Source organism: Apus apus, chromosome Z (genome assembly GCF_020740795.1).
Source record: "Apus apus isolate bApuApu2 chromosome Z, bApuApu2.pri.cur, whole genome shotgun sequence".
Classification (NCBI taxonomy): domain Eukaryota; kingdom Metazoa; phylum Chordata; class Aves; order Apodiformes; family Apodidae; genus Apus; species Apus apus.
In genome coordinates this window covers 27,958,199-28,078,047 of record NC_067312.1, presented here as the reverse complement: position 1 = coordinate 28,078,047, position 119,849 = coordinate 27,958,199, and the positions used below count along the sequence as shown (strand labels likewise).

General features: G+C 42.1%; 2 protein-coding genes across 2 annotated transcripts; one reads left to right on the top strand and one right to left on the bottom strand.

Moving 5' to 3' along the window:
* The first annotated feature begins 7,762 nt into the window (after positions 1-7,762).
* On the top strand, positions 7,763-94,466 carry PGM5 (phosphoglucomutase 5). The gene is made up of 11 exons (XM_051642086.1): positions 7,763-8,272; positions 15,983-16,145; positions 18,784-18,930; positions 21,640-21,765; positions 25,411-25,601; positions 26,476-26,630; positions 57,088-57,203; positions 69,306-69,441; positions 70,420-70,603; positions 76,430-76,564; positions 88,750-94,466. Exons 1-11 carry the CDS (start codon positions 8,012-8,014, stop codon positions 88,837-88,839), a joined length of 1,704 nt encoding a protein of 567 aa, XP_051498046.1. The 5' UTR covers positions 7,763-8,011; the 3' UTR covers positions 88,840-94,466.
* A 1,223-nt stretch (positions 94,467-95,689) lies between these two features.
* On the bottom strand, positions 95,690-97,394 carry TMEM252 (transmembrane protein 252). Its single transcript, XM_051642104.1, has 2 exons — positions 97,117-97,394; positions 95,690-96,047 (listed from the first exon to the last, which is right to left on the bottom strand). Exons 1-2 carry the CDS (start codon positions 97,392-97,394, stop codon positions 95,690-95,692), a joined length of 636 nt encoding a protein of 211 aa, XP_051498064.1.
* Positions 97,395-119,849: the final 22,455 nt, after the last annotated feature.

Here is a 119,849-nt window from a genome sequence, read left to right as displayed (position 1 = left end):
CCCCTCTTCCTCAGGGCTCCCTGCAGAAGAGATGGCACCTCCACCCTGCAGGGGCAGGGCTGGGGAGTGGGGAAGAAGCGTCCCCGCGACACCCAGCAGCGAGCAGTTCTGTCATGGAGCACTGGGAGACCTTGCACAGCCCAGCTGGGCCTCCCTACCCTGTCTCAGTGGAGGGATGCCTGGATCCTTTGCCCCCTCTCAGCCACTGTCGAGCCCGGGGGGCTGCGCTGCTTGCCCCAGCAAGGGCACCGGGTCTGTGACGGGAGTCCCTGAGGACTCCCGGTGCTCCTGGAGCGTGGTTGCCAACATCTCATCAAGGAAAGCCCAGACCTGGGATGAGAAGGGGGCTGGAGCCCAGGGCTCATGAGGGGAGGTGGAGGGCAGCCCCTGTGCCCAAGGGGCAGCCTTTCTCTTGGGCAAGCAACACGGCAGGCGGGAGCGAGCCCCAGGAAGGGCCCCTCAGCCCCCACGACCCTGCTGCTCCCACACCTGGGCATCTTCCAGGCCATGGCCCCTAGGCCCAAACCCACCATACTTGGCCACACCCATCGGCCAGAGGCACAGTCGCCATCACAAGGGCCTCCTGACGTCACCAGCCCTATAAAAGCAGGGCCCCTGCAGCTGGCCACAGCTGGCCCTGGAGCTTCAGGCCCTCGCGTGCCAGGCATGGCTGGGAGGAAGAGGAGCCGGAGCAGCGAGGCAGGCGGCTGCACACCTTGGTGTGGGAGGCCACGGAGCTGCTCCCCAGCACCACGGAGGAGGAAGGCATCTCCCAGGAGGAGGAAGCAGAGGCAGCCGAGGAGGAGGAGGAGGCAGTGGAGGCAGAACACCAGCACCCCCCCTTGTGCTGTGAGTGCCTCTGACCTGGCTTCCCTGGCCGAGGCCATGCAGCGCTTGTCTCTGGGCCCCCCAGGGAAGGCTCTGGAGCCCAGGCCTGCCTGCCTGCCCGGGAGCAGCTGCCGCAGCCAGGCGGGGGGCTGCCCGCCGTGCCCTGGGACAGCACAGAGATGGCTCCTGCAGCCGCCGGAGAGGAAGGCACTTCCCGGGAGCCTGAGGAAGGGGAAGCGGTGGAGGAGGAACATTCCCCGTCGCACCATGAGAGCCATTGCCCGTGCTCACGCAGCTGATGCTGCCCAGCACGTGGCTGTGGGCACGCAGGGAAGCTGCCCGGGGCCCTGGCGTGTCTGCCGGCCGAGAAGTGGTGTGAGGCCCCGGCGAGAGAGACAGCGCAGCCGCTGGGCAGAGCCGAGGCGCGTTGACAGGGGGAGAGCTCCGTTCCACTGAACAAAGCTGCTCCGGGCCTCCTACAGGCTCATCTGTAGCACCTTCCACCAGTAAAGGTTCTGTTGTTGATTATCAAGGCTTGTGTGGGCCCTTCTTTGCCAACCCTCACCACTGCCCCTTGCCAAGAGGTGTCACCTCGTCCTCACTGCGCCCTGAAGGGGAGGGGAGGAGAGGGTCCTGCTTCCCCTGAGCTGTGCTGCCTTGCCCAGCTGGGAGGGGCCTCCCACAGCCTTGCAGAAGATGGCCTGCCCCTCTACCACCCAGGCCCTTCCTTTGGATGGTCCCCAGCACCAGCCCCACCACTGACCTCAGGAGCACCCCCACTAGCAGCTGCTCCACGGGTGGGATTCGTCCTGCTGAGCAAAGGCAGTGGTCCTCCCACCCTTCTCCTGTCCCATGCCTCACCCATCTGGATCCTGTGGGATGCTGCGTCACGAGGCTTGCTAAAGACTGCCAGGCTACATGGCAGCCACTGTGCTCTCCCCTTGTCCCTCTTCTGGTTTGATTTGTTGGGTGTTTTGGTAGCACGGGAAGGGCAACAGGAGTGGCTCAGGTAAGAACATTCCCCTGCTCCAAAACCAGTCAAGGAACCACTTGAGGGACAATAGATGCACCTCTGCGATTAACATACCAAAGAACTGAGACAACACCTGAGCAGAGAAGGACTTGAGAGAGAAGAGCTGTGCTGGAGCAGGAGAGCTGGTGCTGATGGTTGGTGAGGAAGAAGGGGAAGAAGGTGCCCAAGCAGAAGTTTCCCTGCAACCCATGTCGAGATGGCAGCTGTCCCCCTGCATTCATGAAGAAAAATGGTGGAACGTTCCCTGAAGTTGCCAGGAGGGATAAACTTGGCCAGTTGACTTGGATTTTGTGGCCAGTGGATTTGCTGCCAGTGGACTCTGATTATGCAGATTTGAAAGACCCTGGTGCCAGGGGAGGTGGGTGTTCCCGAAGCAGCCTGTGACTCTGTGGGAAGCCCAGGCTGGAGCAGCTCTGGACCTTGTGGGAAGGACTCATGAAGCAGAGTTTCGTGGAGGACTCTCTCCCATGGGAGGGAGCCCATGGGGAAGCAGGGCAGGACTGTAAGGAATCCTTCTTCCTGAGGAGGAAGGAGCAGCAGGAACCACCAGCCTGTGAACTGACTCTAAACCCCATCCCCTGTCCCCCTTGGCTGCTGGGGTGAAGGAGAGAGAGAAACCGGGAAGAAAGTGATTTGGGCCTGGGAAGAAGGGAGGGGTGGGGTAACATATGCAAGCCCTCTTCTGTGTGTGTCTGTGTCCTGTGTGTGTTTGGTTAGTGTGAAATTAAATTATTATGTTTTCCCCAAGTTGAGTCTGTTTTGCCTGGGACCATAATCGGTGAAGAACCCTCCTTGTCCTTTGTCTCAACCCATGAGCTTTGTCCTCCTCATCCCAGAGTGTGTGTGTGTGGGGGGAAGTTGAGTGAGCGGCCATGGGGCTGTTCCTTTGTTTTCATGTTGGGCCCAAAATCACTACATGATCTTTGTGGCCCTCCTCTGGACTCAGTCTAAAAGCTCCTTGTGCTGCCAGCTCCAGAACTGGACACAGTACTCCAGGTTGGGTCTCACTACAGCAGAGTGGACAGAGAGAATCACCTCTCTTGACCTGCTGGGGCACGTTTCTTTTAATGCAGCCGAGGACATGGTTGGCTTTCTGGGTTTATCTTTCTATGGCTGGCTTTTTGGCATCTTCTTTCAGATGTATTTATCATCAGAAAGGGTGTCAGGGGCACATTTCCTACTCTGTTTTTTTAAGCTTTGTGTACAGCTTTGACTTACTGTCAAAAAGTCTAGGCTTTTTAAATGGTTAGACAGCAGATCAGTACAATAAATTCAGCTTCTGCTTTCCTATCCACCTCTTAGTACAGCAAGATAAACAGCATTTTCTCTGTTACGTTTCCTACCTGGCATGTCAGGGGCCGGGAGATACATAGCCAAGGTATACTTGAGAATGTATGTTTAGGTTCTGTATGATCACTGCCCAACCACATTTTTATTTTTTATTTTTAAGAGAAAGCTTGCTGTGTTTAAGCTTTTTAAACAGAATCCATCTCCATCACATAGTCTAGCAAGACTGTAGTGCACACTTAATTTTACATGCAGTAAGAATAATTAACTTATTTGGAATTAGAAACAGCATGAATCTCTTGAGAGTGGACAAAACTAAGGGTGTGAAGCATTCTATATTCAGCACTTTAAGACAGAGCTTGTGTTAGACCTGTTATATCCTGAGCAGAAATCTGATTAGTTCATCACAAAATGTTTATATATTTTAGAATGCAAGTATTTCAAATTGCTCACGTGTATTTCCAGATTTTGTGAAGAACTGATATGGGATCCATGTCGGAAATCTTTGTTTTTCGGGGATTACATCTCTGCTACATTCATTCTGGACATTAACTAGATTGAAGCATATTTATGGGATTAGCAGGAGGTAATTGTATTGCAGAGTGTCCTCTCCAGCTGCTTTGTCCTCCAGAGGAGGAGAGGACACCATTAGACTGTGCAGCTCTTTCCTGTCCTGAGCCTTTCCTTTCCCCAACTCCATCAAAGATCTTTCCAGTCTTGAATCATGTTACTTGGCAGTCTGTACTTACTTAAATGACAACAACAAACATTGCATGTGTTGACAGTTGATCATTCTCTCCTGAACTTTCTGGTATTAAACTATTTTCAATTCCCACACAGAAAAAAAACATAATTTGACATCTGTATATATTGGTGAACTCCAAGTGAAAAATAGACTTTCTTCCCCGAAGATGCCCTCTGCAGATGTCCTAACTCCTAAAACTGGTGGCTAGCGTATGCCCAAAGAACTGTACAGATTTTACAGCTTATTTAAATGATTGAATTTAGCAGCTGTTAAACAAGGATTAGTGAATAATACTGGGAAAAACTGGAAGAAATATATTACTTACAGTCTTTTTATCAATGCAGCATTTATTCTGCCCTTGTCTCCCCCAGTGCCAATCCAGACAGGCTGCCTAATTAGAAGCTGTAATTTGTGCAGAAGCATATCCACTATATCCTGGATTTCAGACATTCAGCAAAATCCATTGCACAGCAGTTCCTGTTTTGCTCTACACATTCATTTAGCAAACCCAGCATGCAGACTAAGAATCTAACACATCTGTTTTTATTTCCCTTAAACTGCAAGGACTGGATAACAGGTGACATATCTAAGAAAGCTGTGCAAATAAGTGAAATGGTGCTCCTGCTAGTGAGATGATGTACTCAGAGAAGTATACCCCCTTGTGGGACTGGAGAAAGGGCTTGCTTTGACTCCCAGGAATTACATCTTGTTTCCCCTCCTGTGCTGGCGAGTCACTTTCCAACCTCCTGTTAAGGCGATAGCAGAATTAAAGTGTCACCTGCTTCCCCTGCTTGTTCCAGTCCCCACAGCAGAGGCGAGGCCAGCCACGGAGCTGATGAACTAACTGTGGCAGGACTAGAGAGGGGACAAAGGCAGTTGCATGGGTCCATGCTCCTTCTGCTTCTTCCCCACGTGGCAAGATCCATCACATGGTGGATCAGCTGTTCATACCTTTGAGTAACAACACCTCATGTGCTAGCATTCAATGTCCTTGCCTGAGTATTTCCATGAAATTGTTGAAAAGAAGAATGATGGGACCGATCTGTCAGTAACACTGGAAAATGAAAAATTGCTAGTGATTCTAAGATATCCAAGGTACTAATCTGAGTAGGCATCTTGTTAGAATTTTGAAAAGGATATTTATTTTCTCTGCTATACACAGAACTATTTGAATAAACTGAGCAATTGAGTATTTGGTCATTTTGGGGGATGCTCTTTTACAAAAGTTGCTTTCTCTGTTATGTTAACAATTAGTGATCTTTCTTCCTCAGTCCCTTCCTTCCTTGTTTCTCCTGATTTGATGGATAGTAACAGGCGATTTTTTAAGTCAGACCCGACTTGTACAGCATCATGAGTTGCTGACAGAGCAGATGTCAATAATGAGAATTTTGTTTTCTGGGAATTTTTCCTGTTTGGGCTATGTCAATCAGTTTGCATACAAGTTTTTGTGAAAATGTTTCTCAGAACAATTGCCCTGATTCACAGTAATGAGAAACTTACAGCTGTAGTAAAATGTAGCTTTTTCTGGTGATTAAGTATAATTTCCAGAAAACAGCCTCACTGAGTTGTGGTATCTACCAGATCACAAATACTACTTCTCAATAAAGCTCTACTACAAGAGAACCATTTTTCCTGTAAGAGTATAAAACATACTTTCTCTGCCTTTTCTAAACATCATAGCAAGGCTTACATAGAAAAGCTTTCATTTGTGAATGGAAAGACAAGACTGACGAAGTCAGACAAAACATTTTAAAAAATGCAATTTTATTTTTTCTTTTGATTTTTTAACTCCTAAGTAATTTACATTTTGAAACCAAGTCATTGCAAGTCAAAGAAAAATATTCACAAGTAGGAAATGCCTCATTTGGAAGCACTGGTTAAACCTATTTTTGCTTTTAATAGCAAACTAACATACTAATTTAAATTAGCCATTTTCTTTGAGCAGCATTTTTTTTTTTTTTTTTCCAAAATGCTTTTTTCAATAGCTCAGGTTAGCAATCTTCATCTTATAATAACATTCCTGTAGGCCATTCTTCAAATGATAACTGTACTATATGAGCAACTGAAAAACCCAGTTCTGTGGCAGGATGAAAATTTGAACTGCAAAATATGGCACCATGGGAAATGGCTGAACTAATTTTGAGTATACATATTTCTACCACAAATACATATTGTATGGAAGAATTGTAAAAATATGTTTCCAGCTAAAACTTGGGTATTATACTAGCACTGAATTGTGATCTTAATAGTGCAACTGAGGGAGCAAAACTTGCTTAGTTCATGGTGCTGGTACAGTTCTGCCAAAATATTTGTAAGCTGATATGAAAGATTTTTCCTTAACAGAAAGTAAGCTTCAGGACCACAGCAATTTATTGTATATCAGCATCAAATCAGAGCTGGGCTTGGCTTCCACAATCTGCCTTTAAGAAGATGCATTGGTAGTTTCTGCCGTCTTGCAGACAGTACGCTTCTGGTCACCTGGTCAGTTCAAGTAACTGTGTGGCTTGTGCTGCTGTGGGACGTACTTCTTTCCTTCTAATCAGCATAGGAAACAATCCAATGCCCAGCTCAGTGCATGAAAAAATTGGACCAGAAAAGGACAAAGAAAGGCATCAGTACAATGCTGATAAAGAAAACAAGTGAGGAAACACAAAAAATATGGCTTTTAAAAGTAATTTACATTGACTCAGTCAATTGTAAAGACAAAAGTTATGGTAAACGTCTTAAGGCTTTGCCCCACGTTTACCTGACCACCTTCTGTCACACAGATAGTGTGTTGCACTGTGGAGCCATGACACCGCTGTGTTTCTGAGCAGTCTATGAGCAGATGCCTTGGTACGGACCTGAAAAATGCTCTACAAAATTATTTTTTGTCTGCTCAGGTGCAGCTCTACAGGGATTCCTGAAGCATGAGAATGACATCTAGGTTACATTACTATTTTTTCCAGCTCTCTAGTCAAGAGCTATCCTAGCAAAATATTATTGTGTGGGCCTGGTATGAAACAAGTATCTGGATGGAATATTTTAGCTGATGTTTGACAGTCATAGGCAACTTTAAACAGTCTTTATACTGGGGAACATCTTTGCAATTTCCAGTGCCACCATCTCTGCAGAATGAACTTACGGAATGAACACACATCAATGAATCAGCCTCACCACCTCTGTAGGAAATACCTTACAGTACTTCAAAGGGAAAGACACCTCCAGACGTTTGCTCACCCTCCCAAGGAATAAGCCTGGACAGAATCAAGGAAGGTCAGTTACCCTACAACCAGATCAGACCTTTCTTCTAGTACTCAGCTCCTGCTGTGAAAAAAAAACCAAACCAAAATCCCTATGTAAGCTTGTTGACTACACAAAAAAACGCCCCTTCGAGCAGTATGCTAAAAAAAAAACCACAAAAAACCACCGATTTCCCTTGCATAAGGTTTAGTAGTGAATTAAGTTCTTCACTCCTTGTCTGTCTGTCTTCTGTTCTCTCGCCGTACCTCCTCCAGCCTCACTGCAGCCCGGGCACGGATGCCCCCGCTCCGTGCGGGTGCTGCCCCCGCGCTCCCCGGGCGGTGCCGCCGCCGGGCTGGCAGCGCCGGCTGCTTCCATCCCGCGCGGCGACCGCCTCGATGCCGGCGCGGAGGGAGCAGGCACCGGCGGGGGTCGCTCGGGACGGCCCCGCCGCTGACAGAGCATGATTCCCCCGAGCAAGTGTGTGGTTCTGGCTCGCTCTCTCCCCGCTGCCTCCAGTTACACCCCTGGCAGGAGACCGCGATTCTCAGCTTCGCTTTCCAGGGTTATTTTTGGCCGCGGCCGCCGCATGCTGATGGCAGGGGCCTGCCAAGCCCCGGGCGCCCTTGCGGGCGTCGAGGCGCCGGCGGGGCCCCGCCGGGCGAGGGGCAGGGGCAGCGCCCACCGCGCCGCCCGCTGCCGCTCCCCGCGGCGCCGAGCTGCGCCGCAGAGCGATCCCGCCCCCGGGGGGCCCCGCGGGGGCAGGCCGGCAGGGAGCCCGGCCCCGCCGCCGCCCGCCCGGCCGGGACACGCCTCTGCGCTCCCCGCCGCCCGCCGGGCAGCCTGCGTGCGGGGCTGCTGCGCCCCAGCGGAGCCACAGCCAGCGGGCTGCCGCCATGGAGAGGACCCCCATCCCGGTGCTGACGGTGCAGACGACGCCCTACGAGGACCAGCGGCCGACGGGCGGCGGGGGCCTGCGGCGGCCCACGGCGGCCTTCGAGAGCCAGCGCAACTACCTGCCCAACTTCGTGCAGAGCCTCCTCTCCTCCGTCGACCTCCGCGACCGCCAGGGCTGCACCATGGTGGTGGGCAGCGACGGCAGGTACTTCAGCAAGACGGCCATCGAGATCGTCGTCCAGATGGCCGCGGCCAACGGGGTAAGCGGGCCCCCCTCCCGCCAGCCCCGCGGGCTCCCTTCGCGCTCCGCCGGGCAGCGGCTCCGCGCCCTGCCGGGGGCGCGGGGGGAGCGCGTCTGCATGTCACAGCCCGAGGATGAATTGCAAATAAATACGCAAACAAAAGTAAGACCGAGTGTTGCAGGCGCCTGGGCGGCGGGTGCCCGGCTAACGCTGCAGCGCTGGGCTGTGGCGCGGCTGGGGTTGTCGGGGGGGAGCGGAGGCAGGCGGTCGTGGCCACTTCGGGAGGCTGCTAGCGTGCGGACTGTTTCACACCTAATTTTGGACTGAGGCAGCAACAGGAGCTGAAAAGCAAGGTTGGCTCCGCAGGAGAAAATGTAGCAGAATTAAAAATAAGTATGTGGGAAAGAAGGGCATCAGACATGTATCTGCTGCTCAGGATCTTGAAAAACGTTCAAGGAAAGTTGTATTATTGATGTAAGAGGAGTTCAGCATTTTGGTTGCATCTTAAGAAAAGAATAATTATTTTCTGTTGTTCATTTGCAAGCAAATTATAAATTGTGAGAAATCCGCAAGGGCAAATACCTCCTTGATCAGATGGATGGGCTACAGCTTTCTTGAACGATTTTGAAAATGGGAAGGCACTCGGGAAGGAAACTGGTGACTTCTGATAGATATGCACATGCCAGTGTGTATGTACAGAAAGCTGGAAATACCAGCTAATGTAGGCTTGAAGTTTCTGCTTCCCAATAGTGGAAGCTGCTGTATCGCATTATGGTGGCTAAATTGGTTCTCCAGATCTGGCAAAAGAAGTGATATGATTTTATAATTTTTTTTTAATTTTTCTTTAGTGATTTTACTTTTTCTTGATTTTTTTTCTTCAAAAGCTCCATTCCAGAAGTACATTCCTGTTTTTATAACCAGGAGATCTTCCAACTTTGAAACGAATCTCTCTGTGTTTCTGAATTTCCCCTGCTGATTTATTGTCACATACAAGCTATATGGATTAGCCAGCCTGGTATAAAGAATGAGTATTTTAAATTCATTTCTAAGCATGTTTTCACCCCACTGGTGCCACCAGGCAGATGCTGGGTGATATATGAGATTTCAGAGAAAGTGCCTGTGTCGCCGTTCGCACGGCGGCTTGGTAGAGGCCTGGGCTTACGCGGCCCGGGGTGCAATGAGGGCTGTCAGGGGGGAGGCTGGGGACACCGGTGAGGGCAGTGCAGTGGTGTTCTGTGCACTGTGAGGGGGAAGAAGCATACGGGGAGCAAGCAAAGAGCGGCAGGCTGGTGTGTGGGACATTGTGAGGAAGGCGCACTGGGGCCCTGAGGAGTACCGCTCCCTAGCCTCTTCCCCTGCATAGCTCAGTGGAGAAAGCCTCGCTGCTGGAGTTGTACCTGGTTGACTAGGCAGGATAAAGCACAGCAACAGCTAACAGCAAGAGCCCTGCAATGAAAGCTGCCCTTCCTTTCCTGCCCTTTCGCACTGGTAGGAGTTGCAGAGAGGGTTACAAGCCACAGGGTGACCACAAGGGCTGAAGTGCTGAGGAAGACAAGGAAGTTTAGTGTTTAGGAGCTCAGGTTATGCTGTATTCAAGAGTCCTTCCTCACTAATTTTCCTGTCATCTTGCCACCTTCCTGATGCTGCTGTCACATTCCCCGTTTTGCTCTGTTTTCCCTGAAGATAAGGTCTTTTTCACCTCAGGAGATTTCCAGTTTAACATGTTTCTGCCACCTTGCTGTGGTAGTACTTCCCCTTTCCTAAGTTACTGCAAGTTTTTTGGAAATACAGTTTCCCCCTGGTGTTTTCTGAAGCCCAAACCCAAGTTTCTTGACTCACAGTTTCTACAAATACCTGAATTCAAGCATAATTCTCTTAAGTAATGACACAGTCACAAATTCAGCAGGTCAGCTGTGGGGTGCTAATGATACTGAATAGCTTCATCCTGACCCAAACCAGGTCACTGAAAAGGCTTCCCACTTCCATGTACTAATGCTCCATCCCCTCTCCACCATCCTCACCCTCAGCCTCATCTCTCTCAAGCACACTGAAAATGCCTCACATTTACTTAGTGAGTACTGTTTGTATGTTTTACGCTTTGGCTGTTAAAATACATCTGTTGGAAAAATACCTGAACCTCTTTGAAGGCTTTGTGTGGTGCTGTGCTGTGTTGGTAGCGAGAGAGGAAGAGAATACTTCTGAGGGCAAAGGTCTCTCCCTTTGAATGAGGTTAATGTCATTAGGAGGCAGGTAGCCGATATCACAAGGCAAGAAGTGAGGTTGTGTAGGTAGAATTGGATGAAATGTGTGGAAGCCTTGAAGTTGCATTCAAAACCTAGCCAGCCCGGAGCACCAGGAGAGGGACAGCCATATAGTGCTGATAAACTGAACTTGAATTTCCTTCCTGGAAGGCACATACCAAGTCTTACGGTTAATTGTGCCTGCCGAGTACAAAAATAAAAAGGATTTTCTGTTATCAACTGTAAGTGTATTGCCCTTTAGAATCACTAGGTTCCCTGTGTTCTAATTTGGTGACTCGGCCCGCATTCCCCCTGCGTTAACAGCCTAGCACAGTTGGCACAGGCCCCAGGACAAGGGATGAGATGAGGCCCCCTGCCCGGTCAGCTGCCAGTGCTTCAGTGCTTGCCCTGCCTTCTTGTCTTCAGTCCCTCTGGCTCATGCCCTCCAGCTTGGGGCTGCAGGTACACACTCCACATCTGTAGCCTGTGTAGGCTTCCGCTGGTAGCCACAGCTACAGGCTGGTCCATGCTGTGCTACTGTAATCATCACATGCTCCACTAGATCTTTCTGTTCAGAGCTGAAGGTGCCTAACTAGGGTAACCCATTGATAAGTTACACAGCTGGTGCTGTAGCAAACACATTTGAGTAAGGCACTGCATGTTGTGGGAGGGTCAGGGAGTGTGAGGAAGGCCAGACAAGAGGGACCGTACCGTTCCAGGTTGCAGAATGCAGTGTTGCCACCTTGGGTGGTAGGAGAGTATCTGAAACTCTGTTTTCCTTTTCACTTGTGTGCTGTCAGCAGTAGTGTCCTTATGTCTGGAAGAACCGAGGTAAAAGACTCCATTGTTGCTAATGCAGTTCCACCACAAATTAAATTCAAGTACTCCATTAGACCCATCAGTTGGATGTGGTGTCTTGTTTTTGATGCAGAGTTTAGGGTAGGTTTAAAAACCAGAAGCTGATGATCATACTCTGAATATGGAAAGTCACAGAGATCACTCAGTATTGTTACTAATGCTGTAGAAGTCTGAGGTAGTAAAGAATTTTCCAGTTGTCTTTTTTATAATACCATGTTGTTCTTATTTTCCACAGTCTTCCAAGCAAATTTGACTCGCCCTCCCTGAACCTGTGTGATTGATATTTTTGCTTCTATGTTGAGTGTGGTGCTCAGTTGTCTTTAGGATACTATAATAAAAGACAGGAAGGCACAGCCCCATATTGTCCAGGATAGCATCTGCTTGCTTCCTGTTCTTTCAAACTTAATTGACTAAGGCATGTGAGAGATTACTGGGAAAAATAATTTAAAAAAGCATTAAGTCACTCCATAGTAATCAACTGAATTGTCTGAAAATGCACAGCTGCAAGTGGTAATATTGCATAAAAATGTTGTTTTAAAGGACTTGTTAGGGTGATTATTCTTTCAGCTGTAACAGCAGTTTTCAGGGGAAAATGGTCATTGTTTCTGCTGTTGCTACTGAAAGCAGAGTGACAAAATAGAAGGTGGTGTAGGGGCACAGTATTATAAGAGACATTACATGCCTGTGCTCTTGTTGCCTTGCAAGTTTTTGAATTCCAAAGATAATCTTCCTATGCTATGAACTGTTGAAGATTTTCAAAAGTATATTACTGGAGCTTTAATTGTGAGTTGGTACATGGACATTATTTGGTTACTGTTTTAGCCTATATTTTAAGAAGTCTATACATCTGAAAGTTAATTACTTAAAATTAATTGAATGTCAGTTTAGTATTTTGTTTAGAAACAAAATTAACAGCTTCTGGACCAAAAGAGGATGAGGTTCTGCATTCTTGCCACTGAAATAAAGAGAGCAGAGGAAGATAGATAGCATATTTATAGATCTAAGATCTGTACCGTCCCATGGGGGTTTTATAAAGACACTGAAGACCTTCGCATAAGGTGAAGCTCTTTGTAGTAGTCACTGCAAGAAGCATATCTATGTATCAGTTATGTAATTTCACTTTCAACATCCTTAATTTAGGATACTAAATCTTGCAGTATTTATGTAATATAGAAATTAGTATAATAAACAATGTATCTAAGTAGTGTAGAAATAATAGGCTTGTGACAAATGCTGAAAAAAACCCCAAATTATTCCTGTTCGTGTTCGTAATGGGCATCCAGAAAAATGGGAAAACTGGTTTGTGCAACGTCTATTGAACAGGAGAAAAATGAAGATGTGGTAAAGAGAGAGTGCCAGGTAATTTGTGCATGCTGAATATTTTAAGTATTCTACTTGAAAAAAAACAACATAACAGTTTCAGTATGCATGAAGGCAAAAGCTAAACCTCACTAGTTTAGATTTAGAAGTACAGGGAACATGTACTCATGATAAGCCTGTATACAAGTATCAATGCGTTTTTTATACTTGAGTACCTCAAGATATAGTCAGTGTTGTTGTTTTCAAGCATTTTGCAAAATGTCATTTCTGTTATCTTCCTTTTACTTACTCATACACAATACTGTTGTAAAGCTGCTTCATGGACTAGAAAGAAGCCGTAAAAGGACACACTCAGATTCAGAAAAATTTGAAAAAAGAAATCTCAGTTTTCTCTTTCATATTATTTATGTGGCACTAGTTTAAATAAAATAGTAAATTATGTGGCTAATGGGAAGTTTTCTTGATTGATTCTGAGAGTATGTCAAGGTATGTGGTAGAGCTCCTAGTGATTTCAGTCCTTCTCCTGATGGATAAAATTTTACGCTATACATTTTCTGAGGTGAAAGTGTGCCTGTCAATTGTCAGACCCCAACACTGGAAATGCTTCTGTTTTAAAAAAAACCCCAAACCTGAACCTAAACAGTATTCCTTGTTCCTCATTGTAGGAATTGCTTTTCTGTGGTAACAAGTAGGGTTGTAGAGAAGGTATTTTTGAAATAGTTTAGTATTCAGAACAGCTGAATAAACTAAATGTAAGTGTAGCAACTGGAGATTTGAAAGAGTTTTTAAAGATGAGAAGAACATTATATAAATGTGAATAAGTCTGATCAGTAAGAGACACACCAATTTAATTCTGTCATCAGTGAAATAACATTTAATCAGCTTCTTCGTTTGGCTTGGAGCAAGGAGTGGAGGAAATACACCTTTATTGTTGCTCATAAGATCTGTAAATTATGATTGTATATTGCTGCTTAGTTTTACTTTTAGGGAGAAGCAAGAGTGAGAAGGCAGTGGTAGACAGTCAGGAAGTGATACAGAGTCTCGCAAGTAGATGCTGTCACAGTGCACAAGTATTATGTGTCTGTTCTTCAGGGAAATGTGTATTCACTAGTATGCTTGGTTTCAGAAATAATGAAAGGTATTTATGTTATAATTGTCATCAAGTTCTGTAATAAGGAGGATGGTATTACTTTTAATCTTTCAGTCATAAGTTAATGAAACTGTGTGGTTAGGCTTAAATGGGAAATAAAATAGTTTAATACCAGTCAAATGATCAGAAAGTACGTCCACATGTGTTAACTGAACATATAGAGTTCTTCCTAACCAGCTGACCGTGTCAGTGGAAGCACTGCTTGTTGTTGAAACAGAAAATATTGATTCTGCTGATTTTAATTTTTTTTCCTGGAAAGGATGCTTGTTTTCCCTGGAAAATATTTTCATTACAGTAGAAAAATGGAAAACCAAAATTTGTTGTTTCTTAACTTCCTCCCCCCCCATTTTCTTCAAAACTATTCCAACTTCAGACAAAGGAAAAGACAGTGAAACAAAACATTTTCCAACAGTAGCAAGAGCAAGTCAGATGAAGCTTGAAGATTTTCTGTGAACTGTACTTAAAATTTTCTTAGCTTTCCTGTTTTCTAGCAACAATCCGTAGGCTTCAAATTTATCTGCAAAAACTGTGAAAAGAGAACCAGGTAGACAAACAGCCATCCTGTCATCATATCTTGAGATAGAAAACTCAGTTAATAGAATGCATTGTTCTGCACATTTTTTTTTAGGTTTGAAAGCAGATATTTTCATTGTCAGTGAAAGAGAACTGGATAAACCATAGTTTGTGCTTGTTGAGAGTTAGCAAATGATAACTTGTGCTTACTTTAGAAGTTGGTAATTTCAGTGTAGAAATTTTTTTTTAAATTCAAATAGTTCACAAAAACAGGTTGAAAACCAATCTATTAATCCTTGCTTTTCTGAAATTATTTGGAACCCCATTTCTAAATAACCATCAAGGGCCTTACACAAGTGCTGAACCCAGAAGGTCATCTGTGCATGAAGGAAGACCTCTTTATAGGAAGGAGGCAGATAGTGACCCTTCCTGTGCTGTTGCTTTGCTGCCCAGACTGTCGGGGTATCAAATCTCCCTCAAACTAGAGAAGGAAATCTGAGGTTGAACTCCTGGTCTACTTTTAGGTGGGGAGTGGGAAGGATTCAGTGTTCTGCCTGTCTCCCTCCTTCCTTCTCCTCACCCCCTACCTAAATTAATACTTAGTAGTGGTGGAGTTTTTGGTTGGTTCCTTGCTTGCTTTCTTTTTAAGTGAGGATATTGGAAAAAACCCACAACTTTGGAAATATTCTTTTAAAGTTCATGTGGCGATATTGTTTTAATGTCTGTGTGCAGCTGCCTCACTTCCCATCTGTGGCACTAGGCTCCCCTTCTCCCCTTCATTTTATGTATCTGCCTGTTTCCCAGGAACTGAAACTCATATTTTTTTGTAAATACATTTCTGGTTGGCTCCAACATTATTTATGTTGAGATGAAACTGTAGTATCTACATAGGGAATGAAGGCAAGGTTTTGAAATTGGAACCTTGCATGGGAACTGCACATAATACCAATCATACTTAGTGTTTAATAACACCAACTGAAAGCTTTTTTTAATTTTAAGAATGGTGGGAACTTCCCCTGCTCAGCTGTGCGCTGGGAAACACTCTTCACGTGGAGTGGACAAGGAGTCACTGATGGCTGGAGGAGGAGCAGTATTTTCTATAGTGCAGGACATCCAAGGCTGTCTTGGTGGTAGAGGTCTGACTGATGGAGACTACCGGTCGTCGTACATAGCAATATTTTTTATTGCACTGAAGGACCACCCCATGAAAGGCCACTTACTTTACTTCTCTTGTATGCTACTTAAAGTCCCAACTCTGCAAACTGCATGCACACAGTCAGCCCTAAACTATATTGATATTTGAGGGGATCTACTGGTTTGTGGGAATACCTGGAAAGGTTTTGTAGCAGGATCATAGCCCAGTGCCCTGCTTGGTAGCTTTGCAAATCACCATAGCTATGCTCGCTTGCTTTACTACCAGTGCACACAGGCTATTGGGGTTAAATGTGCCAGTATGTAATATTTTTGTCAGCACTCCAGATTAGCAAGCAACCAGCTCGTGTACCTACATTTATCTTCAAAGGAATAGGTTCCATGCTAGGAGTTTGCAGTTTCTGTCCTATACATGTATACCTATATGTGTGCATGTTTATGAATTTTCAAAAGCTTAGTACCATTCAGAGAACTTTGACTTCTTTTTCCACCTAGATTGGCAGATTGGTTATTGGACAAAATGGTATCTTATCCACACCTGCTGTTTCATGTATCATCCGAAAGATCAAAGCAGCTGGAGGAATTATTCTAACAGCTAGCCACAGTCCTGGGGGACCTGGAGGGGAGTTCGGGGTCAAGTTTGAGGTTGCCAATGGAGGTAGGTGGTTTGTGGTTTTTTTTTACAACATTGTATGTTGGTATCAGAAAAATACACTGACAGGATAACTAGCTGAATTTAACTATTTATTTTGCATTTATTCTGTTAAAATTATGAAGAACATACACTTTTTTTTCCTCAGTAATAGGAGTGTATTTGTTCATATGTGTCTGTACAATAAGCATGAAACGTTCACTGGAGGCCTTGTAGTAGCTGTCAGTTTTCTATAAACAAGAGGTTTACCATCCCATTTTTATAGCATTTTGTATAGTCTGCCAGATCTTTGTAACAGTTCTGATCTTTTATAGAGATGTCTGTGAGGCAGCTCTTTTTTGCTTATATTTCTGTGTTGCTTCTCTTGGCATTTGCTTTAAAGCATGTAATTTCAGAAGTGCTGTAAGCAGTATAATTAATTGTCTTGTATGGAAGAAAGCACTTCTCATGTTTACCCAGAAAATAACTGTTCTTATCCAGGGAGAGGTTTTTACCACTTTAACTATTGCAAGTCCGCTGTTGAATAATGGAATTTGCGTATATAGTTAATGTCTTGTTTTCCAAAATTGGCAAGCTAACACATGTGGGTATGTTATACATGATGTATGTTTTATGATATAGATGTGTGTACACTCATAAAACATCATGGTGACAGTTGCTGAGAGCTTGTATACCTCACACATGTAGAGTGCTTTCCATCTGAAAAAACTGAAAGTGCTTTTAAAATAATGTTACGTCTCCCATTTTGAAGGTGAGACTTGAGAAGTGGATGCTTCTTCCTTGTCCCTTGTTTAATTGAAAAATGTGCATGGTTAAACCAGTCTGATTTTATAAACAGAGTAGGCTTGAATCCCAGAGAGATTAAAGGGACTCTGTAGGGTTAGGCAGTGAGAAAGCCAAGGTCACAGCACAGGCATTCCAGAGCCAAACCATTAGATGCATTAGCACTTTGTAAATTTTAAAACATCACGTATACCTAAAATCTGTTTCATAAAAGGGTAACAGTTGGTGGGGCATTCTCTTTACTGTAATTTGCCTTTTTAAAGAAGGTTCAAAGAGACTGTTAAGCTTTAAATATTAAACACTCCTCAGACATAGGTTCAATTATTTACAATAATCAGCAGAGATGTAATGAAAATTAGTTGGTTTAAGTTACAGTTGGGAAAATGTGGGCAAGGTATTAGGCAAAGCTTTTGACATAAGAGAATGGTTGGGCACCACAGTAAGCTCCTAGGGAAGACTCTTGTTGCTCTGCATTCTCACTCAGTCTCTTTTGCAGATCCAGGTTGGGCAGAAGTGAGGTTTTTCTACGGCTGTAGGAGAGAATGCGGAGTAACACTGTGGGATCTCCTTAGCTCGAAGTATCAGTAAACAATCTATCCATCTATCAAAGATGATTTTGAGCTAATAAAACCTGTTCTCACCCCTTGGATGGGTTTGGGTTAGGTGATTAAGAAGTCATTTTCTAAGCCAAATGAAGTGTTCAGTGACTGTTACTTAATATATTGACTTGGACCATGTGGAGCACTGCATGTGAAATGGAGCACTGATTAATGTGGCAAAGCTGCACTGAATCTGGCAGCATTGGTAGAAGAGTGGAAAGTTAACACTGAAAAGCCAGAGCCTTCACGTCAGGAGACAGAGCGTGTAAAAAAGAATGATGGAAGTAATTTTTCAGAGTGGAAGTGTGGCTTTAGTATTAGCAACAAAGAGTCAGATACGCCAGAAATAAATTCTGTTCTAACTCAGACTCGACTCTTACATTACATGTGACATAGCTCATCTGATCAGTTTTGCATCAAGCCTACAACTTCGATTTGATTGACAAAATTTTTAAATTAACAAATAAATTTTTTAAACATTGAGCCAATCTTCAGGACTTGATAATAGAGGTAATGCACAAGTAAGATGTGATTTCTGTTTCTGAATGACTTAAATGTTTCAGGTCATAGTTGCTTGTTAAGAAATTGAGGTATTTTAAATTCTAACAAGTCACAGAATTGTAGAATGCTTTAGGTTGGAAGGGACCTTAAGGGTCATCTAGTTCCCACCTTCCTGCCATGCAGGCACATGGCCCACAAAGATGCATTTAATTAATTAAGACAAAAACTGCAAGAAAACAACACTGTCTAACTGGTAAGGCTTTTTAAAATTACGATTGTGTCTAATGAAATAATGTGAAGTGTGAACCAATATCAGCTCACAATTCTCCATTTGCAGAAAGCCCAATGAAACACCAGAAACTGCTTCTGAAGGACAGGCTTTCCTTTGATATGTATGTTGAAATTCCATGTAGAGTAAAAAATGGAAATATTTGAGCAATAAACTCAAAGAAAGATGACAGTAATGATGGTGCATTTTTTGCTCCTCTAATCCCCCTGCCCTGGGTAATTATTTAAACACTCTGTGAATCAAAATATTGCAAGTAATGCACTGTATTTCCATGTAATATTTTTTAAAAAAATGTTTTAAATCTGTGTTACACTGAAATAAAAAACCTTATTTACTATAGCTATTTGTTTGGGTTTGTTCCTTAGTAAGTCGAATATATTCAGAAAAATGTTTACAATAGCACTCAATTCTTAAGAAGGGAACCTTTATTAAAAAACCAATAAATTACCCACTGCATTCTTTTTTCTTATAGGACCTGCTCCAGATATAGTTTCAGAAAAAATCTATCAAATCAGCAAAACTTTGGAGGAATATGCCATTTGTCCTGACCTCAGAGTTGATTTATCACGCTTAGGAAGACAAGAATTTGATCTGGAGAACAAGTTCAAACCTTTCCGAGGTATCGATGTGTATTTTTATGTATGTGACATCAATTGATTCTAAATACTAGAATTGTTGCAAAATTATAATAGGTAATTATTTAAACAAAACTTTAATTCTTCAAAATTGGTCTCCAAACTGACAAGGCATGGATTTGACAGATGAACCACTCAGTGGAAAAGAGATTGGATGGATGGCCACACCCAGAGTTGTGGTCAATGGTTTGATGTCCAAATGCAGGCAGGTGACAACTGGGGTTCCTCAGGGGTCAGTACTGGGACCAGTGCTGTTTAACATCTTTGTTGGAGACATGGAGAGTGGGATTGAGTGTATCTTCAGCAAGTTGGCTGATGACACCAAGCTGTGTGGTGTGGCTGACACCCAAGAGGGAAGGGATGCCATCCAGGGGGACCTTGACAGGCTGGAGAGGTGGGCCAGTGCCAACCTCATGAAGTTCAACAAGGCCAAGTGCAAGGTCCTGCACCTGGGTCAGCACAACCCCAGGCACAAATACAGGCTGTGGGGAGAATGGCTGGAGAGCAGCCCTGAGGAAAAGGGCTTGGGGGTGGCAGTAGATAAGAAGCTCGACATGAGCCGCCAGTGTGTGCTGGAGCCCAGAGAGCCAAACACATCCTGGGCTGCATCAAAAGAAGTGTGGCCAGCAGGGCCAGGGAGGGGATTCTGCCCCTCTGCTCTGCTCTGGTGAGACCCCTCCTGGAGCACTGTGTCCAGTTCTGGTGCTCTCAGCACAAGAAAGATACAGACCTGATAGAGAGGGTCCAGAGAAGGGCCACCAAGATGATCAAAGGCCTGGAGCAGCTCTGCTGTGATGACAGGCTAAGGTAATTGGTGCTGCTCAGCCTAGAGAAGAGAAGGCTCCGGGGAGACCTTATAGCAGCCTTCCAGTACTTGAAGGGGCTACAGGAAAGCTGGGGAGGGGCTTTTCATCAGAGGAGATAGTGATAGGGGTGATGGTTTTAAACTGAGAGAGGACGGATTTAGGTTAGATATTAGGAAGAAATTCTTCACTATCTGGATGGTGAGGAACTGGAATGGGTTGCCCAGGGAAGTTGTTGATTCCTCATCCCTGGAGGATTTTAAGGCCAGGTTGGATGAGGTTTTGTTCAACCTGATCTAGTGGTAGGGTTCCCTGCTCATGGCAGGGGGGTTGGAACTTGATGGTCTTTAAGGTCCCTTCCAACCTTAATGATTCTATGATTCTATGATAAATATCTTAACTACAATTTATCAGAATACTAGGCAGTATAGGTAAGTGTACCTTTCGTTTTACATATAAGAAAGCTGAGTTATGGACGAAGCCTCATCATGTAGCCAAATACCTTTGCCAAATATATGTGCTTAGGCTTGCTAGTATTTAAACAGCAAAACCAAACATTTTTGTACTAGGAAAGGTTTGCTCGTGTAAGTCTGATTGATAAAAGAGTTCATGAGACTCTCAGCAATATCAGCCTTTGCTCATATGAAAGATGTTCCAATCCCCCAGTCATCTTTGTTGCCCTCCATTGGATTCTCCTTAGTCTCTCTTTAACTGTGAAGCTCAGAACTGGACACAGTATTCCAGCTGTGGCCTCACCAGGGCAGAGTAGAGGGGGACAATGACCTCTCCTGACCTACTGGTTGCACTCTTCCTTACCAGGGACTGAGGTGAGACTAAATGGCCTATTGTTTCCTTGGTCATACTTCTTGCCCTTTTTGTAGACTGTAATGACACTGGCCTCAGTTTAAAATCATTACCCCTTGTCCTATCACTATCTGCTCTGATGAAAAGCCCCTCCCCAGCTTTCCTGAAGGCCCCTTCAAGTACTGGAAGGTGCTATAAGGTCTCCCTGGAGCCTTCTCTTCTCTAGGCTGAACAGCCCCAATTCTCTCAGCCTGTCTTCACAGCAGAGCTGCTCCAGGCTTGTGATCATCTAGGTGGCCCTTCTCTGGCCTCCAGTCCTCAGGCAAAGTACCTTCCAAGGTAACTGAGAATCACAACTTTTGACAGTTATTTGGTAACTGCTTTCATTATTACAGACTTACTTTCATTAATTCATTTTAGTTTAACATTTTACATGCAAAAGAATTAGAAAAATTGTAGCTCTCTTCTTTTATGAATTTAGAATTCAAATTAACAGAAAAACCCCAGATATTGTATGTGAGACAAGCTTTCCTAAATCAGTGAGATATAAAATGCAAAACTGTAGTGGTAGATTGACAATAAACTGGAGACAGGTACTCCAGGTGCCAAAACTGAGAAGAACAGACTTGCTGTCTCTCTCGATGGAATGATGCAGATAGATACTGGTGTCAGACAGAAAAATAGAACATGTATATTCAACTTGGTGTTGAATATTTTCCATCCTCTGAGAATAAACTTGTTTAGCTTGAAGGATTGTTCAGTGATTTAGCAAATCACAAGGGAAGAGTTTGCTTTGATCGGATGCGATCTCATCAATGTGTTCAGTGAAACAGGAACTGTCAAAGTACATTATCTCTGCACACCTTTAGGAGGCAAAATTGTTGATCTTTGCAAGGCTTAAAGGTTGATGGCAGCCACACTGAAATCAGTGGGAGTCTTTGACTTTGCCTTTATGGGCTTCAGAGCAAATCCATATTATGTAGAGGTTGCACGGTCTGATTTTAGTTGAGGTGCATGTATGGTAGAAGTGTGCTGGAAGAGATATTTTCCTGTGTGTGAACTGTTTTTTCTACCTAATTTTTCTAGTGGAAATTGTGGATTCTGTGGATATCTACCTCAATCTCCTTCGAAGTATCTTTGACTTCAATGCGATCAGAAATTTACTGACCGGACCCAACCAGATTAAAATAAGGATTGATGCCATGAATGGAGGTATGAGCATAAGTTGCTGTCAGGACAAAATTGTAGGTACACTGCAGTAGTTTCCCGATAAAGATGGTACACAACAGTAGCTTTCCAATAAAGGTACAGCATATAAAATATTAAATGTTTTAATAAGGCTAAGGGTAATAAAAAAGGAATAAACATTATACGAGTAACAAAGGCAATCTTAACAATGAGTTAGGTCCCTTATTAAGCAAAGAGGTTTATCCTTCTGGATAAGTACAGGCATACGTGTGCAACAGATGCTGTCTTTCTGCATTTGGAAGCAAGCAGAATGAGGTAATCTTTCCATGAGAGGGTGGTAAAGTATGCTGCACTGTGCAGTAACTAAGGAGGTTAGAAGGCAGTCTTTACTAAGAATAAATTCTAAATGGTATAAATTAGTTAATATTAAATGCATCCAAGAGTCCTTAAAGACTCGGCTGAGACATCTGACTCACTCATGTTAAGTGTTAAAAATTTCAGTGTACTGGGGGCAAAAAAGTGTCACAGAAGACAGCAAGGGGACCAGTTTTTTGACAGTATGAAAAAATTGTAAGTTATGTCATATGGAGAAACATAGATCAGTATGAGACCTATCTTAGGTTACATCTTGAAAAAGTAAATAAAGATTTCTACAGATGATGACTTGAGGGATTGGAATGTAAGTAGTTATGTTCATCATAATCTTATGGAAAACAATTTCAATCAAACAAACTAGGTTTCATTCTTTAATGAGGTTGCGAAAACAGACTGATAAAGGAAGCTGGAGAGACTTACAAAGCTTTTGTACGGTGTTTTATCTAGTACAGTGTGATTGTCACTGTTCAAAAGGTAATAGTGGGCATACAGTCAGCGTGAACACCCAGTTTTGCCAGATTGTGGCAGAAGAGCAAACTATGTTCTGAGGATTGCAGAGGTAGCAGTGGAGAAGGCACTGCCTCCTGTCACATACAGTACTGGAGATAATGTTACTCAAATTGTGTGTAGAGCTCTCATGTCCAGATCTATAACTGAGTTTTGAAAAATTTTACATATGGTCAAAAAAAATCTACAGTCTGGCTCAGGGTTAGAAAAAACTAATACACCACAAACATTTTAAAGGACTGAGGTTGTTTATTAACAAGGTGATAGAGAATTGGCTTTATGACTTTTTGTCTTGGTGAAGAAATAGCCATACATAGCACACATACATAGTACCCATGTAAATAAATGTATACAAGGATATTTGCTTATACAACAGAAAAAGTTTGGAGTTACTTTCCTGCAGAAAAATGGCTTCTTAGTCTTCCCCAGGGCTTAAGTACTGGGGCCAGTTCTTTTTAATATTTTTGTCAATGATCTGGATGAGCATGCTTAGTGCACCCTCAGCAAATTTGCAGGTGACACGATGTTAGGCAGGAGTGTTGATCTCCTAGAGGGTAAGAAGGCTCTGCAGAGGGACCTGGACAGGCTGGATTGATGGACTGGGGCCAGTTGTGTGAGGTTCAACAAGGCCAAGTGCTGAGTCCTGCACTTGGATCACAGCAACTCCATGCAAAGCTACAGGCTTGGGGAAGAGTGACTGGAAAGTTGCCAGATGGAAAGGACCTGGAGGTGCTCATGAACAGCTGGCTGAACATGAGCCAGCAGTGTGCCCAGGTGGCTAAGAACACCAACAGTATCCTGGCTTGTATCAGCAATAGTGTGGCCAGCAGGAGTAGGGAAATCATTGTACCTCTGTACTGCACACTGGTGAGGCTGCACCTCAAGTACTCTGTTCAGTTCTGGGTTCCTCACTAAAAGAAGGACGTTGAGGTGCTGGAGTATGTCCAGAGAAGGGCAGTAAAGCTGGTGAAAGGTCTGGAGCACAAGTCTTGTGAGAAGCAGCTAAGGGAACTAGGTTTGTTTAGCCTGAAGAAAATGAGGTGGAGGGGAGGCTTTATTGCTCTCTACAACTACCTGAGAGGAGGTTGTAGGGACGTGGGTGTTGGCCTCTTCCCCAAGTAAATAACAACAGCACTAGAGGAAATGGCCTAAAGTTGTGGCAGGGGAGGTTTAGATGGGATATTAGGAAGAATTTCTATACTGAAAGAGTGGTTAGACACTGAACAGCCTGCCCAGGGGGATGGTTAAATTACCATCCCTGGAGGTATTTAAAAGGTATTGATGTGGTGCTTAGGGACATGGTTTAGTGTTGGATTTGGCAGTGCTAAGTTAACGGTTGGACTTGATGTTCTTAAGGGTCTTTTCCAACCTAAACTATTCTGTGATTCTAATATAGGTGGAGTTTATCCTTCTCTTGGGGGCATCAGATCAAACAACCAACAGTGACTCACTAGCCACAGTATAGTGGACATTACAGAGGGCCATGAGCTGTCTTCAGAAGTTTGTTTTATCTCTGCAACTCTGGGCTACGCTTTTATGCCTGTAGACACTGACAGTTTCACATTGGTGTAGAAATGAGTAATTTTTCAGGAATCTACTCTTGAGAAGAACCCGAATCCCATCATCATTGTTTATTACTGTATATTTTACAGAATTTGCATCTACATTTTCTTAAACACAAATTTTTCACTTAATTTTACTTTGGATTACAGTTGCTCCAGGTAGCAATATTTGGGAGTAAGGTAGGATAAAGAGAGAGCTTAAGAGATAAAGCAGTCACTCATGGTTTTTTTACCTCTGAGTGACCTGTTCACACCTGCCTCAGGGATGCAGAGAGCTTTGCCAGTTGTTAGTATTTGTTCAGAGGCTGAATGCAGCAGTGTAGATTTCATACGCTACCAACGTTACAGTTTCTTCACAGAAGCAAAAGATTTGATTGTGGGGTTAAATGATTTTTGATAAGGACTGCATTTCAAGGTGCTTATGTATTCAAGATCTTTTATTTCTGGCCTGAAATGATAGAAATTTGCTATTAATACTTAGAAAATATTCAGTATACTTGTTTAAAATGAAAATCGGTTGGTTAAAGTATAGAACCACTTTTGTTCAGTGGTTAAAGTTAGGATGGGAAATTCCCATCAGGACAGAAAGAAAAGGCCCAAGATGTTAATCTGGGATGTAGACGAAATATAATTCTACTGCAAAATGGACCTGGGTGATGTTTTGGGATAACCCCACAGCCTTGCATATAGTAATTATGACCATAGCTTTAAAAAAGTAAAGAAGTTTTTTTGGAGTTATTTTGAGAATTTTTTTATTTACTGTCTATATGTTAGTAATTAAAATGTGGACAAACCTGTTGTAATTTTAATGCAAACTGGATTTATATTCTCCTACTCTGTGCTTTCCTTACTATAATGTGTTAAACTGTTGTTTGCATTCCGGGACACACAGAGTAGCATCCTATTTTTATTCTAGTGAGGAAAACCTCTCTACGTGTATGATGATTTCTTTACTTAATAATGGGTAAATAAAACTTGCAAATTTAACATGATTACTTGTTTGGTTTCAGTAGTGGGGAACTGTGTTTTTAATGCTGAATTTCTGATTGATTATTTATTGGGGGGACATAATCAGCTGTGAAATAATGGTATGGTTTTTTGTTGCTAGGACAGATGTCTAGAATTTATGAAAATATGTTTTGTATCAAGTCTCCACGGTGCTGTAAAAAATCTGAATGTCAAGCATATGCTTTTGTGATTAAATGGCAGATTTTTGCTTTTGCAGTTATGGGACCTTATGTGAGAAGAATCCTGTGTGATGAATTGGGAGCTCCTGCAAATTCTGCCATAAACTGTATTCCTCTGGAGGATTTTGGTGGACATCCCCCTGATCCCAATTTAACATATGCAACTGCCTTGCTGGAGGCTATGAGAGGTGGAGAATATGGGTTTGGAGCTGCTTTTGATGCTGATGGAGTAAGTATTTTTGTCTCTCTGGAGCATCACAGTACTTGCACTTTTGTCTGGGGTCAGATACGGGACATGTAAGTATAGTTTATTTGCTTTTCAGTAGCTGAAAGTGATATAACTTTCAGGTACAGATGATAGCAACTTATAAATGAAACACATATGTTGTAATCTGTCTCTGCAGATGACTGCAAATCGAGCAGGATTTGAAACCAGAATGAGAATTTTTTAAGTATTAGGCTGGTTTTATCTTGTACTGGTATAACACTTTTATTCCCTGATTAGGAAGAGACAGCATATATAAATTAAATGGCCTTGTCACAGTAAGTAGTAACTAGTTTAAGATCTTTTTGGTTAACATTGTAAATGGAGGTATTTTCAGCTCAATAAAGCACTGAATTTTAATCTCTGTTTGTATTTTTTAATATCATACTACCAGCTTAGAAATGTCAAGGTATTAAAGAAACAACTTCCTGGCCTGACAGAGTGGGAGAAAGATGGAAAGGTTCTGAAGAAGAGAACTTGTTTTTTATTGTCAGTAAATACAAAACACCTGCGTAGTCCCTGTATAGTGTGTACTCCTGGCGAAAAGATTTTCCAGCACAAGCATTCTCTGCAAGGAACAGACCTCCTGAAGTGTTGTGTAGGAGGATGAAGCTAGGGACTGGAATTTGGATTTGCCAGGCTGGAGAAGAGTGGTGGTGTGATAGTGAGATGGTAAACCTGCCAGGATGATGCCAATAAATTATTCTGCCCAAAGACAGGTGCAGGTAACCCAAAGCTAGTTGTTTTTTTACCTGCCTACAAAGGATCTAATAGAAGAAATTACCACTCCCCCAAATACACAATTTAAGATGCTTTTTTGCTTAATTTTCTTCTCCAGGACCGCTACATGATTCTTGGCCAAAACGGTTTCTTTGTTAACGCATCAGATTCACTGGCGATAATTGCTGCCAATCTGTCTTGCATTCCTTACTTCTGTCAGATGGGTGTCCGAGGATTTGGCAGGAGCATGCCTACCAGCACAGCCCTGGACAAGTAAGCTGAAACATAAATTTGCATGAGCGTGGTCACTACATCAATTCTCTCTGTTTTGAGCTTCTCATTTTCACCATCTTGATGTGCTTTGTTGCTTTAATTAGTTTCAGTGATGCTTGATCTTACCTAGACTATTTTTATGAATCTTTACTTGAATGAAAATAGTTTAATTCATTCCTGTCTTTGGAAAATAAATAAATACGTTAAGCCTCTTTGAGAGTACAAACACTTGACTTGTAATTCCTTTTCCAAATAACTTTACTCTTTTTTTTAGTAAAACATTGTTTACAGCCTAATCCAGCAACCCTTCTTATTAAAACAGATAAAGTACTAGTTCAGTACTAAACAAGCTTTAAAAAAAAAAAAATTGAAACAACACGCCACTTTTATTTTAAGCCATTGAGATACTTAATCTAGTATGATACAAAATGTCCCAAGAGGGACTAGGGCTACAAGCAGTCATTAAATACATTCCCAGTTTCAAGGCAGGTTAGAAGTATACCTAAAGCTATTTCTGACAAGTTAAATCTGCTTTTAAAAGATTTCCTGGATGTGCATCCTGTATTAGCAGATGAATTTTGAGCAAGTCTCACCTAGGCCTAAATTTTCTGTAAATATTAATAGAAGAGGATTAAACTGAGGGTTGCTGCCTTATATATTCTCTTGTGGAAAGGGCATTCACTGAGGATATTGTGTCTCAGTGCTGATCTGGTTGCATAGGTTTTCTAACATAAGACTGATCTGCTGCCCCCGTTAAACATGTCTGATCAGGAAACAGAAGTTTTAAAAGTGAAATGTAGCTTGTATGAAAAGGTTGATTGCTCTTTGAAAGGCAAGGATACTAGGGTGCTCCCGTATTCAGAAAGTTTCTAGAAGTTACTAAATTCAGAGCTAGCAACTTTGTTTAATGCTTTACATACTTTTCAGGGAAATACTCCTTACTTGTAGGTAGATGATCTAGCTTAAGGAAATATTGTTGCATCAGGGTTTGCTGTATTGTATTTATTTTGTTTAGAGAACCAAAAATCTCATTGTTTAAGTGAAAACCATTATATTGAAATACCATATAAATGAAATAGAGGTTAATTCTGAATAAAAAACCAAATATCTGCATTGCTGTAAGTCTTGAAGAAACAGTGACGTTTAAATATGTTTGGCTGTCTTCTTAAAGTTCACTAAATATGTCAGAATGTACTTAAGTCCCCTTCAGCAACACAGCGACTATTTGAATTATGTTCTTGACAATGTTTACTTGACCTTCTGGAGCACAGATTGTCTCATAGTGATTACTGCCTTATTTAGTTCTGTGGAGCTAAGTCTGATTATTAAATAAAATTGAGCAATTGATAGTGATGGAAAGATATAAATGTTTTTCTAGCCATTCCTAATGATGTTTGCAGTCTGTATCCAGGACACGATTATTTTTTTTTCTTTAATTTTGTGGTTGTCTTTTGTTTTCCTTAAGATTTAAATGTACGTGTTTTCAAAGTTAGTCACTTTTGTTTTGTGACTCATTTACACACACAACAATCCAAAAAACCTGAATTTTAATTTTCTGTCAAAATGATGTCCAGGGATTTCTCATGCTTTGGTGGCCAAAACTGTGTAACCTGCTTAATTTATGACTGTCAATGCTGAACTCATTCGTTGAAGAGCCCAGCTTAGACCTGAAATCAGTCAGTAGTTCATCTTAAGCAAACCACATTTCTCATGTACTGGATTGGAACACAGTAAGGAATAAAACCTTCATAAAAACTTTCCTCAGAGGTTCACTGTTTGAATTACTGAGCCATCGTGCCTTCTGGGATTCCCAGGGAAGCCCACCATAAGAAACTGCTGAACTTCCAGGAAAGATGGTTGTTTACAAGACATATTTTTAAGTAAAATCTTAGAATGTCATTGGCTGAAATAGAGTATATTGCTTGAAGGACTGGCTGACAGAGAGGTTGATTCTTGTTATACGTTTCATGTTGAACTGAATTCCAGCTCCATGTGTCTGTAACCAGAAGGGAAAATTCCACTAGTGTCAGTGAAATCTTACAGTAAAAGGTGTAAAAGAATATGCCCAAAGGCATTAATGATTCTACTCGTATGGACTAATTAGCCAACTTGCAAGGAAAAAAAAAAAAGCCTTTTTTGAAGGACAAAAATATTCACAATAAAATGAGGCAAAAAGAAAAAAGCAAGATTGAGCAATTCTGTGTAGAATTAACACACTGGTATAATATTTAGTATTAAAATTGTAAAACCTCTATCTGTACTTTTGCAATAGGAAGGGAAATAATTTCTCTTAGAGAATGTGATGTCTGATACCAGACAGCATATTGTTTAGTGTGAGGGACAGCATCCCTGTTTTCTGCTCCGTGTCTCACTTCCAGTATAACAAAATCAGTAAGAGAAGTATTTTGTGCTCTGAGTAGAACATTCAGAAGAGAATAGGTAACACTTCCTGCTTAACTCCTGCTAACTAGTAGGGTTACTGCTTACTAGTGTATGATTTATTGCCTTTTTTCTTTATCCCTTTTATTACTTTCTAGTAGACTGGTCTTATGTGCCCCAGGGACAACTGTCACAGAACCGCTTTGTATATCTATCTATAAAAGCTCATGCTTCAGGCTTACACTCTGGAAAGAAAATATTAAAAATTAATTTAAAAACTCTTCTGTGACTGTTAATTCTGGCAAAAAAGGAAATAAATAATCACAGGATAGTGGAGGCTGGAAAGGGTACCTGGGCATCATCTAGTCCAACAGCCTGGTTCAAAGCAGGATCGACTAAAGTGGGTTGCTGAGTATCATGTCCACCTGGGTTTTGAGTATCTCCAAGGATTGAAAACTCCACAGTCTTTCTGGTCAACCTGTGCCAGTATTTTGCCACTCTCAGAGTAAAAGAGTTATTTAATAAGTAGAAACAAAATTCCTTGAATTTAGTTTGTGTCCAATGTGTCTTTTCCTTTTACTGTGCACTAACAGACTCTTCTTATTTTTAAAAGTCTGGCTCTGTCTTCAGTACTCCCCTCATCCCCTTTTGGGTATTTCTCTGTTTCTTCTCTGTTTGAGACTTAGCAATCCCATCTCTCTCAGCCTCTCCTAGTATGATAAATGCTTCAATCTCTTAGTCAGCTTTATGACCTTTTTCCAGGACTACTCCAGTAGGTCCAGAACAGGACTCAGTACTCCAGTTTTATTCTAACCATTACTGAGTAGTGAAAATCGTAGAATCATAGAATTGTTAAGGTTGGAAGCGACCTTAAAGACCATCAAGTTCCAACCCCCCTGCCATGAGCAAGGACCCCTACCATTAGATCAAGTTGCACAAAACCTCATCCAACCTGGCCTTAAAAACCTCCAGGGACGGGGCATCAACAACCTCCCTGGGCAACCCATTCCAGTGTCTCACCACCCTGATAGTGAAGAATTTCTTCCTAATACCTAACCTAAATCCGCCCTCTCTCAGTTTAAAACCATCACCCCTGGTCCTATCACTATCTGCTTTGATGAAAAGCCCCTCCCCAGCTTTCCTGTAGGCCCCTTCAAGTACTGGAAGGTGCTATAAGGTCTCCCCGGAGCCTTCTCTTTTCTAGGCTGAGCAGCCCCAACTCTCTCAGTCTGTCTTCCTAGCAGAGGTGCTCCAGGCCTTTGATCATCTTGGTGGCCCTTCTCTGAACTGTCTCTGTGAACAGGTCTATATCTTTCTTGTGCTGAGAGCACCAGAACTGGACACAGTGCTCCAGGAGGGGTCTCACCAGAGCAGAGTAGAGGGGCAGAATCCCCTCCCTGGCCCTGCTGGCCACACTTCTTTTGATGCAGCCCACAGTGTGTTTGGCTGTCCGGGCTCCAGCACACACTGGCAGCTCATGTCGAGCTTCTCATCTACTACCACCTCCAAGCTCTTTTCCTTAGAACTGGTATCCAGCCGTTCTCCCCCCAGCCTGTATTTGTGCCTGGGGTTGTGCTGACCCAGGTGCAGGACCTTGCACTTGGCCTTGTTGAACTTCAGAGGTTGGCACTGACCCACCTCTCCAGCCTGTCAAAGTCCCCCTGGATGACATCCCTTCCCTCTTGGGTGTCAGCCACACCACACAGCTTTGTGTCATCAGCAAACTTGCTGAGGATACACTCAATCTCACTGTCCGTATCTCCAACAAAGATGTTAAACAACTTGTCCCAATACTGACCCCTGAGAGACACCACTCGTCACCTGCCTCCATTTGGATATTGAGCCATTGAGCACAACTCTCTGGGTGCAGCCATCCACTCAATTTCCTATCTACCGAGTAGTCCATCTGAGGAAGGCTCAGTTCCTTCCACCTGCCAGCAAAGCTCTTCCAATGCTATCCAAGATGTTGTTGGCCTTCTTCATTGTAAGGCCTTACTGCTGACTTATGGTCAAATCATGTTCCACCAGGATCCCATGTTCTTTTCTGAAGAGCTGCTATTTAGCTATTTGTCCAGTATGTACTGGTGCCAGGGATTATTCCTGCCCATGTACAGGGCTTGGTGGGATTGCCCTGTATTGACTTTCATGAGGTTCCTGTTCGACAGTTTCTCCAGTCTGTTGAGGTCTGTCTGAGAATGGCAGCACAGTCTTCTGGTATGGTACTCCTTCCGGTGTTGTATGATCTGTAAACTTGCTAAGGGTGCACTCTTCCCTGTTGCCTGAGTCACTGATGAAGCTGTTAAACGGTATTGGCCCTAGTAGTGATGTGGGGGGGGCATCCCTGGTCACTGAACTCTAGCTGCATTCTGTGCTGCTGATCATTACCATTTGAGCCTTGAAATTCAGCCATGTTTCAATTGACCCCACGGTTGACTTACCTATTCTATCTCTCATAATTTTGTCTGTGAGGATGTAATAGAAGAGAGAGGTGAAAGCCCTGCTAAAGTCAAGGTAGGCAACATCCACTGCTCTGTCCTAATTCTCTGAGTCAGTCACTTCATTGTAGAAGGCTATCAGGTTAGTCAGTCATGATTTCTTCTTCATAAATCTGTGCTGACTGCTCCTGGAACACCTTCTTGTCCTCCATGAGTTTGGAAATTATTTCCAGATTAGTCACTCCATCACCTTCCCAGGGATTAAGGTGTAACTGACTGCTCTGTAGTTCTCTGAATATTCCTTCCTCTACTTGGGGTAGGTTCTCCTTGCTTAAGACTTGCACTCATCTGTCACCCTACTCCTGTCTTTAGAAGAGGGATCTTGTGTTACATAGTGCTAGTTATAATAGAAAGTATGAATTGTTAGGGTGAGTGAAACATCTGACAGTGAAAGCTTGTGGGTATTTGTCCTGGTTTGAGCCAGGATAAAGCCAGTTTTTCTTTTGCTGATTCCTTTTTTTCTTTTCAGTATTGGCCAAAATCAACTTAATGAAATAAATACTAATGAACTTTAAAATAGTGACTTCAATTAAGTGTTGTTAATTGTCGTCTGATGCTAGCTGTTTTCTATCCTGTTTGCGTAACTTTCCAAAACTGCCTAACTTTTGCCTTCTTTGCCACTATTTGGGTTATACCAATGTTAAAGATTTTATTGTAAGCTTCTAAAATGGACATACAAAATAGGTGTCCTGGTATTTATGGTAGGTTGGCCTCTGCTGGCTGGCTGCCAGATGCCTGATCAGTCACTCACCCCGCTTCCTCAACAGGACAGCAGAAGGAAATAGGATGAAAGAGCTCACGGGTGAGGTAAAGACCAGGGACATCACTTGCCAATTAGTATAATGAACAAAAGACTTGACTTTAGAAAAAAATAGTTTAATTTCTTTCCAATTAAAATAGATTTGGAGAGTCAGAAACAAAAAACTCACAAATTAAACCAACAACTTTCCACCAGTCCTTTTTTCCCAAGGCTCTACTTCACTCCTTCATCCTTCTACTTCCTCTACCCTACGTGGTTCAGGGGGATGGGAAATGGGGTTGAGTCTGTCCATAAGGACTCCCTTCTGACACACCTTCTTACTCACACTCTTGCGCTGCTCCAGCATTGTCTCTCCTCATGGCCTGCAGTCCTGCAGCAAGAAAATTTAGTCCAATATGGGCTTTCCACCAGCTGCAGTTGCTGTCAAGAAGCATCCATCTGCTCCACCACCTTCCTCTCCATAGGCTGCAGGGTAATCTGTGCTTGAGCATCTGAAGCAGCTCCCCCTCTCTCCTCTCTGACTTTAGTGTTCACTGTTTCTTCCTTAATCCTTACTGCTGGGCAGCTTTTTGCCCTTTTAAAATCTGTTTTCCTACAGGGGCCACCAGCTTGGCAGCTGGGCTCAGCTGTGCCCTGTGGTGGGTTTGTGGGAACTTACAGGAACCTCCCGTGTCTGGCATGGGGCAGTCCTAGCCCCTCCTCACAAAGACCACAGTGCAGCCCGCTGCTGGCAAACCCTGCCACATACACCCAGTCCAACACCTAGAACAAATCCATTAAGTATTTTTCTCAAATCTAGACTGTCATTCATTCACATTAGCATTTATTCCATTTCAGATAGTAGCTGCAAAGCAGACCATCTTATATGCAATGACTGAGTGGTAAATTTTGTTCTTACTCATACCAGTCTCCATCCATGAGTTTCTTAGACATGTCCCACTTCCTTAACTGGATTTAATATTGAAATATGACAGCTTGAGTTAGTAATAATTTGGCCTTCAGTGCATGTGTAGTTCCCTGGGAATAGTTCTTTAAAAATCCTTTTAAAAGTATTTTTGTTAGTGAATTAGAATAAATAAATAAAGGAAAAGGACTCTCAGACCAACTCTTATCTGCATCATGTAATAGTATGGGCAAGAATAAAAACAACATTTGATTAACAAGGGAGGGAAAGCACACTTAGTGAACATAGTACTTAAAAAAAGATTTATACTGTGTTGCCAAGCTCTGATTTTCCTTATTTACTGTATATTCATTATTCTAACACTAGAAATGGAGAAACTGTGTTAAAATAAAGATGATTGAAAAGGACATGGCGGAGTTTATAATAGTAGGATAGCAGAAGTAGCGCTTTAGGAGAAAAAAAGAAACAAATTCTGCCTGTTAGTTTTCCTTAAGAAGTCAAGAAATGCTAATGTTAAGCACATCTAACTGGCATTTAATGATACAGCCGCTACTCTACAAAAAATTAAAATGCTTGCACATCTTTTCCCACTGGATGTTACCGGAGTAGAAGAACAGAGCTAATGATTGTCAAAAGGGTCTTGTATGTGAACATCTCTTAATTTGTTTTTTATGAGAGGAAGATGGGTCCTGATAGCCATTCTTCGTGGTGCTATCACAATGTCTCTGGGAAAACTCTTCTTTGGTCATGAGAGCCCCACTGTTGTTTGAAAGGTGTAATTTGGTTTGTGTCTACAAAATTAACCTTCATATTGTAGTGTACTCAGTTGTTTCTTTTGGTACACTTCTGGACCTTGGTAATAGTAGTAGCTCTCATGTGAAGGAATTGAATCAATTCCTGTACACTTGGCTGCTGCCCTCTGAGGTGATGGGCCTCTCTCCTGAAGTCTGTGCTGGAGAGCAAATGGAAACCACCTCTTCTTACCATGTGTCCAAATGTTGTGGCCACAGTTTAGCTAAATAATTGTAGTAGAGTTTTTCCTTAGTTATGAAAAAAAAAAATCAAACACAGTAACTGAAAGAAAGAATTTAGAAGATCTGTTGCCTTGTTCACTTGTGTGTGTGATGATGTGTTGTTTAGTAGTTTTTCACAGTGCATTATTAAACAGAAGGAAACACTAATCCAAGGACTCTAAAAGTTGCTTAGGAATACAACATTAACAAATGGAGCAGTGGGTTACGAGAGAATTCACTCAAGATGTTTAACGTTTGCATGTGTTTGCTTGCTTGAAGTGACTGCTGGAATATATTAGTATGTATTGTATGGAGAGCGTAACACTTGTCAGGAAACATCTGCTATAATACTCTCCAACATCAACAGGATTGTGGCAGTACTCTTCAGACTTCCAGTTCTCTGGCAATATGTACCCTTAGGTTGGTGTTCCCTTAGGAAGTGCGAAGCTGTGTACCCTGTTCAACAAACTATTCTTTTTTCATATCCTTGTATTTTTTTCATATCCTTGTATTCTTATTAATCTGATGTCTGCGTAACAAGAAATAAAATGAAAAACTAAAATGTTAGGTAATGGTCTACAAAATGAGAATCACAAGGGTGAGTAAAAATTGTTTCTATAGGAATTATGAAGCTAGATGGGTGTGAAAAATAGTCAAGTTGGTACAGGAAAAAGGGTTTGTTGAGAGAATTCTACTATGGTGGGGATTATCTAATAACTTGTTTCTACAACCAGGTCATTGAAAGAGCAGGTAGGTGCTCTGATTATACTTATCCTGAGCAAAGCTTAGCACCTTGCTATGCAGCACCCTGTCACTTTACATCTGGCAGCCCATCTTTTAAATACAGCTTTGACACGTCAGTGTTCTGTCTGATGATTGTCCATTTACTGTCTGTTCAGCTAGGGGCAGGTTTTATGGGAGCCTGCAGTGGCAGTGACTATTCTGACCTGTTTAAAGAAATGTCTCCATGCAGTGAAGGGCAGAAAAGTGATGAGCTCTATAGAAGCTGTTTTGGGTGCAGCAAGGATGTTGACCCTGTCAGCAAGAAACTCTTAAATTCATTGTGCTGGTTTAGAGGGGCATCCACATTGTCTGATGCACAGCAGGAAGTTTTGCTTAAATGGCTCTACATGCTCATGCTCCTTTCTTTATGACAGGAGCCTCAAACATTTTGAGGAGCAATGAATGACACAAAAACAGGATGAAAAATAATAATTCAACTAACTGTCTTCTTGCAATTGTTTTGTCCAGCTGCCTGGCAGAGTTTGCCCAGTTGCAGCAAAGGCTGGATGTGTGCTTACTCATTATTAACAGGTGAGTTGCTCTCTCTTACTGCTTGGAGAGGACAACACTGCTCTAAATGTTTTTCCTTCATTGTGACAATTAGGAAAAAAAGAAAGAATTAGTTGTTTGGTAGGAATTGCCCAAGAAGAGGTTCTCTCTTCATTCTTAGCTTAGGTCAGTTTGCTTTTGTCCCCCATTCCTTCTTGGAAGCCCTAGAGAATTAAATTATCTCCGCTAACAAATAATGAACATTATTTATCTTTGTCATTTAAAACATGGTTACAAGGGCGTAATGAAGCTTGAATAATGGGCTAGTCCGTGGTGTGTTATGTCAAAGTTAAGCTATGCACAAAAATTGATACAGGTTGATGAGAAGGTGAATAACGAAGGGCTGACTGTTCCTCTGCAAGTGATCCCCAGGGCCTGGTACCAGCAAGTCAGTGCCGTTGAGAGTCAGTGATCGAAATTCAGGTCTCAAACAGGGAATACAAACCCAAGGAGTCCTCCTTTCCTCTTGAAACACTGGACCCCTTCTGTATGTTTTTGTTGAGGTATGTGTTGTCCAATGTGTATGCTTCTGGAAACAGTGAAAAAGCTTTTGGGTGGATTAATGGATGAGGCCTTTTGTTGTTGTTAATCAAGCAGTAGCAATTAAAGAAACATGTACCTTTGGTCATGGAGAGCAGCACACCACATCCTACTTGTGCCTTTGTGACTATTGCTTTGAATTCTTAATTTGTAAAATACTGCATGGATTTTTTTTGTCCGTCTTTTCTTGTAAATTTGTACCTTATTGCTTCTTTGCAATCATCTGCTTTTCTGCTGTATTGTTGATCATCTGTTTTAATGAAGAAGTTTGTTCCAGAAGCCGGATAGGCACTGTGCATTTCTTTCTCTACAGAGATGTCCTTTACTGTTGAATTGTAAGGAGTCCTCCCAGCATAAAGTCTTCTTCAAGTTCTAAATACATCTTTCTACAGGGTTGATACTGGATTCACTCTATCACTGTTATTTGTTTAAGTTATGCCAGCTGTGACCTCACTTTTGTAATCTTCCTTAAGTAGGATAAGGTAGTCTCAGTTTCTCTTATCTGGAATAGGCTTGCTGTGAATTTTTTAAGATACCTCTGTCAAACTGAATCTGTGTCATGTACAAGTTGTTTTTAAATTAGATGGAGCGAAAGGACAAGTACTATTCTGTAATCATGTAGCATGGCAACTGCGTAAAACCTTCATGAATCTATCTTAACATGATTGAAGTGTAATACAAAGTTGTTGAGCATTGTGGTGGGAAATCTGCTCAGGATTTGAAATATCAGTGCAGTATTTAAAAGTAGCCATCTAGTTCCTCTTTATATTTTTATACCTAGTAAGGATTATGCAGCAAAATGTTTTATTTACACAGATAGGACATACTTGAAAAGATTTGTGGAGAAAGAAACAACTGTTGTTAAAAGGCATTTATATTATTTTATTAACTATGCCTCAGGTTTATTTCTGCAATATGCTTGCAATCTAGCTGTTAGTATTTTATTCCTGAATGTTTTTTAAGCAGTGGAAGTGATTTATCATTGCAAATATTTTATCTTTAAGAAGCTGTCTTTGTCTTCTTTGTATTTTATTTAATAATGGATTTGTTATACTTTAGTGTAGTGTGGTATATTTGACTGTTGGCTAGCCCACTGTTTTCTTTCCTCTCTAGCATCTCTTTGTCCTAGACAGCACTGATGAAACTATGCTGCCCACTGTGTTTGTGGCAGGCCGCATTTTGGATGTACATGGTCTAAGTTTTTATAGTTAACACTTTTCAGGACACCAGTAGTCAGACTCTCAGATACTTTCTCAGCCAAAGATGTGAATAAACCTCTCTGAATGTATTGCATACTTTCAAACTTTCTAGGAGAGAATAAGTTAATACTGCATTTTGTGTTCTTCAGTGACTGCATTTCATTGCTTGTGAAGAAAGGGACAGAAAACATGTCAGTCTGCTGTGAAATATCAGTAGAAAACTCGGTTTTACAATTTATGGATGAATGGTGAGAGCGACTAGGCAGTCCCGTGGCTCACCTCCTTTTACTGTGCACACAACTTAGTTTTTAGGTCTGAGAGGGATTCTCTGGCCAGTCCTGAGCCAGAAGGCCATTAAGAATGGCAGCTGCAAAGCAGCCTTACACAACATAAAACTTTTGCTCTAATTTGTAGTTGTGTTGTGACCTGTGCGCGGAGTGGACAGCTATAGCTGCTTAGCCTAAAATAAGCAGGTTAATTGGTTCTACAATGCGTAGTTTTCAGGACTGAGTGCAAAAAGGTGTATTGCAAACTCTCTTCATTTAAAAGGAAAAGATGGGTAGAAAACCATGCAGTGTTCTGTTTCTATCTTGAGTTTTGGCTTTAAGTGAAGTCAGCTTGTCCAGCAGAGTTGCAGAGAGCATGATTTGCTGCTTTTTGGGACATAAAATGTATCCGGTAAACTTGATTGACCTTTGTTAAGAAATATGTTTATTTGCAGTTCTCACAAACAGACTTTTGTCTGGACTTAGTATGTCACATGTTAAAAACTACCTGAAAAAAAACAACTTTCTGCAAAACATTGTGAGCAGGCCTTGCACTGTGCAAAAAAGAAAGATGTCGGGTGGCAGGAAGTCCAGTTTTCTTCTGTCTTATATATAAAAAAGAATACATCTATGAATTAAGATCAGGAATTCCTGCAAATGTCTTGATAAAAAAGTCCAGAAGTGTTTTAATTAAAACAGTCTGAGGAAGTTAGAGCAAATCAGTAACAGAAAACTTAGAAAACTAAGAAAGTTTTAAATAAAGGTCCCTTTTTTGTCATGGGCTTACGCAGTCTTTTTTTATGCTTCAACTTAGAAAGGCTTCCATGTGTATAGGTGGGTCTGAATATGTTTTGCCTGTGCTGGGCAGCACAGCTGGTATCAGCCCAAGGGCAACCTCTCCCATCAAAGGGTTTTTTGTAATGGGTGACCCTCTTGGAGATGACTTCCTGCTGATTTAAAATAAAAGCTTCCTGGCACAGAATTTCAAAACACTGTGTTTAGAACAGTTACTTCTTATGTGTATTAAAGTATAATCTTCTGCTAAGTTACTTAAGATTGTTTACAAATTAAGACAGGAAATTGTTCTTTACACTCACAGTGTTTTGAAGAAAGTCTCTGTAAGATTGTGTCAGACCCATGATACTCAGTATTTATTTGAAGAGCTTTGAGAGTCCTGTTAAAACAGTTTCTCCTTGAAGTTGTTGTCACTTGAATGGTCAGACTAATTTTGGAGAAGAAGCATATTCTTGTTCCCTTTTGTGGGGAAAGGAAAGAGGCCTAACTTCTTGCCAACCTCAACCATTCTGTGATTCTGTAGAAATGGTCTATTTCTATGGAATATTATGGTTTCTTCTTACTTTTTAATTTTCTCTGTTTCTATGAACACTACCATACAGTTGTGAAACTGCTTTCTTCTTGTCCCTTCCCAGACAGTGTCACAACCACAAAGAGCATTTAGTAACTACCACTCTCTAAAATCCTCAGAACAGTTTTCTAGAGAAAGAAAGTGGAACTAGTGTAAGGAAGGAAATCTGAATCTAAATGGCATCATTAGGCAGCTACTGGAATAAGTAATATCTAAAGAGGCTGAGTGTTGAAACAATTGCATCTGTTGTTGAGGTTAGGGCAGCAGGTCTCATTTACTTCCATTTTAGCAAGGCTTTTGTTGCTGTGTCCTACATTATTCTTGTCTCAAACTTAGGATTTTATTATTTGCATGGGTGGACAACTAGATAGGTAAAAATCTGGTTTGGTGGTCAGGCTCAAGGGCCACTGCTTAGTGAGCTGGTAAAAAGTGGATTACTGCAGAGGTCTGTTCTGTGACCATCCTGTTTAACATCTTTATCAGTGATCTGGAGGAGGGGATGGAGGGCACTTTAACCAAGTTTGCATATAACAGCAAATTGGGGGTATACCTCTTGTTATGCTGGAGAGCAGAGCTGCTAGTCAGGGGAACCTGCACAGCTGGTAAGAATAGATGGACAAGGACCTGATGAAATTCAGCAAGGAGAATTCTACCTTGAATTCTACCCCTAAAAAGGCAGACCCCTGCAGTGATGCAGGCTGGGGACCGAAGAGCTGAGGAGCACCTCTGCAGACAGCCTGGTGCCCTGGTGGGCAGTGAGCTGGGCTAGGGCCAGCTTTGTGCCCTGAGATCAGTAAAGACCAGCAGCATCCTGGGATGTGTGAATAGTAAGAGTGTGGCCCAGGGAGTGATGGAAGTGATTATTCTTTGCTCGTCACTTGTGAAACCACTTCCAGGTACCGAGTCTGATTTGGGGATCCTCACTACAGGTAATGGGAATGAGTGCAGCGTAGGATCACCAAGACAGCTGGGGGCTGGAGTGCATGTCATGTGAGGAGAGGCTGGGCAACTGGGTTTGTTCAGCTTGAAGAAGGATGGCTTTGGTGTGACCTAATAGGAGCAATCTGCATGTACACAGAGGCTGTCAGGAAGACGGAACCAGGCATGTCATAGTTATGCATGGTGAGAGGATAAGAGGCAAGAATAGTAATTTGAAAAAAGGAAGTTGTTTACTGTCCAGCTGGGCAAAGCCATGAGCAACCTTGTCTTATCTCATAGCCGACCCTGCTTTGGTCGGGAGGTTGCACTAGAAGCCTCCTGTGGTCACTTCCAGTCTGAATTATTTTGTAATTCTGTGGCCATATGAAGAGACCTTTGCTGCAAAGTCCTCTTGTTTCCAAGACTTTTGAGCCTGTCTGCATGTTTGCAGTCTTATTACCATGGTTAAAAACAGGGTGATGTATAGAAAACCTTGATGTTTTCCTAAATTAGTAACTTTTAATTTTATTTCTAAACCAAGGAATTTTGAGCTGGAGAAACTGCACTGTTTTGTTTTTTTCCCCCTGATAATTTTCTGAGCTCTCCTGCTGACTCTGTTTGAGAGGATGGATGTAGTATTACAGTACATAGGAGGTGAAAAAGAGTCTATCAAGGCAACCAGTAATTTCTGATATATACGTAAAGCTGTTTATTATTCAGATAATTCAGAGTACTGAAACCCCAGTTTGACTTCCAGTCAGTACAGAGTTTTGTACCATGTGTTGTGAATATATCCATATCTGTTTTGCATTTTTGTCAATGAGCATAGGCAGTGTCTTCTGAACCACCTGACCTCATTGTAATAAGCCTAAAAAGGCTAATGATTATGGGCCACCTGTATTCCTGAGCTGATAGAGTCTTTCCCCTGTGCTTAGTTCATAGGATTATTGCATTTCCTGTAAAAGACCACAGGTCCTGCCAGTCATTAGTGATGACATTTTTCAAGCTCGCTGTAGTATGTGCAGAAAGATGTAAGAACACCTCTCCCTTTTATCCATTTAATACATCTCTTCTCTGTTCATGTATAAAAAAACTTCCCTTGTGTAATAAGACAAATTACAAAGCATTTACCCCTTGCCTTCTATAGAACATTTTTATTGCTGGAAAGGTTTTGTGTGCAGCAGCAATGGTGCAGGACTTGAGGCTGGAGCAGAAAATGGCCCCGTTAGAGGGTCGGGAGGTGTGGAAGCTCTGAGTGTTGATTGTTCCAAGTTCAAGCTTTTTTTTTTTTTTTCCCCAGTAGTATGAATGTGTTACAGACCCTTCTGACATTTCATCATTGCACTAAATGTGACATTTTTGCCAAATCCTTAATGAGACAGAGTCCACTACTTAAGGTAATTTGTGTCATTTTGTGCTCAAGGGTGTCTTATATCAGTAGGTGAATTTCCTCTTCCAGAGACAGGCTTGCTTTGAAAAACCTGAGTCTTTTTGCTTGTTTGAGTTCTTTCCATGCATTTAGAAGACTGTCCACCTACCTGCCTTATTCAGGAAGCCAGTAATAGGGAAGGCTCTTAGTACAGCATGGTGCAGCATGGCAGTGGCAGCTGTTCATCTGGATTGATAAACAAAAAACCTACCTTTTGCTTGTGAGGCTTAATGATTCACGAGCCACTAGCTGTTGGCAACTGGACAAGCACAGATTGTAGTCAGCTCCAGCAATAAAAAAAGGTGGACAGCATCTTTCCTAGAACAAGGCATAATCTGAGCCATGGCAGAGTTCAGAGGCTAAAATAAGCTTGCAGTCTTTAAAGGAATTACATTTGTTATGTAAGTCTTCACTGAAAATGCTAGAAGTCATCATACCTGATCATCATCCATTCCCTTCTTTCTTCAGTTTACTGTCAAGGAGGAGTTAATTTAATATATAGGCATATGAATACTGAAAAAGTAATGAAAAGTGGTTCTTATGTCTCAGCCAGGAAGAGCACAAATAACCTTTGGGATTACTGCAGTACATCTGGAGAGCGTGGCCATTTTCCCTTCATTAATAGTATGAACTCTGCAATCAAAGCTCAGATTCTGTGTGGATCTGCAGGACATATGTATGCAATTTGTCATTGGACCAGTCTCCCGAGGGAAGTGGTCATGGCACTAAGCCTGACAGAAGAGTTCAAGGACTCTTAAGTCTTAAGTTTTAGGTGGTTCTGTGAGGAGCAGGGAGTTGGACTCCACAATCCTTCAACTCAATATATTCTATGATTCAGATTTTGCCTCAGGGACTCTGAGCACTGTGCCAGCTAGTTTTGTTGTGTAAAAGAAAAAATTCTAATGAGGTGTGTTGCTGTCAAAGCACATCTCTCCCTCATTGTATACTCACAGAAGTGCTTGTGTTTGCTAGTTGTCTTTAGCAAAGCAGCTTTTGTCTGTCACTTTATCCTTTTAGCACAGCCGTGTCTAGATAGTGTATATGTCAACAGCTGTTCCTAGTCATTCTGTTAGAGCTTGTGTGAAGGGGACAATGAAGTTTTCACAAGGCAGGGAGTCACAAGCACTCTGTCCTGAAGCTTAAGCTTCCTTTGGGAGCTGACTCTTGAAACATTTACAAAAGAGGGTGCGAAGTTATGCATTTTGGATTTGAATCTCGACCTGATGACTACAGCAACATGAGAACAGCATTTGGTGTGTAACATCATGATGAGTACACCTGTTAGCATCCCACACACAGAAGAAAACAAACCCATAATAAGAAAGTTACACAGACTCCATCTTCTCCAAAGCTTTCCAATACATTTGTAACCAAGAGAAACAGCTGAAAACAACATTAGTTAGTGTAGTACTTTCTGTTTGAAGTTTTGATACTCGAGGTTTGGGTTTCTGGAAATGTAAGTTCAAAGGCAGTGATGGCATTTTCATGAACTTGCATATTATACGTGGGGGGCATGTGTTACATTAAAGAGAAGAGTAGTTTCCCATATATGTATCTTGCAAATATAAATGCATAAATAGTTCTTTACTCTATCTGATTTGGCTGGAAGACCAGTGAGAATTGTCATATGTTCATCACTTATATCAGTTATATCACTAATTTTCAGTTTCTGAGAGGAAGTATGGGCTTTGTTTTTGATGAAACTCCTTCAGATTTTGTTGTCCGAGTAGTATTTATTATTGCTAAAACAACATAATGAAGTTGCCAAAATGTTATAGTGTGGACTGTGCCACCACCTGTACATTTCCTGTGGGGTTTGCTCTTTTATGTTTCTTTCATTTGATAGTATGGGTCTCAGGTGTGGAATATGTAGGACTACAACCCCATGGGAACCTGTGTTCCATCTGTATGTGCTCTAAAAGGTATTTATTTCTGTCTCTTAACATCTGAAGTTCAGCAATATGTTCCTGGTACTCCAGTATGTCCTTCTATTGAAATATCATAAACATTACTAATCATTCTAGGTAGCGTAGGTTAAGAGACATACGTCATCACTGTAGTTAATATTGTTTAAGGGGTTTTCAGTGCCCTGACTGGTTTTTCCTCGTTTCCATTTTCTTCAAGATTTTGACGTTTCCGTTTAACTTTTATTGTGTACTTTCCATCAGCCGCATGTGTTGGCTGTTTTTTATCACTGAATACCACAATACTGTGGCAAAATTTGCTGCCCTCCTGCCCAAGACTGAGAGAATGCTATCTATGGATAAGAGTCCCAGGTGGTATGCTGAAGGTCTCACTCCCTATCTCTTTTTCCACAGTAGCTCCTATTGTTCCTCTGAGGTGTAGACTCAAAGCATGCTATGGATCTCCTATGGCACGCTAAAGAGCCTAAGGTGGTTTAACTGGCCTGCAGAATCTTTCTGTGATTCCAGAGGAGAATAATATAGATACAGCAAGTGTCCTTGCACAGTTTCTGTTGGGTTGTGTTAAGAAATTAGCTGAGTCATAGATCTATTCATAAATTGGAGAATTAAGTTCTTTAGCAGCTGCTACTGACTGATTGCTCACTGCTGAGGGAGGCTGGTGGACTGTTGTACATCTGCAATCACTCGGTGTTGTATTTTTCTCAGTGTCTTTCTTCTCATGTGAAGATTAATTTCTTAGGGAAGACTGGGCATGATGTGGTCACAAGGATATCTCCTTTGTGGGCCAGATAGCGTTGGTTATCAGTCCTTGTGCATTGGTCCACACCAGCGTTTGGTTCTTGAGTCTTTCAGAATCAGGAGCTAATCCTACAACCCCCTTAGTTACCTTAATCTTGCTTAGTTACCTCAGTCTTGCTTAGTTGTGGTCTAAAACCATACAAGTCTGTCTGTTCTCAGGAGGCTTACTGTGAGCTGATAGATCTGTAAGGTACCTCCTCTTGTTCAAATTGATCAGTTCCACATCAGGTGTACCTAAAGCTCTCTTAGCTTCTTTTTGTCAAAACTCTGTGCAAACATGATTTGTTTTGCTCTTTCTCCCATCATTTTAGAAATGGAGGATTTATTCTTGCCTTTGCCAGGGATCTTACTGACATTGTTACCAGTCTGTGAGCTGCGTGTTCCTCCTCCAGATTAAACCTGACTTCACTCCGGTGCAAAAATTGTGATGGCAATCACTCAGTCAACTTAATTACAGAACGAATTTAAGTTCTTGTAACTCACTGGAATTAAGTACTGGTAGAATGTCCTGCTGAGTTTACTATAATAATATTTACCTGCAGCTTAAACCAGTCCATCAGACCCTTCCTTTTTTATCCTTACAGCCACCATCAAATGCAGGATGCATCACATCTTATTTTTTCAGAGCACTTCGTTCTTTGTACCAGGTAGGTCAACTCTCATTAGAAGGAGATGTGGAAAGTCTGGCCATATCTTTCTGGAAATTCTTCAAATGGATAATTCAGCACTTTTAAGAGTTTGTTACTAATGAAAGGATGAGAGTTTTGGCAGTGCATTAACACACCTAAGATTATTCCCATATCTGAGATAAAATGGGCAAGGGGTTTACTGAGTTCCTCTTGTGCCTATTGCTCATGCCCCAGTTTAAGGAGAGCTGTTTTAATTGCTCCTTGTTTAACCAGCTATCTTTAGGATCTTTTAAATGTCACCCTGTGACTTGTGAGACTGCTGGAAAGTCACCATAAGTGAGTTGAATCCATATGGGCAGAGACTCAGAGAAGAAAAAAAATTCTTAATATTCAGTGACTTCTGGAAGATTTTCTTTCCCCATGTGAATCTGAAAAACTGACCTTCCTCCTGCAATCTTTGGAGTCCGTCTCCAGCTACAATTAATTTGTTAGTGATGACTGCTGAAGCTGATATGTTTGACGACGTATGAGTACAGGGTTAACTGAAGTCATATAAAGAACATAATTTTCCTATTAGTACTCTTGGTTAAAAACAAAGGAGTGGTCTACAGGGGCTAGGCAGAAGTAACATACGCATTTTATAGTCTCAGCACAAACATCTCAACTAGCTTTCATTGCACTAAAGAATCATTTGGCTTCTTAATGGTGTGTGTCTCCATCCTGTTTTCTCTATATAGATGTACGCAATGAGTAGAAATCACAAGCAAGAGGATGAACATATCCATTTTTGCACAATGGAATTACTTCTTCCCTCCCTTTAAAATAATAAATCTTCCAACTTATCTTTATTTACACAGATCTATCCACCTTGGCATAATTTTTTTTTTCTCTTCACAAGGAGCAGTATTTCTGTTTGCAAGGTACTGGATTTATTAGCAGATTTCTGGAAACAGGTCTTACAGTAGAGATAACTAGTCTTGCTTTATAAGGGGTGCTTAATAATGCAATGAAGCAAAAATAATTAACTTTTGCCTCTTGGCAGTCGATCAGCAAAACACGTAAGCACACTTAACTTTTTGACTCACGATAACCCCAGACAGTTGAATGGAATATGAAAACCTTTTGTAATAGTTTATTTTAAAAAATTAACATAGAAAAAAAGAATTTTTGCACAAAAGTGCCAATTTTTCCACGGTTTAAATGTTTTATCTTCTCACCCATTTTATTATCTACTATCCTTATTACTTTTTGGCATGAGCCTTTGTATAAGTAAAGGAGAAATGGAAGTTATGCCATGACTTGAGTAAGCATCCCCAAGCAGAGACCTCCTAGGTTGCTTCACTCAGTAACTCTCAGTGGCATACTGGGCAGGACTGAAAAGATGTAAGAAGATGTGGAAGAGGAAGGGGTAGGAGGAACACAACTCAGACACTAGGCTGCATGTCACAGAATCATAGAATTATTAAGGTTGGAAGGGACCTTAAAGATCAAGTTCCAACCCCCCGGCTATGAGCAGGGAACCCTACTCCTAGACCAGGCTGCACAAAACTTCATCCAACCTGGCCTTAAAAACCTACAGGGATGGGCCATCAACAACTTCCCTGGGCAACCCATTCCAGTTCCTCACCACCCTGATAGTAAAGGATTTCTTCCTAATATCTAACCTAAATCCGTCCTCTCTCAGTTTAAAACCATCACCCCTATCACTATTTCCTCTGATGAAAAGCCCCTCCCCAGCTTTCCTGTAGGCCCCTTCAAGTACTGGAAGGCTGCTGTAAGGTTTCCCCGAAGCCTTCTCTTCTCTAGGCTGAACAGCCCCAACTCTCTGAGCCTGTCGTCACAGCAGAGCTGCTCCAGGCCTTTGATCTTCTTGGTTGCTCTTCTCTGGACCCTCTCCAACACATCTATATCTTTCTTGTGCTGAGGGCACCAGAACTGGACAGTGCTCCGGCCCAAGTCCTTCTCCTCAAGGCTGCTCTCCAGCCATTCTCCCCACAGCCTGTATTTTTGCCTGGGGTTGTGCTGACCCAGGTGCAGGACTTTGCACTTGGCCCTGTTGAACTTAGTGTGAGGTTGGCACTGGCCCACCTCTCCAGCCTGTCAAGGTCCCCCTGGATGGCATCCCTTCCCTCTTGGGTGTCAGCCACACCACACAGCTTGGTGTCATCAGCAAACTTGCTGAGGATACACTCAATCCCACTGTCCATGTCTCCAACAAAGGCGTTAAACAGCACTGGTCCCAGTACTGACCCATGAGGGACACCACTTGTCACCTGCCTCCATTTGGATACTGAGTCATTGACCACAGCTCTCTGGGTGCAGCCATCCACTCAATCTCTTTTCCACTGAGTGGTCCATTTGTCAAAGCCATGCCTTGCCGATTTGGAGACCACAATGTCAGTTGCTCTGCCACCATCCACCATCTCTGTAGCCTTGTTGTAGAAGGCCACCAGATTGGTCAGACATGACTTGCCCTTGGTGAAGCCATGTTGGCTGTCACCAGTCACCTCTCTATTTTCCTTGTGCCTTTGCAGACTTCCCAGCAGGATCTACTCCATGATCTTGCTGGGCACAGAGGTGAGACTGACTGGCCTGTGTCAACAGACAGTTCTGTAGTTTGAAATAATATAAAGCTTGTGGACATTCTGGACATGGCTCCAGCTGAGGAAAATACAGTATAGTAACTAAGCAAAGCCTGAATCATGCCCGCTTAACACAATGCTGTGTTTTTCATGGAAGCCTGGCTGTATTGTGCAATACAGAGCAGTGCAGAGATTCTATCTAGAGTCCCATGGCCTGTGTTTTGCTAACAAAGAACGAAACCTGCCCTGTGAAGGAGACCAACGAACAGGGGCATAGTGCCACACTGATGGTACCAGACCATGAGGTTACAGATCCATGAACGGTGCTCAGTTGCACAATATGGCTTGTGTTTTACTGACATTTGCACTGTCAGAGCTTGCCAAGGGTTGGTGAGCATCCAACAGGACTTAAATCACTCTACTCCTCTCCTCCCACTAAAATTTAGGGTATGAATTTTGTGGAGCTGCACCTGAGAAGTGCTGCAGACTTGTTCCCGGTCTCCTTTCTTGTTTCTTCTTATCCTGTCATCACAGAATTATCCTATCATGTCTGTGTTTTCCCTCACACACAGCAGAAAAAGGACAGTTCTATAAACACTGTACTTAGAATAAACTCTTGCTCTTAGCAAACTCAGTCCAGATACAGGCGTTTAGGTTGACAGCCTGGGTTAGTTTTAAATGCGGTGGATTCTGACTTCTATCATTCAGTAGGAGAGAAGGAAAAGTCTTGGCCATGTGAGTTCAAATGGGTAAAATTATTAATAGCTTGGAAATAGAATTTATACTCCTAGTAAAAAGTAAGTGAGAATAATTTCTAGCACTTAGAAGTGAATTCACGTAAAACCTGGTTCCACTGCTTCTAGTAAGTGCACAAACACTTCTGAAATTCAAGGTTTCTCATTATGATTGAATAAATTTTTCTTTTAAAAAAGGAATTTTTTTTTTTCTCTTCACCCATTAATGTATTTATTACAGAAGAATTCCAATGCTAAAAGCAGTTTCAAGGAAGTGCTCCTTATTCTTACTACTCCTAATAGCACCAGTATTTATTAAATTATTTTTTTAATTACTGTGCAATAATGTACCGTCTAGCAGTTATGTCAATTCCTGACTCTTTTCTGAACATCTGCTCCATGCTAAAAATCTGTCAAAGTGCTGAGATTTTTTTTTTTAAAAGCTGACAGAGGTTTTGTTTGTTTGTTTGTTTGGGTTGTGGGTTTTTTGTTTGTTTGTTTGTTTGTTTTTCTGGAGACTGCCAAGTATTTTGTGTTTTCTACAGCGTGTTTGTGCTGACAGAACTATCCATACCATGATAGTCTGGCTGAGCACAAACAGATGTGGTAGGCTCTTTGGCCAGCTTCCTGGCTGAAGGAGGGTTCTCTGATAAAGTCCAGTTTTTCGTGCTGTATTTCATTGAAAAGAAGGAAAGTTCTTAGTTTCCATATGCACAAACTTCCATTAAATTGAATTAAGCAGTTAGCTCTTCAGAGAACTTTTTTCTCCCATGGAATCTTATTGTTAGGGCTCAGTGTTACCATCCAGACTTCAGAGGGGAATTTTTAAACCAAAGCTGTACTCAAGGCCTTGAAATCCAAGCCTGTGTTTGAGGTCTCCTCCACAGCAACTTCTTAAGAGTGATTTAACTTCTCAGAAAAAAGATTCTTTAATGCTTCATATTGCCCACAAACTGAGGATGGTAACAGTCTCACTATTTTAGTATATATGTATCTCACATGCTATTGATAGTTTTAACGTTGGCAGTAATTTAATAGCTGATCACTGGGACAGTGGCTTACTTGCAGCACCCATAAATACAGGCTGCAAAAATCCAACTTTATATGCCATCTGCTTTCTTTGTTTGTTAAAGGTGCATTTACTGGCCCCATGCACCAGTGAATTCTACATTAGAGGCAGTTCACTCCACGCCAAATTAGGCAGACTAGGCTGAAGTACACTTGTCCATAAAAAGTATCTTTACACCTCTGTAGTGGACAGGATTATCACATTAGTTTTGAAGGCAAAAGCAGACTCAGCAAGGAGCCATGCTGGCTATTTTTACTTGACCACTTACTCCCTGAAGAGCAGGGAAGAGGCAGAGGCATTCTTCAGCCCTTTCTCTGAGCTCTGAAGCAAAGCTGTGCTGCAGCTGTTGGCCTGCTTACAAGCGCCTTTCAGTTCAATAGTGCTCCCTGGCTCTGTGACTGGCTATGGAGTTAGGCATGTGAACTTAACTTTTTACCCCTGGGATTGAACCAGAAATTCGCCTTTTGGGATTGGGACACAATTTATCATTATTTTTTTAAGTGTCTCAAGTACTTTAAGAAGTGCTGTCTTTTTGGTATGTTGCACAAGGTGCTTGTAACATTTGACTGAGGTTTTACAGAATCTGTGCGGGAAAACTTGATGGTATGAAACACTGAAAGGCATGTTCCTATCATGGCCTTTATGTGGCAACAAGAAGTGTAAATAACTGCGGGGCCCCACTTTGTGTGTTTGGGAAACTGAGTTAGTTCTCTGATGAGTGCTTTAACTTGTCCTTGTGATAGTGCAAGCCTTTGAAGTCTGCTCCAACAGGCAACAGAAAAACTCCAGTGAACTTGAAGGGCCCAAATGGAGGTACTCAGTTCTTAATTTGTTTTAGGAATTTAAAGCCAAGGGGCTGACCTCCCACACAGTAGCTCATGTCCTTGGAATATAGTGGTGACTGTGCCGAACACAGATATGTTCCATGTAGCTAAGTTTCTAGTATGTTGCTGTGTGTTACAGTTTTGTTTATAGAAATTTGCCTTTCTGCTGGGATAACTGTTTTTTGCTACTGAAAGATTTCACACATGGGCAAAGGCTGATGTGAGTCTGAGAGGTAGGAGAGAATATTGAAACAGTTGTCACCGCAAGTTACATTGTGTGAGTGCCAGGAGGCTCCATTGATAGAAAGGGAATTCAGATTGTCCTGAAAATAATTTAACAGGGAGGTGAATTCTGCAGTTATTAGCATGCCAAAACTATTCTCAGAAGTATTGTCAGTCAAAAAAATCCACCGAAAGTTACTGTTTTCAAAACAGAAACTATCCCTGGACACCAGACCTTGATTCAGTGTACCTCTGGTCCACCTGCAAGAAACATTTTAGATTTAAAACTTGGCAGTAGTGGGGAGGAAGCAAACAAAAAAAGCCGAATGTTTTTGTAGCTAAACTGCCTCCAGATGCTTTTTGTTTATGGATTTCTATTACTATGATATTTCTTGGTGAGATGTAGCATACTAGAAAGCAGAAAGAACAGGAAATTTTCTACTAACTTTTTTTTTTTTTTTTTTTAATTGCCATGTGCTCCTGACAGTCTCTCTACCAGCCATGGCAGTTTACATCTTATCTTTGTGAAATGTCCTGGTTATCTGTGTTGTGTGCGAGGACTTAGCATTCCACTGCTTTTTACTTAATAAATTAAAGGCTGGGAAGGATTAACACTGTAATACTTGACCATATTAGGGGGGTGACTGTTGTTTTAGTTCAGCTCCTTGCACAATATGCAGTTGAAGCCTTTTAAGGGAAGGCAGTGAAGACAGTGTGAAAACATCCAGAAGCAGAGCATCCATTTCACATTATAGTTAATGCCAATGCTGGTTCAGTGATTGCTACTGCTGTGAATTTCTCACAGCCTGCTAGAGGTACATAGTGAAAAAGAAGGAGAAACTTACAGATGAGACTGAAGAAAATAGTTAAAACCAATTAGTTCATTGCTCATCTTGAAATGAGCTGATTTAGACTTCCAAAGTTGAGAAACAAAATAACAAAGAGCTCTTTAGCATCAATAAGAAGAGACTACAGTGGCTAAAAAGGCAATTAGTATTGTGTCTACATTTTCAATAAAGTTAAAAAAAATTCTTTGCAAAAGAAATTTGAATGTTGGAGAGGAAAGGAGGTAACTAAAGCATATTATTGGATGGAAAAGAAACCGTGGCAGCATGACAGGCATTCAATCCTGGGTGTCATCTTAGTACTCCAAAAAGAACAAGCCCATGAAAATTTAGGTGTGGTTGCAAGTAGACTTAAGCAAGCCCATCAAGATAAAGGCCATAGTATGTGATTAGAGAACAGCAAACACAGGATCTCTAATGATGGAGTGGAAAAAATTGATGCAGGCAAACATAAGGCAGTTGTTTTGATCTCACAAGTATCCATAGTGGTAAAAAATTTTGAAGCATCTCAGGTTTCAAAATAACAAATAAACTGCATTTGTATGCTAAGGTTAGACTCCGTGAAGACTGTTCTTTTCATCTAGAGAAATAATTTTATTGATAAATAGGATGTGGATCCTGACCTGAGATATTTTTCATTGTGTATCTGAAGAAAGACTACAGAAGTGGGAAGAAAAACTGCTTTTCTTAGTTTTAGTCAAGCTATAGTAATATCTTTAAAATATGCTTCAAGCCTTAAGTCAAATGAGGCTTTTATTAGCTGGAGATTAGACAACACAGTGTATTTCAGTGGCTAAGTAGAGATTTAGAAGACTCGGAGAGAAACTTTTTTCTTCTATAGCTAGTAACTCTCAAAGAAACCACTACGGAGGTTTGATCTCCTGCAGAATGCTACCGCCATACTCTATCCTTCAGTGGCCCATGTATCTGTCCTGCAAATGGGCTTCAGTTACTGTTTGTTAGAGCCCAAGAGTGCTTACTCTTCTGCAGAATCTGTTTTGTTGCTCTTTGAATTACAGCACCTTCTCTACCTCAACACTAGCTGCACAGAGAGCATTAGGATTGAAAAAAATGGGTCAGTGGAACACCGGTTTTTGTTTTGGAGCCTGCAGACCCAGGTGTCTCTGGGTGTCTTTCACATGTGCAACGGATACCTTCAAGTGGTGGGAAACAAGAAAGACAAGGATATGCAATAGCCACTTCTTTAGTGATTCTTTTATTAATATATCTTCGTCCTCAAAGTTAAGACTCCAAAATGAACGTGATTCTGCAGTTTACCCTTGCTAGCATCTCAGCTACAATGCAAAACTCTGGCCAGTCATTTACAACAGTTCATGAGACCTGTCAAATAACGCCCTTCCCCCGGTGTTGTGACCTTCATCTTTGTGGTGAACAGATGTCACAACTTTGGCAGGATAATTTTGTTTGATGGACTAATCTATTCTCAGAAGTTATAAAAGGTTCCCTGGGCACAAGAAGGTAATCTTGCCACAGGCTGTTTGCTGTATTTGAATAATGTGCATCCTTCTGTACTTATGGCACTGCAGAGAACAGGTTGGAGCAAATCTCCTTCTGGCTTTTGTTGATGTAAATCTGGGTAATTCTGCTGAAGTCAGTGATGTTTTGTTAGTGCTAAACCACAGTGACTGGAAGATGCCTTAAAGGACCGCTTTGCTCTACTAGCCCATCTACAGAAAGTAGTCTGTTGTCTCCAGTGAAAACTGAAAGAAAAGCATCACAAGGATTTTCCTTTAGCCTTTTAAATAGCAGAACATTTTTTTCAATGGAAAGTAATATTTTTAGGCATTTTGAGCAGGATAATATTTTTACTGTAATTCCAAGGAAAACAATTGGGGCTGTCAAGAGTCCTGTACCCTCTGTCTTCCTTGTTAGGTGACATGCATATGGCTATGAAATATAAGGAGAAGGATCTGGGATATTCAGATGTGCAGCTGTACAATAAGTAGTCCAGTTGCCTGGGGATGAACAAGTAGTTTCTGCATTAGTCTGTTAAGGCTTTCAGGAGCAAATTTAGGGTCAGCTGTTAGGTTTGTTCTCCTGACTGAAAAATTTTAAAATTTGTGATCTTCATTATGAAGATTGTGATTATGGTCATTCTTAGCTTTGGTATGAACTGGCCAGCTCATGCCTTTTTTTATTGTAGCATTCAAGAATTGACTTTATGGTTCTGTGCTGGTACTACCCTCTCCAATAATTTGGTTTTCCAGTGGTGAAATGACTCAAAATGCTTCTTGTGGTTGCATTGTATGTGTTCTCCTTATGTTTCAATAAAAAGTGGGAGGTTGTTATAGGTAGTGGGGAACTAGCTCTTCAAAGTGAAAATGAGAGTGAAGTTGTACAGCAGAAGAGTAAATGTAACTATAAAACCTTACAATAATTTATAATCTTATTTTAACTCACCTTATTATTTCCCCATTTAAAAACAGCTGTTCCTGCTTTTTTTAAATTCAAAAATACAGTTTTAAATAATGTGTGTAATTCAAAAAATTACACTCCGCTCTCCTTTGATTTTTTTTTTCCTCCTTCATTAGTATATCAACATACTGTGGACATAAATAATCTTCTCTCTGTTGGGGGTAGAATGACTAAGGTGATTGCACTTCAGTTTAGGTCCAAGTGCAAATACCCCATTTCCCAGTCTAGCGAGAACTAATTAGTGCTACACACAGACAGAAGAAACTTGACTGTGTAATCTCATTGATGGAGTGAGCACTTCCACTGAAAGAAGGCAAGCAGGAATACTGTTTGAAGTCAATCCTGTTAAATGTCTGAGGTGACAAGAACCAGAACATCCACGGTTTGTTGTATTCCTTCTGCATAGTTCATACTCATGGAGCATATAAACACAGGTATATCAACTGTGTGGTTAGACATAAATAGAAGGCCTTTACTTCAAATAAACTAGGAAAATGAATGTATTTTTTTCTAGTTTTAATTTTGAATTGCTCTGTAAGTATATTCCATCCATGAAGTTGGGCCTCTAGACAGCTAGCCCCTTCACCAAGAGAACTCAGAGACTGAGATATTGCTCTTGCAGGAGCACTGCTTCATCAGTATCGGGATGATGCATTATACATATGTATAAGGACATATAAAATTTACTTGGATGAGGGAGACCTCTGCTAGATATAAACTCTTTGCAGCACCAGCCATAAGACTTACTTTCGGAGAGCAGTAGTATATTGTCTGACCAAGAGATCTCATACAGACAACAGAATCTTTATAACCACTTGACTTCCCATTTCGAACTCCAGAAATTTAAGAAATCTAGTGTAAACACATAAAAAGCTGTATACAGTTTTAACTGTCCTGTGAAGGTACCTTGCTGAAAACATCATAGATTGTAATTTATAAAACGGTTATTTTTTATAGATTAAAAAAACACCTTACCATGACTCAACAGCAATTGTTCTTGCAGAATTACAAGTTCCAGAAACCATCATCCTAAGCATTTATTTGCCTAGCAGAATAAAATATTTCCATAGTATCTTTCATACTTGTCATGAAGTCAAATTCTGCGTTAGGTAGTGCTGCAAAATCTTCAGTGGTGCATAGAAACTAATTTCCAAATTTTGGTCCACAAGGAATGCTCAGCTGGTACTTAAAAAAAAAAAAGAAAAAAAAGTGGCTATTTGGTGTAGCAGTGACTGAAATTTCTGACTTTGTCATTTTGTCTACAATAAAACAGAGTGATGAATGTAAAGTAAAAGAAAAGTTTTGGGAAATGAAGATACTTTTTTTTTTTAATTTTAACTTTCTCTGCACCAAAGACATACCTTACTTCTTTAGAAAAATGTAGATGTAAAAGCAATAAAAATCCCTCCCCCTTCCTGCAGTTAATCTCTGTTTCCCCTGGCTTTGAAGATGCAGTGATTTCCCTGTTATAGAATATTGTTTTCCTTCCTCCAAGGGTGTTTTCCTGTAATTTGCATTATTTGTTTGATCTAATGCAGCATATTCCTTTCTCTTGAGTCTGCAGCTTAGGGAGTTTCTTGCGTCTTCCTGTGGGAACACCTTTCATGTTTCTTGAGGTAATAATTCACATTAAATGTCTATAGGTTGCATAAAGGCACATTCTGAATTTATTTAGACTTCCAGTGGTGATTCTTTTTCAGTATAAGCTTTGTATGGGAATCTTTGTATGTACATTATTTTTGTTTGTTTGTTTGAAAGCCTTAGTTTAAAGAAAGACCAGTGTCAACAGACTCAGTATCTGTGTTTTCAATGCCAGCCTAGTGCATAGAAATCTCTGAATTATAACCCCTGGAAGCCTTTGTTGCTAGTCAAGGTAGGTCCATCTGAGGCTGTTTGTCTCCAGGCTAGAGGAATACAGAAGAATGAAAGGGGAAAGATTTCCTTATCTGAAAACAGTACCAGGAACATATGGGAACATTTCTGCAAGCAGAGATACTCCTGCTGTATTGTTACGTTACCTCAAGAGAATCAGTCTTGCTCCTCCAGCAGATTAGCCATTGTTTTCTCATTGATTGTTTTCTACTTATGGGCAATACAGTCCTGTTCCCGGCCTGCGGTTACTGTAACACAGAGATTAAATCCTTGTATGTTCTCGATTTTTTGCAGAACCAGCCAGAAACCTGTCCAGCTTTGCACTGTATAACCTCCCTTACACAGCAGCATTTCTGTGGGCCAATAATATAGCTAGCTGTTTAAACAGAAGGAGGTATGCACTTGTCTCTACCTCTAAAGAGGAGACATAAAAACCAAGTTTAGGCTTCAACACTTTGATAATATTTTTTTCTCCAGATACCTCTTTAGCTCTTTTCAAATAAGTGTCAGCAATTCTTACTCTATATCGTTTTAAAACCACTCTTTTTAGATGTAATCAATAGGTACAAAAGTGAACACCTAGGCTGAATAGAAGGAGATTAGATAGCATCTGATATTTATTGCATTTTTTAAAAAGTGGATTTGGAGATTTCATGCCAGTGCTGATTAACAATTTATATATTTCAGAGAGAATACTCAAGGGCTGAACTGTTACTTAGTTATATTTATGTACCAGGTTTTGAAACGGTCAGTATTTGCATATTTGGACAGTTCATCCCATCTATTTTATGTGCCTACTTCAAGACAGAGTAATAAAGTGTCCGATAGCACGTGTCTCTCTGTTGATCAGAGAGATGACTGCTTTTGCAGAGTTCTTGAATCCCGCTTTGAGTGATCTGCTTTGCCTGAGCTTGACTGCAGTGAAAGTTGTGTGAATCATCTCACATGAAGTATATTCTGTGTGTGGCTAATTTAGGAAACATTTCTTAGGTGTGCTTGTTCCAGCAGTCCTAGGGAAACTTTAAGGTCTTTTTTAGTCAGTCAGATTGCTCGAATATATCTCAAGTCTTTATTTTTCATATTAAAAAGAAGTTATCTCTCAATATCCTAGACACAGAATGGGAAGAAGCAAATATGATTAGAAACAAGAAGAATGGTAATATTCATTCTGCATAAATCCCAGCTTGGTAGTGGGTTCCTTAGAGGATTTGCTTTTTTATTCTTTCTTGATTTTTAGTCCAATAAATACTTTTTTTCATCATAGTTTATAAAAGGAATAATTTCCAGTTAACAAGCTGGGGAAGAGAAGGCATATCCAGCTTATATAGTGGTTTATTTTGGTTCTTGAAAATACTGGCATGTCAGCCAGCTAGTGGAACTGTTTTGTTTAGGTGTGTAAGAGGAGACAGGGAAAGCAAGTTTAGTCTCAGGTTGAGACTGGGAAAACTTTTTTAGAGGAATTGTTGCATCGTGGAAACATTCCTGTAGTGTCTTGTCTTTGAACACCTGAACAGAGTGTTTGTCAAGCACAGGTGTTGACCATCTGTGTTTTTAAAGGAAGATACTTCGAGATGGTGCTTCAACTTTTATTAAAATATTAGTATAACAAAACTGTTTATCTCTAGATGTAACTGTTTCTTGCTTAGTAACAGGAGAAAGATACTGGTAAAGCCTGTTGAGCTGAGGTCCTACATTTTCCAAAATGTGACACTTAGTGGATAAACCTATTTAGGTTCTGGCTGAAGTCAGATTCTGAGACAAGGATCAGTTTGTTTTGTTTGTTTGTTTGTTTGTTTGTTTTACTTCTAGCTCAGCTGTCAGGGTATATAGCAACACCTGCAATATTCCTCAGCTGATCTCAGGCCATGTGTAAATATAGCACTCTCTTAGTTTTGTGATGTTTCCTTGTGTATTCTTTAGAGTGGCAAAAGTAATGAAGATTCCTGTGTATGAGACACCAACAGGATGGAGATATTTTTCCAGTCTCATGGACTCTGGACGTTGTTCGCTTTGTGGAGAGGAAAGCTTTGGCACTGGTAAGTAATACATGTTCAAAAATTTCCACAGACTTTTAGTGACAACTTTGAATGTTCTTGGATGCCCCGGGTCAAAGCCAAAAGGTTCAGCAAATGAACTCTGTCTTTCGCTGGAACGAAGAACTATCAGTTGTTCACATCTTCAGGGTCGTACTGCAACTTTGGTGTCCAGGACCTTGAGGTACAAAAAATGTGGAAGATGGGCATTCAGAAGCCATAGGCAACCTTATCACTGCCAAGACAACTTTTGGAGATGCCTGGCACTCTCTTCTAACTTGAACATATTGCAGAAAGATCTTACTGGTTCCACTGTAATAGTCTTTTCAGAAACTGCAACAGCATTTGGAGGAATTTTGCCTTTATGGCAGTGTGATTCAGTGTACAAAGTGTGAGAATTGGTATGTCTGACAGTATGTCTAATCAAATCTGTTGCAGACGTCCCTTTTTGGAACATCCTACTTACTCAAAACTCAAATAAAATAACCGTTATGAAATATTCAGTATTTCTCCCTTATCTGTCCCAAGAACCAGTCAAACAATAGAATGCTGAATGGAAGGCAGATTTGAGCCCTCATTAATTCAGTACTGTCAGGAAGCATTACAGCAAGCAATTAAAATGTGTAGTCTGTAAATCTGCAATAATGTGGTTTTGATGTAGGAGAAAAACCAAATTAATTTCACAGTGTTTCTTTTTTTCTTTCCTGGATTCTGGCACAGAAATACTTTCTTCTTTTTATTTATTAGTACAGTTATATTACAAGCATTTTTGAAGGACCACATACCAGAATAAGTTAAGCATCTTCTTGGCTGATAATTTGTTCTGTATTTTGATGTGACTTCCATGAAATTCTCTATTTTGGTGCATAACTCATTGGCTATAGCTTTGCATAGAACTTGGTAATAAATTTCATTTTGCTTTGATTGAGTCAAGTATAGTCTTTATTTTGTTGTTTGAGGTCAGTTGCAGCAGAATGCTGCCTTTTGAGAAACGAGGATACCTCTAAGCCATAAACATGCAACTTTATGTGTTAGCCTGTCATTAACTGTAAGTATCTGAATGGACTGTGATAGAAGAACCTAAAATGTGTTAGATTTCTTTGGGTGTCTGTAAAAAGTAAGATAATTTAAATTAATAATTACTGTTTATTTTCTTTCTGATGTGTATGGGAACTAATGTCCCTTGATTAGCAACCTGGATGCCTTGGCTTAACTGCTGTGGCTGGCACAGATTTGGGTTGCCTTGAATGTATCTTTTTAATAGATACTTTCAAGCGGCATCCTGCAAGGTCATTGAGTTCGTTCCAACTTGGTGAGGGGGGCAAGCAGATCTTGTACCTTTTGGAATGCACTGCCATTTGTTGTGGTGTGTTGTTATACTGTGTCTCGTTTGCCTGTAAGAGACCTGACCGGGGGGGGTGTTTTCAACTCTTACGGCTTTTTGATGCTTTTTCACCAGGCCAGTTCTGTGCCCCTCTCCCCTAAATATTGCAATATCCTTCTGCTCATCCAAAATGAGATATTTTCATGGAACTTGGTTGAGTCTTGAGACAGCATTATGAGCTCACTAGCACCCAAATTAATTGGAAAAACATACTGCTTTTCTCATAATGCTGAAGAAAGGGAAGTATGGGTAGGTGTTAGATAGTGAATTCCTATAGGCTGAAGGTAGTTTAGCCCACAGAGTGCAGCATCTCCTGCTTATATGCAGTTTTAACTGTGGAGGTATGTAAAGTAAGTAGGGATGACCTCTGTGGGCCACATGCCATGACAAATCACTGCCTCAGGCCTTTTTCTGCTTTGGAAGTAAGCTTCCTGCACTATCTTAATCTGATGATGTCGAGTACTACTCTTGCAGATGCTTTCTGTCCCAGGGAGAAGGAAAGAATCTTTGGTTGCTCACTAGAAGAGTTGTTTCCTTTGAGGAGACTTGTCATTAAAATTTTATGATGCAGTTATAAAAAAAAGCCAAACATCAAATTTACCTGGCACATTGAATAGGCATGCTGAGGTCTTGCTGAGCACGCTGTCTCAAGCACTGGTGGACTTTTGTCCTGCACATCAGTTCTATAGGAATCAAGAGAAGTGGTTTCAGGGCTTGATACACAGAAAACACTAAGGGCATTGTGATCTGTATTGGTCTCACTTTGTTACCCTTAGTATCAGATGGTTGTTGAAATTGAGAAAGGAGGTCAGGTGTCTGATAAGGGTCAAGGAAGGGCCTCTGGAGTTTGTCTGTTCTTCTAGGCAGACAAGATAATTCCTTTAACTTCTTTCTGTTCTTGAAATTTACTTTTTTCCTTCACTTGTATCCTGCTGTAGGGCCCTAAAACAATTTGTACAATAGCCTCTGTCCTGATTTTGCATCTCCTGTCTCTTGACTTCAGACGAGTCTCTGCTTTCCTAGCACTCCCTGTGACCCTCTCTTAATCTTGTTCTATCCTATAATTAATTCTACAGATTCCTGGTAAATTCTTTCTTCTGAATTCTAAGGGTACTTGGATAACATATTGCTGGCCAGCATATGGGGCTGCTCTACAGCAACATTTAATCTGTACATCCTGGTGCATTCTGGTCAGACGAGTTTTGTTGTACCTGCAGCACTTCAGTGCAGAAAGCCTTCTGTCCTCCCATTCAAGCTGATGCCATCTAAAGGCTCATCTGAACCCTCAAGATTCAGGGCATCCAGACAGCTCGCGCACTGGGTTTAAATTCCTCACTGCATTTGTAGTTGTTGTCCAACTGAATTGTGACAGTGCCTACAGGGCAATAGTGCAATTGCCTAAAGTTTATTTTTTTCTGTGCCTCAGTTTCCTTATCAGCTTTCAGTTCAGTGCAGCTGTCTTAAAATATCTCTTATGCCAGGAGGTTTATTTATAAAATGCAGTCTGGTCTGCAGATGACCAATATTTTAGCAATGTGAGTTGGTTTTAGCAATAACTATTTACCTTATTGCAAATCTTTTAATAATGTCCTAAGCTGTGTGACCCTCACAAGTTTCTGCCAGTATTGGGCATTTGAATAAATTTTACAGATTTTGCCTCAATCATATATATTTAGGGAGCTGAAACTTGTCACTTCTTTAGCTTTCAGTGTAGAATATTTAAAGAAATGTACCATATAGCTGATCAGAGTGAAAATCTTGCTTTTTTATGTAAGAGAAAGGGATTTTACAGATCCATGATATGTTGTCAAACTATATGAACAGAGACCAATTGCTTGTGTACCCGGGTAATCCAGCCCAGCTGGAATTTCCAAATAATATAGAGCCCTGGTTTTATAACATAAGGGATTTTGCTCTGGCGAGTAAATAAAAGCAAATTTTCTGCTATAAAAGGACAAAAGATTTTTAAAACATCCCAGAGGGCTGCGTTTCCCAGACTTGTTTTCTGGCAGCTGATCTTGGAGCTCAACCAATGCTTTAAAAACTTCTTCCATTTTTGTAGCAGTGTGGGGAGCTTGTCAGATGAGGTTAGTAACTTTCTGGTTCTATGACTAATGCTCAGGACACAGTTCAGAGAAGGGCGTCAGCAGCAGCAATTAGTTCCTAAATTCATCAGCAAACTATTAATCAGGATTACGATGGCTGTGCGTCTGATTTATCCATCTGGAGTTTAAGCCACTTCAGTAATTGTTGTATCTTCCATAGATTTACATACTTCATCTCCAGATGAATTTCCAGATGCCATTAAAATCAGCGCGTTCTCCTTCAAGGATATGTGGAAGAAGAACTAGGGGAAAATACAAAAATATGCTGCTGTTGAAATGAATGAAAGCCTCAGAAAAGCTGTTTGGTGGAATCTGTTACAGTAACACAAATCTAAAATAATCTCAACTTGAATAAGGAAACAGATCAGAATGCTCCTAAATATCCATTTCCCTAAAATATTGTCAGGTTTCAGATTGCTGGATGATACATTCGTAAGACTCAAAGTATGTGAAAGCAAAATTATTTGCTATGAGTTTGTATACTCACTTGAGTAACTTTATGTTTTAAAACCACATTTACAGAATGACAGACAGAGGTAACTAATTTAGTGTAAAGCAATTACACTTTCATATGGCCCTCAGGACTCACTTTCTCTATCAGAATTGGAAATCTGAAATAAAGAGTAAGTTAGACATGTAAAAGACAGTCTGCATACCCAACAGCTTTCCAATATCTTAAAAATAAGAATTTTATTATTTTTGCATGAACTTACTTTGTTTCTCAGGCTGCTGCCTCTCAAGACTTTACTTCAGTTTAAGCCTGTTTAAGTCTATTTAAGCTTTATGAATGGGAGCAAGCTCTCAGAGTTTTTCCCAGATTGTTTACTGAGTCCAGCCATAGCAATTGACTGTTGCAGTAGTAAAAAATAACTTTTCCTACTGTCATATGGAGAAATATGTGACAAATTAACTTAAAAATAGGTTGCTAATGTAGTTACAGTTATTATAATTTCACTTACCAATGGCAAATTAAATATAATGGGATAATTAGACAAATATTTGTGAATTCTTCTGTTCCTTGACTCTTTCTGTTTCAGCTCCTTAAACAAAGTCAATGTTTCAAATAAAAATATGGCTGAGAATAATCCTGAGATGACTGAGAGCCCTCAGCAAGCCAAGAGGACTATTAGTACAGCAGTTTCAGGAACTGGCAGGCAGGTTGTGAGGCACCTTTTACTGGATCCATTTTGAAAGGGCAGCTCTGCCTCTGCAGATCCACAGCAGCAGATACTGGATCTATAAAGCAATGAAGAATGGTGATAGATCAACTGAGGCAGCAGACCCAGCTTCCTCCCTAGAGTCCCTTCCTACCAAGTGAGCTGGGCAGTAGAAATAAGTGAGAGAGAGAAAGCAAAGACACCTACAGACAATGGTACTGTAAGTGAAAAACAGAGTTGATTAATACAGTTGCAGTAGTAGATTTTAATTTACTAAAAGAAAGGAGTGTAATCAATAGAACAATATATGTGCATATAGTAGCCCAGCTGATGGATATGCTGGTGAAATAAAAGAGATGTCTTAAAGAAGTTCTGAGAAATCCCAGTTGTCAGTTTTTCTCCTATAAAGAATGATGAAGTGAGACACTTCTTGGGCACACATGGTTATTGTCCTTGTACTCACATCAGGCTAGCAGTTTTATATCAGTAATTTTCAATTTTGGAACAAGCACACTGTTACCGGCTTTTCCATCTAAATTTTCTCCAGTGGATTACTTTCTTCCAGTGCTTTCTCTTTCAAGAAGCAACAATCTATGTATCCTCCTGAAATAAACACAAGGACACAGGATATGCCGAAGCTGCTAAATTGATCCGAAGAATGATATGTGTATACATTAACTCACCCCTCTTTATAGAGATCTATGAGCTTGAGCCCTGCCAGAGCAAGGTTCAGTGCACAACAGAGTGTTTTACAAAAATTCTTCTGTCCAGGTTTCACTGGCCAGTTTTGGTTCAATGAGACGTACTTAAAGTGTTTGTTAAATCAAACTGTGTCTCTTCCTTGGTGTTCAGTTCAGACTGTAGTTGCACAGATGTCATGATATATAGACCATTTTGCTGAATGAATGCCGTGCCTTTCACTGCACGATTTATTGGCCTGCGGAGTGTTACACAACAGGAGAATAAATGATTGTTTACAGTGGAGCAAATTGCTGAGGTGTTCAGCTCAACACCATGTCTCCTCTTCTTGCTTGTGTCTGTTGAGAGACACTGAAGCTGTTCAAGTTGTTGGTAATATCAGCCACAAAGATGACTGACCACAGGTAAAATTGAATTTTTCAGTGCTAAGGATGGATGGCTGGAAGAAGACGCAGGCAAGTTAGGGAGAGGAACAGCTGTGGTAGGGTGAGCTTGGTGTTACCAGATTCCAGCTCCATGTGGCTCCCCAGCCTGGCCCCATGTCAGCCCCTTAGGGTTGTCAGACCCTGCCTTAAGTGTCACAGCAGCAGGGCTGGTATCCAGCTCCCCACAGCCCAACCCTGCCTGGCCATGGGCCCCCTGAGCCAGGCCCCCACAAGGTCCCACACCTTGGCCTGGCCTGAGCCCATGCCCTGTGCAGTGCCTGAGGCCCAGGGCTGTGGCTGCCCTGGTCAGCCCCTGGGCTGCCCCATCTGCCCAGCCCTGGTCAGGTCCTGGCTGCTGGCCCTACCCTGCCAGCCTGGGGGAGCCCCCAGTGCTCCCAGTCCTCAGGGAACCCCCTGCTTCTGTGATGACCTCACAGCTTTTCCTGTTGTTACTAGGGGAATAATGGACACTGGTGGGAAGTGACAGCTCTATTCTAGGTCCCTCTTTTGGTGGCAGTGGCAGAAACCTGCACCATTATCTGGGAACAGACTCTTGGCTACACTGACAATGATCATGACCATGCTGTCTGTGTTTTCTATGAGTCTGCTGACTGTTATCCATAGGCCATATTACTGGTGTTTCTGTGGAAGGTATGTCTTCCTTCAGCTGATCTAGCATGTTACCACATCAAGGGAGTAGAAGAGGTGAGGACCTGAGTGTCCAAAAAGCTGGCTTCCTGGGGAGGAACTTTGGTTTTCCTTTCTTATCGGAAGCTATTTGCAAAGCTGTGAGAGCTCTTAAATAGCCCTGCCCTTTTCCTTCTGATCCGTTGTCACTCCATGCTTTCCCAGCACCTGGGACGCTGCAGCAGGGAGCAAAGCAAGCTGTTGCTTTTCCTACAGCAGCCCCTCAAGGATCAGCCCATAGCTTTGGCCATTGATTAGGAGACTGCCCTCGGTGCAGAGAGCTCCCGCATTGCAGACCAAAGCAGATAAAAAGGGGCAGAAGGGAAGTGTTCTGCAGTCACTGAGGTGGTCCCGGGGCTAATCTTTGTCGAGGCTCTGAAACCACAGCAACTGCAACAAGCAGAGAGAGGGATGTTGCCTCCTTGTCCCGAGCGGGAAGTGACAGCTCCTGGCCACAGGGGACAGCTCTGCCTCGGCGGGGACAGAAGACCAGGCTGATGGCCCAGCCCCTGGTGCAGCCATAAGGGAGCACACGTCACCCAGGAGCAGGGCATGAGGAAGTTGAAAGGTTGAGGAACATTAGGGATGCTGAACAGGAGATAGACTGGTGGAGCCAGGCCCTGCCCACCTTTAAACAGAAACAGGAGAATCATAGAATCATAGAATCCTAGGGGTTGGAAGGGACCTCGAAAGATCATCTAGTCCAACCCTCCTGCCAGAGCAGGGTCACCTAGAGTACATCACACAGGAAGGCGTCCAGGCGGGTCTTGAATGTCTCCAGTGAAGAAGACTCCACAACCTCTCTGGGCAGCCTGTTCCAGTGCTCTGTCACTCTCACAGTAAAAAATTTTTTTCTGATATTCACCTTAAACCTCCTATGCTCCAATTTGTATGCATTACTCCTTGTCCTATCACTCGTCATCACTGAAAAAAGCTTAACTTTATCTTCTTGACACTCACCCTTTACGAGCAGCCGTCAGAGAGCACTCAGGATCAAGGGGCCTCTGTATCCTGCCCCTGTTGGGCCAAAGGCAGAAGGCTAAATGCAAAGAATGAGTGGAGGCAAGTTCATGGTAAGGGCAGCAGGCAAAACCCCCTCTTGCTCGCTTCGCCTGCCCAGGTGCCTCTGAGCAACAGGTTGAGAAGGAACAGCTGAATGAGGATGGGGGCAGTAGGCAAGCTACACCAGAGTTGCATGCACAGTCAGACAGGCCTACTTCCTGTATCACCACAACACACAAAAAGGAAAAAAAGAAGGGTTCTAGCTAGAACACGACTCTGTTCTGAAGAGAACACAGGGTATGATATGCCGCATAAACCCTCCTCACAGGGAGGTCTGCTGTCTCCCTGGAGTCCAGGTCAAGGACATTACCAAGAAACTTCCTAGCTTAGTGAGGTCCACAGATTACTACCCACTACTGATTTTCCATGTGGGTGGAGGGGAAGCAGCAAATAGTAGTCCACAAAGAGTCAAGAGAGACTTCAGGGCACTGGGACGATTAGCAAGAGACTCTGGGGTGCAGGTTATTTTTTCTTCCCTTGAAAGCAGTGACATTGTAAGGAACAGGAGGATCTAATATATCAACGCATGGCTCCATGGCTGGTGTCACCGGCACAGTTTTGGGTTTTTTGATAATGGGTTGGCCTACATGGCACCAGGAATGCTGGCATCAAACGGAAGACAACTTTCTCAAAGAGTGAAGAGGGTCTTTGCCCATGAGATTGTGGGGCTGATAAACAGACTTCTGTCAATCTAGATGCGAAGGGGGAGAGGGATAATAAGATGGTCTGTGACAAGTGGCAGGAAGACACACTAGGCTTGGAAGGATGGGGTGATAGTAAGGGCCTTCAACCTGTTGCCTTGAAGCATGCTGAGAACACTGCAGCACAGGCAAAGTGTTACAGAGATCAGCCAGGGGCTCCTGAGGTAATAGAAGACATCAGGGTGGCATCCATGAAACTCCTTGGGGGAATAAAGGAGTGTTCCGCTAAGAAGGTGACACAGCTGGCAGCCCAGCTGGAATACCTCTACACCAAGGCACACAGCATGCGCAACAAACAGGAGGAGCTGGAAGCTGCTGTGCTACATGAAAGCTATGAAATGGTGGCAGTTACTGAAACTTGGTGGGATGAATCCTGTGACTGGCATGTGGCTATCAATGGCTACAAGCTGTTCAGAAAGGGACTGGAGAGGAAGAAGGGGTGGAGGTGTTGCCCTCTGTGTAAAGAAGTGGGTAGAGTGTGAAGTTGTCCCTAAAGAATAGCCATGAGCAGGTTGAAATCTTGTAGGGAGGACAACACAGGGAGTTTTGTGATTGGAGTCTACTACAGGCTGCCTGATCAAGTGGAGCCTATCCATGAAGCCTTGCTCCAGCTCAAAGAGACAGGCTCTCATCCTGCTGGGGGATTTCAACCACCCCGAAATCTGTGGAAAAGTAGCACTGCAAGCTGTAGGCAATCCAGGAGACTCCTGGAGTACCTCAGGGACAACTTCTTAAAACAAGACATCTATGGATGTCCTCTGTCTGGAATTCTGCAAGGCCTTTGACACAGTCCCCCACAACATCCTTCTCTCTAAGCTCAAGAGATACAGATTTGATGGGTGGACTGTTCAATGGATAAGAAATTGGTTGGATGGTCTCATCCAGAGAGTAATGGTTAATTGTTCGATGTCCAGATGGAAAACAGTGACAAGTGGTGTCCCTCTGGGGTCAGTGCTGGGGCCAGTGCTGTTTAATATCTTCATTAACGATATTGATGGTGGCCTTGAGAGCACCCTCAGCAGGTTTGCTGATGACACCAAGCTGGGTGGTACAGTCAATATGGCAGAGGAATGGGATGCCATCCAGAGGGACCTGGACAAGCTAGAGAATTGGGCCCAGGTGAACCTCACGAGGTTCAACAAGGCCAAGTGCAGGGTCCTGAGCCTGGGCCAGGATATGAATACAGGCTGGGGGGAGACATGCTAGAGCAGCCCTGTGGAAAAGGACCTGGGGTTACTAGTGGATCAAAAGCTGGACATGAGCCACCAATGTGCAGTTGCAGCCCAAAAGGCCAACTCCATCCTGGGCTGTACCAAAAGAAGTGTGGCCAGCAGATGGAGAGAGGTGATTCTGCCCCTCTACTCTGCCCTGGTGAGACCTCACCTAGAATACTGCATCCAGCTCTGGTGCTCCCTGCACAAGAAAGATGTGGACCTGTTGGAACGTGTCCAGAGAAGGGCCACGAAAAATGATCCAAGGGCTGGAGCACCTCTCTTATGAGGACAGGCTGAGGAAGTTGGGGTTGTTCAGCCTGGAGAAGAGAAGGCTCCAGGGGGACCTTATAGTGACCTTCCAATACCTGAAAGGGGCCTATAAGAAGTCTGGGGAAGACCTGTTCACTAGGGTATGTAATGACAGGACAGGGGGTAATGGTTTCAAGCTAGAGAAGGGTAGATTTAGGTTGGACATTAGGAAAAAGTTCTTTACTATGAGGGTGGTGGATAACTGGAACAGGTTGCCTAGAGAAGTGGTGGATGTCCCATCCCTGGATTCAGGTTCAGGCTTGATGGGGCTCTGAACAATCTGTTCTAGCATGAGATGTCCCTGCTTATTTTAGAGGGGTTGGACTAGATGACCTTTAGAGGTTCCTTCCAACCCAAGACATTCTAGATTCTGTAATTTTATCATAACAGCTACTTTACAAATGCAAAGGAACATTACTGTCTGTTTCAGCTCTTAAAGCCATGTGTTTACTTAATTCATAGACAAACAAACTTCTTGTAAATTATTTTCCTCATCATAAGTCTTAAGTAACCATTTCTGTACTCTGATACTGTGCTGAAATAGTAATTTGTGTTTAATTAACTCTGTGGTAGTTAACTTACTTAATGTTAGATTCAGGGTGTGGGAGGTCTACACCCCCAGGGCTGGACATACCAAAAGAGGGGTAAGCAGCAGGCAGAGCTGTGACAGGCCCAGGATGTGGGCTCCTAGCAAGTGTGTGTGAGCAGCTACTCTCAAGAAGAGGGACTACAAGTCCAAGGCAGCAGCAGTGACTAGAAGATTGATGTCAAGACTAAACCCTGGGAATCACAGTGGCTCTCTGCATGTCTTGCTATTTTCCTTATATGTCTTTAATTTTCTGTTGACAGTTTTTCACAGGATTAACAGCATTGGTACATCAATTTATATTATGGGAACCATGTCCTCTGCCAGTAGCAAAACACAGTCATTTTGACAGATGACTGTGTAGACCTTGCAGGCTGTTACGTAAAACCACAGCACTGCAAAGTACTTTTGCTGCCACTGGATTTTGTGTTTGAGGAAGGAGAATATTTTAATAAAACAGGTTTTCTACCTAAGACTTTTAAAATTCCTCTCTGGAGGATTTTGCTACATATCTTCTAACAGAACAGATAGTCCAACTGGATTCCTCCCTGATTCGTAGGTAATTCATGGAGGAAACTGCACTAGCTGTACTCAGGCTTTCTCTTCAAGTTTCTTGAGTCTATTCATTTTATGCAGTAGTCATTTGTATTTACTGAGTGTCAGGTGTTTTGGAACTTTGTGTTTATTCTCATGCCTGCTTTCTTGTGATTTTTTGGTACTCTGGGTTAGACACTGCCATAAAAGCTTGTTCTGAATTATCCGCAAGAAGAAAGTGCTTTGTGAGATGACCAAGAACCTTCTGATGAAACAATCTTTTGTTACAAAATACTAATTTTATTGAAACTTTTTTGCTGATTGATACATTCCAGTTTTAACAGGCAGAGCTTAGCTTCATAGAAATATATCTGGTTAAGACAGATTACATGTGTGTTGCAGAACAGCCTGTTACTCCAAGTTTGCATTTGGGTTTTGTACATGGGAAATGCAAGATCAGTTCTGTGGTCTTTTGAATTCAGATCATAGACTTGAACTTGCACCTCCAGTATCCAAGAGCATGTGCTAAGCCCTGTGGGATATGTAAGAATTGTTATTAGTCTTAATTGTTGGATCAATTTCTTTCTTCATAAATATAAAACTAGGAATGGATTTAGATCTGAGTATCCAAACATTTTACCACTGGACAATATAGAAAGGGGGAAAGTGCTATTCTCTGGTTTGTTGTTTGTTGTTTTTTTTTTTCCAGAAACATTTTTTCAGGCTCTTGTTTTTTGTCCTGATGGGAGGTCATGAATACTCTGGAAATCTTCATTTTTCATGGAACGGGAAAATTCTTTCTCTACAGCTTGACAGATGAACATCTGCAGACATAAGGAGATGTTGCTGAACTTCACTAACATAACTCAGAACATTCTGGTTGTGGGCAGGGGTTTGCATATCTAGCCCAGTCCTGGGAAACCACAACAGAGGTGTGAAAACACTGGGTATGTCAGTGAGCAGGAACCATAACTAAAAGTGTTTTTCTACTGCTACCATTTCTACTGAAATACTTGTACCTCTTTATATTTAACCTTAGGTGTATGGGCTTTATCATAGAGAAATAAATAAAATTTTAAATACTAGATCTGGTTATCTGTCTGGGAGATATTGGAGTTACTGAGTTAGATACTGTTGATTATTCTTACGTGACATGTGAAGGCAAATGAGCCTTAGGCCTAGCCTCCTTATCTTGTTTTCCAGTTTGCAGTGATATAAAATAATGTACATACATCTTTTTAGGATCTGATCACCTTCGAGAGAAAGATGGACTATGGGCTGTGCTAGTTTGGCTTTCCATCCTAGCAGCTCGAAAACAGAGTGTGGAGGAGATTGTCAGGGATCACTGGGCAAAATTTGGCCGGCACTACTACTGCAGGTAAGAAAAATGAGGAAAAGGCACAGGAAATTATGCAGTTAATAGCACAAATCTGTTGCAACCATGGCTTTTTTAGGTGTGCTTAGCTGCATTTAGGTATGCATTTGCTCTGTCCACAGAAGAAAAATCTGACACAGATTGCCACTGTTCTGTAGGCAAGCTTTTTCTGATGAGTAAGTGGCAGCAGATTTTATTTGCTTACTGAAGGAGCAGCACGTAAATGTCACTTCTAGTGTAAGAGTAATAGAATTTTCTGATACCAAATGGCAGAAAGATCTGAATTATTTACTTGCAAAATCTGTAGGCATAGCTTGTTGCATGGTGCTGAGAAAAAATCAAAATCCCAGCAAGGTTTACTGCTACATTTGTTCCTGTATGTGCTTCTGTGTGACAGTGTTTTAGTGAGAACTGGAACTATGCCTACTTTTAAGTCAGGAGAACTCCAAACATCCAAGCATTGACTCATTTTTATTAAGGTCTCAAAGGTTGAATTCTAACTGTCCTTTACATCTTAGCTTCTGCCTCTCATGTGCCCTCAGAATAGACTTAATCCAGAGAAGTTCATATATTCATAAGGTCTGTTGCACACAGCTGTTGCTTAAAATTTGTAGCAGAGGTTTCTGTATTTCACCTGGATATTGAGCACTGCACTGTTTCTGTCCTTAATCTCAGAAAGCAAGCTATGTGCTGATATTTTCTGTGCTACTGTAGAAACCATACATTTTCTGAATGATTTCTGTTTAGTCAAAGTCAGGACGCCAGTGTAGAACTGTGATGCGCACAGATAATGATCAGATTGCAGAGGTTTTGCATCCATATGCTGGTTTAATTTGCAACCAATACTTCAGTGGTTCACCTCTGATTTTTTAAGCAGTAAATTGCTAATTGTGAGTACCTTGAGTTCTGTGAAAGCAGGCCTGTTTTCTTAGCTGATGGAAACTTTCTTCTTGGTTTTACCTTTTTTTATATATGTGCAAGGTTTGATTATGAAGCACTGGAACCCAGAACAGCGTATTTCATAATGAGAGACCTGGAAGCTTTGATCACTGACAAATCATTCAGCCATCAGCAGTTTGCTGTGGGTAGCAATATCTACAGTGTGGAAAGAACAGACAGCTTTGAGTACACAGATCCTGTGGATGGCACAGTGACCAAAAGACAGGTATGGCTGTAGTGATGGAATAGCAAAGTTTGGCAATTGTTCTATTGTCACTAACAGTGTTGCTTCTAACCTTCACCTAGCAAACCTCTCCATTTACTTACAGGATGGTGTTTTCTTTGCTGTGATAGATACACATATCCTACTTAAGATTATCTGAGTCTGGGTAAGATAATCCACCTCTGGTTTAGTTTGCACTTGCTGTGCAGAATGAGGGGCAGTAGTCTCATGGAGGATGTAGCAGGGGAAAGAGTCCCGGTTGACAGCAATGCATGTATAGGAGGAGTTCCCTTTCTTGAACAATAAAAAGTGTCATGTAGAAACGTAGTCTTTCCTATTTTCTATCTGAAACCACTGCTTGCTATACATTACAAAAAAAAGTTTTAAGTTTTCTTGCTCTTGATGATCTGCAGGATTTTCATCTTTAGGGCACAGTACCTGTTGCAGCCAATAGCATGCAGAAGACTTCAGTGAATGGTACTATATATGGGCACATTTGACTTCTGTACCCCAAATGACTGGTTTTGTATTCTTTCTGGGCTGTGTCCATAATGAGTTACCTTAGCTATCAAGCACCGCAGTTCAGACTGAACCTTTAGTGTTTTGAAATTCATGATGTGCTCAAAAATTACCATGTACTTTTGCCAGGTGTTCAGACATCTTGAAGCTGAGCTATGACTCATTAAAATTTTATGCTGTTTATTTTTATTGTCCTAGTTTCTCTGGTTTGTAAATCACTTGACCTGACCAGACCCTAGCAAATGAAGCTAGTACAAGCCATTAAAACTGTTGTCATGCCAGTCTGCTCAGAGTCTTTATAGTTTCCATTCATCATTTCTTCTAGATAATAGCAGCAGCCCACCTGCCACTGAGCTACTCTCTGTGCATACTACTGCTGAAACAAGATACGAGGTTTTTGCCATATCCAAGTCCACTGGAAAATTACAGGCATGGTAGACTTGTGGCCCCTGTGCTTTTAAAAAACAGCTTGCAAATTTTCAGTGCACTTATCTTTCCCTTAATTTTCATCCAAAGCCCTTCACCTAAATCAGAATGTAACTGCTAATTAAATCAATATGTAACACGAACAGAGTGACATGGCTTGGCCTGTTTTCAAGTCAGCTCTGAAAGTGAGCCCGTAAAACCAGAAAGCATGTCTTATCACAGGGAGAAAGATGTATTTTTTGAGAGTACAGTTCAACTATAACAGTTCACTGCTGCCACTTTCCTCCAGTAGCTTGCTCTTCATGTAAATGCAGATGTTTCTTTCTGACTGCTGTGAGCTTCATACAGATTGTTCAGCTATGTTTTCAGGAACTTGTTCAAAGTTTGCTCCCCAGCAGGTTGCGGAGATTTATATGCAGTGTAACTGCACTACATCTCATGAATGAGAAGCTGGCTCTGTGTTAAACAACGAAATAGCCAGCAAACCATATGCCCAGACTGTATCTTCTAGTTCATTCTGACTCTTGAAACCCATGAATATTATTTATCACAGTGCAGTAGTGGGGTATAAAATAAAGTGAAACATGCTGCTGTTCTTGAAGCCTGCTTTCATATTTAAAGCCCTGTTGTGCTATCTTTTTGACACATGAACACGTAACAGCAGTGCTGCTCCTGTGGGTCCTGCAAGCTGGAAACAGGACCTGTTGCATTTTTTTTGTGAAACTTGAATTAGAAGGATTAGAAGTACAGGGTGCCCATCATAATGGTTAACTTTGAGCTCTTTAATGAAGGGTTCTTAAGTTCTGAGCTTCACAGAATAAAACTCTGGAGTTTTGCTATTAAAAGCTGGTTAATGTTTTCTCACTCCTTCATTAGATTTGCGATGCAAAGGGCTCTTCACATAATCTTGGTTTTTTGCATTTCAGTTTGAGCAGGAGTCAGGATACAGACATTGGAAAGGCTGGAAAAAAGTTGTTTCAGATAACTCTCCAGAGATAAGGCAAAACGTCTCTTCTGAATGATATTTCAATCGTGTATCAGCAGTAAGACACTTCTTGTCAGAGTAGTGAGTATGGTCTGCTATTCCTAGGCACAGACACTAAAGGGTCTGTACAGGACCAAATAAAAATTTTGATAATTGCAGTATTTTGAAGTAGTGTGGCCATGTGTCAAATACATTGCTGCTAGTCTAGATTTCTTACTAGTGTAATTCCTTGCCATTATACTTTAATAATGTTTTTTGAAATCCTAAGATACTTTGCTTTAAGTCTGCTGCTTAATCTTTTTCATGCTAACTTACTATGCTCATTTATTATGATTTATTTTTTTATGAACTCTGTAACTGAAAAAAACCCAAAATGCTTGAAACCGAACTACATAGTACACAATGTAGTACGTTTAGTTTTCTGACTGCTTCATAGATAGTAATACATCAGCAGGCTGTTCAACTGGATTGTAATCTAAAAGAGAGAGATCTCTGTGAAGCTCTGTCTCCATCACAGCAGCTTCAAAGCCAGTGGCTTAACTGTGGAACATATTTTTGTTTTAGAGTTTCTACACAGCTTATTAATATCCTTTAGCAGGCTCAATTTGTGTAAAACAAATATCTGCAAATGCTTAGTGTGGGAGCTGTACTGAACCCTTTTATCTGCTTCCTCTCAGAAAAAAAATATTAAAAATGTTCCCATAAGAAAACATTTTTCTTATTAGGGACAAATGTTGTGTCCTGTTTTATTAAAACTAGAATTTATTCTGGCCTCTGGGCTTTTCAGAGTATTGCTCTTCTTTCTTTTCCTCTTGCATCAGTTTCTAAGTTCTACATGTAAAAATTTATGTTTAACAGAGCTGACACTTTCTATATAATAAATAGGAAATACGTGGCTTTAAATTGATGGAGTTTATGTCAGGCAAAAAAATACCATTGTGACAAACAGTAAGCAGACTGATTGCAATTCCACCAGCTTACTTTGACCTTGCTGACCAAAAAAGCCCAAAAATGTCAAAAAATAAAAACTTTTTATGTTAGACTGTATATTTTGTAACAACAGGGGAAAACTTATTTGATTTTGACTTTGCAAAAGATGCGGAACCACAGTTTATTCTCTAGGCAATGCTTTTTCCTATTTATTTGGTAGCAGTGGTTTTGCTTGGGTTTCCTTTTGTTCTAACAAATGCTTACAATTCATGGCTTTTAGATACAGTTTCCAGAAAACAGTAGGAATATAAACATCAAATAGCTCTCATTAATTTCTGTGTACATCCTGAGTGAAAAGTTTTGCTAGTGCTTAAATCACTGTTTCCAAGGAAGGTCAAAAGTCAGATTTTTTTTGCTGCCGCTTTCTGAAAAAAATGAATTAAACCAAATCTCCAGATGTGAATACTATGACTTTAAAGGTCAGCTTTGACAGTCCAGCTCTAAAAGCTGCTGTTTCCCTAGCGTATGATTTCTCCCTGGAACCTAGAATTACTGCTTTTAAGTGGTACAGCCACTGTGTCTCTGTAATTCCCTTTTATAGATTATTTTCAGCTGTTGGCAGGAATCCTAGTCTTACAAATATTAGTTGTCATTATGTGTGTGTAAAAATCAATACTTCATTGTGTGTCCCTGAGAAATGCAAAATAAAGAAAATAAGCTCAGAAATAGTCCAGTGAACTGTCTGAATGCTGGTCATGTGTTGATGTATGTGGCATAAACATCTCAAGTGCCATTAACTGTAACATCAAACTGGCTACAGATGCTGTAGTTGGATGGAACATTTTTTTGCATCATGAAGTTATGGGAAGAGTGTCCTTGATGGAGCTGGGAGTGTTTATAAATCCTTCTTATTCCAAAATTTAATAAGTTGTGAGACTTCAGAGTAGCAGCGTGTTACTGTTACTATTGCTAGATCAATGAGGACTATGTGGAAAAGTATTTAAGTGGTCTTGCTAGTCATGTCATTGTGGGAATTGGTAGGCCTGGCAGGAGCATGTAAAATGCTCGTTTAGTCTTTGTAGAGGAAGACTCTCTCACACTCTGATGTTCTTGCTTTCATTTTGTCCAGATAGGTTATACTTCTGTCCTTGCCTCTTAAAACTGCTTAACATTATATTCTGTACTCTGAGATTCTGGGTTTGACAACCATTCAAGCCAAACTATGTGCGGAACTGAGAAAATCTTCATTTTATCTTCTTTCTTTTATTGCCATAAAGTTAAGTGTAATGAGCAATGAACAAGAGACAACCCTTGTTCACAGGATCAGATTGTAACAAACTGTCTGTATAATTCAAAGCATTTGAGATGAAATCTTGATTCCATTGAAACCAGTGGCAAGACTGTCGTTAACATCAATTGAGCCATCTCATTACAAAGGTGGCTTAATAGCAAATATTAGAGAAATGGGCTTTAAAGCTCAGTCTTCTGAATGTAAACAATTTTCATTTGTCACTTATGCTGTAAATATTGAGACTACTAGATAAATTTATGTTGCCAATACATGTTAAAATAAACGTATAATACAATACTAGCAGCTAATCATTGCATCAGTGAAGTTAGAGATGGAAAATATCTCTTAGACCATCTAATACAACCCTTTATCCTTGTGGGATATTTTCCTGTTGAATATTTTCTAGTAACAATGGGCATTTCACAAGAAAGACATGAATCTTTTGGAGTGGGTCCAGAAGAGGGCCACAATAATGATCAGAAGGCTGGAACACCTCTGCTATGAAGACAGGCTGAGAGGTTTGGTATTGTTCAGCCTGGAGAAGAGAAAGCTCTGGGGGCACCTTATTCCATTTACTTTTAGTATTTATATGGAGCTTACAAGAAATAGCAGGACCTGTCATAATAGGACAGGCATTAATGCTTTAAACTAAAGTACAGTAGGTTTAGACTAAATATTAGGAAGGAACCTTTTATAATGAGGGTGGTGAAACATTGGAACAGGTTGCCCAGAGTGCTGTTAGATGTCCCATCCCTGGAGACATTCAAGGTCAGGTTGGACAGGGCTGTGAGCAGCCTGATCTACTTGCAGATACCGATGATCGCTGCAGTTGGATTGTAATGGATGACCTTTAAAGGTCCTTTCCCACCCAAACCCTTGTGTGATTCAGTGATAATCAACCAAACAATGCTCTACATGGTGCTGAAGAAGTTTAGGCATATACCTGGGGAAACAAAGGTTTCTACTTATACTTTTGAATACTGGAGCTCTTTGTTGCTAACATCAGTGTCTTCTCAAGCTGATGATAAAACTGGAAGAATAAAATGCCTTTCTCTTGATTCTCTTCTCTCATTGTAATGGTTTACTGCCTCTTAAGCAGAAGTAGCAAGGATCTCAATTTATGCACTAGGTATTGGCCAACAGCAGGACTCAAAGGGGAAATAAAGTTCAGTGGCATAGCAGAGTTGGCAGTTAGCCTTAGGGTACCATTTACAGAAGGAGAACTGGACTTGTGTTAGTACAGAATTAGTAGAGTATTGAAACACTACAACTATTTAACTGTGCAGTTTAGTCCTTTGGCCTTAATGGTCTTCCTGTAGAGAAAGTCAGTCAACTGTGGATCCCGTAGCTGTTTCTGAGACCACTGATTCTTCCTGATCTTACAAACATTTCTCAGGACATTGATTTTGTGCTCTGCCACGCAGATAAAGAACAAGTCAGATCAAGAAAATAAAAACAGCAGTAAGAGAGTCTTTGTTATGAGGAGTGGGAGGAAATACACAAGTTTATTTCTAGTCTTTAGAAGGGGGAAAAAGAGAATAAATAAGTTGTCCAAAGTTAACAGGGACAGAGGATTTGCATCCAAATTACTCTTCCTTTCACTTATTTTAAAGCAGTGAGCTGTGATTTGGAAAAGTACGACCACCCTACATACATGCTGCTGCTTCTTCTCCCACAGGGGCTGCGGATTATTTTTTCAGATGCTTCCAGGCTCATCTTCAGAATGAGTGCTTCTAGCCATGTGAGAGCAACTCTCCGGATCTATGCAGAGAGTTATGAAAAGGATCCTAGCCAGCACAATAAGGAGCCACAGGTAATGCAGTAGCATTGTAATAGGTCGGTAAGTAACACACGTCCTCTGTGATAGCAAAGGCTACAGGTTTTCATCTTTCAGCAGGAGTACTCAGCATTTTGACCTCTGTGTACTGTGTTTTTGGATGATTTTCCTAATCATGTGACTGTACGTGTTTTGAGGTAGGACCAGCAGTTCTAATATATGTTTGTGTAATATCTGATACAACAGGAATGTTAAAGGCTGAGATGCCTGGTGATAAATGCTGGTCAATGACTTTTAGTCTTTTAGAAGAAGCCATGCTAATTTTAATTTTTCACTTCCCCCCCCTCCCCCAAGTGTTACGAACTGAGTTACAGAATGGTGTTAAAAAAATATACTTATTTTTTAAGCAGGCTATCTGATGATGACTTAGTTAAGGTATCCCAGGGATTCCTCACTGCAAAAGTGCAGTTAGGAAATACTGATGCCAGAGTCTAAACAATATATGGATTCCTTTTAAAGGAAAGACTTACAGCTGTCTAAGAATCATATCATAACCAAACTCTTTCCTAAGAAGAGTGAATGTTGAGAGCAAGTTGCAGTATGGTCCAGCAGATGCGTCATATAATTAATAATATAAATCACACTTTGAACTGTCAGGTTTTTCCCCGTAAAACACCTTCAGGCTGTGATATACAACGAGAGAGGACTGAGGATGTTTCATGTAAGTGAGGATAAGCATTTGGCTTGTAGTAAATCAAAGCCCTGTATTTTGGAGTCCCGTGTAGTTGTGTGGTCATATCTGGAATACAAATGCATATTTCCCAAAACATAAATGCCATCAAATGCATTTGAACTCTAGGAGAACATTTGACATAGGTTTTTTCACCAGATTCCTACCTTCAACTTGGAGAGTTTCTTCCTGTGCTATTAAACAATTGTCTGTCAGTCATGAAAAGTGTTTTGGTTTTCTAGATATGTTGCAGACTCCATTCCTGCAGAGATGATCTATTAATTTTATTTGCTTTCTCTTAAAGTAACAGTTTGCATCCTCAGCAACTACTTGGATAGAACACTTAAAAAGTTAAATCTCCAACAGAGTAGAGGGCTATTTTTTAGTAATTTTATTGTGATTCTGTGCACCCAGGTTTAGCTAGCTAGCAGAGTCATAAATGTACTTTGACCAAGGAAGAACACTGCTACAACCCCATTCTCATGTTGTACTGAATTGAGTGTATGTGGCAAGGTGTTGGTAGAAAGAGGGCTGTGGGGTGGGTTCTGTGAGAATACACCAGAAGCTGCCCCTATGTTGAACAGACCCAGTTCCAGCTGGCTCTGAAATGGACCCATGATTGGCCAAAGCTGAGCCAATCAGCAATGTTGGTAGCTCCTCTGTGTTAACATATTTAAGAGGGGTAAAAAATGCCATGCAACAGCAGCAGGGAGGAAGCAGTGAGAATATGTGGGAGAAACAACAATGCAGACACCGAGGTCAGTGAAGAATGGAGGGGAAATGAGAGAGCAGCGTAGTGGACATCTAGCGGCCAGCTGAGGTCAACCCACCACAGATAACGTCAAATTTGGTTACAGCACAAATTGTTATCAGTTGCAGCTGAGCTGACCATTTTAAACATAGTTCTTTGTGCTGTGTAGGCAAGGCACAGATGAAATGAAAATAAGTCACAGTAAGAGACAGACAAAGAGTTCATTGTAGAGGTTTGCAGTGGACTTACATGCAGTAACTTTGTGATATGTGACACAAAAAGTCTGACCTGGACATGTTTTCTGTCTAACGAATCCCAACAAAAATTGCTAGAAAAATAAAGCATATAGTAGCAGAAGTCATTTAGCTAAACTTTTGACTATTTAATGACAAACAAGAATGTGCTTTTTAAAATTGTATCCTTTTTGCATGAATGGATTGTTCTACTTGTTAAAAGATGTGCAAAATGAGAGAAGTCACATGCTGGCAGAGTTAAGGTTTCTGTGTCTCCTAAAGTAATGTACAATCAATGGCAAGTATTTACCAGGTTGTTGTTGGTTTTTTTTATATTTACATGGAAAAGAGCAAATACTCTCAGTGAAATCTGCACTTGTGAAGAGACTAAATTGAGAGAGCACAGGTTATCCTCAGAAAATGAGGAATGTGCTGCCCTACTTTTTGCATTTCATCTCTGTTCTGCATGGATTTGCTTGGGAGGGGTGCATGAAGTCCATCAAGATCCAGTGACCTCACCTGCAACACAGACTGTATCCAGGGAGGCTGCTGTACAAGGTGGTAGGAGCCAGACACCCAGAGCATCTACAGCAAAAGCAGTGCCCACGTTGTCCAGGGGACAGTCCCATGGCAGGCAAATGGAGCAGTCAGAGCAAGGCTCTGGTAACAAGCTCCACTGACCATCCTAGACAAGGCACATGATGGGTCAGGTTCAGGGTCCACCTGGAGCAGCAGGAGATGGGACCAGAGACAGGGCTGGAGACAAGGCAACAGTGTGGGTCCATCCAGGAGTCTGGGTCAAAGTCAGAACTGGAGACAAACTACAATGTACATCCAAGAGATCCTCCAGGGAAAGAAGCATAGGTCCACCCAGGCAGACCCAGAGATGAGTCTGAAGACAAGCTCTCTGATGGCATAGCTCAGGCAGGGACTGACAGCCCTGGGGCAGAGTGGGAGTTCATGGCTAGGGTGCTAAGGGGGATAGTCCTGAAGGGAGACTGGGAAGAGCCAGTAGGGATTATCACTGCTCTTAAAGCTTTTAGAGTTTGGTCTTTTATTATGGTTACCAAAAGGATCTGTTATTCCTAGGTACAGCAAAAAAGACTGAAAAATCCTGTCTGATTGTTACACTTTTGGCAGTTTATCCAGGATATTCAGTAGTGAACAGATAATCCCAGATGTAGAAATGTCATTGCCTTGAAACATCTTGCAGGGACTTTCCTGCATTTGTGCAGTGCAGACAGACATTTTGATATCCAGACCGCCTCAGGAGATACCTAGTACCATAAACACCCTCCTCATCTCTTGCCATACGCAGAAAATCTGGGACAAATAGCAGTTTCATCTCAATCCAAGAAATTTTTTCTCTGGTTTCTCATTGTATGGTATTGCACAGTTCCCACTGATCCTTTTCTATTGCCCTGGCTAGATTCCTTGCCCACAACATGAGGATGTTAGGATGTGCAAGGTCATAGATTGTATTCCTCAGGCAGATGGTGGATTTCAAGGGAGTACATAAATTTTATTTCAGGAGATCCTTACATTAGTACAAGAATAAGAATTTCTCAGAAAATCATTTGATATATTCAGTGGACAATGTGGAAGAGTGTTAATAGGAAATTCCTTTTTCAGAAAACAGTATTGCTGGGAAGGAGCAGCATAGTTTTCCCAATTTTAATTCCTTTTGTTTGCTTTGAGATTCATACTGACATGTACATCCAGAAGAGCTGAGAGAGAGTTGAAGTTTTAAGTACTTTGTTTCTTATTTACTTTCAGTTGTAAGGGCAGAGTCAACACGCTCGTAAGTGACCAGTTATTCCAAGAGCACTGATGTAAAGAACTATGTAAAATATATAGCTTCTATATAGTATTTAACAAGATCATTACATTTGGGATAGTATTTATTTTTCTTTAAGTGTAGTTGATCTGTTTAATTGAGTAGATGACTACACGTGGCTTTTGTATTAATGTATTTTGCCTGGAACAGCTGATCAGGAAAAACTCTCTTCCATACTTTTTGTATCATAAACCAAGACATTATTTGCAAAAATTATTGGCTGCTTAAGTAAATAGTTGCTTCTGCTTTCTGGACCACCTCCTTCCAGTAGCTTCTTTTAGTTTTTTACATAGACAAGTGAAAGATGAAAGCTTTGCTTTGCTTCATGTTTTGGCCTGGTGACAATTTCAGTCAATACTTGAAATGAAAGGCAAAAGTACCTTAATACGTGGTTTTGGCTCTTTTTTGTAAGAAACAAAACTCTCTGTCTTGATAGACACCCCATATTGGAATTTACAGTGACATTTTGTGGTATCATTGTGGTAACTAGCTTGAGTTTGCCTCATATCAGCATCCTTTTTTGCCCCTTTCCCAAAATTAATCAGCCAACTTTTCAGCAGTTTTCAAGCTTTTCTAGTTTCCTACTCTTCTCTTTGACAGTGTAACTGCTGGAGGTTCATCTTCCACCAATAAGTAGAAATCTAAACCACAGCTTCCAATATGCATGCTGAGACATGCATATTGTCATGAAACACCAATATAAATAGCATCATGGCACTTACTTTCAGAGTTAAGTGTTTACTGAGACAAGCAAACAGAAAGCCTGACATAGTTTGAACCACTATTGGGGCTGCTCATAGCTGTGCCTTTTAATTTTGGCCTCAGGGAGCCATTCAAGCAAGTGGTGCTCAAATGAAGCTCTCCTTATACTTTGTTGTGCTTCAGTGCTGTGTAACTGCACTGTCTTATGGGCAGAACTGATTCTCAGGCCTTACTGCTTTTAAGTGTGTATTTTCCTTCAGAGCATTCTTGTAACCAGATGGAAGCAAGGCTCGTAAGGACATTTTGTTCCAATTCATATGAAGACCAAACAGTAGCTGTTAATTAATGTAAGGGTCACCCAAATCTCATTTTAGTATCATCTTTCTCACAATTAATTGGTAATACTTTCCACCTAGAAGAGATTAAGCATAGACAACTGCCTGATGAACAACATAAAGAGTCCAAGGGAGAGCAGTAAAATATACTGATAATTAGAATTCTGAGATCATAGATGAATGTGAATAGCAGCGGCTTCAGGCTGTTGAATGATCTGCTGAAGGAAATTGGCAGAAGCAGTTTCATGGACACCTGGGAGTTAAGAAGTGGGGCTTTTTTCCTGTTAATAGTTCAGTTCTTCCTATAAGTCAGTATCAACAGGAATGAAAATCAGGAGCAATAAACAATTTCCATCACCCTCTGTGCAAAGTAGATAAAAAAAACCCAACAGTGTAAGCATTTTAAAATTTTGCCATTTACAGTGGTGATGCATTCTAGTTCTTAAAGTCTTAAAAACAATACCCAACTCTTTCTTAAAACTACAATGATCCCCTCGAATGGAAGACCACTCTGTTGATGCTCCTTGTCCCTAGTGATGTGCCACATCACTGTGTATTTCTGAGAAAATTGCTTTCCAACTTGGAAGATTTTCTTAAAAAGATTTATTTGGTTTTAACTAGTCAAATAGTCATCTAACTAGTGATTTCAGGAAGTTCAGTTTGTTGTAACAAGCAACAGACTTCTCTCTGAAGTCCTGGACCCTTATGCATTGGCATGTATCCTTTTCTAAAAATAGATTTATTAGCTGTGCTAAATTTAACACGGATGGAAAATCTAGAGATGTGTTCAGTGGGAATGATGTACTAAAATAAGAGTTTATTGAACTTTAGGCTCATTTGTAGCCTTATTTTATAGATAAACTCATTATTCATTATTTGCAGATCCCTACACATGGTTAGTATCTTCTTGTCCTTTCTGTAGCCACATATTGTCGTACTTGGGTAAGATTCAAATAGGAAGTTTCACATATGAAGAACAAGAAATAAATTACTCATAATGCAGAGTTGTTTTGAAGTGTTGTAAATCCAATGTGTTCTTCAACAACATGGTTGTGCTACTGTTGCAGAATAAGTGCCCTGGGAACAGTGTAGTAAATAATCTGAATTGTTCTGAGCATGTACTAACTAGCTCTTTTTACAGCATGTAATTATTCATTATGTGAATTGCAACAGCAATAAATAGGTGCTGTCAGAGACCGGTGCAGTCTAGATCAGGTACTCCTTAAACAGGAAGTAGTACATCACAAATGCTGCAATGACTTTTGCCAAAGACTAGTGAACTACGTCTTAGCTACAGACTCATTAGATTCGCAGAAGCTAGGGAACGATTTTGGGGCAGGAGTTGTTTCTTTGTGTTACTGTTCAAAACGGCGAACCAATTAAAAGAGTAATCATTGAGATAAAAAGTGTCTTGATCACCAAAGTATGAATTTTTGAGGAAAAAGAACTTTATTGTAATTTTATTTGAGTTAGCAGGAAGACCATGCAGAAAATTAGAGAGGTCAGTTTCCTTTTTTCCTGAAGTGGGTGAGCTTCTTCATGCTGAGAAAGTGAACACCACCAATGCTGTGGATGTTACAGAGCCAGTCGAGTTTGTTCCACAATGAGCCAGGCTATCCATATTGCTTAGATTTTCTAGGATGCATAGCTGTAGCAGGAGCCTTTCCAAAGACTTCTGTTTTTCGGAGTGCAAGACCTAAGCAGGCATGCTTAGCTGAGCTGTGCGTTGAGCTCTTATGGCAGAAGTTCTGCAGGAGGTTACAGCTTTGGTGTGAGACTGTGTGATCTTAGTGCTGATCTCACTTTGTAGTTGTTTCAGTTCAGTCTTTATCTTTTCCATCACTTCAGTGTTGCTCTGCAAGTGTATTGGTTTGACTTTTAAAGTACACTACAGCCAAATGAAAAGCTCCTTCTAATAGGTAAGGCCATCAAAACCTGCTTTGGGGGATTTAATCCTCTCTTCTGCCCTTCTTTTTATTTCCCTTATTTTATACGATAGTGTTTCTGTTGCCCAGGTTACAAAGAGCTAACTGCTTGAAGCAGTCACATAAAATAAGGGAAAATGATGGAACAGCAAAAGGTAAGAAAGGAAGAAGTTATTTCTCAATTCCTCTGTGTCCTTGTTACAGGACTTAGAGCTGTCTCAGTTGCCCTGACCTATCTGAGCAACCCTCTGTGTAGTGTTTAAATGATAAAAAAAGAAGGACTGAGAAGGAATTTAAGTGTTACAAGAGAAGAGGATTTCTGGCCCATGACTGAAATGTGAAGGCTTATCATAACTTACACAATAACACCACCTAGCAATTACAGCTTTTGGTGACTTCAAAGCATTCTGCAAGTGTGTGGTTATTCTTCGTGCCATCTTAAAACATATCGAGGAGAGGACAATTGTCAGGAGTAGCAGCATGGATTCACCAAGCAGAAGTCATGCTTGACCAATCTGATAGCCTTCTGTGGTGGCATAATTAGATGAGTAGATAAGGAGAGGGCAGTTGACATGGTCTACCTCGATCTTAGCAAGGCTTTTGACTCTGTCTCCCATGGCATCTTTACAATCAAACTCGAGAAGTGTGGACTGGACAATCAGGTAGTGGGATGGATTGGGAACTGGCTGAAGGACAGAGCTCAGAGGGTTGTGGTCAGTGGGGCTGAGTCCAGCTGGAGGCCTGTGACTAGTGGTGTCCCCAGGGATCAGTACCAGGTCCAGTCCTGTTCAATATATTGATTGTCAGCCTGGATGAAGGGACAGAGCGTACCCTCAGCAAATTTGCTGATGATACAAAACCAGGTGGATTGGCCGACACTTCCGAGGGCTGTGCTGCCATCCAGTGTGACCTTGATGGAGAGCTGGGTGGGGAGAAACCTAATGAAGTTCAACAAGGGCAAGTGTAGAGTACTCCACCTGGGAAAGAACAAGCCCATGTGCCAGTACAAGTTGGGGGCTGACCTGCTGGAAAGCAGCTCTGGGGAAAAAGATCTGGCAGTCATGGTGGACACCAGGCTGACCATGAGCCAGCAATGTGCCCTCGCAGCCATGAGGGCCAATGCCATCCTGGGGTGCATTAACAAAGAGTGTGGCCAGCAGGTCAAGGGAGGTTCTCCTCACCCTCTATTCTGCCCTGGTGAGGCCTCATCTGGAGTACTGTGTGCTGTTCTGGGCTCCCCAGTTCAAGGACACGGAACTACCGGGCCACCGAGATGGTGAAGGGACTGGAGCGTCTGCTGTGTGAGTGGAAAGGCTGAGGGAGCTGGGTCTGTTTAGCTTAGAGAAGTGGAGGCTGAAAGGGGATCTCATTAATGCTTATCAATATCTAAAGGGCAGGTGTCAGGAGGATGAGGCAGACTCTTCTTAATGGTGTCCAGTGACAGAAAAAGGGACCATGTTCACAAACTGGTACACAGGAGGTTTAACCTGAGTAGGAGAAAATACTTCTGTAGTCTGAGGGTAACTGAGCACTGGAACAGGCTGCCCGAGGAGGCTGTGCAGTCTCCACCCCTGGAGAGATTCAGAACCTACCTGGATGTGTTCCTGAGTAATCTGGTCTAGGGGATCCTGCTCTAGCGAGGGGTTGGACTAGATGATCTCGAGGTCCTTTCCAACCCCTAATATTCTGTGATTCTGTATGTTCCTCAAAGCTTTATTTATGGACTGGAGAACTACTTTAATTGATACTAAATCTATTAGACAACCAGCTGAAGAGGTAGAATTTGGGATTTGAGAGTGGTTTTTAGAGAGGGAAAATGCAGATATAGAAAACATTTGGCACATCTATCTTTACAGAGCTCCAAAAGTTAAATTATTGCACTTCTTCCTGCAAAGTGAATTGTTCTGGAACATGCAGTATTATGCCAGCTCTGCCTAGAACTCACAAGGTCTGAACATTTGTTCTGAAATAATTACTGTCTGAAGTGTCATTTTGATTGCTAGTAATTCAGGTGCCTAAATGCTTATGTCACAGTCATAAAAGTTTTAGGCCATTGATCAGAGAACCACAGAATGGTTTGCATTGGAAGGGACCTTAAAGATCATCTAGATCCAACCCACCTGCATTGCAGGCACACCACCCATTGGATCAAGTTGCTCAGAGCCCCATCCAACCTGGCCTTGAACACTTGCAGGGAGGTGGCATCCACAGCTTCTCTGGGCAACCTGTTCCAGTGTCTCACCACCCTCATAGTAAAGAATTTTCTTCTAATCTGTATCTCCCCTTTAGAAGTTTTAATCCATTACCCCTTGCTATATTGCTACAAGCCCTTGTAAAAAGCCCCTCCCCAGCTTTCCTGTGGTCCCTTCTTGTACTGGAAGGCTGCAGGTGCACATTGCTGACTCATGTTGAGCTTCTCCAAGTCCTGTTCCTCATGGCTGTTACTGCTCCGTTCTCTGCCCAACCTGTATTTGTGCTTGGAATTGCCCTGATCCACATGCAGAACCTTGGACTTGGCCTTGTTGAACTTTGCAGGATCTTTGTCCCCAGTAGGACAATCTTTTAAGATTGGTTAATTTGAGTGGCTTTCCTTTACCTCTCCCTGTGATCCCAGTGTACAAGGAGCAAATGGGTTTGTGTTCAGTGTTTTACAAATAGTAACATAGATACAAGTAGTTGACCCTTTATTCCTTGGGTTTCACCCTGCACATTCACTTGGATATACGTGAAGCTGAGAGCGCCCAAAATAACAGTGTTGGATGTAATGCTGAATGCAAAATGAGGATCAGTAGAATAAGAGAAGACAGAGCAAAATTTTGAAAACTGTAAAAAAGAGTTGTAGTTACCTGGTGTTCACTAAAAGGTTTGGATCCTGTTTGAGGGCATTACTATTCTCTGAGCTTTTTTTTAATTTTATTTTTCCCAGATAAATTCTGCAGAATTCTTTTAAAGATGAGACTGATGGAGCAACTTGTTTTTGAGGCTTACATTGGGCAGGGAGAAGTGAATTTGAAAGCTATGGAGAATGTCTGTGCCTAGACTATGTAAAATTCACCTACATTTGATTTTTTTAATAAGACTGAAAATCAATGCAGGCTGGGGGAGAGACTGAAGTGAAAAGATTCACAGGCTCCCCTGGCAAAGTCTGGACAGATGCCTTCACATCAGAACTGCATGAGTTTTGGATGAAAGTTTGCAAGTTTTAATGTAAGTGCTACATATATTAAGTTTTCAGAAGATGTTTCGTGACATATAGATGGCATTTGTCCACCTATTCTGAGAAAAATATTTTCTGAAGCCAAACTCCAGACACATGCTGAGCTTTTAACCTGCAAGCAGGTACATTTCACCCCTACCAGAGTCTTTGTTAAACCAGATTAATCATGGGGCAAATCTTACCTGAGAACTTGACTACAAGAAAGGGAGATGTATGGAATTTTTTTGCAAGATTGCAGAGAGAAAAAAATGCTACATGAGCCAAGCAGGAATGATAACAACTCTGACAGCTCTGGTACAGATTATTCCCAATCACAGAGCTTTTCATCTTTATTTGCCTTGTTTGAGATACCTGCTTGTTTGATGTGTTCCCTGGCACCTCTGTTTTTCAGAGGTGTAACATCTATCTGTTTTTACTAGCACAAAATTCAGATTTAAGTCAGTTCTGTTTATTTTCAGTTTTAAGATTTTATCTATCACAGTATCGCAGTATCACTCTGGTTTGAAAAGACCTTCAAGATCATCGAGTCCAACCATTACCCTAATTCTGCCATGTCCACCACTAAACCCTGTCCCCTGGCACCACATCTGTCTTTTTAGATGTCTCCAGGAATGGTGGCTCAACCACCTCCTCAGACAGCCTGGATTACCTAGTCCAACTCCCACCCTAGAACAGGACAACCCCAAAGTTCACACCATGTCCACGAGGGTGTTGTCCAAACGCTTCTTGAATATTGTCAGGCTCGGTGATAGTACTGCTTCCCTGGGGAGCGTATTCCAGTGCTCCACCACCCTCTGGGTGAATAATCTCTTCCCGATGTTCAACCTAAGCCTCCTCCTGCACATCTCGCTACCATTCCCTCGGGTCCTATCATTGGTCACCAGAGAGAAGAGGTCAGCACCTACTCCTCTGCCTTCCTTAATGAGAAACTATGAGGTCTCCTCAGTCTCCTCTTCTCCAGGCTGAACTAAAGTATATCTAAAGGAAAACTTGCCATACCTCCCAGTTTCCAAGAGATAAGTTAAGAAAGCAGGGTCAAGTAAAGCTAGATAGTAGGATTGTTTTTTAAATTTTCATATGCTTTTTAGATTAAATAAGGAAGAGGGTTCTTAGAGGAGTGCCACAGGGCCTTCAGAGGCTTTGGTCTTCTTTCAGTCCTTCTTAATCCATGTTGCTGGAGTGATACGACTTTATGAAGTGGCACACTTTAATATTTACTTTTGCAGCATTTGCCCACAGATGCAAGTCTATGCTCTGCATTTTAATCTCCTCTAAGCATGTTTGACTTCAGTGGACTTGTATTCTGGTTCAATGATTATTCAGAAAATAGATGCCTACAAATATGGAGCTTTTTGAACAATAGCAGTTTGACACTGCTCACACCTGTGCATAAATAAGTTTGATCATAAACTCACTTGCACCAGTGCTATTCATGGTGTTACTCCATGGATCTGCTTGCACAGGTAGTTTGTCTCACTCTGTTGATTTAACTGTCTGACCATTTGTATAAATAAAGCAAACGTCTCATATGGCCAGAAACTGTTAGGTGGCTGAAACGTATTCAAAGTATGTATTATATTAAGCTAATAAATAAGATACATGTAAATATAAGGGCTCCAGAAATACTGTTTTGTTTAATTTTATTTTTAAGCCTGACAGGTATAAAGCCAGAATGTAGTTCATTTGAAAGAAGCAGCAGTGAGAGATCTTAGAGGGTCAAGAAGTTACCTTACTAGTTTGGTAATCAGATATATGATTCTCTGAAAATAAATTTTTCACACAAACCTCAGCTCTGCCAGTTTACCTTTGCATATAATTAACTGAGAGAATATTAAGTAGTCATTTGAAAAAATACGTTTCACTTGGTTTTCATATGGTACTGTCAGAGTTGTCTTCACTCACCCATCTGGGCATTTTCATACATATGTTTATTTAGTAAAGTCTGTAGCCTGAAACTTGAGGGTTCATCCTACCTCTGTTGCAATTTAAGCCGTTTAATGCAATTACAGGTGGTGTTACTCAAAATGCACTTCCGTGATTTCTGTTAAGGTAATTGCTACAGTACCTTCTGGGCCCTAAGCTTGACAGAGTGAGTGTTCGTAGGAAGAAAATCTCATCTACATGGCTTCCACCCATCAGAATAGAAACAGTTCTGTTTTTGTGATTTCTAGGTTGCTTTGCACAGCTTATTTCAAGAAGGTCACCACAATGCCTGTTACATAGAGACATTATCAGTGTAGTGTCTTGACTGGTTTATCTTTTCTGCATAGCTTAGGTCTACTCAGTGTATCACTTCACAAAACATACACTCAGCACAATACTTCATTATATCAGGTATGACAATATAGACACTGTAACTGTGTAACTGTTTATTGTTATTGAATGATTTAATATTATTAAATAATACTACAGTTAAAAGGGGCATTTATGAATACAAGAAGTCTGTTGATATTTCTGCTTTATGTAATTCAGTGTATTTTTTCCTCTTCAGGCTGTGCTGAGTCCTCTTATAGCAATCGCACTGAAAATATCTCAGATTCATGAGAGGACAGGGCGAAAGGGACCCACTGTCATCACCTGAAGCCATGGAAGATCGTTAAACCAGGGCCAAAAAAGGAGCAGCAAGGAAAAGACAGGGCCTTGCTGAAACATGTTAACCATTTGTGCCTTGTAGGATTTAAAAAGTTTTCTTGGGGATAGAGGTAGGGTGGGAGGAAAAATTCAATATAATATTGAGCATATTCATTTGCATTGGTCTCCAAATACAACACTGTATTGAATTCTTTGTTTTACCTGCAATATTTTAATTTCAGATAACAATATAACCAAAGAAAGAGGCCTTTACCTTCAAATGTCAGCAATGTGACAGAAAACTGCTTGTTTTTGAATGCTGTGATTAAGTTGGAAAAATTTCAGCTGGGGAGAGAGGGGGAGGAGTTGCAAAGCAAAGACACGCCTGGTGAATATTGTTTGGGACCCTTGAAACCTTCCACTTGATTTATGAAGAGGTATAAAGAGCATGTCTGAGGCGTAAGGGCTGCATAGTAGGTTTGCTAAGGGTGTATTTCCTCACCTGACACCGCTGCTTCCCTCCTGTCTCCCATCGCTCACAGATGCATACTGGCAGCAGTGTCATAAACACACTTGCACATGCTCCCAAAGAAGGGGTTATCCCATATATATATATCTTTTGCTCCTGCTTTTAAAGCACATCAATGTAATTGATGCCTTTAGATTTTACTAATTTTTTGACTCTTTGGGTTTTTTTCCCTCCACAGGGGGGCTTTTGTTCTATAGAAGCTGACTGGGTCCTTCCAGCAATATGTCAGGTGTGGAATCTGACTGTCTTTTGCAATATTCCTTATGTCAGCAGATGATACTGGTGCTTACTGTGTTTGAAAGGTAACCACTGCAAGTTCAGAAATTTTTCTTAAAGGAGTTATGATGGAAGGTTTTTAAGTCTTTGGGATACTCATGCTCCACTTACCACAAAGTGGTAAGTGAAGCATGTGGTGAAGAGGAAATGAAAACAAATGCTAACTTATTAAATGGAAATACTTGCCTGATTCACCAGCTGGACACAGTTTCTATTAGGTTCTATGTAACAGTGGATCATGGATTAAAAGACTGGGGATTGCAAAGGGAGAAAAGACGTCCTGGCATACATCTGAGAAGGATATTGGGGATATGGACATCAGCATTTTTCTGCCTGTGAAACTTACTGCAGTTCTAGCTACAATACTGTGCTCTGAAGAACAGAGCAAACACTTTATGCATGTGAGTTTTTTGAAAGCTTTGCTTCCTTGGGAACAGTGTGGTCACTTGTATCATTTGTCAAGGTGGCTTTGTGCAACTTGCCTCTTTGCAGTGTGTTTCAATTAATTGTGGTTGTCAGATTTTAGTGCAATTCATATAATATCGCAACAAAGGGAATTGTTTTGATTTCTTTCAACATGTCTGTAAAAAAAATTGCTATGTCACTGAGTACACAATAAAGAGTAATACTGTATTTCTGTCTTAATATGTAATTGTGGACAAGACACACTGCACTTTCAAGCATCCTAATAAAAATGCCTGTAATACAGTTAGAGTATCCACTTAATTACCTCTAAACAAATGAAGTACTAATGTTCTCACATAGTATTTTGCCGTACCATTAACTATTCCCATAAATCATAAGACATTTTAAGGCTTTAGTTCTTTTCATAAAGATTTTTTTTTTGAGATCACTACAGCATTCTCTTACAGTTTGGACATCTACTTTTGCATGGAAGAATATTTGTCTTTACAGAAACCGTGTTTTTCTCACCTTCCATTTTTCTTATATGTCACACTCCTCTAGGTGCAGGAGAGTAAGCTTGTAAGTAGTGGATCATACATAGTCAAGCATAGACATACTCTGCATTATGACACTTAGTTCAAATTACTGGGCTGCATGAAAGAATGTTCTGAAAGGCAGTCCAAGAACTTCGAAAATCTCTTATCATTCTTGAGCAATGTAATAATTTTTGATCATGTGGTGAACTAGCTGGTTTTACTACCAAGTATCACATTTGCCAAGCCTCTGGGACTTGCAGTTTGAAAAATGAGGAGTACTGAAGACAGGTGTCTTTCAAGATGTGGGGAGACTCATGAGGAACAAGTCAGGACTGTGAAGATCATACTTGTGCTTTTAACACAAAATTACCAGAGCACTAGCTGCAGTAGGTGGCAGTCAGCTTTCATGAAGGCAGTCTTTGTGAACATAGCATGTATTTTAAGATCTTAGTACTGGCTTTGTCCTGGGCTTCAGAAACAATTGTTGTGTCTCTGTTCTGAAACGGAGAAAAGGTCTATTTGTGTGTGGCTTGGAATAATTAGAAACAGCAGACTTCCAGAACTAGCCTACCCTTTTTTATGTTGCCTAATGATATTGATAAAATGGAACAACTGCTGTTTTCCACCAGTTAATTGCTTTTCTCTGCTAGAAGATGAACAAAGCTTTGTAAGGCTGAAGTACAGTGTCTATCTTTATATCTGATGTGTTTTGTGAAGGACTCTAACCATAATCTTAAAAAGCATAGTGCATTTCCTCAGGTCTTTTACTTTTTAATACGAGAGATGAATGCTTCAAAAATGGCAACATTTATGAACTTATACAAGACACAAGGCTTCAAAGAACAGACCATACGTATAGTAGAGGGAAAAGTATTACTAATACTGTTGTCTTACCACAGTGTCTAGGCACTGTGACAGAGACCCAGACTCTTCTGTGGCTATTGTTGGGTTAGCAGCATTATCAAGTTTGGAAACTGCACTATTCCCATGTTGGATCAGCTGTGATTACACTAACGTTTACTTGGACAGTAATTCTGTTTCCCAAAACCTCAGATTTTTATTGTACCCAGCAATACAAAGATAAACTCCCAGTATGCTGGAGGAAAGGGAGAAAGAGGGATTCAGAGAAACAATGGTTTCAAAGTACGTTAGCAGAAGGCTGACCAAGACAGGGCTTGTTGGGTCCCATGAACAGAGAAAGGCAACAGAGAAGAGAAGAGGTGACAGAAAGGATTAGGAGCAGAAAAAATTGCTTGATTCAGCTGGAAAGAGAGATGTAATAAAAGAATACTAATAGCACAACAATGGATTTGAGGAAGGGAGAGGGAGAGAAAAAGGAATTAAAGGTGGGAAGGGAGCGTAGTATAAAAATTATTTCATAATGTTCAGTATTAAAGAAAACTGTTGATAATCTCATCTATTTAATGACAGTGTACTGTAGTTACTGCTCTCATTATCTAAGATAAATAATAGTCTACACCAGGGGAAAATAAGGGAAAATTTGACAACTTCAACATAACTTTAGTTTAACATTTTATACAAACACAATAGCTGAGACTGAATTACTGAAAATGATAGAAAAGTGTAGTGCTAATGTAGCTACAAGGAACAAAATGTTTGGAATAGCCTCATTAGGGAGCATAGTTGTGGCTTTTTACCACAGAGGCTTCAAGCATCTGGGCTTCACCATCAGTTGGTTTGAGCTAAGTCATAAAATACCAGCAGATTCACCTGCCGGTACAGCTAAAGGGTTATTACATTTTCCACTGCAAGAAGTGAGCTGTAACAGAGTTATAGTGAGTGGCAGAATGTGAAGTGCATTGTGTTCAGAGGCAATTTGGAATGCATCAGTACTCATCTGCACCATGGGATCACAGAATGTTTGAGGTTGTAAGGGACCATCTGGTCCACTGGGACTAGAATTACCTAGTCTGTCCCTCAGCTCACATCAGGGTCAGGTGGAGGAGGTTGCCCAGCATTTTTGCTATCTCCAAGGGTGGAGACTCCAAAACCTCTTTGGGCAAACTGTTGAAGTGATTGATCACTCCCACAGTAAAGAACAAAACAAAACAGACTTCTTTGACTGTTCAGATGGAATTTAATGTGTTTCTGTTTGTGCCCATTGCCTGTTGTCCTATCACTGGGCACCACTGAGACGATTTTTGAAAATCAGACAACTGTTCTGGACTCATCTTCTCTCCAGGGCCATAACCCAGGTGATTCTTCCAAGCAGATCTCTGAAGAGATTAAAGTACACTCTGATACTTTGGTCTGATGTTCAGCCTTTCTCGCTTCTCTCAAGATCTTGAACTCATAGAATCATAGAATCGCTAAGGTTGGAAGGAACCTTAAAGATCATCAAGTTCCAACCCCCCCTGCCATGAGCAGGGAACCCTGCCACTAGACCAGGTTGCACGAAAACTTGTCCAACCTGGCCTTAAAATCCTCCAGGGATGGGGCATCAACAACCTCCCTGGGCAACCCATTCCAGTTCCTCACCACCCTGAAAGTGAAGAATTTCTTCCTAATATCTAACCTAAATCTCCCTCCTCTCAGTTTAAAATCGTCACCCATTATCCTATTTCCTCTGATGAAAAGCCCCTCCCCAGCTTTCCTGTAGGCCCCCTTCAGGTACTGGAAGGCTGCTATACGGTATCCTTGGAGCCTTCTCTAGGCTGAAAACTCCACCATGTCCTAAGAGTTGCAGTGAAGACCTTCACATGCCCACTGTTTTTTTTCTGGTATTCGGAGTATCAGGACATCCACACACCTTCTTGTTGGATGCTCAATCACCTCTATCAGGAAGTTGTTGTCTATGCAGTGAAAAAACCTGTTCTGCACTGAAGCCTTAGTTTGACCTCACATCCTCCAGTCCAAACGAAATTCCTTATAATCTAAAACTTGGAGATGGTATTCTTAGTTAAGATGACTTCAAGCTCTTAGTTTGTTCAAAAGCAAACAGTTTAAAAGCTTTTGCTGCTTTAAGATTGTTGAAATTTTTGAGCTAATTGCCCACACTATTTTCCATTGAGATTATATCCACATAGTTAATTAGCTGAGAAGACAAACTGAAAAAACATTGTAAAAAATAATATTAATTTTCTGGTTATCTCAACAAATTTCATTTTTCAAATACTTTCTTCTATATTGGAGGTTGAAGATGCAATTATCTTTGGTGTCACATTTCTAGATCCACTGATACCTCACAACATCTGCGGAAGGCAGGAGGCTGGAGCTAAAAAGGGGCACTGCAGGACCGACCTGGGATTGGGGGAAAGGGAGAGAGGAGTAGCCCTTCCTGCTTGTCCATAAACTATGTGGAAAGAATCTGCATGTCATTTCCTGTAGCAAAGTGGTCCAAGAACAACCTTCAGCAGTACTCCAGCACTACTTGCTCTCAGAGCTACCTATAGTTTCAATAATTTCCTGATCATCTGGTCTTGCTTTAGAAGTTATGCAGTAGAAAAGTTAGATTCCTGCAGGAAAGGGAAAAAAGAAATAAAAAATGGTTAAACTTGCACAGGACAAGAATTATTTTCTTCTGGAGTTCCCCTGGTTAACCAGTCTCCTCTGCTATAATTGATCCCTGCACCAATAATTGTGCAGTGCATACAACCTCCAGACTCAGGGGTCCTGGAGTAAATAAGCAAGGGATTTCAGGGTGTGGGTATGGCAGTGCTAAGAGGTAGGAAGATAACAAGGTCACTTGGTGTAGATCCTCACTCCAGCTCTTACAGAATTAATGTGCACTGTTCCTCTGTCTTTTACTGTTCCCCTCTGTGCTGTGCCACTTCTCAGTCACATTGAAAAATTTGTATATGCTGATGGCAACTTCTGTCAGCTTCTATATTTTTTTGCCTGTGATTGTTTTAATAAATTTGTCTTCCTCAACTTGTCTTGAATTGATTTTTCTTTCCCTGCACATTGTCCATCCCATTTTATGCTGCTTTCCTTTCTCCCTACAACAACTGAAGTTTTATAGACCTTTCCCATAAAGAATGAAACTCTTTGGAAGAAAAAACTGACATGATTGTCACTTTGATGGCCTTAGCCATTGTTACCAATGGTTTAGTAGATGTTCCTGTGCATTGCAGGGGGTTTGGACTAGATGACCTTTAAAGGTTCCTTCCAAACCAAACTATTCTATGATTCTATGAAAAAGCAAAACTCTGTCTATAGGTTGGTGTTGCAAGTCCAAATCTGACTGGACCTCCCTGAAGTTTCTCGTGTCATCTGGAATTATAGATGACAGTGGCCTTGATGCAAATTTGCCTCAGTGTTTTTGTGGAAGGAAGGAAACCTGTAATAGATGAAGGATGAGTCCAAACCTGTCCTCTTTCTGGTACTTGTTCCCTAACCATGAGGTCATTTGTGTCAGAAAACAGGACACAGGACCCCTTTTCTGGTTCCCACAGTCTTAAGTAAGCTTCAATGCAAGCAACTGCTTTTAAAGACAGCTCAGAGGAGTCAGAGAAGGTTTTTCCTCCTGCAGTTGCTAGTTCCCTCTGAGAAGCTGTGGGCATAACCAGGGCTGTCCCTTTAGCAGCTAGGAAATGTATTAAGTGTACTGCATTGTGTGCTTGTCCTGAACCATGGACATCTTGTGTAAGCTAATACAAGGCATTGGTTTGAAATACAAAATTTATTCATACTATTACTAACCAAAACCAAAACAAGCAGCTTGAAAGGCATGTGATACAAAAATAACAGTTACAGCAAATCATTTACAAATTCCAAACCAAGGCTGAGTTAGTAGGGTTTCCAAGTCAGCCAATGTTACAAAACAACAAATCAGGACTTTCAGCTGAAACTCTTTATGAGGCACAAGGTATTTAAGATCAATAACATCATGTTGCTTAATTTGTCTTGTAGCATAAGAAACACCTATTGCCCGTGATGTTGACTCTTCTAAGATACAGCCTGGTCATTTCTATCTTATGAAGATTCCTTCTGCTTTGAAATAGTGAGCACCTCTCTACACATCCCCTTCAACTCCACTCAAACACTCAAATGGTCAATGATTCTCATGGGCAGTTTCACCCGAAGTGGGGTACTGTTAGGAATCACTCACACATGTCTTCTTCCAATTTAACCCACTTCACCAATGCAGGATTTTACCCACTGCCTGCCTCAGATGTTCTAACAGGTGTTGCTCTTTCTGAGGTCCCCTGGCAGTATGTATCCTGTTGGTAACTGTTTTCTTGTGTGGATGGATGAGAATCTGGCTCCATTCTGGGGTCTGAGTCTTGGTCAGCTGCTTGGTGCTGCTGTAGGTGCTGTACAGATAACTCATAGGGTGGTGGCTGCTCCTGCACATCAGTTTCACTGATGACCTCTGCACTGCTTTCACTATACAGAGGAGGAGGGATATTGATGACTTCTTGCTGTTTTAGTGTGGGGGCAACTGGCAGCAGGGAGGTCTGTTTTTCAGGATCTGTGCTGTCTTCATAGAAGGGGGGATAGAAGTCAGGCCTGAAAAAAGGCAAACGAAAAAGAAACACATGGTGGTGAAACGCGATTTATCTCAGAAAGCTTGGTTAGAGGCTTTGTTTGTTACATTTCCAAAGTTCAGATGAGGCTTAAACTGTAAATGGAAACGTAAGTAGGATTAAATCAACAGAATATGTTAATATAAAACAGCTGGTGTGGCTGGGATCATCACCTAGGTCTTTCTGCAAAATGTTTTATTAAAACACAGCATTATAAAAAGAAAAGCCTTCCCCATGGGAGTCCACACTTATGGCATACAGTCATATTTCTGAATGTTCCAACAAGTTCCCTAAAAATGTTTGATTTGGAAGAATAAGGAGATCACTGTTTGAATATATTAAATCAGTGAGTTATTTATTATTACAATAGTAATTGCTTTCTACAGTTTTAAAATACATCTTGCATGTTTCTGCTTATCTAACAAAAATTTGCTGGTTTTTTTAATAGCACTTTCAGAGCACCCATTGTCCGTGTTTCTGGTGCGGTTTCCACAACAGTTTGGGAAAAGAAATTTGTATCCAGTGACTCTGTTCAGGCCCAGAGCCAATCAGTTTAAGAAACTCTCCCTCAAAGCATCAGACTTTCCTTAGAAATAATGGGGACAATTGCACAACAAAACTCAGTAGGCACAGTATTAGGAGTAGAAGCTGCCTGCGTACCTCACTGGTAACAAGTAATACAAGCACATACCCCACAGCAGCACATCTGGAATTGTCTGTTGAGATGAGACTGAAGATCCTTCTGCAGGAGCCCCATGAAATCAGCATGGCTGCACCTGCTTCCCTCAGGCATGGCTTTGGACAACTCTGTGCAACCTGCCATGTTTCCTCTAGCATACCTTACCTTATGTGTTGTTTGCACAGATTCCTGTTTGCACATGGGCATCTTGCTCTAGCAAATTGAATTTTAGACTACGATATTCTCCTTAGGAACATAATAAACTGGCTACATAGGGGTTTTTTTGTAAAAATCTTGTATTTATTCTTTCTTCTCCCAGTAAGTTTAGAAAACCCTTCCAGTTAATCAGCAGCAGTTTTGTCTATAGACATACCTGTCCGTAGTGCTGACATGTAGGTCTCTGTGGCTGGGATTTCGAATGAAGGTGCTGCTGAGGCCTCTGTATTTCAAGACTTCATGGAAGGTGCTCCAGAAAATGCCAGTCACCAGGAGAAAGAACCCCAAAGCTAACAGGCAATAAAGCACCAGCTCATTATTTCCACATCTACATATGGAGGAACTTGTGGAAACACAGAGGATGCCCAGACAAATAGTGGAGAAACTGAGTAAGAGCACAAAAAGACAAATGAAGGTAAGAACAACTTTTGGCATCTTTCACAGCAGACACAGCACTTGGTTCCTGTCTGCTGTTTGTTTGCTGGCTGCCTCAGCTGTGCTTCCGATCTTCATGCACTAGTATTTTAAACACTTCAGGATCAACTGGCCTTTTGACAATTAAGAGAAACTGGCAGTTTTAAGATACTCATTAACTCTTCCAGATACTCCTAATCTCTTTTGAAATTAAATTGTAATCTTAAACCTACTTTAAAGAAGGAGACAGGAATTTCCTGCACCATTACTTTGCCACTGTAATGCATAGAGTGCATACTGAACTGATGCATTTGTTGCATGTTACAATTTGCAATGGTTTACATACTTTGTTAGTCTGTGAGTGAGACCTATATTTGTTTGTTTTAAAAAAACCCAAACAACAAACAATGAAAACACTGTTCATAACTCCTTTTTGAAAGTCTGACGGGAAAATACACTTATTTAATAATAACACATTTTCATCTTCCATTGGATATTGGTCTCCTTCTGACTTTAATACACTACTCACCTGCCTTGGTATTTTTAATAGTTCTTCGAAAAAGGATATATTTCTAGCTTGCAATGCAATATAATAATTTATTGCACAAAATGAAACAAAAATTACGTAATACTAAAAAAATGACATAGGCATACAAGGAATCTGCTTCTTTTTCTGCAGGTTCAAGTGTGCTCTGCAGGTAAGACTGCTGCATCATTCAGCATTACAGCAGGATGTAGATACACAGAGAAGCTGAACATCTTTATTTGTCTAAGGAGCTCAGTGTTGTGTAATAGTGTTGTCTGTGCTTTTTCATATGGAATAATAGAAAAAGATTCCCTTGAAATTTGAACAAAGAATGCACTTTAACTGAATTCCAAGTTCATTTTCTGATCCTTGGGATAAGAAAATCTCCTCTGCATGTTCCTCTGAATCTTGCACTTGTGTATTTTGTGATGAGTTATACAACAATCTTTGTGGCACGTAAGTTTGCAGTCAGTCTTGTACACAGTGAACTCTCCTGTACTGTTTCCTTCTTAGACAAATGGGAGTTAGTGTTGGGTATTGGTACTTGTAATGGTTTTAATTCTTTTCTAATGAAGGCTCTCTATAGAAAAGATGAATTCTACTCTTGCCATCCCACAGTAAAGGCACACCTTCATGTGATGCCTGATCTTGACTGAAAGTGGCTGGGAGTGTGACCAGTCCGTTTTCCACATGGTCTCAGTTCAGGTGCCTGCACTGCAGGCAGGCTGTGGGCTGCTTTCACCAGGATGCCTGCCAGTCATTAACCCTCCATAGTGTGAGCTTGCACATTTCCTGGAATCCAGCAGTGTTCCAGCAGTGCTCAGGGATGAGCCAGGTGTATGAAGGATAGAACACATCTCTTCATAGGCTTACATACAAACATGGACACTGGAGGGAAATGGACGTACAGAGACAAAAACTGCTGCCCTCTAACAGTTTATTGTCTCACTTTTTGCCTCTGTCCTGTCAAAATGAGTCAGCTCTGAAGAATATCCTTGTCTGGCAGATATTAGGCTGGATTCAACAGCGGATTTGCACATCTGAGCACTAGGTGCTTCCATCCATAATGCTGGGGCAGTGAGCTTAGGAAGCTGACATTAAGCACTGTGTGCCCTGTGAAGTCCATACTGGAGTCCAGGTCCTCCAACTGGGACCCAGGACAGCCCTGGGGGGTGTCTGGGTTCTCCCAGCAATGGTAGCAAGAGCCCATACATCTCTTAGCAAGCAGATTTCCTAAATGTGAAGCTACCCCAAAGCTACACTGGGTTCTCAGTGTCACTGATAGTTTGCTCCATCTGCTCAACCTGGGGGCTAATGGGTATTCCAACATGCAGCTCACATCTCCCCAAACTGCTTGTTAAGGTTCAAGCTGCAAAATACAGCAAAAATTGAGCTGCAAAGCAACTGATGAGCACAACAAACAGATCCCTTCCCCTAAAAGAGATTCTCCACTGAAGAAGGCACAAAGTGGAGCAAGTTCCTGCTATCATGAGCTGCCATGTAGCACACATGCAAGTGCAGGTTTGTCAGGGACTGGGGGGTCACACAAAACTGTTAGTTTAACCACTGGTTTCACAAAATTCAGGTCTTTAAAGGAGGTGGGCCAGCTGTGACAGAGGAAAGCTGTGACAAGGAGGGGAAAAGCCATGATTTTGGGCTAGGAGTTTGTGCAGGGAAGGTGAGACTGGAGGGTAGGGGCAGGAGAGGCAGGTGGGACACAGTGGGATTCCCTCAGAACCATGGAAGATTTGGTGTCTCTGGGTGCCTGCACATCAGCTAAAACTGTTCTTCCAGAAAAGTACTGGTAAAAGTACATGACAGAAGCACATTAAAGTAAACTGTTTATGTAATAATGTAATTTATATCGCTCTTGCCTGAAATGAAGTTCAGCAGGTCATCTCCCTGCTGGTGCAGGATTGTATCCCAGAGTGCTTTTGCTTCGTGCTTTGTTGTTGCAAATATTCATGAGCACTTTTCCTGCAATTTATTTTCTCCATAGGCTAACAGATCCAGCTGAATTTACAATAACCTTTTTCCTGTATAATTTGTATTTTCTCCCTGTCTGTTAAACATTCTTTACAAAATATTTTTTCTTACCTCTGTTTTGTTGTTTTTGTTTTGTTTCAGATCTTATAGATTACCCACACACTTAAATAGAAATACTGAGTTATTCATGACTGCACTCCAAAATTCAGGTACTTACTGTAATTCACGCCTGCAGGGTGACCCTGTGCAACTGTGCAATGTTCTATGAAACATGCTGGCAGAGGGTGACTGAGGAGTGGTGTTAGTCCCCTGTGATGCTGCTGAAGAAGAAGAAATAAAGGAGCTCTTTTTACAGGGAAGCTCTGTATCTGCCAGTTGTTTCACATTCGCAGATCTTGTGCAGAAGTTTGGTGCTTTCTGCAAGAGGTCAGTTAAGTCTGTCTCAAGAGGCTATGAGTATCTTATCCTTGAAAACAGCCCTGGATTTCAAAGTATTGCATCTCACATAGGAGGTATATTTTAAAAAAAGGGAAAAGAATATGAGAAGCTGAAATAGCTCCATAAGGCAGTATGATTTTCACGTTTCATTATTTTTCCTTTTTTTCATCACTTAAAATTTTCTGTAATGTTGTTCTTGGCCTTTTTTCAGTTTCCCGAATATTTTGCAGCAAGACTGTTTTATTGGCAGTGTCTTGGATTGCATCAGACTGGATGAGCAGATTTCCTGTTTCTCTTACAAAACAGGAAGAGTTGCTTCTAATGAGGATCAGGTGGGAAAAGGGAATAGCCAACATGGGGCAAAGGTTGCCAAGTAGAACTGGCTGCCGATCAAGGTCAAAAGGTAGCAGTTCAGAAGCACAAAAAGCACTTCTGAGGAAGTCTAACTGAAGATGACCTTAATGGATGTTCCACTGGACAATTTGATGACTGTGATTGTTTTGCATTTCACTTGTAAAGGTCATTGCTTATCCTGTATCCTGTTGAAACCTGTAAGGCAGTTTTCTCACAAACTAGTTGCTAGAATTAAACGACTTGAAAAGAAATCTGTGATAACATAAGCATTTTTTTAAAGCTGTGAAACACATTTTTAAAAATACTAATAAAATAGAAAACAGTTTAAAAAAAAAAAAAAAAAAGAGAGAGAGATTTTAATGGAAATACGTGGGATGTGGCAGTACCAGCTGCATATCATACGACAGTATGTGATATGGGATAGTGTCCATCTTACAGGTCACGTGCTGCTCTAATAAAATGTGATATTTACCAGAAACTTCAAGAATATCTGTTTTACTCTAGTCTGAAACATGTTGGGTTTGTTTTAATTTATTTTGTTTTGGTTTGGTTTTGTTTGGTTGGTTGGTTTTATTGTTGTTGTTTTTCTTAAATGAAAACTCAGAATTTAAACCAATTTAGTTTTTATCTTCTCTCATCTTTTAGCACCCTTGGCTAACACAATCTATTGGTAATAAATGACTCAAAGGGTATTGTACATTGTTGTCGATAATTCAGTGCAGTTTTACCAAGGGACCTCTCTTTTAGCAATTCTAGGATTAATTAAAAATTTGCACTTGAGGACATGCAGAGGTTGTCTCTTCTCCATATCATACCTGAATTAATTACCATGGTTTTGAGAGCCCAGGAGAGTTTAAAAGTGGGTAAGAGTAGAAGCAATATGACCATCAAAATTGTATTTCACAGACCAGTTCCCAACTGTTGAATTTGGCAATGCTGATGCAAATCTAGATGTGTGGACACAGCCGGGGCTGCTCTTTGTCTTTGAAGACATGGTGTTATGAGGTCTAGCTGCTATTTGTGAATGAATGATGGAGCAGTATAAGGGAAACTCAGTTCAATTTATTTTGCAAATACTTGAAAGAAGCAGGGATGAAATAATTTCATGGAAAACAATAAGGTACCAGATTTTTTTTGAGAAATTTCTGTGAATGGCTGAGAATAGTGTACCCCAGTAGAGGGTAGAACAAACAAGCAATAATTAATAATTAAAATGAGGAGAGGTTAGATACTAAGTTTTTTAATCACTGAGAGTATTTTGAGTTTTCACAAATAATATTTTAACAAATATTTAAATTTCCTTTTTGATAACTCACACATTCATGTTTTCCAGGTGTTGTTTCCAGATTTCATGGTTTTGTTTATTTACTAAAATAATTATATGCAGTAATTGTGAAAGCAATTCAATAGTTCAGATGATATTGTGAGGTGACCAGTCAAAAAAAATGACACACAAAATGGGACAGTTCCCAAAATGAATATGGAATTACCTTTGGCCTATCAGATGTTAATAAATCTATCAGAATTTGTATATTTAAAAAAACCAACATGAAACAAACAAAGTAGATGTGATGGCTTCCCTTTTGGTTTTTCTGTCAAAATCAGAATCCTATCTGCATGTGTCAAAAAAGGTGTCAGTAAACACTTGTTCTTCTGTCTGCAAGACGTTACAAAGGAAGGCTCTACCAGTAACAGTACAGGCTTGCTGTACTGGTCTCATATCTTTAAAAATGTCACACCTTACACCATATCCAAGAGTATGTGAAAGCTGTGAATGGCAGATGCACTTCTATCAGATATTATATTTCTTTCTGTAGAATTAAGAATTAAAAATGGTCATAGTTACAGTGAAATAAGAAGGTTATAAAATGCAAAAAAACCCAACCAACCAAATAAATGACCAAACAAGAGACTTTGATATCTTTTAACCTAGGCATAAGAATTAGAGCCATAAAGCCATATGTAAAACAAGGTGACTGTCTGGCTGTGTGGTGTGAATTACAGCATAAGCAGGGTGGTCATTTTTTTGCTCTTTACCAACCTTTTGCTACACAGTGGTGCCTCGAGGATGTTATATGTGTATGTTGTCTTAGTAAGAAACAATTTACAGCACTGCTTAGCAAACATTGATAACTTTAACTCTTCTGAATAAGGATCCTCTGCATGGGAGTAAAGTTCCCTTTTGTTTATGAGTTGAAAGGGTAGACATTGTGCCAGCTGAAGTGTTCATCCAACAGAAAGTTTTCAATCCACTATTACACACATAGAAGGATTTTTGCAGAATTCTAATAATAAATCAGTATACAACCACCTAAGTTAGAAAGCAGTGCTATTGTATGTAATTAGCTCACCATATTATTCAGTACTAGTGTAAATCTTCTTTGGAAAAAAATACTTAGGGAAAAAGCATGAAAGTTTTTATGTCAGTTTTTAGAAAATATTTTATTTTTTCCTTTCACTCCCTCTACATACCTCATTCATGCAGAAGACAGCTCTCCTAAGATTCAGCTTCTTCACTTTTTTGGTTGAGGTTTAAGGGTAGAATATGTTTTTGTACAAGGAATGAAAGCAAGACATACACTTCTTGTAGATAGTTCCAAGCAGGTCTCAGGCAAGCATGTGAACATATGTCATTGCCCATATGAAACGTGCTGCCCTCCTCCAGGAAAGGTCAGGACTACTCTGGGCACTTGATTAATCTATCTTTAATTTTACAGTGAAGAAGACACTGAAGTGCAGTCCTGGTTGCCCTGGTGCCTATTTACCATTGGCAGGAGCAGCAAGGTCAGGTGTTCAGACTTGGCTATTCGACTTCATCTGTTCAGTCAAAAGCAGATTAAAAGTGAACTTTGAAGGAACTGCTGATAGCTCTTGTTCTAACAAAGCACAAAAAGCTTACAGCTAGCTGTGTGGCTGTGCTGGGAGGTTTAATATTAAAACAAGAGTTTCTTTTGCTTTTCAAATACAGTTAAATATTATAACTTAATTATACTGAACCTCCTGAAACTCTTCTTATTGGACGTCATTCCAGTAGGTTGGCTAAGCTCTACAATCAAATATGAGATACTAAGAAGTAGTTAGATTTTGGTTGTTATAGTTGTAACTTTTTAGTGTTTTAAGTGGGAAAGCTGCTAAACCCCTGCTATAGTTCAGAGGAAGTGAAGCCTATGAGAGACTTTTACACAGAACAAACAAATGGTCCCAGTGAGCAAAGTTTTCAAATAATTTTTAGCAATTATTTTTAAGAGTGAACCTGGTGTCAGAAATGAAAAATATCTGGTTTTGTGAGTGCAGTTTATAGTTTGGTACATGCTTTTGTTTGCAGTGGTTTAGCCATCTCTGATTTGAATCAAATTACTTATTCAGAATCTGAGGAAGCCTTAGCAGTCCATCATTCATGCAGTTAGATTAGGTTTATAAAGAAATAGGTTTTCAGCACTTACAGCATACCTGATTTACCAAAGCAAATGATGAAGCTGGAATTCACAAGAAAATAATAAAACAAACAAACAAACAAACAAATAAATAAGAAAGCATAAGGACTGCCTACGCAGCAGATAGCACAATTATGCAGTGGTTGGGAAAACACACAGGAAAAAGCTACAGCCTGTAGCATGTAAGAAACTTGCCCTGTGAAAAGTTTTCATGCTACTGTGCAAATGAACTGGCATGCCTGAAGGACAGTTTGTCAGCCATACTCAGAAAAAAAAAGAAAAAAAAAAAGAAAAAAAAAAAGAAGAAAAGAAGACAAGAAAAAAAAAAGAAAAAAAAAAAAAAGAGAGAGGTCAGAGTAATAGGGAGAGTCCTAGGAGCAAGGAACAAGAAAAAAAGTATTCAAAATAGCCAGGAAGAAACTTAGCCTGGAAATGAGTAGGCTCAGAAGAGGGAAATTCTTGATTCACTGCACAATCAGGAGAGGAAAAGTGTCACAGCTATTAAAATAGCTTTATAGGAAGGGATTAAATGCCAGTGAGTGCACATCTGCAATGACCAGTTTTCCTATCCTTTTTTCCAAAGTTTTGCCAGGCTTACATAAGAGGAAGTTATAAACCTGTGGAGAACTGATCTCCAAAAAAGTGTGTCTCTCATTGAAATTGACTGTAATAGAGAGACGTAACAGAAGAAATAAATAAAAAAAAAAGGAGAAATGGGGGCAATACTGCGGGGTAGGGGCCGTGGCCGGGACTTCATCCTGAGCTGCAGGTAGGACTGGGAGTGTGGCCTAAGCCTGCACAGCAAGGAATGCCCATTGCCTGCTGCTGCTGGTACAGAGGAGAGAGAAGGAAAGAAGACAGAAGAGAGAGGAGAAGGAAAACCAAATAAAAGGAGCCGAGCTGAAAGCAGCCCTTGCTGAGACCACTTTGCCACCAGACCTGGGCCCAGAGAGGAAAACAGTGTCAGACTCCTCACCTCTCCAGTGCTCCTGAGATCATCAGAAGAAAGCTCTTCAGGGTGATAGCGGTGAGTGGCCCTGCCACCCGTGCCCAGACTCCAAAAAGAGCCGTCCCCTGTGCCCAGGCACACGGCAGCTCGGCTGCCAGAGGCACCAGAAGGACGAAGGCAGCAGCTGCTGCAGCCTCGCCCTATAAGGATGATGAAATTCCCTTACAGAAATTAATAGATGAACCTGAACCACAGTTTACCATCTTGTAAACTCATACAGCTTACTCTAACTAAAACAGTGGTGTTGTCTTTGAGAGAAATAATGTCTGTCTTCATCTTTCCTTCCCATCATGTTGCCTCCAAAGCTGGAAGGCAGGAGCTATTTTACCTGTAAAGTTTAAGGTGATCCTGGTCACCAATTCACTGTTTCAACAATCAAATTGACTTCTGTTGTTGATTCTTCTCTGGAGAAAGAAAAACTGTAGTCCTGTAGCCATACACCTGCAGGACACCCCACGCTGGCTTGATGGCTAATGCTTCATTTCCCAGCTAACTTGTCAAGACCTGCCACCTCAGCTTCCTCTTCCCAGTTGACTATCCCAGCTAGCACCCATGTCCATCACTAATCACTGTTTCTGTCCACCTGGTTGATGGTAGGTCCATAAGCAGGGTGTTCCACATTCCTGATATGTGTTGTCTTTGGTATCACATCCCAAGCATTGAATCCATTAATTTGTCTGAAGCACACCAATAAGTAGTAGAAGTAAACTTCAAAAGCTTCTCTAAAAATGCAATTGTTAAGCACTGTATTTATATTTTCCTAACTGCATGATGCCAGAACTGGCTCTTTTGTCCAAATCAGCCACTGGATTTTTCAGGGATGTGTATCCTTCAAAGCTTTCAATAATCTGACCTTGAAGGAGGAGCAGAAGGAAGTCCTGTTCATTTATTCCCTAGCTCCTGTTAAATGTTGTACCCTACCTCCCAACTCACAGAGACTGCTTTGTGTCATTCCCAGCCCATTTCTGCCATCCTTTCCCATTTGATCCAGCACCAATGTTCAAATGGCCACAGCGTGAATTGGAGAAAATAAGGATTGTTTCCTCCTTTTTCCACTGACCTGGTTCACCTTGCAGCTGTTCAGCTCCTGGACCCAAGTGGAAGGAGCAGCCTAGTGTTTGTGTACTTCTTGCTTTCAGACCCACAGGAGAAACTATTCATACCTACATTCTGAGTACGATCTTTTTATTTCTCAGATAGAAGTGCTGCTTTCTACTTCTCATTCTCTCTCACTTTCCTTTTTCTCCTTGTTCTTTGTTGTCATGTCCTAACAGCTTTCCCTGCCTTTTATCCAATCTTATTTGCAAAGAAAACTTGTTTCTGTGTTGTGGCAGAAATCGGTGTCCAGAATCACACAGAATCACACAGAATCACCAAGGCTGGAAAAGACCTGTAAGATCATCAAGTCCAGCCTATGACCTAACACCACCACATCAGCCAGACCATGGCACTAAGTGCCACACCCAGCCCTTCCTTGAGCACATCCAGGGATAGTGCATCCCCCACTTCCCTGGGCAGTCCATTCCAACATCTAATCACCCCCTCTGTGAGGAGGTGCTTCCTAATATCCAACCTAAACCTCTCCTGGAGCAGCTTCAGGCCAGGCCCTCTTGTCTTGCCAGTGGTTGCCTGGGAAAAGAGCCCGACCTGACTACAACCTTCCTTCAGGTAGTTGAAGAGAGTCATAAGGTCCCCCTTGAGTCTCCTCTTCTCCAGACTAAACAACCCCAGCTCCCTTGGTCTATCCCTGTAAGACTTTTCCTCTTGTCCCTTCACCAGCCTTGTTGCTCTCCTCTGGACCTGCTCCAGCACCTCAATATCCTTCTTGAAGTGAGGGGCCCAGAACTGCACACAGTGCTCAAAGTGAGGCCTCACCAGTGCTGTGTACAGGGGGGAATTATGCTCCTGGAAATTAGGAAGCAATCCTGGAGCATTAGGAAATGCTCCTGCTGGCCACACTATTCCTGATACAAGCCAGGATGCCATTGTTCTTCTGGGCCACCTGGGCACACTGCTGGCTCATGTTCAACTGGTTGTCAACCAGTGCTCCCAGGTCCTTCTCTGCCAGGCCACCCTCCAGCCACTCTTCCCCCAGCCTGTAGCGCTGCCTGGGGTCACTGTGGCCAAAGTGCAGGACCCTGCACTTGGTCTTGTTCCATTTCAAGCCATTGGCCTCTGCCCATGGACCCAGCCTGTCCAGGTCCTCCTGCAGCTTCTTCCTGCCCTCTGGCAGATCGACACTCCCCCCAGCTTGGTGTCACCTGTGAACTTACTGAGGGTGGACCTGATCCCCACATCCAGGTCATCAATAAAGATGCTGAATAGGACTGGGCCCAGTACTGATCCCTGGGGAACACCACTGGTCACTGGACGCCAGCTGGATGCAGCTCCATTCACCATCACTCTCTGGGCCTGGTCACCCAACCAGTTCTTACCCCAGCGAAGGGAGCACCTGTCCGAGCCGTGGATTGCCGGCTTCTCCAGGAGGATGCTGTGGGAGACTGTGTCGAAGGCCTTGCTGAAGCTGAGGTAGACCACATCCACAGCCTTCTCCTCATCCACTAGGTGGGTCAGCCAGTCATGGAAAGAGATGAGTTTGGTCAGGCAGGACCTTCCTTTCCTAAACCCCTGTTGGCTGGACCTGATCCCCTGGTTGTCTTCCACATGCCGCTTGATGGCTCTCAGGATGATCTGTTCCATAATTTTGCCAGACACCTAGGTCAGGCTGACAGGCCTGTAGTTCCCTGGATCCTCCTTCTAGCCCTTCTGGGGAGTGGAGTGACAGAAGTAGGCAGCACCCTCTGAACTGAGCATGGTGGTGGCTCTTCTGATCCACCAGGATGAGGAGGAACAGTTTCAAGCTGAACAAAAGGAGATTTAATTGGATATTAGGAAGAAATTCTTCAGTGTGAAACTGGTGAGACACTGGCCCAGCTTGCCCGGAGAAGCTGCGGATGAAGGGGCTGGAGTTTCTCACATGAGGAAAGGCTGAGAGAGCTGGGAATGTTCAGTCTGGCAAAGAGAAAGCTGAGGGGGATCTCTATGCATATAAACACATGAAGGGAGGGTCCAAAGCTCTTTTCAGTGATGTGCAGGGACAGGACAAGAGGTGATGGTCATAAGCTGAAACACAGGAGATTCCCTCTGAACATCAGGAAACACATTTTTACCGTGAGGGTCCCAGGAAAGCTGTGGGGTCTCCATGCTTGGAGATACTCACAAGCTGGCTGACACGGGGCTGGACGACGGGCTTCAGGCGATCCTGCTGGAGCAGAGGCCTTGGCCCAGAGGGTTGTCCTGAGAGCAGGTCTGTTGCCCAGTGAGCAAGAAGCCAATCCACAGACAGAGCAGAGATATTTGCTTTAATATCCATTTCGGCACAGAAGAAGGAGCAGGGTGGTGCTCCACAAGGCAAGCTCAGCTTTCTGAAACCTAAGTGCTACTTTTATACCCAAAAACATGAGAAAGAACTTTACGGCTGCCATGACTGTATCACTGGCCCACACGAGTGGTCAGCTCATGCCTCACTTCCATTTCAAGTGGCAGTGCTCAGGAATCTCACTGCATCTGCTCAGAGTAAGGGGCTTGTTGTTAGCAGGGGTCCCTCCAGCCTGTGGGTGTGAATTTTAGTATGTTAATAGATCATTAATATGGTGAAGCCAATCACTCAGTATTTTTCTACTGAATGTTCAAGGCTGCAACCACAATGAGCTGTGGGCATTGCTCCTTTCCATCCCTTCCATCTGTCCTGCAGGTGTCCTGCAGGCCTGTCTCAGTCTACTTGGTGTGTGTTTTCCTCCAGCTGGAATCTGGTTTTGTCCAATTCTTACTGTTTCACTGTTATCTAGGCCCTGTTTTTATTCTGCATGTCCCTTATGTTCTCTACCGTGTGATTTTTCCCCAGATGTGATTTCTTCTTCCCCCAAATGCTCATCACTGACTTCAACAGGGCCTGAACCACCCTGTGCCTGTGCAGGGGGGAGCAGCAGCCACCAGCCCAGCCAGATGGGGCCCTGGCCTTTCCCAGGCTGCAGGCAGCTCGGGACCCTGTTGCTGGAGCAGAGCGCACGGTCCCGGAGCTCTGGCCCGTCGGGCTGGGAGGGACCAGCGGGATCTTCCGTTGGTGCAGACGCGGTGGCAGCAGCAGCAGAAGCAGGAGCAGGTGGCTCTGGCACCGCCGACGTGCCCATTTTGATCCAGCTGTGCCCTGCCCTGTAGCCCTGGGTAACAGGGTAAGCTCCTTCATCACGCTGGTGAAAGCTTGAGTGTGGTGCAGAATGGCCTCTGTGTGCCCCGTGTGCTGGTTGGGGCAGTGGGAAACTGCTGGTGACTCTTCTGTGTGTGGTTCATCTTTAGACCTTGATTCTTCTTTTTTATTTTCTTCACCTTTTCAGAATCCTCTGTACCTGGGTACAGAAGTAGTGTAGTTTATATCATAAACTTCAGGACCAGGTTGGTTGAAGCTCTGAGCAATCTGATCTAGTGGGAAGTGTCCCTGCCCAGGCAGGGGGGTTGGACCTAGATGATCGTTAAGGTCCCTTCCAACCCAAACCATTCTGTGATTCTATGATTCTATGATTCATACTCCTTTTCCTGCTACCAGAATGCTTTGTATGTACTTCTGAAATATTGGTGATTGCTGCTAGATTAACAGCATAGAGAAACCAAAGACCTTTCCACTACAGAAGAATAAAGGGGGTAAATGCCATTAAAATTGTGAGGTGCTCAAATGCCACGGCAATGGTATCTGGGTGACTATCTAACACATGCTGAAGTTTGAAACAGCTGTTCATTAGAAGCAACCAAGAATGAGAGGGTGGAAGCTCAGATTAAACCATTCTGCCAAAGATACCAGTAGTCACTGGTGTTTCTAAGAAAACTGTCAAGCAGCACACAGCATTTGTGGGCTGGAGTTTGGAAGTGTGGTAGAATACTGCTGTTTGCTGTGTGCCACTGAGCAAAGGGAACTGCCAGATTGGACTTTGGCATTTTTTATCAAAGGTCACAAAAAAGTAGTCGTCCTTTTCATTAGAAATCTTTCTGTCTCTCAGCTGCATTTCTAAAACTTCAGCAGCTGGTGTAGACAACTTCTTCATGGAAATAAAAAGTGATGCAACACGCTGGTCATTTGTAATGTAAAAGCAGGTGGCGAAATTATTCCCAAAACATGTATGACTCACTTTGCTAAGTCTGTGACAGATACTAAGCCTCTGATTTGGAGAAATTAAGATCCTCAGAGGTTGGTTGTTTTGTTCAGTGGATGGTCTGTTTCACTGTGGCCTGCTTCTGGATCATCAGACCCTTCGTGCTTACTAGCATTAGCCAGAAAAGCCTTCCAAGAACCAAAAGTAAAAGTAGGTACTTGTTTGCTTTGAGGTTGTTAAGAAACTTTTCTCTCTCACCTGGCAGTGCTTGTGGAATCGTCTTATCCCCAGAAGCCCCAGACTGTCCAGGGCTACGCCCTGCCTGCCCTCTGGTATCTCTTGGGAAACAGGGCCCTGCCTGTCCTCAAGGCGGGGTCGCCAAGTTGCGAAGAGCCTCGACCGAGTGAAGGGCTCCAGAATGAAGAAAAAGGCAATCAAGCAGCCTCCACATGTGATGAAGAACTTCCAGGATGTTTTGAAAATGAATGATGAAGGTTGAGGTGTGCTGAGGGAAGCTGACGGAGAGGTGCTGAGTGGGACAGGTGGAGGCAAAGGTGGATGTGGCGCTGACATTGGTTTTATTGTTTGTGTTTGAAGAACAGGTTTTGCCCAACCAAGTTTATAGTTACAGATATGCATTGCATGTTTGATGTAGGCTTTTGCAAAAAGAAGCTGGCATAGATAGCAAAAAAACCCCCTGTTTGTACATGAAATTTGTAACTGTGAAAAGGAAAATATTTATATACATGCTTAGAAAGCAAGAGATGTACATATATGTGCATTTACTTACAAAGTAAGAGACGGGCTTTGGAAGCATTGAGGCTATAGGATTAGGAAAAGTCTTGGGGATGATCGTGGACGAGAAGCTCACCACAGGCCAGCAATGTGTGCTTGCAGCCCAGAAAGCCAACCATGTCCTGGTCTGCATCCAAAGAAGTGTGGCAGCAGGTCAAGGGAGGTGATTCTGCCCCTCTATCCTACTCTTGTGAGACCCCACCTGGAGTACTGTGTTCAGTTCTGGAGCTCCCAACACAAGAAGGACAATGAAGATCCTGGAGCGAGTCCAGAGAAGGGCCACAAAGTTGAGCAAAGGGCTGGAGCACCTCTGCTGTGAAGACAGGCGGAGAGACTTGGGCCTGTTTGCCTGGAGAAGAGAAGGCTCTGGGCAGACCTCAGTGACCTTCCAGTATCTGAAGGGAAGAAAATCTGGAGAGGGACTTTTTACAAGGGGCATATAGTGTTAGGACAAGGAGGAATGGCTTTAAATTGGAAGAGGGAAGATTTAGGTCAGTCATTAGGAGGAAATTCTTTGCTATGAGGGTGGTGAGACACTGGATCAGGTTGCCCAGGGAAGCTGTTGATGCCCCATCTCTGGAGGTGTTCAAGGTGAGGCTGGATGTGGCTCTGGTGGTTGGAGGTGATCTTTTCAGGTCTCTTCCAAACCTTGCCCTTCCTCATAGAATGATAGTGCAATGGCATTTGAGCTGGGAAACATTCCCCGTGTGACCAATTCTGTGCAAAATCAAACCAGACAATGACTCCTTCCTAAAAGTTGTCACTTTGAGTTTTGGGAATTTGGTTAAAATGGTAACAAGGACATGCCTGAAACACTCCACAAATAGCTGAACTTTGTAATATCTACTTCTGAGTGCAACATCTGTCCCAAAGCACCTGGAACATACCTGCTGTAGCCTTTTGGAACATTCCACCCATGCCAAAGCTTGCTAATAGTTGCTTTAGGACTCAGTACCTCAGTAGTAATATGGATGGATATTATTCCTATCATACTTGTAAACTGATGTATCATAGTTGTCTTTCAGGTGTGGAATGCTCAACAACAGGCCTTGAAGTTCTGGATGTGAAAAGACACGGTTCAAAGCCAGTCGTAAGGAGCTAGAACAAGCCACCAATAAGGACAAGCCGTAGCCTGCTTCAAAAGTGGGTGGAAGCTCAGGAAGGTGGCCATGTACAGTCCCTACAGATCTGCAGGCCTGTGGTTCAGGGAGAGAATTTCCCCAAAAGCAAGTTGGCCTCGGTGTCTTGGAGCTAGTTTAAATACCTGCAGCCCCAAAACAAGTGCTGCATCTCAGAGGTACAGTGTACCTCATGGTGTGGGGGGTTGCTGATGGCACAAATGGTCCCACTGAAGGGTAGTGAAAGAGACCTTGTATTGTTTTCACACAATATTGTTTTCACCTCTCTAGTTTCAGGAGTTGCCACCACCTCTCTCCCTCCCACCAGGCAGTGCTGGGAAGGGCCCGTCCCCATCCCCTTGATGCCCTCCCCAGAGGCAGCGGGGTGTGCTGTGAGGTGCCCCGACGCCTTCTGGGCTTCATGCTGGGGTGCAGGGCTATTTGGGCAAGGACTGAGGGGGAGGACAGACTGTTGTGAAACCCTGAGAGGTGATTGGGGAAGACCCAAGCAACAGGTTCTTGAGCCACCCTATCAGTTTGGTTCCAGTTACCGGCCCTCCAGCTGAGCCCTTAGTGAGGCTGCAGTGGTCAGTGTCCCTTGGAGCTGGGCTTGCGATTGTGGAGCTTGTTCCTCGGAGCTCTTCACCCTCAGTGCCAGAGGGTAAAGTAAAGGCTTCTCCCTGGCCCTGGCTGCTGCAGGCAGCCGGGGCACCAGGAGGCACGCTCACAGCAGCAGAGGTGAGCTGGCAGGGAAACCTCACCCTGGGGAGCTGGGAGGGTTTCTTTCTGGATGGACCTGGGCATTTTGTCCTCCCCTTCCCCAGGCCAGCTCATGACCAGGGCCTCTCTTCCTTTTCTAGTGTGACACCAGCTCCTGCAGAGCCATTAGGAGGAAGAAGCTCAACATCCCCAGCTCCCCTCAGCCCACCACAGCCCAGGGAGAGCATGGCTATGGAGCTGGACAACCACTGTCCCATCTGCCTGGACAGCTGGGAGGATGCCAGATATGTGCTGCCGTGCCTGCACCAGTTCTGTTATGCCTGCATCCTGTGCTGGGCCCACAGCAAGCCCGAGAGCCCCCTCTGCAAGAGGAGGATATTCTCCATTGTCTACTCAGTGTGGGCAGATGACAACATTGAGGAGCATGTCATCTCACCACCTGCAGTTCCATCAGTTGTCCACCACCAATCAGGAGGTGGTCCTGGCCATCCAGCTGTCCACAGACCTGCAGCATCAGGACAACAGCCTGCAGAGCTGGTGCCCAGGGCTCCTCTGGGTGGCCTGCAGAGCAACAGCTGCGCAGCCCTTTTCCAGGAATGCCCAGCTCTCCTGCAGATCCTTATGCCCTGGATCCTTGAGGAGTTGGAATTGTACATTCGGAACCAGTGTTCTGAGGCAGAGGTGGTGGAGGATCTTGTGCCCCTTCTGGTCCTCTTCAGGCTGAATGAAGACATACTGAACCAGCTCCTGGGGGCCTCCCTCCGAAACCCCATGCCGACATCTTTGCACTCAACTGTTGAGGCCTCCGTGCAACGGGGCATCAGGGGGCCCCACCAGCTGCTGGGCCTGCAGGGCTGTTGTGCTGCCAAGAGAAGCATCCCACCACCTCAACTGCTGCTCTTCAGTGGGGTCCCAGCAGTCCCCCCAGCACCCCCATTCCCACCCAAAGGAAGCAGGAAGAGCAGGTTGAGGGTTCAGAGGAAGCTGTGGCCGGTCCCTCGACCCCCAGCCAGGGCAGGGACTGCTGCCCTGGGGGGCCATGGTGAGCTCCAAAGATGAGAGCCAGCAGTCTCCATGACTCTTCCCAGTCCCCAAGAGGCCACCACACTGGCAGCAGTAAAACAAGGTGTGCTGGCTGGGTTGGGGTTTCTCTGGCTGTCATCTCTCCATCTGCTGCTGCTGTTCCAGCAAGCTGTTTTCTTGCCAGAGAACATCATCCATCAAGACAGGTGGCCTTCCCCTGCCCCCCTGAGTAGAACTGGGGCAGCTCCTCCAAGGCTTTTTTAGACTCAGCAGAACCCTGGACTCAGATTCTGCATCTGCTGCTGAGTCCAGTTTGGGACTTCACCGTGCAGAGGCAGGGATGAGTACTGCCCACTGCACCAACCTTGAGTCATACCCTGCCAAGGCAGCACTCCCAGGAATTTTAGCAAGGGGAAGCACAAAGTCCTCCCCCTGGGGACAGATGGTGCCAGGCACCAGCACTTGCAGAGGGCTGCGCAGGCTCTTTCCAGTGGTGTATGGTGACAGGAGGATGGACGCTGAAGAGGAGTCTGGACCTGATCCTGGGGAAGTCATCCTTCTGAATATCATAATTATGCCTCATACAAATACAGAAGACATTTCTTACAAAAAATTTAAAAGTACCCCTACAGGAATGCAGCCAATTCAGCTTGTAATGGTGCATTTCAGAAATTACAGACTTGGTCCCTATGAGTGAAGTCGTTAGCCAGCACTGTACACCCCCTCCTGCCTTCATGTCATCTCATCTCCAGTCTCAACCAATTAGGAAGCAAGTGAAATCTGGGGGAGTGTCCTTTCTTGGCCTTTACCTTCTATAACAGGTTTGTGTGACTTTTTTTTAAAAAAGTGATCATCAGGAAATATGGGTCGATCCAATAAGGCTTTTTGTACCTATTGGAGAGCACAGATGACAATGGGAGTGAAATGCTGGAGAAATGTTTACCTTGTACTGAATGTGTTGTATTTAGGAGCACACAGAGACATGGCTCAGCTGCTTCTGTTGCACGTACACTGCCGCTTCAACAGATGAGTCCTTTCCTTTGGTAGAATTCTCTGTCTTGCTGCTTATGGTTCTTCTGAGCATAGAAACCAGCCGAGCAGAACTACTTCTTTCTCTTGTAACAATTAACTCTCAATCCAGTCAGCAAGCACACTGTGTTCCAAGATCCCATGTTGGATTCCCTTTCCGTCACAGGCCTGAAGAGAGCTGCAAAGCTGAGGAGCTACACAGCAGGAGACCTGGGACATGCAGGAGATGGAAAGGAGGCTTTAGCTCTATGTCCAGGCGTGCAGTACCCAGGGCCATCCTGTGGGTGGGGAGCTTCAAGGGAACATCTGATTGGGTACAACCGACAGACCTGAGTTACTTATGCAACCACCTGGGAGTGATCCAGAGAGGCAGAAAGAACTTCACTGACCACAGGACATTCATAACAATGGAAAACCAAAAAAGCTGGTAAGAAAAGTTTTCTTTGCTTGTCATTCAGATGCTGGCAAAAGCACTGGTTATTTATCAATTTAGCTAAGTGATATTGTTTATATTCCTTTTGTACAAAATTTCTTACTCTTTATACAAAAACATGCCCACTGCCTGTGACTCAAGTCAGGTGAGACTCATTCTTTTCTTTGCTTACATTACACTTGTCTGAAGTTGTCCTCTCTGTCTCTCTGCTTCAATCAGACAAGCATCTTAATCCATGTCTGGACTGCTTAGAAACCTTCCCTATTGGTCATTGTTCACGTGGTTGCCTAAATAAGGAAGAAGAGCTAACTGTGCATTTCTGTACCATTCACTGCTTTCTCTGTCATTTCTGTTTCACTTCAACCTCAAGCCCTAAATATCTAGGGGTGCTTAGAATGGCTGTTTTCATTAAAAGGAAGTGTTTCCGGTTACCGTGGCTGCAGAGGAAAAAGCTGAAATAAAGAACATGGAAGAGAGCAGAGAGAGCAGGTAAACAAAGTTCCACATTTCCCAAACATGGAAGAGAGCAGAGAGAGCAGGTAAACAAAGTTCCACATTTCCCATTTTCTGACCCTATAGCACAAAAAACCCCAACAAACCAAAACCAGGGAGTTTGGTGACCAGTTCTCATGAATTCAGTTGCAATTTTCTGTTCCCTCATTTCAAAGCAGGGGCAATGCAGATACTGTTCCAAAGAAATCTGACACTGAGCTGGTGCTGAGTGTGGATGTGCGGCTGATCCAGGGCAGCAAATGGAACAAGAGGCGCCTTCTCCTCCTCCAGGAGGATTTGGTGGTCGCCAAGTTGTGGTAAGACCCTCAGAGCCCAGTGGTCTTCCCCCCCAGCCCTGGCACCAGGGCAGGGACACCCTGGCAGCAGCCCCTGGCCCTGGCACCTCCGTCCTGGATGCACCAATGTCCATCCCCAAGGGCAGGTGGGGGACAGGGCTCTGCATGGGGGAACTCCGAGGAGGTCACCTCTAGCTCACTGCCTGCCTCTCCTCTCTGCAGAGGTGGCACCACCCTGTGCCCATAGATCTGTCTGGCCTTGGAAAAGCTGTGGGCGCTGAGCAGTGGGAAGGAGCCAGCATGGGATCAAGAAGCAGAGGAGGAGGGAGGCAGCGATGAGGACATGATCTCCCTCATCTTCGCCTGGTCCACTGGCTCCTGCACTGCCGATTTGGGGTGAGTCCTGCTGCCACGTCCCACGGGCGGGCAGGAGAGGTTCCCAGCGATGCCCCTGCCACCCTGTACATGGCCTCTGCCCGAGGCTGGGCTGCCATGGGGCCTGATGCTGGTTCTCCTCTCTTCCTGCAGCTCCCGGGTGCTGAAGGAGCTGTGGCTGGGCACCCTGCAGGGCAAGGCGGGGGCAGGCTGCAGGCACAGCCGGACAGGGGAGCACAGCTACCAGCTGGGGAGAGGAGCCCCTGCGGCTGCGGCAGCTCTCGGGCGCTGTGCCTGGAGAGAGAGAAGAGGCAGCTGGGGGCTCAGCCAGCTCTCTCCCTGTCCCTGCCCAGTGCACAGGAGAACAGAAGGAGCCAGGGGAGCCCATGGGACCTGCCTGCCATTGCTCAGAGACGCCCAGAGAAGGAGATTGTGCAGGCAATGGCCCTTGGACCAGTTCGAACAGGGCCAGACATCAAGAATGTGCTCTACACTGCAGCTGGACACAACGGTCCCAACTGGAGCCTCTGGCAGAAAGCAGCAGGGGAGACTCAAGGTTGACCCTTGGGATTGTGGAGCCAGAGCTACAGAGGTTCTGAGGCCAACTACACAACAACTGAGGAGATACTTGCAGCATCTGAAGGAGTTAGAGCTGCTTCGGAAGTGATTGGCACTGAAGTGCAGCTCCTCTTGGCGCCCGGATTACCAGTGCTGAGATTGATCTTCCAGAGAAACCTTTCTCCTATCCATCATGCCACCAATGCAACTTGGAGTAGATGGACTGCCTTAATCACCCAGTGAGTTCAAGTAGGAAGGCCTAATCATCCAGGTATTGTAGAAGCAATTACAAACTGGCCAGAAGGCACACACTTTGGAATGCCACCACAAGAAGTGGTGAGATGGGCTCAAGAAGCTCCATCATATGATCATCTACCAGAGACTGTGGAACAATTTGCTCTTTTCACCATTAGGTTCTTCTCTGTCCAGCTCTCCAGCCTGTCCAGGTCACTCTGAATAGCAGCACAGCCCTCTAGAGTGTCAGCCACCCCTCCCAGTTTGTTATCATCAGTGAACTTGCTGAAGATACAATCTCTTCTTGTTATCTTTCACTTCAGTGGCCAAGTTGAGTTCTGCTTGAGCTCTGGCCCTTCTAATTTTCCTGCTGCATAGCTTTACTACATATTGGTACTCCTAATAAGTTGCCAAGCCCCTTTTCCAAAGGGCGTAAACTTTCCTTTTGCTCCTGAGGTCCAGCCAAAAGTCTAGTCTTCTCCCCTAACAGCTCATCTTTTGGGACTTTGGGCTGGCCTTCTCCTCTGCCTTTAAGAGTTCCTTCTTTAAGTATGACCAGCCTGCTTGGGCTCCTTTGCCCTTCAATATTGTCTCTCAGGAGACACCCTCAACCATGCTCTGAAACAGGGTGACGTCTGCCCTTTGGAAGTCCAAGGTGGTAGTTCTGGCTCCCCCTGCTTGCTTCTCCAAGAATTGAGAAGTCTATAATTTCATTATGACTCTGCCCACTTACTGAAGGCTGTGAGCATCTTCTGTAAAGAAGTATTCCATGCTATGTGTTGGGACTGTTTACTATGCAGTTTGTGACATAGGTGCAAGGATTGCTACCTTTAGAAGGAGATGCCTTTCTCCTTACCTGTGTTGCTGATTCAGATTCCTTATCCCTGCATTTTGTCTCTTACCACCCAACTCCTCTTTCCTGCTCATATATTTATTCCTTGGTTCTCTTTCCCTCACTTTTCTGTTAGTTTCATCTGCTCTCTTTGCACAGCAATGACCCCTTTTGGAGACAGTTGTTTTTCTGCCTCCTTTTTTCCACTGGTTCATGAGGGCTTAGGGGCAGCCACACCAGGTCTTGTTGATTCTAATGATAAAATACCCCAAATGCAGAGAGGTGTGTTTCCAAGCACAGATCAGAACTGAGGACTGTCCAGCCTTTTGCAGCTCTGACAAGCCTGTTACTTCCCTGTCTCTTGACTCTGTAGTGACTGAAGGAGGAAGGTTGTATTTCTGTACTCCCCCAAGCTGGTAATGTACCACAACTGATAGGGATGGGCCTGTTCCAGAACAGATACACTCAGTATGGGTCCCCCTATCCAATTTTCACACCTCAATTTTAATTCTGCCTTATCTTGCTGTTCACACATTGTCGCTGAATGAAAAATACTCTTTCCAAAGAACATTACTTGCTGTTCAGTTCTTTTTCCTGGAGGAGGATCAGACTAGAGGAGAAATAATGAAATTTTATGTTGTTACTTTCTTGTAATGCAACATTAATTATTTCCCCCACAACAATGCAGTGACAAAGCCAGGCTTTGGACTGTGCAACTTGTGATCTCATTGTGGGAGTGATTTCTTTGATGTAATTCAAAACATCTTGAACTTCTAGAGACAACTTTAATGTTAAAGCTCTTTTGTACTCTGCATGTTTATCTGATAGAAGCAAATAATCTTGCAGTGGTAAAAGGCAAGCCACTATATCTAGTGTGGTCAAATTACTCATCTGCTTGCAGGATACAGTGTTTGTAAACCAAGCCTCCACCCCAACAGATTTTTTGTTTTAATTAAGATTTTGTTCTTAACAAGATGAAAATTAAACTAAATGCTCCAGGTCAAGGAGACTGTTTAAATGTACCTTTTAGCCAGGGCTTTGGAAAACATTATCATAGGAGTGTTTTATCTTCTTCAGTGAGTGAAATAAATAGAGAATCAATTTTTTTCATAATGTTTATGGAAGTGTATGTCCATTTTAAGTGTTTCAGCTCATTTTCCTAGTTATCACCTCTGAAATAGCAACCTGGTAAGATATTAACATTCTCACAAAACCAAACAAACTGCTGACTTTTCAATGTCTTTATCTTCCTCACTAACCTGAAATACTCCTTTTACAACCCGTATTTCCATATACTACTGACACCTTTTTATGCCATGCAGTTTCCCACCCAACAACTCTGACCTCGTGTGAATAGTGTGAGGCACTGCACAAACATGAGGAGAAAAAAATACCCTTCAGCAGAAGAGATGGCAGACTAAATACAGCAGTATGAAATGCTAGGAAATACTGTTGTTAACTAAGCAATCTTTGGTTCAGCCCCTTTGTAATAGCACTCTCCAAAATTTCCCTATATTATAATCTCAAGGTCCACGTAAGATCTAGTCTCCACTTAAGTCCTTGTACCAGAAATAAGAAAAAATTATTTGCTGGTCTATTGTGCCTGCAGAGCCTTGGGACTGGAGCTGACCAATGCTGCTGTCAACCCTCATCAGCTTATGTCTCATGCATTTCTTACAG

What these genes read in the sequence shown, in the direction of transcription:
- PGM5 (XM_051642086.1), top strand. Translation starts at nt 8,012, where the DNA reads ATGGAGAGGACCCCCATCCCGGTGCTGACGGTGCAGACGACGCCCTAC. An exon ending in CTGCTTTTGATGCTGATGGA is followed by an intron (nt 25,602 to 26,475) that starts GTAAGTATTTTT and finishes TTTCTTCTCCAG; the next exon opens with GACCGCTACATGATTCTTGG. An exon ending in GGCCGGCACTACTACTGCAG is followed by an intron (nt 69,442 to 70,419) that starts GTAAGAAAAATG and finishes TATATGTGCAAG; the next exon opens with GTTTGATTATGAAGCACTGG.
- TMEM252 (XM_051642104.1), bottom strand. Translation starts at nt 97,394, where the DNA reads ATGCCAAAAGTTGTTCTTACCTTCATTTGTCTTTTTGTGCTCTTACTC. An exon ending in CATGTCAGCACTACGGACAG is followed by an intron (nt 96,048 to 97,116) that starts GTATGTCTATAG and finishes GCCTTTTTTCAG; the next exon opens with GCCTGACTTCTATCCCCCCT.